The sequence below is a fragment of the Miscanthus floridulus genome, chromosome 3, assembly GCF_019320115.1.
Source record: "Miscanthus floridulus cultivar M001 chromosome 3, ASM1932011v1, whole genome shotgun sequence".
Classification (NCBI taxonomy): Eukaryota; Viridiplantae; Streptophyta; class Magnoliopsida; order Poales; family Poaceae; genus Miscanthus; species Miscanthus floridulus.
In genome coordinates, this window is record NC_089582.1 from 24,958,717 (window position 1) to 25,102,895 (window position 144,179).

Genomic DNA, 144,179 nt, shown 5'->3' on the forward strand with positions numbered 1-144,179 from the left:
ATTCGTTTGACCTAACAAACTAAGACCCAGGAGTGTAAGGATCCCTCGGACGCCTCTGTCTCTTTGAATTTGTTGGCAACACATTGGGAGTGTAGCCAACGTCGGTGTGGTCGCGTTGCCGGTGCGTATGGCTCATACCCTGCAAGTATATGATATGCACGATTACTTATAATCTTTATGATTGTTAGTTCATGTAGCCTACGTATTTAAAGAAACTACCTTTGTTAGTACCTGTGAGGCTCCTTGGGTACCAAGCGGGGGCACCACCTAGCTGAGACATGCCGATCTCGTCCTACGGCCAATCGTCCCACTGGTTGTGCTATCTATGGAAGCCCAGGGGGTCGTCGTCGTCGTCATCGTCATCCTCGTCGTCCTCGGTTGTAGGGTCCTTCCCAGCGCTATGATGTGGTGGTGGTACGCACTATAGAAGTGGCACCTACCACCGGCTGAGAAGAGCCAGCTGGTGTCCTCAAAGAGGCTGAAGATGTGCCACCCGACCGCGCCGGGAGTGGCGGTTCCACCCAAGTGGGAGTGTGCATGCAGTTCAGCTTCTGAGCCAGCTTCCTGCAGCTCTTCTTCACCTTCTGCATAAATAGACGTTAAAGTTAGTACATTTTCCAAACGCATATACACTAAAGAAACATTTTTGGAACGGACAAGTTTATGTTTACCTCCACAAAAGCCTCGAGAACGCCTGACCCCTGCCCTCTAGACTCGTGAAGCTGGAACACTGCTTCATTGGACATCCTTGACAATTGTGTTACCTGGGTATAGAAACATGGTTGGACAGTTTTAGTACACATACTTAATACCAAATAGATAACAAATTATACCATTCAAGTATCTTACCACGTATCTTTGAAGCGGGGCTCTCTGTAGTTGTGTGTCCTCCCTAGTGGCAACATCGTACACATCTTCGATCACATCTTCCTCTGAGTCCTTGTCAATCGCCTCCTTAGTGTACGGGGGCTTGATATGTGTCCTCGTAGACCTGTGAAGCCACCGTAGGTACTCATCGAAGGTGTGCTGGTCGTGTGGGGAACCTGCATGGACCGGCTACCGTTCCCTAGTCTGCCACAAGTGGATGCACGCGTTGTATGTCATGCGCCAATCCTTGGTCTTGTACCTCTTTCTGCGATCATACCTGCAACAAAACGATGTTAGTTGTACCACAGACACCTCTGAATTATAGCTTTGTTATTAATCGATAACGCACCCGTGCAATTCTTGGTTGGTGGAGTAAAGCGGTGGTGGGCAGCCTGTCATTCTTCCAAACTGTCTACAAACCCTGATGGGCAAGTGCATCTCGACCACGTGGAAGAAAATAAGAGGGACGTTGCAGCAATACTCGTCTGACTCATCCCTAGTGACAGGACTCAGATAGTACTCGAGCTCTGGAGCATTCCAAGGACACCAATGCACCTGAACATTTTGTAATTAAGTTAGGTTGTGTTATAGTGTACATCGAACAAGACACATGTATGATAGTAAAAAGAGCGTAACCTGGTGCTGTGTTAGGACGTCGAGACCGTCCGTGTACTCCCTGTACTTGCGCCTCGCATTCCCTCTAACTAACTCTGCTTCTATCCAGATATACAGAGCTGTAGGGAGTGTATCCTACCCGTTCTATTGCTGCATTGAATACGATAATGAATTAGCCATTAATAATTTAATCATATGTAACTGCCTAGAAGAATATAGTGAACCGAAGTACTTACTGGTAAACTAGTATTAAGGGGCCTCCCAATGAGCCATCGTTCCCAACACCAAACCTAGAGTAGGTAGGAGCAACCCCCAAGGTTCGCATACCCTGAGGTGCGACGGCAGGCAACACACAGCTGTCGATACGTCCATGCCAGGACTGCGCTGCCCTAGCTGTATGCCGTTATGTTCTCCCACGGCTGGCGTAGTATGTCAAGAAAGATCCAGTTGATGGTGTTGCCCGAGGCGTCTGGGAAAAGGAAAGCACCAAGGAAGTGCCAGAGCCACACTCTAGCGAACCTGTCGATCTGAGCCTCCTCAGCCTGTGGGTCTAAGTAATCAAAGCGCTCTGTGATCCAGGACGATGAAACTCTAGAACTTTTCCTAAAATTTATAAAAAAAAATGAGATCCGATGGCTACAGGAAAGCAATGCAAGTATTAAATAGGTTTGAATTGCTCACTTATTTTTCTTTGAAACCTCGTCGTCCGGTGGAAGAAAGCCAGTGAACTGAGTCACTAGTTCCCTCCAGTGATCGTTGTCAACTATACCCGTCACTGTAAGTCATCCCAATCGAAGGCCAAAGATAGCCTTCACGTCTTGCATGGTCAAGGTCATCTCACCGCAAGGTAGGTGGAACATGTGGGTCTCAGGCCTCCACCTATTATAAGAATAGAACGACCGTTAGTTTGACTCAAATTTGTTATAAGAATATTTACGTACAAAGAAGGCACTCGCACTTGTCTACAGCTGCAGTAAGTAATGCTGGGTCAAGGGGCGGAAGACCGTAATTGACAACACAGACAAGCTCGAGGAAGCTAGCACACCGTATATACGGTGCGTAACGCTCGTCCCACTGGTGCGCCCTGGTGTGCGTGCGGGGCCTCAAAGTAGGCAATGCCACCTGTGCGTCGGTGTCACTTAAGATGTGTGTTCGGTGCTGGTCGTCGTACTCCACCTTAAGAATGTGATACATCAAAATAACAATATTCAAATTAACATTACGTAGCATCGTAAAATTTGAACTACTTGTTATACAATACGAACACAATATGAAAGCACATGTATATATTCAAAGTAACATTAACAGACATATTAAACAACTTCACTAGAAAAATAAGCATTTGACGAAACTTCATCAAATAATCCAAATCGACGTATCACGCACTATTAAGTACCGACACTTGAAAACTAGTATCTATATCCTAAATCTCTAACTAAATAACTAACTATAAACTAAATAATAAATACATAATCAATCCCTAAACCCAAAATCCTAACTACCTAACCAAACCTTAACTATACTACAACACACAACCTCAAACGTAAAAACTACCTACCTAAACAAACAAATTCACTAACCTAACTATCCTAAATCACTAACTATCCTAAATCAATAACAATAAAAAAATCCTAACTATCGTAAATCACTAACTATCCTAAATCACTAACTATCCTAAATCAATAACAATCATAATAACATAAAATCGAGAGGGAGCTACCTTGAGCGGGCGGCCGTGACGCGTCGGCGTTCGTGGCGCGGCCGGCACGAGCGTGCGGGCGAGCAGGCTGGCTGGCGTGCGAGCGGGCGGGCGGGCTCGCTCGCGATATTTATCTGGTCCTGCCGCGCCATGCGTCGTGGCGCGTCACTGTCGCGCCAAAATCGGTGGTGCGACAGACCCTACCACGTCACTGGTCAGCAGCCCCGGTCGTCGCCACGTCATCCTCCTGCCGCGCCACCATGCATGGCGTGGCACAGTCGTTTCGCCGCGCTATGCCAATAGGCGCGGCAAAAAAATGTTAAGTTTTGAAAAAAAAACAGGTTTAGATTTAAAATTAGTTTAAAAAAATGTTAAAAATAAAAAAAATTCTCCTCCTCCCACACCCACCTCGAGATGCTCGCGTGCCCCGCCGCTCTCCACCTCTTCCTCCCGGCGCCGCCGCCACCGCATCACCTCCACCACCACCACGTCGCCTTCCCCGTGCCGCCGCTCCACGCCTCGCTCCCGTGCTCGCGCCGCGCGCGGAGGAGGGCGCGGTCGCCAGGGCCTCCGCCGCAGTGGCGGAGGAGGCCAGCGGTTCCGGACCGGCCAAGTTGTCCGTGAGGATCCCCGTCGGCGACCGCGAGGTGAGCCGCCGATGAGCTATCACTGTTTTTTCTTCGACAGCTGTGAACCGTGGCGCGGCGCTCTGTTCACGCGTCGCGAATTTTGCTTGCCGCTCCGTAGCGTGAGGCGTCCGCGCTGTTGCCTCGTAGCGTGTTCCTGCACAGTGCATTGCTGCGCACGATTTGTGCTTGTGTGTAGTTGCTGGATTCTCACGTGCAATTCCGAGTGTGGTTTCAATAGCGAAGAACACGCATTGTGCTTGGCTGTTCTGCTCATGGCATTTTCCTAAGCACATTGAGGTTATTATACTCTTCATCTGTCGGGTTTTGGTTGATTGATGGCACAGCGCGTGCATTCATGAAATGGAGCGCATCCACAAAATGGAGTAACGGAGTGTTTTTTGTATTTCAGATATTGGTCGAAACAGGCCACATTGGGAGGCAAGCGAGTGCTTCTGTAATGGTCACTGATGGCGAAACAGTAAGTCGTCAGAGTCTAGTGTCCACTTAATACCTGTTGTTAAGAAATTGTACATTCGCGCGTGATGGTCCATTTAATCTGTCAGTAGGTGTTATAATATTCTCAGACTGTCTCCTTAGAGCACACCATTTGCACATTTCAGTTGTTATTTGTTTTGTTTTGAGGGAATATTTACAGTTGTTATTTCGAAATTTAAATAGGGCTTTGTAGTTATACTGTAAGTGCATTTCATTCTGTCAAAACATCAGAATCTGCATGCTTGTTACTTTCACACAATCTAGGCTGCAGTGATTTGCCACTGTTCTGATTTATGTGCTCTTCATGTGCATGTCAATCAAATTTGACATGACTTGACCATGATTCTTCTTCTGTTCTTCCTGTTGGATACCATAACATGAATGGCTTTCTAGAGGACAGCGTATTGCCTTTTTTTTTTTGAACGCAATGGCAGGAGCTCTGCCTTTCAATTAAGTGGGGAAAAGGGAGTTTATGTACAAACTAAGTCGAGGGTAGGAAAGGAACCCCCCCCCCCCCTCAAGCATGTAAAACACCCGACCCACCGGAGAGAGGACAGCGTATTGCCTATTGCAAGCACAATTTTGGCCTTTCACCAAATTCAACTCAAGGCTGCGCACAATTTTGGCCTTTTACCAATTTCAACTCAAGGCTGCTGTTCGGATTTTGTTTCTCTCATCGCTGTTGTCCAGTTTAATTGATGAGGATAGAAGCATCTTGAATGCAATTAATTTCGTTATTTCAATTTCAGTACCTTTTATGTCTAACTGTAACTTCAAAGTGTGCTGCCAGATTCTCTACTGTTCTGTCTGTCTGGCGGATACTCCAAATGACCCTGCTGACTTTTTCCCTTTATCGGTTCACTATCAAGAGCGCCTTTCAGCTGCTGGAAGAACTAGGTACAGAAACCTAAAACTGTTCTTGCCACCTTTGTCAGTGTCCATGACTCCATTCTCGGTTCGATTGTGTAATCTATGAAACCTTATTCTATGTTTTTACTGATTCCAGTGGTGGTTTCTTCAAACGAGAAGGCAAGACAAAAGACCATGAGGTTCACTATAGGAGCTTCGACTTTTGTTCAACGATTATGTTTGTTGGGTGCTTAGATTTTCTTTCCTACATCCTTCTCAGGTTTTGGTTTGCAGATTGATAGACAGGCCCCTACGACCTACTATGCCTAAGGGGTTCTACTATGAAACTCAAATTCTATCCTGGGTAATCTTTAGAAGTTAACTTGCACTCATGTTGCCTCTGGGAGTTTGGTCGTATGCTCTAGCTTTTTCTTGCAACGTGTGTTAAAGTTATATGAGTAGCTCATCATCAGTTACATATGTTCCCATTTTATTGTAACCCGTCCTAGTATTCTCTAAATAGCAGAAACTTACCCGTCTCAGTATTCTCTAAATAGCAGAAGCTTACTTTAGTAATCTCATAATACTACAAGGGTGATATTGATAGTGTGATATTTTTCTCATCAGCAGACAATTTATGTATAACATCATGTAACTTGGATTCTGGATTCATAACTTGGCAGTCCCATTCACAGTTCAACCTCTAAAGCTGAGATACTTGCTATTTGAAATTTGTTAGGAAAAGCAGAAAATTCAACCATAACATCAACCAATGTTTTCAAGTCGTCTAGTCGAACCTAGTCGCCATGGGACCGACCAGGCGACTAATCGCGATTAGTCGTCGACCAGGCCGATTAGTCAAGCCTAGTCGACCCTGGCTGTCCATATAGTCATCCATGTATATCAGGACATATACCTCCTATATATACTATATAGTATACACAATAAAGCAAACATCAAGACTACATTAGTGTTTAGCTGGTGACTTACTTGTGGGAGTTGTTTTCTTCTCTTTTCTGCCATGTCCAGAGGTCCATATTCCTGTCCCAAACTCCATTTCTTTGCTGACTTACTGCTGGAAGCCTGGAATACCAAAGAAGACCATAATTAGCAACACTAATGTAGTCTTGATCTTGATACAGCTGAACAGCAGCACTGCTGCAGTAGCGAATAACTAACATTTAGCAGACCATAGCAGCCACACAGCCAGCATATTACATAATCAAACTAGTTCATTACAGAAAGCTAAAGTGTTCAACACAAAGTCACAAACATTGACATTCAATAGTCCAACAAAAGTAGGCAACTAGCCATCTAATCAAGCAAATCATCATTCAAATGGAATCCATCTCCAGTTCCAGTTTGTGCAGAAACTTCATCCTCCTCCATTGCTGTTGCTGAATCAGATTCATGCTGATCTTGGTCTTCATCGTCATCTTCATCAATATCTTCCTTGGACGCTTCCTGTTCCTAGCATAAGTCTGCGTCTGCCTCACAGGGGCAGCAACAGCAGCACGAGCAGCAGCAGCCCTGGGCATGTTCCGTCCCTCTAGACCCTGAGTTGCACCAATAGCTTCATCCACAAGAGCCCAAGTCATAGCATTGTCACCACCTTTCTGAACTGGTTCACAATTTTCATTGACCCATTCATTTTCCCAATGAAATTCATCAAGCAAGAGTGGATTGCTTCTCTTTCCTTTGGAACCCAGCTCTCTAATTTTTAAAAATCTGTTTTCCATCTTCCGGTTGTAGCTGACATATACCAACTTATTTAACCTTTGGTGCTCTAACCGGTTTCTCTTTTTTGTATGGACCTACACAAAATACAATGCAGAATCACATACCAATACTGCAAACTGCAAGGCTAGTGTTCTTATTTTGAAACTGACATGATGTATATTGTATAATTCTTACCAGCAATCTTCATAAATGGCTGCAAGATGCTCTATACAGAGCCTTTTCATAGAAGCTATTGCCAGCAAAATTGTTTCGTTCCCTCATCAAGAGATTTATGTTCTGCACCTGTTAATAATTCACTTTGGCAACAAACAAAAGAAATATGAATGCCCACCTAGCAAAAAATGCCATGGTTGGCCACTTTTTCTCTCGACATCTTTGTGGCTGATGGGCCAAATTTGAAGATCATATTTTGTTATTCTGCCTTTTTCTTTGGTTTTTGTTTCTTGATGACCCCCATCAATTATTCCATATGATGAGATAACCTTGACTATTATAGGTCTTCAGTCATGATGGCATTCACTCCCCGGACTGCTTGGCTATCACAGCTGCTGGTATAGCCGTGTAGGTTTAATAAAAAATACTTCAATATGATGTATTTTTTTTGCGAGATTACATTCTTTATCTCAAAGATACTCTTATTATCTTAATTTTCACTACAGGGCCCTCTCTGAAATTCCAAATAAACAAACAATTGCTGGAGTAAGAATTGGCCTGATTAATGACCAGTTTGTTGTTAACCCAACTACTGAACAGATGGAGAATTCAGAGTTAGATTTGATGATGGCTGGGACTGATAGTGCCATTTTGATGATTGAGGTTAGTGTGAAGCTTTGCTTGCATACATGCTTGAATGCTTCACCATATTCCCAGAATTTTTTTCAGATGCTAAAACAAATCTGTGCATATAATTCTTGCATTTGGCAACATATACTTAAGTCCTCAATTTTTTTTAGTGGTATGTTTTAAGTTTGCTTTACATTGTTACTCTGCCTTTTATATTTTATTGTAAAACAGTTATGCTTTAGGCTCATGTGCTAATCCAAATCGCCAGTCCTTAAATTAGCTCACTTATCTTGATTACTTTCATAGGACTCATGAATCTTATAGTTGAGGTTATCTTTTGATTCCTGACTAGTCTTTGGTAGGGTTACTGTGATTTTCTGACTGAGGAGAAGCTACTTGAAGCTGTGGAAGCTGGGCAGGTGAGCTTATAAGATTATCAATAAGATACACTTTTAGATAGAATATATTGCTCCATAATGTACTCAAGCTTTTGAGCAAATAATAGATGTATTTGTTTCCCCATTTTGTTTGTCATTGCTTTCTAGTTTCTCTTAACCATGGAGCTTTGCGTTCTTTATAATTTGTAACTTTCTGAGCTGTTATATTACCTCTCTTACTACTCACTACTCAGTACAAGTAAGCCAAAAATGTATATGTTTTTTCCCCATTTTTGTTTCCAGAACCTGCAAGATCCAGAGCTTGTGTCATTTATAGACCTCCCTTTAGAAGACATGTTATCTGCTTCCGTTCTTACATAAATGCTAGCTCTGTACATCTGAACTTCTGAAACAAAACTTCTGTCCTGGTCTATCCCTTTTTTGTGATTCTGACGTAATATAGAAATCAGGTGGCAATTAGAGAAATCTGCAAAGCAATTGATGTTCTCGTCCAGAGCTGTGGGAAGAAGAAAATGGTCGATGCTATCAGCCTACCGCCTCCTGAACTCTACAGGCATGTTGAAGTATGAACATACTACAGCTCCCTATTTTACCAAATACAATCTTTTAACTTTATATAGTTGCAAGTACAAGTACCTAATATGCTTGTTTGAAGGCTAAACAATACCTGAACTGGCTGACTAGAATGCTGTTTCCTGTCCTCCCGTTTTCCTTAGTTCTTATATGCTTATCGTAATATCGTTTTCATTTGCTTAATGTGCTTGTTCAGTAGCCACTTGGGTAGTCACAGTCTTGTCAATCATATAAAAGATTTATTGAATCCTGCTGATCATTTCCTTATTTAATCATCGATTGTAACTTCTTCACTTTTGTAACTTTTAAATTCAAAATATTTGCTGGTAGTTATACAATATCCTTTTCCCTTTCAAGCATGCATATGCCTGTTGCCATTACCCCCGGTTGCTGATTTCAGCTGTTAATGTTGTTCAGGATATTTCTGGAGATGAGTTGGTGAAGGCATTACAAATAAAAGGAAAGATTCCCAGAAGAAAAGCTCTTTCAGCATTGGAGGACAAAGTTATAAGTATACTTTCTGAACAGGGTTATGTTTCCAAAGATGGCTCATCTGGAGTCACTGAAAGTTTGGCTGATATTGTTGAGGATGAGGATGAGGATGAAATTATAGTTGATGGAGAAGTAGATGAAGGTGATGTTCACATCAAGCCGGTTTCAAGGAAGCCCCCTCCTCAGGTGATGGTTATTGTATTGTAGTTGATGACGATGTGGTGATTTTTATGCTTTTATAAAAGATCAGATATATTATCTTATAGGCTTTATAGCTAGGTCTGTGCTTTTGTCTTGTAAAATTTCTTTTCCTTCACTTTTCTAAGATTTCTTGACAAGTAGACCTTGCCCCCCACCCCCACCCCCACCCCATTTTTCTGCTTTGCTTGACAGTTTTAATCTACCACCTTGCTTATTAAGCAGATAACATTTTATACTGATTTCCAGGTATTTTTCTTCTATATAGCTATTTGCAGAAGTTGATGCCAAGCTAGTCTTCAAGGAAGTTTCATCTAAATATTTACGAAGGCGCATTGTAGAGGTATTGATTGCACTTGTCACCTAAAGGTTTTTTCCCTTGCTTATGTGATCAATAGCAGGATGCTTCCTTCTTTCTATTGTGTCAACTTGCTAGTTTTTTTTTTCTGCTAAAAAACTGGTTAGAGATCTAGCTTTCATGCCCATACTTGACTTCTGAATTGCACTGTTGTGGTCATTGCAGTCTTGATAATATCTATCTTGAGTTATCATGGATTTTCAGTGTCTGCATTTATTCAGCATACATATTTGGTTACGCCTGTGTAAAAACAATCAAAGATCATATGTACTTTCTAGTTCTTACTACAAAGGATCTGAGTTTCTTCCTATATGCGCATTGTGTTTTCAAAGGTCCCTTTGAACTCTTTCTGTAGAATGTAACATTGTAGCCCAGCAACAGGAAGCCAGTGTGACAGGTATTAACTCCCACTGGTCATCCAAAAGAAGAGTGAAAACAAATATGTAGTTGCCAATTTAGGAGAAAATTCTGCTACGCCGAAACATGTTATTAATGAAACAAATAGGGACAGTTCAGAATAGGGGTCCTCTCACAATGTAGCCTTGTGTATGTGTGCCAATGCCTGCCATACATGGCTTTGTTCTTCTATTGTGACTCTGATTATTGAATTTCCTAGTGAGCCACACATTCTGTTTGGTAATCACGGTTCCTTGGGACTTTTATGTGGTTTAATATGGAAATTTTTGTATGGAATATCAACACCTCAAATTTCAGGGAGGAAAGCGAAGTGATGGACGGAGTCCTTGGGAACTTCGACCCATTAATTCTCAATGTGGTTTACTTCCAAGAGCTCATGGTAGTGCTCTGTTCACGAGGGGAGAAACACAGGTGAGGTAATGTCGTTTCTGATTGGCATAGTATGACATGTCTTATAGTTTTATTTGTCATATGCTGCTGTTAGTATCTTGCTGATCTGTTCAGTACCTGATGATGTTTACAGAAATTTATGTGCACATTCTATTTATATCCATCCCACCTTTATTTGTAAGAATCCTGCTTTATTACTTTAAACATTAACTCTTACAAAACTTAATTTGATGTATTTTGTTGTGGAGTTCATTTCTAAATAATACATAGCACAACCATTACCTGTATTTTTAAAACATTATTACTTTCTGCTGGTTTATTTATAGTTTGTTTCAGCTAGAGTCAAATGCATATTAGGTTTGCTATCTTATTATTTTGTTTTCACTTCTTTCTTTTGTCCGACCATACAGTCACTGGCTGTGGTCACTTTAGGTGGCTATCAGATGGCACAACGAATTGACAACCTTGTTGATACAGAGGATTCAAAAAGCTTCTATCTTCAGGTAAGTGAAACACCTTTGCTGATTGAACGATCCATCACAATGCTAGGTCAATTCCTAGTTTCCTACTTACTATGTTTCTTGTGCATCATGCTTATTTAGATTGTTCTATTCATTGCGAAATCTTATCCTTTTTTTTTGGGGGGGGGGGGGGGGGGGGGAATCTTCAGATCCATATTTCTGAACAAACTATGTGAAAATAGAATGGTGGGTAGCACGTATTGCCCCCTTTTAAGATTTGTTATGTAAAGGGAGACATGTGGTATGTACAGTTGACAGGATTATATCCTGCTTTATTGCTGTGACGATTTTCACTGATGGCATTGAATCTGAGCTAATTCATTGTAGATTGCAAGTAAACATGAGTTGTGAAGATGCCATCTTATATTTAAATGTCTTTTTTTTTGTGTGTGTGTGTGTGTGGGGGGGGGGGGGGGGATGTTATGTTTTGTATTTTAGTTGTGTCATTGAGATTTTATTGTTGATCAGGGTGTACATGAGTATCTACCCAAGCTCTGTTCTGTCCTCTGAGTACCACTTTGTGATGTTCTTTTTGAAGGCTGTATGCGTACTATTTTCATTGCTAACCTGTGAAGTGGTCCAAAATAGTTTTCCATTCTAGCTTGGAGTTTTGTTATCAACACAGGTAGACTGCAAGATTACCCTGCATTGTTAACTAATTTCTGTGACATTCTGCAGTACTCATTTCCTCCATCATGTGTTGGCGAAGTTGGTCGAATTGGAGCACCTAGCCGGAGAGAGATTGGACATGGGATGCTTGCAGAAAGGGCACTGGAGCCAATTTTACCTCCGGAAGAGGATTTTCCGTACACTATTCGTGTCGAGAGTACTATCACTGAAAGTAATGGTTCGTCCAGGTAATACTATTCTTGTGCTGAACATTTTTTTTTGTTTGCTAGCTTGTATAAGTTTGTTTGTCTTTCTTGCAATGGTTCTTTCAATTTGCTGAACTATTTGTTGACACAGCCTTTTATTTTATGTTTGTTGCCTCCTGGGGAGTTCAGTTTAGACATTTGCTAGTAGGTCAGGTGCAAAAATTAACATTCCTGCGTTTGGTGACCCAAAATAAACGTCCTTAGTCCAGCGGTACTTGAACTTATACTCAATATTTCTGATACAGTTAGCAATCGACCATTTCTCTGGGTTCGTACAGACTACAGTAGAGAATTAAGCGTTTGTAATCAAAGAAGATATAGAGCAAAGAATGAGAGCATTCATTGTAACACCCTAGGTGTTTGGCTTCCACTAATTGCATTTCGTTTCATAAACATATGCATCAACTATGTCATCATGCCATTGTCCCTGAAACATACATATGAATGCAACATGAATTTCTCATATCTTGAAGCATGGCAACATGGTAGTAATGTGACAAGTATAGGATAACAACAAGGTCATGCAACATGTGAAACATTGTATTGAAACATATGAATGAATTGCTTGTTTTAATTGCTGTATCACATGTGATCATTAGAAGTGGTATAACAATTTTGTAAAGTGGTTGATCATGGTCTATTACACCTTAACTACACTTAGGTTACTTGTTGGGACATTGTTCATGTAGATCAAAATGACCAAAATGCCCTCAAGTGAAGGTTTGACTAGAATTGACCCTTGGTGTGTCACTGTTTGACTGATTCAAAAGACCAGCTTAGAGACTTTGCATGGCTGTGCACTCTTTATCAAAGTTGTAGCTAATTTATCAAGGAACAAAAGTTGTTTTATGGGCAACTCATGAAAATGTGTGGAACATGGTCAAACATGGCCCACAAGTCAGAATTTCATGCTGATTTCATACTTAGAAATTTTCCTAAGTCTTTAAGTGTTTTGCAGTTTCGTGTACCCAACTGTTTCACCTTGTATCTCCCTAACAGAGCCAAACCAGCTCGAGCTCCAATAACAAGAGTTGTAGTTCACATATAGATGATCAACTTTGTTAACTATGGCATAGTCTAGATCGTCACGGATTAGGAGCTAATCACCGTCAAACCTGCTCTGTCAGTCATCGTCGATGAACCCTGAATCGCTGTTTTCAGAAAACGGTCAGTGACCGTCATGGCCGACCGGCTCAGGCGACGCTCGCCGCGTGGCACGCAGGCTCTGCCGAGGGCTCCACGTCGCGCGTCCGCGCTCCAGAAGAGGGCCAGCTCTTGCCCGAACGCGCTCACCGCTCCATTTCCCCCTCACGCCTTCTCTGCGCGCAGCGCCAAGCCACCGCAGCCGTCCGCCATTGCCGACCGCGCATCGCCGCCGTCGTGCGCGCTCGCCACCGCGAAAACGGGTTGCCCAGTCCGTCAGTAGCCTCGCCGTGGTCTCCTCTACCTTCTCCACCCCACCGCCGGTCCGATTGCGCCGTGGTAAGGGCAAAATCGCAGCTTCGTCCCACCGCCGCCATGGCTGTTCTCGCCGGTGTTGTTGCTCCACGCGGACAACCGCCACCGTGACCCTCCCATCCCCTCCTCTGGCTCGCGCTAGGTCATAGGAGCACCACCGAAGCTCGTAGAGTCAATCGTTAGGGCAGTAGCGCCGTAGCCTCGCCGGAGCCGGACATGCCGCGGCCGTGCTCCGCCGTGCTCGTCGCCAACCCCTGTAGCCGTGCCAATAGCTTCCATTTAGGGTACCACTAGATGCGCACGAGTGAGACGAACACAGTAGCGCCGTTGGTCTCGCCGGAGTGATGGATAAGTCTCATGTGTGGCTGGTCTTTGTGGGGCTATGATGCTCACATGGTCATGGTCCTTGTGGCTATTTTTCTGTTTTTAGGACAGCATCTTAGACTAGAGGACAGCATCTTAGAGGACAGCATCTTAGACTAGAGGACAGCATCTTAGCTAGGACAGCATATTAGCATCTTAGACTAGCATCTTAGACTAGCATCTTGGCATATGCTTGGCTGGCTAGCAGCTTATAAATATGTAACCCCAACCCCTTGGGTTGGCATGGCATTTGTGTGAGCTTGTGTGAGAAATAGACAAGAAAATTGCCCCAACTCCTAGTGTCATCCTCTCTCGATGAGAGTAAGAATTCTCCTACTACCAAGAGTGAGAATTCAGCGACTAACAACTGCCCCAACTCCTAGTGTCATCCTCTCTCGATGAGAGTAAGAATTCTCCTACTACCAAGAGTAAGAATTCAGCGACTAACAACTGGTATCAGAGACGTATTATCCTGTAGCCTGAGCATCTCTTGCTCATCTTCTCTCCCAGCCCCACAACAGCCCCAGCTGTTGGCAGCAGCAGCTCCTCCGGCCGCTCCTGTTCACTCCTCTCCTAGCTCGTCTGAAGCAGCCCTCTCCCCACGCAGCAGCCCCCCGGTAGCGCGTCATGTCCGCAGGGCAGTCTCAGCGCTCGGTCGCCTCGAGCACGCGGCGTCGGCAGGAGGCCGAACTTGCCGCGGCAGAGGAACGCGAGCGAGCGGCGGCAGAGACCGCTGCGGCGGCGGCAAGGGCGTCGAGGCTAGCAGTGGCGGAGCTGGCAGCAGCCAGAGCGGAGGCGGAAGCAGCGGCGGCGGCGAATGCAGCGCGTGCGGCGGCGGCGGAGGTCGAGGCTCTGCGCGGCAGCATCGGCAGCTCCATTTCCGCTGACGACACCGCCGACGCGGACCTCGAGCTGCTAGAGAGGGAGGCAGCGCGAGCGCGGGCGGCGCAGTGGACAGCCGCGCACGTCCACGAGCGTGGCGGCAGCCCAGACAGGCGCGGACGCGCTGGCGGCGCTCCTGGAGGAGGTGCGCACGACGGTGGCGCTCTTGGGGCAGCCGCGCACGCCCACGAGCGCGGCGGCAGCCCAGACAGGCGCGGACGCGCCGGTGGCGCTCCTGGAGGAGGCGTGCACGGCGGCGGCGCTCCTGGAGGAGGCGCGCACGGCAACGGTGGCGGACGGGTCGATGGAGAGCGCGGCCTTCACAGGCAGCGTGGCTCTCTCTCCCCGGATCGGTACCGTGGTTACCACGGGCTCCAGGCTGTTGTCAGGGACGTCGGTCCCGGCGGTGGGTGGCCTACCCTCACCAAGACCAACTACGTCGAGTGGGCTGCGGTGATGAGGGTAAAGCTCCAGGTGCGGCACATGTGGGAGGCAGTCCGGTATGGCGACGTCGACTACGACCTAGATCGACGGGCGCTGGATGCTCTCATCGCTGCAGTCCCGCCCGAGATGCAGTTCTCGCTTACCAGCAAGCGGACTGCCAAGGAGGCTTGGGACGCCATCGCTGCGGCACGCATCGGCAGCGACCGCGCCCGCAAGTCCACACTGCAGGCACTTCGCAAGGAGTGGGAGAACCTGGCCTTCAAGCCAGGTGAGGACGTTGATGACTTTGCTCTCCGTCTCAATACTCTGTTGCAGAAGATGGTGCAGTTCGGCGACGACACCTACGGCGAGGAGAGAGCTGTCGAAAAGCTCTTCCGCTGCGTCCCCGAGAAGTACAAGCAGATGGCTCGCTCGATCGAGTCTCTGCTGGATCTCTCCACGATGTCGTCGACAGCGATGAGCCACAGTCCCTCTCGGGGCCCATCACCACTGGCGGGAAGCTCCTTCTCACTCGGGAGCAGTGGCTTGCCTGCCAAGGTGACCGGAGGAAGGGGGAGCCTTCTTCCGCGACAGGCGGCCGCAAGCGTGGCAAGCCACGCAAGGCGCGCAGAGACGCCCAGACCGGGGCGTGAGGACGTGCCGAGGGTGATGCCCGAGGAGGCGCCCAGGGCGGCGCCGCCGGCAGGCACAAGCCGGCACGAGACGACGCCTGCCGCAACTGCGGCCAGCTTGGCCATTGGGCCAAGGACTGTCGACAGCCACGACGCGGCCAGGCCCACGTCGCACAGGCGGAGGAGGAGCCGGCTCTGTTCATGGCACATGCCAGCATCGAGCTACCTCCAGCGGCACCGGCCGCAGCGGCTCTCCTCCACCTTGACGAGCCAAAAGCACACGCCCTCCTCGGCGACAGCTCCGGCAACGACAAGACTGACGGGTGGTGCCTCGACACCGGCGCCACCCATCACATGACCGGTCGACGGGAGTTCTTCACCGAGCTTGACTCTAGCGTCCGAGGCTCCGTCAAGTTTGGGGATGCCTCCGGCGTGGAGATCAAGGGCGTCGGCTCCATCGTCTTCACCGCCGTGTCTGGTGAGCACAGGCTGCTCACCGGAGTCTACTACATCCCCGCGTTGAGGAACTCCATCATCAGCTTGGGACAGCTGGATGAGAACGGTTCGCGCGTGGTGGTTGAGGACGGAGTCATGAGGATTTGGGATCGTCGTCGTCGCCTTCTTGCCAAGGTATCCAGAAGCGCAAATCGACTCTACGTCCTTAACGTGCAGGTGGCACAACCCCTCTGTCTCGCTGCTCGTCGGGACGACGAGGCGTGGCAGTGGCACGAGCGTTTCGGGCACCTTCACTTTGAGGCCCTGAAGCGGCTCAGTGCCACGGAGATGGTGCGAGGCCTGCCGTGCCTCGATCATGTGGAGCAGCTCTGCGACGTCTGCGTGTTGACGAAGCAGAGGCGACTCCCCTTTCCCCAGCAGGCGAGCTTTCGAGCCAAGGAGAGGCTCGAGCTCGTGCACGGGGACTTGTGTGGCCCGGTGACACCGGCCACACCGGGAGGACGACGCTACTTCCTGCTGCTCGTCGACGACCTCTCCCGCTACATGTGGGTGATGGTCCTCGGCAGCAAGGGAGAGGCTGCGGACGCCATCAGACGCGCGCAGGCTTCTGCGGAGGCGGAGTGCGGCCGCAAGCTGCGCGTGCTGCGCACCGACAACGGCGGCTGAATTCGCGTCGTACTGCGCTGACGAGGGCATTCAGCGCCACTACTCCGCGCCGTACAGCCCGCAGCAGAACGGCGTTGTCGAGCGGCGCAACCAGACGGTTGTGGGGATGGCTCGGGCCCTCCTCAAGCAGAGGGGGATGCCGGCTGTCTTCTGGGGAGAGGCGGTGGTGACGGCCGTCTACATCCTCAACCGCTCGCCTACCAAGGCGCTCGACGGCAGGACGCCGTACGAGGCTTGGCATGGGCGCAAGCCGGCGGTCTCCCACTTGCGGGTCTTCGGCTGCCTCGCGTTCGCCAAGGAGCTTGGCCACATCAGCAAGCTCGACGACAGGAGCACTCCGGGAGTGTTCATCGGCTACGCGGAGGGCTCGAATGCCTACCGCATCCTCGATCCGAAGACACAGCGTGTGCGCACGGCGCGCGACGTTGTGTTCGACGAAGGGCGAGGATGGGCGTGGGACAAGGCGGTGGACGATGGCTCGGCTCCGACTTACGACGACTTCACTGTCGAGTACGTCCACTTCGAGGGAGCTGGGGGAGTAGGCAGCTCTTCTTCGGCGAGCGCGTCTACCCCAGTCCCCGAGCCTCCACCGACCCCGGCGCCTGCTACTCCGACAGCTCCACGCTCTCCAGCCAGGACCTCGGCTGCGATGAGTTCTTCGCCGGCTTCACCACAGCCGGCAACGCCACGCACTCCAGCACCGACAGGCACCTCTCCGGGCACGTCTACTCCAACACCAGCTCGTGTCGAGCACAGCCCAGTTGAGCTCGCTACTCCGCTCTCTCACGACGAGGAGCGCATCGACGCGTACCACGACGGCGAGCCGTTGCGGTACCGTACGATGGAGAACCTTCTCGGCGACCAGTTGGTGCCGGGACTGGTGCCTCATGACCTGGAGGACCTGGAGGCGCAGTTGCACCTTGCGTGTGACGACGGCGAGCCTCGGTCGTTCGCAGAGGCCGAGAGACATGCGGCATGGCGCGCCGCGATGCAGTTGGAGATGGATGCGGTTGAGAAGAACCGCACCTGGGAGCTTACTGACCTTCCTCGTGGTCATCGCGCGATCACCCTTAAGTGGGTGTACAAGCTGAAGAGGGATGAAGCCGGTGCCATCGTCAAGCACAAGGCTCCTGGCGGGAAGCTCCTTCTCACTCGGGAGCAGTGGCTTGCCTGCCAAGGTGACCGGAGGAAGGGGGAGCCTTCTTCCGCGACAGGCGGCCGCAAGCGTGGCAAGCCACGCAAGGCGCGCAGAGACGCCCAGACCGGGGCGTGAGGACGTGCCGAGGGTGATGCCCGAGGAGGCGCCCAGGGCGGCGCCGCCGGCAGGCACAAGCCGGCACGAGACGACGCCTGCCGCAACTGCGGCCAGCTTGGCCATTGGGCCAAGGACTGTCGACAGCCACGACGCGGCCAGGCCCACGTCGCACAGGCGGAGGAGGAGCCGGCTCTGTTCATGGCACATGCCAGCATCGAGCTACCTCCAGCGGCACCGGCCGCAGCGGCTCTCCTCCACCTTGACGAGCCAAAAGCACACGCCCTCCTCGGCGACAGCTCCGGCAACGACAAGACTGACGGGTGGTGCCTCGACACCGGCGCCACCCATCACATGACCGGTCGACGGGAGTTCTTCACCGAGCTTGACTCTAGCGTCCGAGGCTCCGTCAAGTTTGGGGATGCCTCCGGCGTGGAGATCAAGGGCGTCGGCTCCATCGTCTTCACCGCCGTGTCTGGTGAGCACAGGCTGCTCACCGGAGTCTACTACATCCCCGCGTTGAGGAACTCCATCATCAGCTTGGGACAGCTGGATGAGAACGGTTCGCGCGTGGTGGTTGAGGACGGAGTCATGAGGATTTGGGATCGTCGTCGTCGCCTTCTTGCCAAGGTATCCAGAAGCGCAAATCGACTCTACGTCCTTAACGTGCAGGTGGCACAACCCCTCTGTCTCGCTGCTCGTCGGGACGACGAGGCGTGGCAGTGGCACGAGCGTTTCGGGCACCTTCACTTTGAGGCCCTGAAGCGGCTCAGTGCCACGGAGATGGTGCGAGGCCTGCCGTGCCTCGATCATGTGGAGCAGCTCTGCGACGTCTGCGTGTTGACGAAGCAGAGGCGACTCCCCTTTCCCCAGCAGGCGAGCTTTCGAGCCAAGGAGAGGCTCGAGCTCGTGCACGGGGACTTGTGTGGCCCGGTGACACCGGCCACACCGGGAGGACGACGCTACTTCCTGCTGCTCGTCGACGACCTCTCCCGCTACATGTGGGTGATGGTCCTCGGCAGCAAGGGAGAGGCTGCGGACGCCATCAGACGCGCGCAGGCTTCTGCGGAGGCGGAGTGCGGCCGCAAGCTGCGCGTGCTGCGCACCGACAACGGCGGCTGAATTCGCGTCGTACTGCGCTGACGAGGGCATTCAGCGCCACTACTCCGCGCCGTACAGCCCGCAGCAGAACGGCGTTGTCGAGCGGCGCAACCAGACGGTTGTGGGGATGGCTCGGGCCCTCCTCAAGCAGAGGGGGATGCCGGCTGTCTTCTGGGGAGAGGCGGTGGTGACGGCCGTCTACATCCTCAACCGCTCGCCTACCAAGGCGCTCGACGGCAGGACGCCGTACGAGGCTTGGCATGGGCGCAAGCCGGCGGTCTCCCACTTGCGGGTCTTCGGCTGCCTCGCGTTCGCCAAGGAGCTTGGCCACATCAGCAAGCTCGACGACAGGAGCACTCCGGGAGTGTTCATCGGCTACGCGGAGGGCTCGAATGCCTACCGCATCCTCGATCCGAAGACACAGCGTGTGCGCACGGCGCGCGACGTTGTGTTCGACGAAGGGCGAGGATGGGCGTGGGACAAGGCGGTGGACGATGGCTCGGCTCCGACTTACGACGACTTCACTGTCGAGTACGTCCACTTCGAGGGAGCTGGGGGAGTAGGCAGCTCTTCTTCGGCGAGCGCGTCTACCCCAGTCCCCGAGCCTCCACCGACCCCGGCGCCTGCTACTCCGACAGCTCCACGCTCTCCAGCCAGGACCTCGGCTGCGATGAGTTCTTCGCCGGCTTCACCACAGCCGGCAACGCCACGCACTCCAGCACCGACAGGCACCTCTCCGGGCACGTCTACTCCAACACCAGCTCGTGTCGAGCACAGCCCAGTTGAGCTCGCTACTCCGCTCTCTCACGACGAGGAGCGCATCGACGCGTACCACGACGGCGAGCCGTTGCGGTACCGTACGATGGAGAACCTTCTCGGCGACCAGTTGGTGCCGGGACTGGTGCCTCATGACCTGGAGGACCTGGAGGCGCAGTTGCACCTTGCGTGTGACGACGGCGAGCCTCGGTCGTTCGCAGAGGCCGAGAGACATGCGGCATGGCGCGCCGCGATGCAGTTGGAGATGGATGCGGTTGAGAAGAACCGCACCTGGGAGCTTACTGACCTTCCTCGTGGTCATCGCGCGATCACCCTTAAGTGGGTGTACAAGCTGAAGAGGGATGAAGCCGGTGCCATCGTCAAGCACAAGGCTCGCTTGGTGGCACGAGGTTTCGTGCAGCAGGAGGGGGTCGACTTCGACGACGCCTTTGCCCCCGTGGCACGGATGGAGTCCGTGCGACTCCTCCTTGCGCTAGCTGCCCAGGAGGGCTGGCGTGTTCATCACATGGACGTCAAGTCGGCGTTCCTTAACGGCGACTTGAAGGAGGAGGTCTACGTGCACCAGCCGCCGGGATTCACGATCCCCGGCAAGGAGGGCAAGGTGCTCCGCCTGCGCAAGGCCCTCTATGGCTTGCGGCAGGCACCGAGGGCGTGGAATGCCAAGCTGGATTCCACGCTAAAGGGGATGGGCTTCGAGCAAAGCCCGCACGAGGCGGCCATCTACCGACGGGGCAATGGAGGTAATGCCCTGCTGGTGGGTGTCTACGTCGACGACTTGGTGATCACCGGCACCAAGGATGCGGAGGTGGCGGCATTCAAGGAAGAGATGAAGGCCACCTTCCAGATGAGTGACCTGGGGCCTCTCTCCTTCTACCTGGGAATCGAGGTACACCAGGATGACTCTGGGATCACGCTTCGACAGACTGCCTACGCCAAGCGCGTCGTTGAGCTAGCTGGGCTCACCGACTGCAACCCAGCTCTCACTCCGATGGAGGAGAGGCTGAAGCTGAGCCGCGACAGCACGACGGAGGAGGTGGACGCTACGCAGTACCGGCGTCTTGTGGGGAGCCTTCGCTACCTCGCCCACACACGGCCGGACTTGGCATTCTCCGTCGGCTACGTTAGTCGGTTCATGCAGCGACCGACGACGGAGCACCAGCAGGCTGTGAAGAGGATCATCCGCTACGTTGCGGGGACTCTCGACCACGGCCTCTACTACCCGAGGTGCCCTGGGGCGGCACACTTCGTCGGGTACAGCGACAGCGACCACGCCGGCGACATCAACACCAGCAAGAGCACGAGCGGGATCCTCTTCTTCCTCGGCAAGTGCCTCGTTAGCTGGCAGTCGGTCAAGCAGCAGGTGGTGGCCCTGTCCAGCTGCGAGGCCGAGTACATAGCGGCCTCCACCGCTTCGACTCAGGCGCTCTGGCTCGCTCGACTGCTTGGTGATCTCCTCGGCAGAGACACTGGAGCGGTGGAGCTCAGGGTGGACAGCAAGTCCGCTCTGGCCCTGGCAAAGAACCCCGTGTTCCACGAACGCAGCAAGCACATCCGGGTGAGGTACCACTTCATCCGAGGCTGTTTGGAGGAAGGGAGCATCAAGGCGAGCTACATCAACACCAAGGACCAGCTTGCGGACCTGCTCACCAAGCCCCTTGGGAGGATCAAGTTCCTTGAGCTCTGCTCCAGGACCGGGATGGTTCAACTCTCCCACAAGACGACGCACAAGACTTAGGGGGAGAATGATGGATAAGTCTCATGTGTGGCTGGTCTTTGTGGGGCTATGATGCTCACATGGTCATGGTCCTTGTGGCTGTTTTTCTGTTTTTAGGATAGCATCTTAGACTAGAGGACAGCATCTTAGAGGACATCATCTTAGACTAGAGGACAGCATCTTAGCTAGGACAGCATATTAGCATCTTAGACTAGCATCTTGGCATATGCTTGGCTGGCTAGCAGCCTATAAATATGTAACCCCAACCCCTTGGGTTGGCATGGCATTTGTGTGAGCTTGTGTGAGAAATAGACAAGAAAATTGCCCCAACTCCTAGTGTCATCCTCTCTCGATGAGAGTAAGAATTCTCCTACTACCAAGAGTGAGAATTCAGCGACTAACACGGAGAAGCCACCGACGGCGAGTCCCGCCGTCGTCTTCCTCTGTTCCCCTGTTTCTCTCGCTGACGCGCGGGTCCACCTTGTCAGCCGCCGAGGCTGAGGCGGGAGCCCAGCGTGGGCCGCGCCGTTGTCTGGGCCGCGCCAGCGCGTGTTCGTGGGCCGTCGTTTCTTCGGGCCGGCCCAACAGTGGCTGTGACTTGTTTCCTTATTTTGTTTTGCTTTATTATTTCACAGATTTGTGTTGATATTCAAAAATATGTATTTCCTATTATATAGATCCAAATGTTATGGTTCTAATTTTGTTGAGTTCCTAGTATTGTCTAGTATTTAATAAAAATATTATATGAGCATATGTTTTAGAAATTCTGGTTAAATTAAATAGGACTTTGAAATGTGTTTTTGGATACATGCAAACTTGTTTGAATTTTATCTTGAGTTTCTGTGGTCCAAAAATTATGAAATTTTGTGGGTAATCTATTATTGCTGAGTAGAAGCTCTGGTTAAAATTTCAGAGCTAGTGCATGTATAGTTTTTGAGTTATAGAATTTCTTTTTATCAATGGATGGATCTTGTGTGAATTTTCATAATTTTTCTATAGATCCAGTATAGGTAAAATTTGGTGAGTAAGGTTCTTATGCTAGAATGATACTAGGAAAAATGAGAAATCTGTTGCTTGACACTTTTCATTAGGGTTTCCTAATTATGCTAAAAATAGGCATGCCACCTGTTATTTTGGATACAGCAAATTCTTCTTGCTCAATGGCTTTGAAATTTTTATGGTAGTCTATGTGAAGCATGAGATAGTTACTGTAATTTTTGTAGATTTTTATGAATAGTTTTACTATATATTGCTTAAATCACCTAATTAACTAAATAAATTGGAAAAGGATATGAAATAATTTATTTAGAAGTTGGCACTATAATTTCTGATGTTTCTTAGGTATGAAAAACAAGTTGGTAAACTTGGCTTGGTCAAATTATGCTTTTGCATCATCATTAAATAATTAAGCTAGTAACCCTGTTATTTCTGGAATGGATTCTAGGTTTACTGGAAATTGATTTGGTTAACATAAGAATCGTGCTTTGCTGTTTACAATTTAATTGTAGAGAATTTCATAAGCTTTCCAGAATGTCCTCATACAAGTCATTTGGAATTGTAGAACTTTAGTTGTGATTGAATTAAGGGACTACTTGTATGCATATGAAACTTTAAATGTTAAATTATGTATACCTTTACTATTTCTAAGTTGTGGTAATGTTCCTAGGTGTTAGGCCTTTAACCGAAGATGAGCATCTTTATCTTAGGTTATGCAAGTTAGGTAAGTTGATCTTGTTCTTTAAGTTAAGTTAGATACACGCTTAAAGTGATTTGAATAGAGCTATTTTACTTGGTAAACGAGTGTCCAGTGATGCTTTCGTAAACACTTACTGTGATTCATTTATCATGAGCATCATGTCATTCCTTATGCATCCATGATATTTATCTCGTGCATCGGCATGCAATAGGTGTACCGGAGGGAGTAACACTGCTGAAATTCGAGGAACCGAGCGAGCAGCAGCAGCCGACACCGGAGGTTCAGGAGGTGCAGCCTTCAGAAGAAGTGCCAGACGAGGTCGCCGTTGAGTGCCCGGACCACCGTCCTTGCAACTTTGTGAAAGGCAAGCCCCGGAGCATATTAAGCCTCATAATTTCCGAACTGCAGTTACAGTATTATTATTACATATATTGTTGCATTAAGTTTAGGTGTTGGATGCAAACACTTGCTGCATTGGTTATCCGATCCTTGTCCAGATATTGTTACCCTGAATCCTATGTAGCTCAGGCTCGTGTAGTGCTTAGCCCTGCTTAAACACGGTAGAAGTCAGGTGATTTCCTGTCACCTGCGAGATATAGGAAGATACATGTGGTACGGTTGGCTATATTTGCTATCGTGGAAAAGAACCAGTCTTAATTTGAAATGAAGACCGGACGGAGGCTTGTCGGTTTGCAGTAACTCCGTCTGCGTCGCTTAAGGACTGATTCTTGGAGCCTTTCCTGTTCATGTTGAACGCATGCCTCTCTCTTAGTTGGCCGGGTCTGGAGACCGACCGCGAAGCCGAGTAGCTCAACTCAGACCGGAAGTCGATAAGTATAAAGTACGCCTCGGAAGGGAGCCGTAGGCGTGAGTCCAAGGGCAGGTGATTTAAAAGTCCTGATCGTCCTGGCAGAAGGGTAATCCCTGAGAGCGCTGGCGCTGATCGAACCCGCGAATTTGGTTCCTGAGTTGTTCCAAAGGTAACCCACGGCTACCCTTGCTAAGTATGCCAGGGTGAGAGTTAGGAATACCCCCTCAGCTGAGTTGTAATTCGATTCGAGTCGCCGTCTCTCCCGGTTAGTGAGAACTTGACGGGCTTATCTCCAATGTAGATACACTAAATAACATAATGGTTCGGAAATGATGATATGATGATGACAGCTTTATTATACCTGCTATGGTTAATATTGTTTGCTCCTAATAAGTGAGTGCTCTAGTACAGGTGCTAATCTAGTGGACAGGTAAATGATGATAAGCTTGATGCTAAGTTTAAATTGGTTACTATAATCATAAGCTCTTTTATGCAACTGTGTCAAGCTAGCCCACCTGAAAAGCCTTGCATGATCCTTGCTGTCTTTTATTTCTGGTTTGACGGGTAAGTCTAGCTGAGTACCTTCTCGTACTCAGGGTTTATCTCCCACCTGTTGCAGATAACCAGTTCTACTTTGGTTGCTGCAAGTACTGCCTTCTCCCAGCTGGGGATGAAGACTAGACCGTTGGGCGCGGGTCTCTACTAGTTCTCGTACCTGATAATGCTTTTGTGGGACATAACTCAGACTTGACAATGTAATCGAAAACTAAGATGTTTTCCACCAAACTATGTTGCTTCCGTACACTCAAACTTGGTTTGTAATATTCTATTTAAACTCTGATGGATGTAATCCGAATGCTACTTATGAAATGTTGTAACTGATGATGTGTTGTGTTGAATCACTACGATCTTGGTTTGTATGTCGAGAGTTGGTTGAAATCCTTCGTGATTTCCGGACTACCGGGATTATGGGAGCTTAAGTACAGGAATTTGATCGCTTCGGTGATTGTTTTTGTAATTACGTTCTTATGATTTGGTCGGTTCTGTTACATTCATGTAGGGGCTGCTACATTGCTTTGAGGAGGGGGTTCCTTACTGGTTTTGGCCACTAGAGGGCGTGTACTTGCTGCTTGTATATAAACACCTCTTTTCCTATCTTAATTGAAAGGCAGAGCTCCTGCCATTTCTTTCAAAAAAAATAGAGAATTAAGGGTTTGATTACTCCTCAATTGCTAATACTTTTTCTGTGATATGTCACCAGCATGGCTTCTGTTTGTGGAGGTTGTTTAGCACTTCAAGATGCTGGGGTTCCTATAAAGTTTCCTGTTGCTGGAATTGCAATGGGCCTGGTCCTTGATACACAGGAATTTGGTGGAGATGGTAGCCCACTTATACTTTCTGATATTACTGGAGCTGAAGATGCCTCTGGTGACATGGATTTGAAGGTGACTTGTATTTCATTCTGCATTTGGTACTTGGAACTGCATTAGCAAGGTTAGTATATGTTGTTCTGCTGAAAGCTCGGTTTTCTTATCTGTAAGCTCTTGTTGCAGATTGCTGGTAATGAAAGTGGCATATCTGCATTTCAGATGGACATTAAGGTTGCAATGACTATATAGGTTTGGAAGTATCTGTTATGTATTTTTGCTATTAGGACGCTTTGCTACAATGGTTAAATCTGTCTGGTTCTTGCATTGTGGCAGGTAGTCGGGATAACTCTACCTGTGATGGAGCAAGCACTCCTTCAAGCTAGGGACGGGAGACAGTATATTCTGAGTAAGCCTGTGCTAAATTAGCTATTTCCATTTACATGCTAATTTCCTTACCCCAGCTATCTACAAACTTTTGATATACTCCCTCCGTTCCAAATTATAAGACGCTTTGGCTTTTCTAAATACATTGCTTTTACTATGTATCTAGACATTGTGTATATCTAAGTGCATAGCAAAAACTAAAACGTCTTATAATTTGGAATTGAGGAGTACATCACAATCAAGCTTTAAGTTAAAATAAAAAGGAAGGAATATAAAAACATAACAACTGCTGGAATTCTGTTCTGTGCTCATTTTCAAACCCTTTCAGCATTGTATGAAAAAAAAAACTTTGGCTTAATACTTGTATGCCATTAGTAATGCTGCATCCAGTGTTTGGCATTAGTATAGAAAATGCAAAAAAAAGGATGTCGACTTATGGATAGCTGCTTTCTTTTGTGCTGGTAAATCATGTTTGTTCTGGCACCGATTCTCATGAAGGTCCCTAAATTTGTGGGTGCTAATGTCACCTCTGAAAGATTTTGTCACAAGATGGTCGGAACTTTCCTTAATATTAAAGTTCTCCTTGGATGGTCAACACTAATAACTTTCTCCTGTCTATTGTACAGAACGCTCTTATGCTGAAACTGTCATTTTGTGCATGTTTTTATTCCATACCCCCCCCCCCCCCCCCCCCCCCCATCTGATCTGATGTTGCTTCTCCTCAGATGAAATGTCGAAATCTTCACCTCCACCATCAAAAGCACTATCTCCATATGCTCCCTTAATTCATGTTATGAAGGTTGGTACTTTGTTCATGATGTGTATATGCTATATATGTTTTCTTCCAACTATATCTTTCTAACATGTTTTATTACAATGTTCTTCAAGGTCAAACCTAACAAGGTGAATTTAATAATTGGTTCTGGTGGAAAGACAATAAAAAGCATAATTGAGGAGACTGGAGTAGATGCTATTGATACCGGAGACGATGGCACGGTACGGAGAACTTGGTGATACTTGCCATTTAGCCTTACTAAAGTACTGTTGACAAATGCCTTTTGCAGGTAAAAATTACTGCAAGAGACCTATCAAGCTTAGAGAAGTCAAAAACTATAATAGCTAACCTTACCATGGTTCCAATAGTTGGAGAAATATACAGGTATCAACTTTTATCCCCTTGGATGTTTTGTATTCTTCTCAAAGTATATTATCTCTTCTTTCTTGTTTAATTAATTACCCTGCTTTGCTTTCTTGTAACCAATCTTTTGGGTTTCTAATCAATACCCTTTTCTTGGGAACTCATTTTAACAGGAATTGTGAGGATCAAGTCAATAGCTCCATATGGCGCTTTTGTTGAAATTGCTCCAGGGCGTGAGGTGAGCAGATATTAAAATTTACTTTAGTTTCACATATTCTTCACCTGTATATAATTCAGAGAAGGGAAGCACTTCTTAGTGGCAAAATCGCATGGCCTTGTTGGGCTTCGGAGCAATAGAAAAGGAAGTTCTCATGAAAAACACCTTCCAGTTTAATTTTGATATTATTTTCAGCCATAACCCATTGCTTGTAACTCAATATGCAGGGTTTATGTCATATCAGTGAGTTAAGTTCGGGCTGGTTGGCCAAGGCTGAGGATGTGAGAAAATGTCATGAATTTGTTTCATTTGCTTAGATTTATACCCCTTGTTTAAGTAATTCAATCCACTGCATTTGTTGCAGGCTTTTAAAGTCGGAGATCGCATAGACGTCAAGCTTATTGAGGTTGGTAGCTATTTTTAAGTTCAACATGCGTCTGTGCTCAAGGCGTTTATAGTGCAAAACTGCTATTTCTATAATTCCCACCTCCAGAAATGCCATCCATCAAGTTCTCCAACCACATGATATGATGCCTTTCTCTGAATTCTGTTTCCTTGATCGTCTGAACTAGATAAATGATAAGGGTCAACTTCGGCTAAGTTCTCGAGCTTTGCTTCCTGATGCGGATTCAGAATCCAACAGCGGTTCAACAAAGAAAAGGTGCCGCAAAAAGATGATGCCATCAAGGACACCCAGGTGCAAGAGACAATCTGAGCCGTCTGGAGCTGAAAATGCCACAACAAGGACTCTTGAGAAAAGTGCCGCTGCTCCAGCTGGTTCAAAGGGTAGTGAAGCTGCGAAGTAGGAAGACGACGTCAACTTGGTGCCTTAATCAGACGATTGCTTCACTTGACTAGACAAGTTAAAGGGATACATACACACATAACTGACTATATGATGGTCATAGGGCATGACAAAGAGTTCAGACATGAGGCACAACTGTCTAACCGGATTATAATGAAGAAGAATTGATTGATCGACATCGATGTTAGACAGGTAGCGTGCCTGCCAGATGCGGTACAGGACGCATGCGCCCATCCGGCAGTAACCGTGCCCAAGACTGGATCGTCGCCCTGATTAGCGGAATGGATCGGCGTAACAACTACGGAAACTTGATCTAATCTCCAGGATAGTTTACCCTTGTGCTGTATCTTTGTACTACTACATATTCTTGCCATTCTGGCGTGATGAGCCAAATATTCTATGCTTTCATTGTATCACGAGACGGTTTACACCTGTGACATCTCATCCACAATGGTTAACAAGCTTTCTCCCAGGTTTCGGAACACGGAGCCATCGTTGTCTCGATCTTTCTTTTTACAAGATTATATTCTGCTGTCACTTTAAATTTTGATGAGACAGCGTCCATGCTGGTTCCTCCCTCTCTGTCCGACCTTGATTTTCTTACCACCGTGGACACTGTCGAGATGTCAAAAGACAAAACCAGGTTCCTACAATCTTTAGTCACGTGTATGCCTTCACGCATGCTAAACTAGTTTATTATTCTTGTGTTTGATTTATTTGTTCGAACATGCCACCATGTGCCTCTGGCGTCGAGCGCAATATGCAGCGTCAGCGAAGAAATCTCAGTGAAAGCGCGATACGCAAGATAGCAGCGTCAGCGAAGAAACCCCACAAATGTTCGAGAGGGATCTAGTCAGGACACGTGACGACTAAGAACGAGCAACACGATAGGGCTTGAGGGTATAAAAGACATTATATAAGAGTAGAATAGTAGGTTGATATGTCGATTGTGTGTTGCTGTTGTTAATCGGCTATCATCCTTTATAGGACAGTTGGTCTTTTTGGATTAGAGCTCAAACTTTGACTTTACCTTTCTACTTCCTTCCAGTTGAGATAACTCGTGGCGTCTCCTTGTCTTGCACCGGACGTGCTAGTGCCAAATCAGGTGATAAAAAATACCTAAAACATAGCTCTCAAAATAGAGAAAAAGATAAATTTTAGATCATGAAAGAGGAAACAATTGAGCCACAAAGTTGATCATCGGATTACTCGAGGATGTATGGTTACTAAGTCACTCCTAACACTAATCAAAGCTCAGATGGCAAAAAGGTCAAGAATAAGAGCATCTCTCTCTCTCTCCTCTCCATAACCCTAAGCAAAGCTATCAACCATGCAAATGAGAGCCAAATCTCCAAGTTGTGTCCCTCACAACCAGCCATCCTCCAAATACCCCTAGGGGTAGAACCACCTAACTTTTTCTTCATTGATCCAATGAACCCGGTGCCTTCTCAATTTCGCTTCTTCTCAACGCAAGCTTTGAGATACCACCACATGTTCTCTGACTTCTCACCCTAGTTTTGAGGCCCAAACCGGTCAAATCCATCGCCGATGGTTGTGGCCCAAACCGGTTAAATCCGTTGTTGGTGGTTTTAAGGTCCAAAGCACCAAACCATCCATCGAAGATTTTGAGGACCAAACCGGCAAACGCTCATGCAAACCTCGCTATGCGTGACTCACCGATGTCGTCACATCTCTAACCTCCATGTCCGTAGCCTAGCAGTCCACGAAGCGTTCGCAACACTTTGTCTTTACTTGTCCAACCTTAGCCTTGACTCTTGTCAATGCTTTCATCACCCATGACCAATGTAAACTCTTGCTCTTCCATGCACCCAATGCGAGTCGTCCATGGTCCGTCCTCGGCCTCTTGGTCCCTCGATCCAAGCCTTCTTGTCCACCCTTCACTGTTTTCGATCCACCACAAACTCCTCAATAATTGACCTTCTCCATCGTCTATCGACATCCTCGCTACGCCAACACCTCTACATTCACAAACCAAGGGACACGTTGCACAACACACTCAACACAACACGTTAAAAAAAATCGACACAACATAACATGATACATCCAATTAGCTATTAGCATAAACAAGCACATGTGAACTATGAACTCAACCGAAAAAGTTTGAAGCCTCTCAACCCTTGCGTCAATCATTCATCATAGGACAAGACCAAGTCATTTCTTAACTTCTCTCAGTATGCGCGAGTGTCCAACACGATGGCAGAGCAGAAGTTGGCATCCCAGGCCGAGCAAATGCCACTGGAGGCGCCAGCGGCCGGGCGAAGGCTAAAGGTGTTCAGATGGGATGTGAGGAAGGAAGAAGTTTTGACACCAGAACATTCAGCGTGAGCTTTTTTTCTTGGGGGCAGGTGGAGATGAGATCAGACAGAGTGTCACAGCGCTTATCCGGTTCATTATTGAGACCACGCACATTCCAAAAGAGAAGGGAGAAGGAGCGATAGTTCATCAACAACAAGGCACCACAGGAAAACTGGACGAACTTAACATAGTTGACGGCACAACGAAGGAGGTGTACAGAGAACACAGGCCACCTCTAACCCGGGCACTAAAGGTTCGAGAAGAAACAAAACAGTCTGGCACGAGCAACAGTGCCAAGGGGTACAACAATGGCGCATGCAGGCACCAGACGGAACACACACAAGGAGGGTGAGAGGCTGCAGGCGCAGGCAGCATGACCCAAACATGGAGACTGCAAATCTTTCACTCGATCACACAGTATATTAAGGCACAAGTCTGCACACACTGAAATAAATAAATAAGTGATACCACGCCATGGGCTTGAAAGAAGATTTCATGAAAGATATCCGAGTTCTTCTGAATACTGGGCAAGATTGCAAGCAACATAGGTCATATCAGGTTGGACTTGCCCATGCAGCAGATCTCGCATGCTTGATCTTTTTATAGAGTTTGTTGTCCTCAGCTTTGATTTGTGCAACAATGTCTGGCATGTCAAACAATACCGCGATTTTGAGTTCTTGTGAGTGTTAGGTTTAGTTTTAGGTATATTCATCGGATCGGGATACTTAGCATAGTAGTAATAGATGTTCGGGTTTCACAGAGAGAGAGAGGGGTGATAGGTCGCAAACCATCGAATGCCGTAGTTGTTGAAGCTCCGGCCGGGGTTTCGTTGACGGACGCCATCTGCGCGCCGGCAGCGACGGTCGGTGGAGAGGGAGTGGCGCTGTGGCGTCCTCGGTGGCAGGCGTGAGCGTCAGGGTGGCGTTGCCGGCGTCGGTGGTACTTCCCGTCGCTGGCAGCGCCCCTTCTTTCGATCGGGTCTAGGGTTAGGATGTCGGTGGGGTGACTGGCGGCGCGGTGAACCTCGTACTGCGAGCCCCGGCCCCCACCTTTCCTTTATAGCGCTGTGCGACGGGGGCCCACCAACCATGTAGGGTTGGGCGCCCCCGATCAGGGCGCGAGGACAAGGCCCAGTTAGGCCGTTGGGCCTAACTGGTGGGAGATCAATCCTAACATTCTCCCCCTTGATCTCTCATCTATTCTTCGTTCTTTAATTTCATACTCAAAACTTTCAATTCATATTTTTCTTGCTTCCATCCTATTTCATCACAGATTAGTGCATAGAACTGTCCCATCGTCACAGCAATTAGTGCCGTTAGACTAACAGCCACAATACACTTCTCCGTTTTGAAATGTAAACTTTCTTTGGGCCCTTCGTATGTTCGGGTAATCATAGGCTTTCCCTTAAACCCATGCCGGCTACGTGTTCTCTGAACACGTTGGGTGGTAAGCCCTTTGTGAGCGGATCCGCGAGCATTTTCTCTGTACTTATATGCTCAAGATTTATTATATGATCCCGAACTTTATCTTTCACAACATAGTACTTTATGTCAATGTGTTTGGCAGCACCACTTGACCTATTGTTGTGAGCGTACTGTACCGCTGGATTGTTATCACAATACAATCTCAGTGGTTCATTTATATCATCAATCACTTTCAATCCGGGTATGAATTTCTTCAGCCAATTCACCTGCCCCGTTGCCTCATAGCATGCTACAAACTCGGCATACATTGTCGAGGATGTAGTTACGGTTTGTTTGGAGCTTTTCCACGATATAGCCCCTCCTGCGAGAGTAAATACATATCCTGACGTGGATTTTCTTTCAGTCTCCCGCATAATCAGAATCTGAATACCCCTCTATCTGCAGGGAATCAGATCTTCTATACGTAAGCATGAGGCCTTTCGTACCCTGCAAATAACGTAGGACTTTCTTCACTAATTTCCAATGTTCAATTCCTGGATTCTTTTGATATCTGCCAAGTAACCCGGTAACAAAAGCTAAGTCAGGGCGTGTACACACTTGAGCATATTGTAAACTTCCAACAGCTGAAGCATACGGTACCGCTTTCATTCGGTCAATTTCATATTGGTTCTTGGGACACTGATGTTCCCCAAATCTATCGCCCTTGACTATAGGAGCAGGTGAAGGACTGCACGCATGCATACTAAATTTCTTCAGGACCTTTTCTATGTATGCCTTTCGCGATAATCCTAGAACCCCCTTTTCTTCTGTCTCGGTGAATCTCTATTCCCAAAACGAACGAGGCCTCATCCGAGATCTTTCATATCAAAGTTTGAGGACAAGAATTTCTTCGTTTCCATTAGTAGATTGATATCACTGCTAGCAAGCAAGATATCATCCACATACAAAATTAGGAATATGTACTTTCCATTCCTGAACTTTGCATAAACGTAATTGTCCTCAACATTTTCTTCAAACCCAAAACCTTTTATCGTTCTATCAAACTTCAAATACCACTGTCTTGAAGCTTGTTTCAATCCGTAGATTGATTTCTTCAGGCGGCATCCCATATTTTCCTTTCCTTTTACGATAAAACCTTTCGGTTGTGCCATATAAACATTTTCTTCCAAATCCCCGTTTAGGAAAGCCGTCTTTACATCCATTTGATGTAACTCCAAATCATAGTGGGCTACAAGTGCCATTATAATTCTGAAGGAATCTTTACATGAGACTGGAGAAAACGTCTCATTGTAATCAATCCCTTCTCTTTGCGTGAAGCCTTTCGCCACAAGTCGCGCTTTAAATCTTTCTATATTCCCTTGGGAGTCATATTTCGTTTTGTAGACCCATTTACAGCCTACTGTTTTGGCTCCTTTAGGAATATTTTCTAAGTCCCAAACTTTATTGGTACTCATTGATTTCAATTCATCTTCCATGGCCTTAAGCCACTTTGATGAGTGGTCGCTTCTCATGGCTTCCTCAAATGAGGTGGGATCATCCCCCATCTGACATTCTTCTGTTTCATAAACTTCATAGTCATCAGTAATAGCTGATCTTCTTATTCTTTGAGACCTTCTAGGTGCCTCCGGCACTTGTTTCACATTGGGCTGTTGTTGTTCTTCCTCATGTGCAACATTTGGTTCTATAGGTTCCTCAAGGATAGGCTCCTCAAGGATAGGTTCCTCATGTTCATTCATTGTCACCACGGGAGAACTTGCAACAGGTGTTGGCACTACAGTGTCCTGCACTGTCGGTGCAACAGCAGCAGGTAGCGTGAAGAATGGTTCTTCAACCATCGGAGTGGGTACATGTACCTCGCTTCTCCTGTAGGCTGATTTCTCGTGCTACCATGCTCCCCCTGATCATGTTATCCTCCAAGAACACAGCGTGTCTTGTTTCTACAATCTTCGTATGTCTGTCAGGACAATAGAAGCAATATCCCTTCGATCTTTCTGGATAGCCAATAAAATGGCAGCTGACTGTCTTGGAGTCTAACTTTCCTATGTTTGGGTTAAACACTTTTGCCTCAGCTGGACAGCCCCACACACGCAAATGGTTAAGTGAGGGTTCCCTTCCTGTCCATAATTCATACGGTGTTTTAGGCACCGATTTACTTGGTACTCGATTAAGTATGTGAATGGCGGTTTTTAGTGCCTCCATCCATAAACTAATCGGTAATGTGGAGTAACTCATCATGCTTCTTACCATATCCATTAAGGTACGGTTAAGTCTTTCAGCCACTCCATTCTGCTGAGGCTCCCCCGGTGTGGAGTACTGAGCAACTATGCCATTTTTCTGTAGGAACCTTGCAAATGGTCTAGGAATTTGGCCATATGGGGTATGTCGCCCATAGTACTCTCCACCTCGGTCTGATCGTACTATCTTGATTTTCTTATTGTGCTGATTTTCAACTTCAGCTTTAAATATTTTGAATTTATCCAATGCTTTCGATCTTTCTTTAATTGGATAAATATTGCCATAACGAGAGTAGCCGTCTGTGAATGTTATAAACGAGTCATAACCATCCACACTTTTCATAGGAAAAGGACCACATATGTCTGTGTGGATTATTTCTAAAATTCCTGTGCTTCGTTTGACATCTTTCTTAATTTTTTGACATACTTTCCTTTGATGCAATCAATACATTGCTCTAAATCTGAAAATTCTAAGTGCGGGAGAATTGATTCCTTAACCAATTGTTCCATTCTCTCCCTCGAAATATGGCCCAAGCGACAATGCCATAATTTCGAAGAGACAGTATCAATTCTCTTTCGCTTCTTAGTTACATCCGTAGATGGGGAATCATTCATATTCTCATCACATACATTGTTCGCATTCTCAGCAAGAGATAATAAATAAAGCTTGTCTTGTCGGAAGGCAAGACCAACACATTTATTATTAACCAGTATCTTACACTTGCCATCACCAAAATGGCAATCAATTCCATCATTATCAAGTTTCGAAACACTTATCAAATTTCTACGCAAAGAGGGAACATAAAGTACTTCTTTAAGTCTAAGTACAAAACCATTATTCAATTCTAAAGAAAAATCTCCAATGGCTTGCAGTCCATTTGCAACTTTAATCGTTCTTTCTCCTCTTTGCAAGGTTCTCGTCCCACTTAACCCCTGTAAAGAATTTGCAACATGAGTAGTTGCTCCTGAATCAACCCACCAAGTGGATTTATCATAACATAAATACAGAGATTCATCTACAAATGTAATAAATTCATCACCTTTCTTTAGCAGAGATTTCAGGAAGTCTGGACAATCCCTCTTGTAGTGTCCCTTCTTGAAGCAGTGCTTGCACTGATCTTTTTCTGCTCCACCATACTGCTGATTCTCAGAATCCTGGGGTTTCTTTCCCTGTGAACTGGAGGAAGAGGTCTTATCCCACTTAGGTTTCCCTTGTGGTTTAGAATTCTTGCCATTAAAGTTCTTTCTTTTGTTGTCCTTCATAAAATGAGCAGATTCACCTTGTGAGGACTTTATCCTCTCCTCTTCTTGAGCACACATTGAGATGAGTCTTTCTATGACCCATCTTTCAGGCTGCATATTGTAGTTCACAATGAAGGTGTCATATTCTTTCGGCAAAGAAGCAAAAATCAAATGAATCAGGAAATCCCCCTCCTTCAAATTCATTTCTTTTAGCTTGGATGCCGTAGTGTTCATCTTTAAAATGTGCTCTCTTATGCTACCACCAGTGAATTTCTCATTCACAAGCTTCTTAATCAGTGAACTTGCTGTGGCCTTGGTAGACCTAGTAAACTGACTCTTGATTTTCTCAAGATATTCTTTGGCAGTAGCACATTCAGGGATTGAGCCCCTTATCTGTTCTTCTATGGTGGCTTTGGCTACCAACAGGCACTTGCGGTTGGAGAGAGTCCATTGCCTATGTTCAAGGTCATATTTCATTCTTATTTCAGCATGATCACGCTTTCGAGAAGTGAAATCAGCGTCAGATTCATTGTCACCTCTCACCGGGTCCTCAGGCTCAGTAGGACACGGTGAGGTGATGGCAAAATCGACCTCTCCCAACGCAAGTTCCAATTCATATTTCTCCCGCCACACACGGTGATTGGTTCCGTTGAGTGTCGGGATGTTGGCAATGTTCACAATGCATTTGCCTCCTGAAATCACACCAAAGTAAGTAAGAAACATTTATACGTAAAATTCCATGCTTTAACTCAACGTTGGTCAAATTAAAACTTATAATTCATCCATGCAAACATTTTACATCACCGTTGGGCAGAAGTAAAATTAATGCACAATTCCTCATGGATCAAAAATTATAATATTGTTATTAACAACGTTGGTCAGAAAATAACAGTATCATAATCGCATCAAAATTATCAGAAATTCATTTCTCTTAAAATTAAATTATCCCGTTGGTTCAAATTTAATCAAAGAGAACAATAATTATCATGCACAGCGGAAACTTTAATAATCTTTTCATATTATTATTTTCCAGAAGCACTAAAAAATTCATTGTTTTCTGAGCAAAATATCGTTGGATAAAATTTGCACAGAAAATTGTATCAAAATCATTCAAATTCATCAAAATATACATTTAAAATTGCTTCTGAAAAATAATAAGAAAAATTTCATATTTCTTCTTCTTCTTCTTTTCAGCCCAGCGCAGCCCAAGACGCGCTGAAACCGGCTCGGCCCGGCTTGCCTCGCGCGCATAGGCCACACCCAGGCCGCAACCTGGGCCTGGGCCGGCAAAGCGCCGCGCGCGCTCGCTCCCGCCTAGGCCAGCGAGTTGGCCCGCGCATCTGGCACCGTTCCTCCCCATCGGACGGTCGTCCAATTCCGTCGTTCGGATAAAAAACCCAACGCCGCGCGGGGCCTGAAAACCCTAGCTCATTCGGCTCCTCCCTTTCTCTCTCTTCGCTCCTTCTCTCTTCTCAGCCGCAGCGGAGACAGTCACCACCGAGCAGCCGCGAGCGAGGAAAGTAGAGCGGGCGATCCTTTGCGCCGTCGCCGGCCCCCTCGCAGGCGCGCGTGCTCCCCAACGGGTGAGCACGCCGCCGTCGAGCGGCCTGGCCGCGGCGCTCCCTTGGCCGAGCCCGGCGAGCCCGCGCCCCGGCTCGGCTTCTTCTCCGGCGCCGGCGAAAAAAAAAACCGGTTCGGCTTTTCTTCTTCCGCGCCGGTGAGACTTCATCCGACGCACCCTAACCCTACCCCTTCTTTCCCCTTTCTTTCTTTGAGTTGTTCTTTTCGGGTTTATCCGAATGGGGAAAAAACTAGGGTTAGGTTTAGGGTTTGTTCTTGCCGATTCGGGTTAGGGTTTGTTCTTGCCGATTCGTTTTCTTTGCCTTTTATTTCTTTCTTTTCGTTCATCCGAATGGAAAAAAATGGGATTAGGGTTAGGGTTCGACCCTTCTTCTTTCTTCTTCCCCTTTTCTCTCTTTCGGATTTGCGTCTAGAGTTCTTGGAATCCGACCCTCCCTTTTTCCCTTCTTGAATCCCTTGTTCAGTTTTGATTTTGGGAATTAGGGTTAGGTCTTAGGGTTCGGTTTTCTACTTTCTTTCCCGATCCGCATCAGATCGGTCAGTTTCACTTCCCCGATCTGATTTCTTGTTGAACCGTGGCTCTGATACCATTGTTAGGTTTAGTTTTAGGTATATTCATCGGATCGGGATACTTAGTATAGTAGTAATAGATGTTCGGGTTTCACAGAGAGAGAGAGAGGGGGGTGATAGGTCGCAAACCATTGAATGCCATAGTTGTTGAAGCTCCGGCCGGGGTTTCATTGACGGACGCCATCTGCGCGCCGGCAGCGACGGTCGGTGGAGAGGGAGTGGCGCTGTGGCGTCCTCGGTGGCAGCGTGAGCGTCAGGTGGCGTTGCCGGCGTCGGTGGTACTTCCCGTCGCTGGCAGCGCCCCTTCTTTCGATCGGGTCTAGGGTTAGGATGTCGGTGGGGTGACTGACGGCGCGGTGAACCTCGTATTACGAGCCCCGGCCTCCACCTTTCCTTTATAGCGCTGTGCGACGGGGGTCCACCAACCATGTAGGGTTGGGCGCCCCCGATCAGGACGCAAGGACAAGGCCCAGTTAGGCCGTTGGGCCTAACTGGTGGGAGATCAATCCTAACAGTGAGTACTTGAGGCCTTGGATTGTTTTCATGTTGGGGCATCCAAAAATCTCCAAGGTCACAAGTTTAGGCAGTGCAGACTCCTCCATAACTAATTCCTCCAACACTTCGAGGTTACGAAGCTTGAGCTTTGTAAGACTCGCAAATCCTTGTCCCCCGAGCAACAGCTTGGGCTCAGAAAACGACCTGTCCAGTAATTCCAGCTCATTTAGGTACTGATATTTTGACAAAAAAGTGTCGAGCAGCTTCTGTGACATGCAAGATGACTTGAGGACAATCCTTGAAGCCGTTATGGGATGACGGGAATCAGAAGAAGATTGTGACAGAATCTTTCCATCTAACTCCAGGTACTGCAGTGGCCGATATCTGGACGAAGATAACAGTGGAATGCAGTCACCTTGTATCTTCAACTGATGAAGTTCTCTTTTTTCCTCGAGTGCCTTAGCCAGCGGCCCCACATTGGAAGCTGTTGCACCCACCACCGTTAAAGAGAAAAGTTTCGACATTTTATTTAGTGGGCAGTTCTGCTGCGTCCACTCTGAAGACAGTATCACTCCCTGCAGAGTTTGAAGCTCGGTGGAGGCTGCTGACACTGGCAGTGAGATCTTTTGGGCGAGCACGTGCTTTAGCTTATCGATCTTCCAAAATTCAGTCGCAATCTTGTTAACTTCATTATCTGTTACATCCAGTGTCTCCAAATTCAGCAACTTGGCCACTGATTGTGGGAGATCCTTTAAGCAGCAGCTGCGGAGGCCAAGGTACCTCAGGTGAACCATATCGCCTATACTGTCCGGTAACTTGACAAGTTGAACTCCCTGTAGGTCGACAACTCGAAGGAACTTGGACTGACATAGGAATCGCAGCCTGCTCTGCTGAAGGCCTTGCTTCTTCAAGAGAAAACTCTGCTTCACACCTTTGGTAGTCTTGGCCTGGCTACGTGATGCATTATGAGCGACGTCGTCAACGGAGTCCTCCGCAAAATCACCCACCAAAGTTCGTAGCTTCGGAAAAGCGGTGCCCATACGCACAAGTCTGTCATCATAGTTGCGGACAGAAAGGCGACGAACGGTTGAGGCGTCATATATGTCAAACCTCCTGTGAGATTCCATGAAGCCGGTCTCATGTGCTATGTGATTTGCAAAGCTGTGTACACTTTGATGGATGCACACTTTGGTGTCAGCATCCACTCTTTGCACAAGGCCCAGTGAGACCAAAACACGGACACACCTGTCCAGTACCAGCTTCTCCGTTAGGTCACCTCTGATTTCCGAGTCAGGAATCCCCTCGGCACACCACAGCCTGTGCAGTTTCTTCAAGTCAAGATGTACATTCGGAGGCATGGAAGCAAAGTATAAGAAACATAGCTTGAGGATTGTAGGCATGGTCACATAGCTCAGTGTCAGAATCCGCTTGATTAGCCTCATACCCTCATAGGATTTCAGCTGCTCAAACACATCGTTCCACTGCTTTTCATGGTCCTTGAAGTATAGGAGTCCTCCAAGCAACACAATACCGAGAGGAAGGCCTCTTGAGATGCTGTAAATTTTATCATCAAAATCTTTCTTATTTCTCTTATAAACGTCACTGCAACGGCCAGAAAACATCCTGTCAACAAATTCTTCGCAGTGAGTTGGTTTAAGGCACTTGATTTCCACCAGTAAATAGTCAGGAATGAGCTGCTCGATTTCCTCTCTTAGAAGCTGTGTGGTTACCACTACCCTGCTACCATTGGCGCCATCCGGTAGCTCCCTTAATACCTCCATCAGCTCGTCCTTATCGTCCATTCCATCCAACACCACTAGCAGTTTCATTTTATCCAGCACCTGCTTCACGTCTTCTCTTCTCGGAAAGTCACACTCACAGTGTGTTTGCTCCTGTGCCTGTTCCCAAATTCGATCCAAATACCTATCCACCCTTGATTTTGGTGGCAAGCAAGCCCAAGCGCAAACATCAAAATGTCTCTGTACATCCCAGTCCCGGAGGACTGCTCTTGCTGCAGCTGTCTTACCGATGCCACTTTCCCCCAAAACTATAGTTGCCCGCTTGCCCTCGTTGTTGAGAAGCTCACTGGTTATGTCCTTGATGTAGTCATCGAAGCCGATAACATCCTCAATGCGTCTGGATCATATAATAGCAACAATATGTGAGAAAACCTAATGTGTTCGTGTTAGGTTTGCATTCCTAGTTTCCTACTGAAGCGACCTGATTTCCACGATGGAAAATCCACAGAGTCAAAATGTAATAAGACCGTTGTAGATCATATTACCCAAATTCCAGTCGAATATCACATCCATACAACAATAAAATCAGAGTACAAATAGTGCGGAATTACATAAATTATTACATCGCCGCATTGGCGGAATCAAAAGTAGCATTCATTCAGAACACCTTGAAGATAAGATCGCCAAACTCGAGCGTAGGCACGAACCCCTCACTCGTCAAACTCCTCGGAGCTAAACTCCTCAGCAGAACCTGTGTGCCAAAATTTATCAGTACGATTTGTACTGGCCACTCCCACCCTATGAGCATTGCTTTGTGGAAATTGGATGCAAGTTGGATATAATCAAAAGGAACCTACAAGACGGGTTTTCCTATGCAATAGCATAACAAGTATATAACAATAGTTGGTCAAGTTTTAACACCATTCCCACACCCATTCCACCCCATTTCCGTCTAGAGCCAGGTTTCGATCCTAGGATCGATTTACCACCATCTCCACACCATCACCACATCACAACCATACCATCGCTCAGTCGACAGGCCAACTCCCTCTCGGCACTGTCTCAAGGCCTGTAGCTCCTGACTACGTCCGAACACTCACTTCCAGGGGGAGAAGAGAAGGACTCATCTCGCTATCTAGTTTAAGCGAAACCCAGGAAAGGTCCATAGCCGACTAGTCGGCACATGTATCGATCGATCAACCATACACTCTGCAGAGGTTTTACATAACCACAAGATCTGCCTTATTCGCTGACCGTCGTCAACTGGGCTGTTTCCGGCCGCTTGCTAGCCTAGGATAATGTCACTATACCATTCAGCCCTGGTTCCCCCCAAGTCTAGTCTGGGGTGGCTGAAATTGTGAGTCATGAGCCGGGTCCACAAGGTCTCCATGAAGTCTCGGGAGGGTGTGGGGGATTCCTCCGCACCCCGTACCTCCTTACACTGTCCGCTATCAACCTAGCAGTAGTGGCAATATCCTATCAAGTAGTCCGACCGTCTCGCACCATAAAGTGCGAGTGGTACATAAGGCTTCTCGGTGAATCTGAGTACTAGTAAGTCCTTAGGGATGACCAAGCCAGAATGTCTTTATCAGGGTTTCCATTTACCGTGCCACCACAGCACCTCCATCTCGGGCTCCTCCCATCACAGGTTCACACCCAGGACCACCTCGTATACCATTTACCCACCACAGGTATCCATTCCAGGGGTGCCCAGGTAGCACCCCATGGCAAGACTTGCCCCAGGCTCGTCATTTACTCCAACTTGGTCGACACAACCCTCATCCTCCACGCACCCAAATCACACACGCAGCACTCTCCCCATAGTCCAGATAACACCAGTTTCCACCACGCATCAATGTAGTACAAGCATAGTAGAAGTAATAAGCAATGAAATATAGCAGTAAGCGTGTGTCTAGCCTAATAGCAGGGTGAGCAGGGGTAAGGTTGTGTCAAGGTAAAGGCCATCAAGAAAGCATACTACCATGCAAGTCCTATCATAGTGTGATTACAACAATAAAGTAAAGTAATAGCAGCTCTATATTAGCCATGCGTAATAGGTGCTACGAGGTTGGGTGGGATGTGGCACCTTCAGTGTAGTTGCCTCTGTTCTCCTCACGGTACTCACGATCTTCGTCCGTCTAGTTCTCCTCCGAGTCTGCGTACGATCGAATTATAGTCGCGTTAGCGACGTCTAGAGAATAGCACAAAGAAGCAATGAAAATTCAAAAGAGCCAAATGCACACAAACATGGGTTCATTGCGTAAAGCTCGATTTTAGATGAATTTTGGTCCTAGTTTCGTATTTTTCTGAGGTCGTATGAATTAGTTATGAATTTCTGAAGTTTTAATCATTTCTAAAAATAGGAAAAGGCTGAATTAATCCTGGGCTGACACGTGTCACGCTATGATTGGTCCACGTGGCATGCTGACATCAGCGTGACGTCAGCATGACATCACCGGCTTGGCTTTGAGCTGACAAGTGGGGTTCCTGCTGACGTCATCTTGACGTCATCAACATCATCGTTCGTGACAGGTGGGGCTAGAGGCTCTTGGGTCACTGACCTGTGGGTCTGGTCAAAGTCGACGCCAAGTCAACGGGGTGAGTCAACGGTCAACGGTTCGTAGTCACTGACGTGTGGGGCCAGGGTTGCCGACGTCAGCAGCTGACGTCATCGTGACGTCAGCATGACGTCACCCCGGCTGTGTTGTTACTGATAGGTGGGACCCACGTGACGTCGTCATGACGTCACTTACCGACATGTGGGTCCTGAGTCTCTGTGACACTGACATGTGGGGCCAGGTCAACCGTCAACGTTGACCGGTCAACGGTCAACACAGACCGGGTCCAAACTAGGCCGATTGGGCCTAGGTATGGGCTGGGCTCAGCCCGCCACGTGGCCTCATCACAGAGTGCCACGTCGCCTTCTGGGTTTTGGGTCAGGCTCGAGTCCACGGCTCGCGGTCCACGGTGGACGGCGTAGTCAAGGCCCATGGACCGTAGACATAGTCTGTGGTGGACCGTGTCCACGCTACTGTCTCCCTCGTCTGGTTCACGGTGGACCGAGCGCAGGGCTGCGCTGCCCATCACAACCCTTTCCTCTGTTCTCCCACGGTGACTTACACACCGGCGGCGAGCGCTCGGTGAGCCTCGCCAGCGGCACTGGTGCGCGATTAATGTGGGTGAAAGCTCCGCCGAGCCTCGGCATCCTCGTTGGTGGGGTTATCGTGGCGTGCGGGGTCCCATAGAGTGCCGGCCCTGGCGGCGGTCTTATGGGCACGACGGCGGCGGCGATGAGGTGGCTATGGCCTCGGAGAGGCTTCTCGGTGGTGCGTGTGAGCTTCACGAAGCCATTGCGGGCACATCGGTGCTCTTGTGCTGCCCCGGCAGCCTCCGGTGGTGGCTGGCCGAGTGCACAGAGGCAATGGCAGGGTCTCAACGGCGGCGAGCTCATGCCGGTTGGCTGGGGGGAAGTCTCAGCAAGGTGCTCACCGCGCTGTGCTCGGCGAGGCTAGGCGATGCAGCGTGTGGTTGATGCAGTGACGATCACGACGACGCCGGCTCGCGGTACGCTCCGACTTGATCCGCGGCGGCGCTCCGAGCTCCGACGTTCTCCCGGTCCTCCTCCCGGTAGTGGCTCTGCCCTCCTTGTTCCTCTCCTCCCCTCGGCCCTCGTGCTGAGTGGTCTTGCGGATACCGCACGGTGGCGGCGTGGTTGAGAGGGAGAGGCTAAGGCTCCAGGGTCTTTTTATAGCCGAGCTCCATGCCTCCAATGGCGATCGGCATCGTGCGGTGGGAAGGCGCGCGACGCATCCGACGGTGGCATGAGGTTGCGTGAGCACGGCGCAAGGGGGAACAAGGGCCATGCCCTGGGCGTGACCCCCTGGCCCGCTCCTACCAACGCTGTCGGCCTCCGGTCGCGCGGGCGGTTGATGCGTGGGCGCGAAGAAGATGAATAGGAAAGCCGATAGGTGGGGCCCGATGGGCAGTGAAAGCAGCAAGCGAAGTGGGGAGGCGTGTGGGCATGAGCAGCGCGCTGGGCTGGCCGCGAGAGTTGGGCCGGCCTGCTGCTGCGCGCGCAAGCTGGGCTGGCTGGCTGTTGCTGTGCGCTGGCGGGCCTTCTCCTTTTCTTTTCCCTTTTCTGTTTTATTTTTCTTCTCCTTTGTTTAAATTCAAATTGATTTGGAGTTTGAATTCAAAATTGGTGTACCTTATTCATTGGAGTTTTTAGATATGAGGCCCACAACATTCTCTTTTATATATATATTAGGAATTTTATTTAGCTATTTTGTATAACAAAAATAGGTGTAGTTTTGTTATACAAAAATAGAATTAGTTTTCTCTTTAAACATTTATTCTTTGGTTTGAATAATAATTACTTTATGGTTTATTTCTTTAAGGGAGTTGTTAGGCATTACATAAAACAAATAAAAATCCAAATCACCTTGTGAGTTAACAATGTATGCTATGTTTCATTTGTCAGTATTTAAATAAACATGATTAACAAATGGTATGCCATGCGCATGAAATTGTTTAGTTGGATTACAACTAATGCAACACCTAGGGTTGGCTCCTACAGATGTCACTCAACATTGCATGGGGTAACAACAACAAAAATTTTGTAGTTGTGATTTTTGGTGTGTGGATTTTTGGGTTGTTACAGTCCTACCCCCTTAACAGAATCTTGTCCCCGAGATTAAAGCGTAACGTACTCTTCGAAGAGGTAAGGATATCGTAGCCGGAGGTCAGACTCTTTCTCCCATGTTGCTTCTCTCTTCGTGTGGTTGCTCCATTGGATCTTGCACATAGGAATAGTTTTGCTTTAGGTCTCTTTGGTATCTCTGCCCAGAATTCAGATAGAATGTTCTTTATACTCGAGAGTGTCTTGAATGTCAAGTGTATCAGTTGGAACTACTTCATCGGGCACTCTCAAACACTTGCGTAGCTGTAAGACATGGAATACGGGATGTACACCCACTAATTCCTCAGGTAGCTCAAGTTTGTAAGCGAGTTTTCCAATTCTCTTGCATATCTTGTATGGCCCAACAAATCTAGGGGCAAGCTTGCCTTTCACATGGAATCTAATAGTTCCACGTAGCGGGGATACCTTGAGATAGACGAAGTCTCCCACATTGAACTCAAGTTCTCTTCTTCTTTTGTCAGCATAGCTCTTGTATCGACTTTGCGCAATCCTCAAATTCTCCTTCACTTGAGCAACTCCTTCTGCATCTTGGATCTTAGCGGAATCAAAGAACGATCTTTCGCCCGGTTGAGACCACATCAAAGGTGTCTACAAGATCTGCCATACAAAGCTTCAAACGGCGACATCTTGATGCTGGCTTGATAGCTGTTGTTGTAAGAGAACTCTGCATAGGGTAAGCATTTCTCCCAATTAGAGCCATAATTCAGTACACTAGCGCGAAGCATATCTTCTAAGATCTGATTTACTCGTTCTGTCTGTCTATCTGTCTGTGGGTGATAAGCGGTACTAAAATCAAGTTTGGTTCCAATGGACTTGTGTAGAGCTTTCTAGAATCAGGACACAAACTGAGGACCACGATCAGATACAATACTAGAGGGAGCTCCATGCAGTCTGAGAATATGCTCAACATATAGATCTGCTAATTTTTCGGCATTGGTCTTGGTCTTAACTGGTACAAAGTGAGCAATCTTGGTCAAACGATCAACAATCACCCAGATGGAATCATTGCCTTTCTATGAACGGGGCAATCCAACTATGAAATCCATGGATATGCTCTCCCACTTCCACTCAGGAACGTCAAGAGGCTTTAGCAATCCCGTAGGCCTTTGATGTTCAGCCTTAACTCTATTACAGGTGTCACATCAGGCCACATGTCATGCAATGTCTGTCTTCATGCCTTTCCACCAAAAGTGTTTCTTCAAGTCCTGATACATCTTTACATTTCTAGGGTGGATACAGTACTTAGAATCATGGGCTTCAAACAAAATTTCCTCTCGTAATGCTAGATCGAAAGGGACACTGATTTTGTCCTTGAACCAGATGGTTCCTTGTTCATCTTCTTGGTGGTTGGTCTTGTAGCCTAGTTTCATCAGACCACGGAGATATTCGATCTCTTCGCAACGTTTCTGAGCTTGACGGATGAGATCTGTGAGATCATACTGTATACGGAGCTCATTCAACAAGTCATGTGGTAGTATCTCCAGTTGGAAATCATCAATCTCTTCCTTGAGCTCAGGTGGTACGGATTCAGTGATCAAAGTGTGACAGTAACTCTTACGGTTGAGGGCATCTGCGACTACATTAGCTTTTCCTGGATGATAGTGAATTTCTAGGTCATAGTCCTTGATCAACTCTAGCCATCGGCATTGCCTCATATTTAGATCTTCCTGAGTGAAAAAGTACTTCAAGCTCTTGTGATCTATATAGATATCACACTTGTTGCCTATCAAGTAGTGCCTCTAGATCTTCAAAGCATGCACAACTGCTGCTAACTCAAGATCATGGGTTGGGTAACGGTTCTCGTGTTCTTTCAACTGTCGAGATGCATAAGCTATCACCCTTCCACCTTGCATCAATACACAACCAAGTCCTTGGCGGGATGCATCACAATAGACTATGAAATCTTTGCTGATATCAGGCAATGCTAGCACAGGAGTTGTGGTAAGCTTCTGTTTCAATCCTTGGAAGCTTCACTCACACTCAGGCGTCCATTCAAACTCCTTAGTCTTCTTCAGAAGGTTGGTCATCGGACGGGCTATCTTGGAAAAGTTCTCGATGAATCGGTGATAATATCCAGCCAATCCCAAGAAACTTCTGACTTCTATCACATTACAGGGTTGTTCCCATTCTTTCACAGCTTCAATCTTAGCTAGGTCAACTGCAACACCTTTAGCTGATAGTACATGGCCTAGGAAGGCAACTTCCTGTAGCCAAAACTCGCATTTGCTAAACTTTGCATAGAGCTGTTGTTGGGCTAGTTTCTCAAGCACAGTTCGTAGATGATGTTCATGTTCTTCGACGGTGGGTGAATAGACAAGGATGTCATCAATGAATACTACCACGAACTTATCCAGTTCATCCATGAAAACCTTATTCATCATGTTCATGAAGTATGCGGGAGCATTCGTGAGTCCAAAGGATACCACGGTGAACTCAAACTGCCCATACCTAGTCACGAAAGCTGTCTTCGGGATGTCACTCTCTCGAATCTTCATCTGATGATAGCCAAATCTGAGATCAATCTTGGAGAAATACTTGGCACCTCTGAGCTGGTCAAGCAAATCATCAATCCTTGGCAGGGGGTACTTGTTCTTGATGGTGACTGCGTTCAGGTTCTGGTAATCAATGCACATTCTCATCGAGCCATCCTTCTTCTTAACAAACAGAATGGGGGATCCCCAGGGTAAAGCACTAGGTCTGATATATCCCTTTGAGATGAGCTCATCAAGCTATTTCTTGAGCTCGGCTAGTTCATCAACTGACATGCGATAGGGTCTCTTGGCAATGGGTCCTATTCCCGGCAAAAGATCAATGATGAACTCTACATCACGGTCTAGTGGCATACCCGGTAATTCTTCAGGGAATACATCGGGATAGTCTCTGACCACATGCACATCATGAACTGTCTTTTCCTCTTTTTGTGATTCTGAACTTGCTTTAAGGGCACATAGGATAGAGGTGGACTTTTCGGACTGCGGTTCACATCTTATAACTTGGCCTGATGGGTGGGTCACTTGGACATATCTAGGTGAACATGATATGACACCTCGGTGAATGGTTAGCCAATCCATGCCTAAGATGACATCTAGGTTTGTGGAAGGTAACAAGGTTAGGTTAGCTTTAAAGGTAAGACCTTCAATGGTAAAACTCACTCCCTTACAGATGTGGGTGCACTTTAGGTCTCCTAAAGGTGAGCTGGTGATAATAGGCTTTCCACGTGGGGTTATAGGTAAGTCATGCTCTCGTGCAAATTTGGATGATATGTAAGAACAAGTTGCTCCAGAGTCAAATAGAACTGATGCAGTATTGCCATTAACTAAAAACATACCGTACACAACGTCAAGGGCAGCCTGTGCTTCCTCAGTGTCCAGATGGTTGAGACATCCACGGGTAGTAGATCCCTTGAACTGAGACTTTTGAGCGGCTAAGTTCTGAGGGCATTCAGCGGCTTTGTGACCCGATTGGCCACAAGCAAAGCAGGTGAAAGGCGTACCGCCAGTAGGGGTTGGCGCGGGTGCCTTCCAGTTTCCAGCGCTTGGTGCGGAGCGGTTCTATGCTGGGCGTTCATTCATAGAGCGAGAATGGTTAAAATGGTCCTGAGTGTTGCGGTCCTGAGCATATCGGTCCCGGGTGTAACGATCCTGAGCAGGGCGGGAGTATTTGGCGGCGTAGCCTCAACTACCCCTACTCGATCTAGGGTTGTCAACCCTATTGTGGCGAGAGCATTCCCTGGATGGTGCATCTCTGTGGAACCTCTTGCGATCACGGCCACAGAAGGACTCCTCAGGCTTACGCTTCCTCTCCCTGTACTCCTCTCTAGCTTCAGCATGGTCTTTCTCAATCTAGATGCAGCGATCCACCAGAGCACGCAGCATGCTACTCTCAATACCGCCAAACTTTAGCTTGATGTGCGGGTTAAGTCCCTTGTGGTAGTAGTACAACTTCTCTTTCTTAGAGTTCACAACATAGGAAGGTGCATAGCGCAGAAGGTTGGTGAAACGAGTAGTGTACTCAATCACCCTGTCCTTTCCCATCTTGATGTTGCTGAACTCCTCAGCTTTGGCCTCCATGATACCCTTAGGAATGTGATACTTAGTGAATGCTTTGGCGAACTCATCCCACGAGATGTTGGCAGGGTCCTCATGGGAATCACTGAAACTGTCCCACCAGGCGCATGCTGCACTTGTGAGCTGGTGTGTGGCAGCTCCGACACACTCATCGTCGGTGAAAGTAGTGAGGTCAAGCTTCTTCTCCATCTCCTTGAGCCAGTCATCGGCTACAAGTGGGTCAGGGTCGGTGCCATCATAGGTAGGTGGCCTTAGCTTCAGAAATCCTTCCAGCTACCTTTGGAAGTCATTCAGCTAACCTCCCTAGCGACAGTTTGCTCCATTAACAAGAGCTGCAAGAAGTTGGGTCTGTTGTGCCATCACTTCTGCTAGGTTCGGTGGTGGTGGTGGCGGAATGTTCTCCTCAAGCGGCGGGGTATTCTCCAGGTTGAAGGGTATCCCTCCACGTCCACGGCCATGGCCACGGCCACAGTTGTTGCCACCACGCCCCCCATTTGGTTCGACTGGTTCGGGGGTGGGTGCACATCCACGGTTCATTAGGCGATCAGATCGATGGTTTGGCATCTGCAACACAGATCATAGGAATTTTAGTGTTTGTGCCATAAGTGCTTATAATTTAGTATGATTACATGATTTTGACGATTTAAAGAAACACATTTATTCTATCCAACACTCAATGCAAAGAAGCAATAAGATCCATAAGATGCAATAATATCCAAAACATTCATTACATGGGTTTTATTACATAGCATCATCTCCAGTAGCTACACTTGAAGACTTGCGAGAATCGTACTATGCATTAGTGTCTCATATTACATCTCATAAGGGGTACATCATGGGGTACAACTTATGGAAGCCACTGACATGACTCATGACCACGCAGGGTCATCTACTCTAACTCGTACACCGCAACTGGGATACGACTGTTCTCGATCTCGATCTCCTTGTCAACTTGTGAAGTCAGGACACGTACTTCAAGGCCTCGGCAAGCTCCTCAGTAGGCTTGGCTCCAGATAGGGTAGGGTAGGCGTCTAGGTTAAGGCGAGTCGGGGCTAACTCAAACTCTTCTAGCCTAGGCTTCGTCTTGCTACGAACCTCCTTGGGTAGCTGATCCCACATACCCTTCATCTCCCTGAGGCGCTTCTTGTCAGACTTCTGCCAAGCCTGCCAAGTCCTCTCACACTTGTCCTTGTAGGTACTCGTTCTGCCTGAGTGCCTCGATCAGGTGACCCTGGTTGTGAATGGCCTTCTTCCTGAACTCCTCTAGCTCCTGGGTCATGGTCTTGTTCTGAGATTGGATTTTTAGCATATCAATCCCCTTGGACCTCTCTGTGTCTCCTCTACGGTTGAACTCGGCCTTCTTGTCGTCCAACTCTCTTTGCAACTCCAAGACCTTGCTGTCGAGGTAGCAGTTCCTGTTGCCTAGGTTGGCTATTTTGTCCTATAAGTCAGCGACCTCGGCTCTGTGGACTTCTTCACGATGGTTGAGCTCATCCTGTAGCTTGGCAACTGTCTCGAGTAGACTACCTCGCTCCTATGCTCCCTGCGAGTCTCGCTCCTGGTACTCCCACAGACGGGCCTGGTCCTGGCGTCTCCTCTACTCCAGCTGGGTCATGTACCTATCCTACTCCAGTAGGTGGATAGCCGAGACGCAAAGGCATCTGTCCTCCTCGGCAAAGATAACTCTGCCGGCTGTGAAACTCTACTCACTAGGGGTAAGGCTGAGGTCGAGGGCCTATGGAAGTAGACGGAACTCTATCGTTTTTAGGTGCTCGTAGTGGTCTCTCATCACTCTACGAAGTGCCTTGTGTGAGATAGCTTGCAGTCCCTCCTCGACTGTGTCCTCTATAGTCATCTCGGTGAAAGCTGGGACAGAAGGTAAGGTAGTGCTAGCTGGGAACTCGACTGAGGTGACGATCAGTCCTTCGATTCCTCCTTCCTGAGCTAGCTTCCTGGTGCAGGTGACCTTGACAAGCTCGTCGGGGACTCCTAACGTGACGAGAACTCGGCAGAGGGTTTGTGCAAAACCCCCGAGCTCATGTAGGTCGAAGGTAAGCTTGGCGTGGTCCAGAGGCAGCGGTCCTAGAGGCGGCCAGTCGACGTTCGTTGCCATCTGCATGTTTTATGGAAACAGGTGTTAGCAGGTCAATAATAGATAAGCCTTGCATAAAAGTAAATACAGGGTCGGTATATAACCGAAAGAAGGGCTATTCACGTCCTATTCTATCATCCATTTCTGAGGGTTTTGTCCTATGGTCAAGTATGGCTCTGATACCAACTGAAGCGACCTGATTTCCACGATGGAAAATCCACAGAGTCGAAGTGTAATAAGACCATTGTAGATCATATTACCCAAATTCCAGTCGAATATCACATCCATACAATGATAAAATCAGAGTACAAATAGTGCGGAATTACATAAATTATTACATCGCCGTATTGGTGGAATCAAAAGTAACATTCATTCAGAACAGCATGAAAATAAGATCGCCAAACTCGAGCATAGGCACGAACCCCTCAATCATCAAACTCCTTGGAGTTAAACTCCTTAGTAGAACCTGTGTGCCAAAATTTATCAGTACGATTTGTACTGGCCACTCCCACCCTATGAGCATTGCTTTGTGGAAATTCGATGCAAGTTGGATATAATCAAAAGGAAACTATAAGCCTAGGGTTTTCCTATGCAATAGCATATCAAGTATATAACAATAGTTGGTCAAGTTTTAACACCATTCCCACACCCATTCCACCCCATTTCCGTCTAGAGCCAGGTTTCGATCCTGGGATCGATTTACCACCATCTCCACACCATCACCACATCACAACCATACCATCGCTCAGTCGATAGGCCAACTCTCTCTCAGCACTGTCTCAAGGCCCGTAGCCCCTGGCTATGTCCGAACACTCACTTCCAGGGGAAGAAGAGAAGGACTCATCTCGCTATCTAGTTTAAGCGAAACCCAGGAAAGGTCCATAGCCGACTAGTCAGCACATGTATCGATCGATCAACCATACACTCTGTAGAGGTTTCACATAACCACAAGATCTGCCTTCTTCGCTGACCGTCATCAACTGGGCTGATTCCGGCCGCTTGCTAGCCTAGGATAATGCCACTCTACCATTCAGCCCTAGTTCGCCCCAAGTCTAGTCTGGGGTAGCTGAAACTGTGAGTCATGAGCCGGGTCCACAAGGTCTCCATGAAGTCTCGGAAGGGTGTGGGGGATTCCTCCGCACCCCGTACCTCCTTACACTGTCCGCTATCAACCTAGTAGTAGTGGCAATATCCTATCAAGTAGTTCGGTCGTCCCGCACCATATAGGGCGAGTGGTACGTAAGGCTTCCTGGTGAATCTGAGTACTAGTAAGTCCTTAGGGATGACCAAGCCAGAATGTCTTCATCAGGGTTTCCATTTATCGTGCCACCACAGCACCTCCATCCTGGGCTCCTCCCATCACAGGTTCACACCCAGGACCACCACGTATACCATTTACCCACCATAGGTATCCCTTCTAGGGGTGCCCAGGTAGCACCCCATGGCAAGACTTGCCCCAGGCTCGTCATTTACTCCAACTTGGTCGACACAACCCTCACCCTCCACGCACCCAAATCACACACGCAGCACTCTCCCCATAGTCCAGATAACACCAGTTTCCACCATGCATCAATGTAGTACAAGCGTAGTAGAAGTAATAAGCAATGAAATATAGCAGCAAGCGTGTGTCTAGCCTAATAGCAGGGTGAGTAGGGGTAAGGTTGCGTAAAGGTAAAGGCCATCAAGAAAGCATACTACCATGCAAGTCCTATCATAGTGTGATTACAACAATAAAGTAAAGCAATAGCAGCTCTATATTAGCCATGCGTAATAGGTGCTACGAGGTTGGGTGGGATGTGGCACCTTCAGTGTAGTTGTCTCTGTTTTCCTCACGGTACTCACGATCCTCGTCCGTCTGGTTCTCCTTCGAGTCTGCGTACAATCAAATTATAGTCGCGTTAGCGACGTCTAGAGAATAGCACAAAGAAGCAATGAAAATTCAAAAGAGCCAAATGCACTCAAACATGGGTTCATTGCGTAAAGCTCGATTTTAGATGAATTTTGGTCCTAGTTTCGTATTTTTCTGAGGTCGTATGAATTAGTTATGAATTTCTGAAGTTTTAATCATTTCTGAAAATGGGAAAAGGCTGAATTAATCCTGAGCTAACACGTGTCACGCTATGATTGGTCCACGTGGCATGCTGACGTCAGCAGCTCGGCTCTGAGCTGACAAGTGGGGTTCCTGCTGACGTCATCTTGACGTCAGCATGACGTCATCAACGTCATCGTTCCTGACAGGTGGGGCCAGAGGCTCTTGGGTCACTGACCTATGGGTCTGGTCAAAGTCAACGCCAAGTCAATAGGCGAGTCAACGGTCAACGGTTCATAGTCACTGACGTGTGGGGCTAGGGTTGCTGACGTCAGCAGCTGATGTCATCATGACGTCAGCATGATGTCACCCCAGCTCTGTTGTTACTGATAGGTGGGACCCGCGTGACGTTGTCATGACGTAAGTATGACGTCACTTACCGACATGTGGGTCCCGAGTCTCTATGACACTAACATGTGGGGCCAGGTCAACCATCAACGTTGACCGGTCAATGGTCAACACGGACCGGGTCCGAACTGGGCCGATTGGGCCTGGGTATGGGCTAGGCTCAGCCCGCCACGTGGCCTCGTCATAGAGTGCCACGTCGCCTTCTGGGTTTCGGGTAGGGCTCGAGTCCACGGCTCGTGGTCCACGGTGGATGGTGTAGTCAAGGCCCATGGACCGCAGACACAGTCTGTGGTGGACCGTGTCCACACTACTGTCTCCCTCGTCTGGTTCACGGTGGACCGAGTGCAGGGCTGCGCTGCCCATCTCACCCCTTTCCTCTGTTCTCCCACGGCGGCTTACACGCCGGCGGCGAGCGCTCGGTGAGCCTCGCTAGCGGCGCTGGTGCGCGATTAATGTGGGTGAAAGCTCCGCCGAGCCTCGGCATCCTCGTTGGTGGGGTTATCGTGGCGTGCGGGGTCCCGTAGAGTGCCAGCCCCGGCGGCGGTCTTACGAGCATGACGGCGGTGGCGGTGAGGTGGCTATGGCCTCAGAGAGGCGTCTCGATGGTGCGTGTGAGCTTCACGAAGCCATTGCGGGCACATCAGTGCTCTTGTGCTGCCCCGGCGGCCTCCGGTGGTGGCTGGCCGAGTGCACAGAGGCAAGGCAGGGTCTCAACGGCGGCGAGCTCGTGCCGGTTGGCTGGGGGGAGGTCTCAGCAAGGTGCTCCATCGCTGTGCTCGGCGAGGCTAGGCGATGCAGCGTGTGGTTGACGCAGTGACGATCACGACGGCGCCGGCTCGCGGTACGCTCCGACTTGATCCGCGGCGGCGCTCCGAGCTCCGGTGTGCTCCTGGTCCTCCTCTCGGTAGCGGCTCCGCCCTCCTTGTTCCTCTCCTCCCCTCGGCCCTCGTGCTGAGTGGTCTGGCGGATACCGCACGGCGGCGGCGTGGTTGAGTGGGAGAGGCTAAGGCTCCGGGGTCTTTTTATAGCCGAGCTCCATGCCTCCAATGGCGATCGGCATCGTGCGGTGGGAAGGCGCGCGACGCATCCGACGGTGGCATGAGGTTGCGTGAGCGCGCCGCAAGGAGGAACAAGGGCCATGCCCTGGGCGTGACCCCCTGGCTCGCTCCTGCCAACGCTATCGGCCTCCGGTCGCGCGGGCGGTTGATGCGTGGGTGCGAAGAAGATGAATAGGAAAGCCGACAGGTGGGGCCCGGCAGGCAGTGAAAGCAGCAAGCGAAGCGGGGAGGCGTGCGGGCGTGAGCAGCGCGCTGGGCTGGCCGCGCGAGTTGGGCCGGCCTGCTGCTGCGCGCGCAAGCTGGGCTGGCTGGCTGCTGCTGCGCGCTGGCGGGCCGAGCTCCTTTTCTTTTCCCTTTTTTGTTTTATTTTTCTTCTCCTTTGTTTAAATTCAAATTGATTTGGAATTTGAATTCAAAATTGGTGTACCTTATTCATTGGAGTTTTTAGATATGAGGCCCACAACATTCTCTTTTATATATATATTAGGAATTTTATTTAGCTATTTTGTATAACAAAAATAGGTGTAGTTTTGTTATACAAAAATAGAATTAGTTTTCTCTTTAAACATTTATTCTTTGGTTTGAGTAATAATTACTTTATGGTTTATTTCTTTAAGGGAGTTGTTAGGCATTACATAAAACAAATGAAAATCCAAATCACCTTGTGAGTTAACAATGTATGCTATGTTTTATTTGTCAGTATTTAAATAAACATGATTAACAAATGGCATGCCATGCTCATGAAATTGTTTAGTTGGATTACAACTAATGCAACACCTAGGGTTGGCTCCTACAGATGTCACTCAACATTGCATGGGGTAACAACAACAAAAATTTTGTAGTTGTGATTTTTGGTATGTGGATTTTTGGATTGTTACACCTACTGTCAAGCATCGTAATAAAATTTTAAACTTTTCAGGATTCCAAAATAAGAAATTTTACAGCACTTGGAAAAAATGACAACCATTCATCTGGCAAGATCTAAAAAAGGGAGCTCCCGCGCGGGATCTGGAGAAGGATGTCAATGGCAAGCCTTACCCTTGCCTGTGTAATGCGAGGAGACCGCGACTCGAACCCGGGACCTTCCTATCACAGGCGGTAAGACTCTACCGCTTGCACCAGGCCGACAAGATCTAACAAAGGACGTACCCAGTGCAGAGAGCTCCCGCTCTGTGCGGAATCTGGGGAAGGATGTCAGTGGCCAGCCTTACCCTCGTATGTGCAATGCGAGGAGACCACGACTCGAAGCCAGGACCTTCCGGTCACAGAAAGACTCTACCGCTTGCACCAACTAAAAAGAACTTAAGTTGTGGATCGAAATCATAAATTAGTGGACCAGGAACTAGTTACAAATTTATTTTAAAGGACATAAATGTACCTGCACACATGGTTTATCTAAATCCACCGAACCGAAACAATGCAAGCTCGACCTACTGGATTCAGTGGCGATGGAATCGTTGTCCTCTCGGCTGCGGCGACGGCCGTCAACCCCCCTCCTTGCCGGCACACCTTCCACTCATTTCTCGGCTGGATGCACAGAGCTGAGTGAGCGGATTGTGCCATTGTGGGCGCTGGTTAGCCTGGTCCCTGGTCTGCCAGTCCCTTCTCTTCAGGGGTGGCGACCACGCGTCCAGCGGCGAGCTCCGAACAGAAGTGACAGCGACCTCGGTCAGGTGGGCGCGTCCAGCGGCGACCTTTATTACCAGATGTGTGAAGACGACTTTGAGTAGGAGGGGGCTGTGGCTGCGACCTGCGAGCAGGCAAGCGGCGGCGGCGGCGGGGCAAAAGCGCGAGGGGGCAGATGGCGTGTTTAGAAGAAAACGACTATGGCCCTGTTCACCACTACTTCAGGTGGACGAAAATGGCCAAATTGACTGAAATCGCAGGTGGAGGGCAATTTTCTGACAGGTGATTTTTCCCATCTTGCAATTTCGTATTTGAATGGAACATGTATTTTATAGCAAGGATGTTTTTTCTCTTTATTCTTCCCTCGACTTCTTAGTATGTGTGATCCTTTAATCTTGTTAGAAAAGTTTTATGATGCAGCCATGAATAGAAATATTGCTCACATGCCATAATTGATCATTATGGAAATTGATTTTGCACATCTGAGGATAAGCAACAGTGATATATTCTTCCTGGTTATTACTACATGGAAGACATCCTCATGTAGGAGTGAAGGATGTATCAATTATGTTTTGTATTTTTGGCTAGAGGTTTTCCCTATGTAGCTATTCAAAATTTAAATGCTGATAACCCATAGTTTTCCATTGTTGTACCACATTCATATAGCAATATAATCCAAATGCCACTGAAACTTTCGGCTTGCAGTGGCCTTGCTGATTTCTAATAACCATTTTATCCATGCTGAAGCTCATATGTGACTGATTTCTGATGTTCTCTTCCTAGCTATGGACTGGAGTATTTACGTTGATATGGATGTGAGAATGTGCTCAAATACTTTCAGTCTGTTTGGTGGTGCTTTGTCTCTGGTTCCACCAACAGATTCGGCACCGGAGACGTAGGACAAGCACTTCTGCGCGTTCGGAGGAGCTGGAACCCTTCTCACGTGCGGACGTGAAGCCACGATTTGCTGCTCCGGCGAAGAAGCGTGCGGACGTGAAGTCATGCCAAAAACACCCTTGTCTCACTAAGGGGCCCTTTGGCACGGCTCATCGAGCAGCTTCTAGAGCGGCTTTTGATGAAGCCGTGCCAAACGCTCGAGTCCGAAACGGCTTGCGACCGAGAGCCAGCAAAAGCCCCACAAAATGCGGTGAGACAGTTCCTCCGCCCGCCAGAAGCTAAAAAAGTGGCTTATTCCGGCTCCTCCTCCACACTTTCCATCCTTGTCCCCGGCTTGCTCTCCTCCTCGACGCCGCGCGCCGACGGCCGCCGCCGCGCCGGCCTCGACCTCCGCCCCGCGCGGCTTCGATCTCCCTGCACCGCTCTACCGGCCTCGAGCTCCGCCCCACCGCCGGCTCCCTGCTCCGCCACGCCGGCCTCGAGCTCCAGCTCCGCCCCACTGCCGGCCCCTCCCTGCTCCGCCCCACCGCCGGCCTCGAGCTCCCCCGCCAGCCTCCTGCTACGCCAGAGAGAGAGAGAGAGAGAGAGAGAGAGAGAGAGAGAGAGGAGGGAGGGAGTGGGTGACAGGATAAGGAGTGTGGCCGTTCGGATAAGGAGAAGAAAAGAAGGGGAGAAGGAAAGAAAAAGAAAAAAAAGAAAGAAAAAGAAAAGAAAAATGAAGAGAAAAAAGAAAAAAGAAAAAAGAGAAAAAATATAACAGTATTTTGGACATTTGACATCTTCTTTACAACTAGGAGAAGCCGTTTTGCCAAACGTTTTCGTACAAATAAGCCAGAGCCAGAAAAAACTGCTTTTCCATATGAGCCAGAGCCAGAGCTGTTTTTTCACGAGCCAAAGCCGTGCCAAACGGGCCCTAAGTCACTACTACGTTGCCGTGATAAATGTTTGAAGAGGAACATATAGGCGAAATAGAATTATAAACTGGACTCAACAATAGAATCACGATTTTGATAATTATGCTTATTTTTTATATGATATATGTTGACTTCTCCAAAGTTTCATTGTTATTATTATTGTTTGATTAGAAAGATTTTTTTGATAGGTCATACGTGCATGTCTACTAGTTTGTATAAAAAATTAGTTCATCTATTAGTCCCCTATTTGGATGCACTAGAGCTAATTTAGGCTAATTTTTAGCTAGTCAGTGATTAGCTCTTGAATCAAACAGGACCTCATTAATTGCATCATCAACAGCGGACAATAATTACCTAGCGAGAGCACAGTAACAAACCTCTTAAAAAATACATGAAGAATATAGTGACAAAATAACAGATTTTCAATATCAAGCTCGGGTGTTGACTTCTACAGTTCTACTAGTTAGTGTTGATAGCAAGAAAACGATCACAGGGAATTGCGGTTGAGTTTGTAAATTGAATACAAGAAAAAAATAATCAAATTTGGATCATTATGGCCGAAATTGAGCAAACCCTAGAAAAACCGGCTTGAGGGAAAAGCTAGATAAAATGTAATGTACCTTAGTTGTTGGACTGCAAGCGTTCCCATGGTTGGTTTGTCAAAGCCTTCGATATTGTTTGCCTGCGTAACCATTCTGGGTTGCATGTCGAACAAACTATCTCCCTTCTTGGGCTCCTCCAGGCGGACGAGAAGCTCTTGGATCTGTCCACGCAAGGCACGTCGAAGAGGTACCTCCGACAAGGGGAAGCAGGGAACGCATGAGCATCCTCCTTCCCGGGACTCCAACCCAGGTCTCGAGTAGTACACAGCGCCACGGATTGGTTTCATCTGCACACTCACCAGTTCGTCGTGCTTGGTGACGTTCCCCTCATCCATCTTTTGGATCCAAGCCATCCAAATCTCAAGCGCGGACCGGAGATCCTCCACTTGCCTGCCTACATCCTGCAGGCTCTGGTACTCCCCCACAGCAAACCGCCCGATCTCGCCGATCTTGTTCAGCACCGTCAGGATGGTGGTGTCCATCCTCCCTACCTCTCGGCCCTCCAAATTTCTTGGCCGTCGAAGCTGGCAACCCAGAGCGGATGCAGTCTTATCAAGGCCCAAGCCAACTCGAAGAAGATGGCTATTCAAAATAAAGTATACTCCTAGTCCTAGACTAGAAGGAATCTTTCGCCTCAAAGCTTTCACTATCAAACGAAAGCAAGCTCACCCAGTGCGCGTTGGACCATTTCAAGAAAAAAAATAATAAATAAAAAACGCTCATGTGAGGCATCAAACGAAGGAATCTCATCACCCCAAAGTTGTTAGAGGGTTAGTGGCAGAAAATAGTTTAAAATGATGGGCAAAGGAGCCTTACTTTAATATATATTCGACAGTAGCAACCTAAAAACTGTGGATAGAGTGGTTTAGATCAAAACCCGAGGAGAATCTTGAGGCGACATAGTGTCATCAACTTGCATTAAGATGAAGCGACTTTATAAAGGACCCATGGCCCGTTCGATGCTTTGAAGATCATAGACTATTTTTTGCGGCTGATGGTCAAGTGGTTTATGTCTAAATGTAGGGACATTTTTGGAATAAAGGAATGCTTTGTTCTTTATTTTTGCGACGATGGAATGTGTTGTTCATGTCTAAATGTAGGAATGCATTCTTGTAGATAAGGGAAGTGGATGCTCTAAGACCTTCCGCAGTGTGTAGCTAAAGTGACACTCATAATATACAGAGAAGGTTTAGGCACCACTCTGCATCTACCGATGCCCACGCTAAAAGAAGTGGGAGCCCCGATGCCATCTACGTTAAAAAATGTTTTTTTACGCTAGAGTCCTGATTGCCACTCACCACGAAACAAAGAACAAGCGGCAGCTTTGCTTTTTTTAATATATCGTGTGGGCCTGCGAGTGATGCTGCATTACTGGCACACTAGCCTTCCCGGAGTGATGCCAAAATCTTGTCCATGGGTCCCGATTACTTTGAGGCATCACTCCATGCTGTGGACGGCCTAAGGTCCACAGTGTGATTGCGGTGATGCCTAGAGAGAACATCATCAGGGCATCACTCCTAACGTTGTGGCACGTGAGGCTCACTTACAGCGATGTCACAGAAATTAAGAGCGGCGCAAGTTCAAGCGTCGTTCCCCAAAAGATAAAGAATCATTTTTTTTCTTGCTCAACTGAACTACCGCTGCCAAAAATCACACGAGATGGACCAACAGCTAGAGAAGTCATTGTGGAGATCGTCCTTAGCCAGCAACGTGTTGGCGCTGGTGTCGTCCAGTAGCCATAGTAGTTGTCGGGGATGAAGGTGGCATTAGATCTGGCCTCGGCCTACGCCTCCTGCTCCGGCGCTCTCCGCCACCAATCCTCCTCCTTCGGTGACTTCCCCCTCGGTGCCCTCCACTGGTCGGAACTTGCCTAAGGGTTGGAAGGTGGTGGGGAATTGTTGGTGGTCCTTAACTCCTATTTCTAACCGCCAATTCTCACATAAAATCTGCACAAATGGTCACCAAACTTAGAAATAGAACTTAAAACTAATCATTTCCACAAGTTTTGGTGATTATTTATTTGCAGGAGGACATGTCAGGATTACATAGGAAAAGAGCCTAAAGTATACAAGAAATGCAACATTGTAGACATCCGACATGAGCCAAAGGGGAGATAGCCCACTTACCAGCAAAATCAGGGCCCGAAGGAATGGAGAACAAGGCCAAATTCCAACCAAACCATCTCAACTTCGCAGAACACCACCATGGGCCAAGTCAAGAAGCCCAAAAGAGCTCGCTCAGCCAAAAAGGGGGCGTTTGGGCTTAGTGGCGGTGCGTTCGCACCCCAATCAGGCCCCTTTCGGCCCCATTTTTGGCAGGTAGCTTCCTACCGATGTTGCAATAACGGCTTATGTAGGTGCCCGGCCAGGTTCAACGTATCTTGATGTCTGTTTGCACTTTCCATGAGGGAATGAGGCATTATTCAAAAGGCCCCCTCCTCTCCACCTATAAAAGGAGGCTCCCCTCTCCTCATTTCAACAACACACAAGATAAGAAAGAGCAAGAGCATCTCCATTCCATGGGCCTAGGCCCTAGCTAGCTCTAGCAACTTAGTAGGGAGAGATGTGAGGGAGAGTTCGGGGAAGAAGTACCGGTCTTGTCAGTAACCTCCCTCGCTTGTACCTCGACGAACACCGGCTTTGTACCTCAATGGGTTTCTTAGTGAGTGTTCGTGGTTCCTTTGGTCATAAAAGTCTCTATACTCATATTTTCTTGTGGGTTCATCGTCCATCCCCATGGTGGATGCTCTAGTAGAGGGCCCTGATAAAGACGGATAACCCTACGCGGACGCTTGAGTAGCAGTCGATAGCATAGACGTGGTGTCTAGGCTAGAGGCTACCTTCATTTGCCTCGTACCCCATGGTTGAGGGTAGGCGGCAGGTGGTGACAGCTCTGTCCATTCGTTGTAATCCCCCACATTTGGGTACGGCGTAGAGCTGGAGGCCGGCATCACCTGGCAGACCAGGTGCGATCCGGTGCCCGAAGTAAGCAAGTATAAGTAGAGTTTATCTATCCTTAGACTTTAAGCCATAGGAATCCTTCTCTACCATTATCAACTATCTTTGTGTTGTCCTTGGACGAATTAGCTAGAAGAAATACCTCTGTTCCATGTGGAAATACGATACCCTGAATACTTCCGGGTGAAAGCTACAACGGTAATTTTGTACGCTTGTGGATTCTTTCTGTAAACGTTAAGAAATACCAACAAGCTTTCTGTCGCCGTTGCCGGGGAACGGTTGCTGTATTTTCTTCAAACCTAGTTCGTCCTCGTATTTGTATCCTTTTTATAAAAAACAAAATAGTTTTCTTTTATCTTTTCTATCATGAAGCCAACTTCAAATTCAAATCTGTCCGCTTCAAAGGGGGAGTGACTTGAGCCAACACTGTTTCAAAACCAACCCATTCATCTGGCTGTGAACTCCACCCCAATTTAAAAGCTATGGTTCAAGCATAACCCTTCTTAGGGCACGATTGTGAAAACCCTTGCCATCACCTGCTAGCATTCGAGGAAATGAGTTCATGCCTGAGCATCTCGGGCATGACACAAGAGACTCTAAAGTGGAACTTGTTTCCTTTCTCTCTCACAAGGAAGGCGAAACAATGGTATACATTTGCTGTAGAAAGTATGAATGGGGACTAGGATGAACTTAAAGACAAGTTTTGTCTTACATTTTTCCCCATGTCCCTTATCGGCTCTCTACCAAGGGCAATCCTCGACTTTGAACAGTGCAAGGAGTCTATAGGTGCAGCCTAGGCCTGATTTTCAATGTTAATACAAGCTGGCCTAGATTTATCTTTACCTGATGGTGTGATTTTGCATCCCTTTTGTTTGGGTCACGACATAGATGCTGACCTATGCCAAGATGTGACCGCGGGAGATCATTTCACGCACAAACCTATGATGGAACAAGTAGAATTCCTTGAAAACTTCATAGACAGACACACTTCTTCCGTCATAAGAACCAAACCCCTCTAGGCGAAAGTCATGTCGAGTGTTGAGGAGTACTCATCGGTCAAGACCAAACACATACCATCGCTAGGTTCGACTCTTGAGCCCTCACTCGAACCACGAACACCGAAGGAAAGAATAATTCATCCTTCGGAGTTCCCTACCAAATTCGAGGATTATGGCAATACCTCGAAGTTATCATGGCACAAAAAGCACATAAAGGAAGTTTCCCCTAGAGTGGAACTATCAAAGGAATGGTTAATGGAAGTGAAACGTTCTTCTGAAGCAATTTAGATTCTTTCACCTTCCACGGCCATGCCTTGTTCGTTAAAGGGAATAAACATATACGCCCTACGCAACCCCACAATCGGAACTAGTATCATGTCAGAATTCCTTGTGGAAGCCCGTTTGGGTAAAATGCCGCTAGTCTCGACAAACAAACTTTTCAATAGTTCCTCGGGACTCATCTTTGAATGTTGTGGGATCGCCAGGGCCATACCAGTCATAATTGACAAAATCGAGGTTCTCATTGACTTCCATATCTATGCCATCCTTGAGTTTGATATTCTCATAGGCTACCCTTTGGAAAATCTTATCCAAGAAAAATCTTCCCATGGGAGCCTTGACGAAAGTGTGGGAAAAACTACTTTTGCGACTCGTACCTCTTGCCCAGTAAATCCAATGGCGAAGCAGCATCTTACCCATGACCCGTTCGAGGAGGTGAAGTTTGTATCTCCGTTCATTTCACCTAAGCTTGCTTATGAAACAGAACGTATACCATCACCCTCACTCAAACCCAAGCCATGTCCCTCTAGCCATCTTGACGTTGTTCTCGATAATGGTTGAGATTCGACGCTGATCTTACACGATATGTTTCTCAAGAACGATAACTTCTATGGCATGGACATGTTGCTTAGTACCCGGTGCTTCCAAGAGGACCATAACCTCCTCCTTATCCTCGTTTGCAAACTTTTCAGGATGATGGTTGTGGATGCTTTTGTTTATGATAAGTTTTGCAAATCCCGTAGCAGCACTGTGGTACTAACCTTATAGCTTGAACATTAATGCTAAATGTTTGATAGTAAAGCTAAGAACTATACCACCATTGATAGCTGCAAGATAAAGTTCCCAAGGTCGAGTTTGTGACCATAAACAAAGCATTACCGGGAGATACCCCGGATTATCACCATAAAAAATATATACATAATAATAATGATTAAAAAACATAACTTTCCTTTTCAATAAAAGCAAGAACATGTTATCAGGAGAGTATGCACCTTCGGATATTCTTGTTTGCTAACCCTTTTAGGTGAAGATCAAGAAAAATAGGGACATACGATGCCTGAAAACATGAGAGCTGCATCAAACTAAAACGCCGTGATGCCCTTTGGAGATGGAACACACTCAAGAGGAGACCCCAACACTACACACTTGGCTTTTACACAAAAGTCCAAGTGTGTGTGGGGGGGGGGGGATGGTGAGAACCTCGCCACATGTTCCATCCACACCAAAGGTCACCTTGGTTAAAAAGAAAAATGACGATGACAGATCTATCTTGCTAAAAAAGAGAGAGAAAAAAGAAAATATGATATATATATGAAAAATAAAAAAAGAGAGAGAAAAAGAAAATGATATATAAAAAAAAGAGAAAGAAAAGGAGCCGTAAGATGGGCGCTCCTATTCTAGACCTTTGCCACTACCACCAAGGCCCATGGTCTATGCACACTATTTGTGTGTGTGGCCTAGGCCTTGTTACTCGCCTAAGAAGGACCATGTGCGATCAAGTCACCGCTGCAGCAGTTTCAAACATCATCCACATATGCTGCCGGTAAAAACACTCAAATATGTAAAGGTAAATAAAATGTTCACTAACTCCCTTATTCATATTTGTCTCCATGAGATCATACACATTCATGCCTCGGTTGTTTATGTCATGTGCTCTGGTTTGGGTGTTCACACGTGGTACATCCATAGGCTTTTTAAATTAAGCATGGTGCTTAGGTTAAAATAGCCTTCTTTAATCAAATTTAAACATGGTGTTTAATTTTGGTTAATGAACTCGAGTAATTATTTTCGTAAACAATAGAGGTAATGCATGATGGAGATAAATCAAGGTTAGAATTACACTACAATTTTACCTTAGCCTTGCTTGAGTATACAAAGTCTGGTGAAAAAATAAAAAATAATAATAAAAAATAAATAAATAAAGATAATAGATTAATATATAATAATAATACTAATAATAAATAATAAAAAATTATATATAATAATAATAATAATGAAAATTAGGCTTCCCGTTGTTCAAACCGGTAGAGCCTTTGTTATTTCCTTTGTTTTTGTTTCTTTATCAAATAAAACAGGTACAAGAATAAGTGTGGGGGAGATCTTCAGGCACAACTAACACACATTTAAAGATCTCCCACCAACACGTTGCACGACCATCAAATGATTCATCATGAAAGAAGGACAAGACAAAAAGTTCCAGAGAGGATTGGCTAAATCTCAGGTCTAGCGAAACCACATCTGAATCCTTCAACTCCCTCCTCTGCAACGATGGTTTGTGCAATTATCCCCACAACTCTCCCAAATTTTGAAATTAAAAATTGAACAAATTCAAAAATGCAATGATGCTTCATCTCTATGCTATCCTTTGATAAAATTTGCATACTTTTTATTCCTCACTAATATTCCTAAACTTGTGGACAACTTATCATAGGGACCCCATGTTATCTAAGTAATTGGAATATGTGATATAGTAGGATGAAACTGAACCTTGCTCTTTTATGCAAAGAACTTGAGATTTATTTTACAAAATCAAAATTCAAATAGCATGCTCCTCAATGATGTTCAAATACCTACCAAAGCCATATCTAGTGTTTAGAGCTTAAAGCCTCCAAAATTATGCTACTTATTCCTGCAGTGAGTTTTGTCAAGTCTTATTGACCCTTGTCGAGAAAGTTATCATGTCCCCAAGATCAAGATCACGTACACCCACATACATAAGCTATTCCTACACTCGGAATACGCTAAAACATGCCTCCATCCATCCAAAATTCTGCTCCTACACTAGGAGTAGACAAAAAAATGTTTATTAGAAAAATACTCCATGTTTCACAAGATATTGATCTCTCTCAATATGTGGTTTAAGAGACATGGGCTATGTAAAAGTATGAAAAAGAAAAAAATATGAACACATGAAGGTCCAAGAAGAAAAATACATAAATATAGGGACACATAAAGGTCCCAAGGTATTGAAAAAAAGATGAGCACATGAAGGCTCATAAAAAGAGAAAAAATTGAAATGATAGCCATGTCTCAAAATGAAAAGCTAGAGAGAGATCACTCATACAAAAGGAGTATAGTATAGATTTATAAATGTTTTATCCACACACTTGCACTTCTTGATCTAAGGGTATGACATCTTTCTCCTTGGATCCAAGCTTTGACTCAACAAAATATGCAGAGTAAGTATGCCATCATATCTTTCCCTACCCAAAGATCCATATAAGCTTTTAGAAGTAGGAAAAGAAAAAAGGCAACACTATGATGTGCCTTGGTGAGGAACCAAACACATATATGAGCGATCTAAGAGAATCATTTGAAGAGCTAAGCTATGTTTACATTTTCAAAAATCAATTGAAAAACCCAAGTTTCTGTATTGATTGATGCAAGGGGATCTGAATCTATGTTGTTCCATTATTCAATTAACCAAGATAATGTGGTAGACACTCCAAAGTTCAGAAGTGCAGGTGAAGCTTGGAATAACATGTATGCAGATGTCATATCAAGGGCGAGCAAAGGGCTAAGTGTGGGGGAGTTGTTGGCGGTCCTCAACTCCTATTTCTAACCGCCAATTCTCACATAAAATCTACACAAATGGTCACCAAACTTAGAAATAGGACTTAAAACTAATCATTTCCACAAGTTTTGGTGATTATTCATTTTGCAGGAGGACATGTCAGGATTACATAGGAAAAGAGTCTAAAGTATACAAGAAATGCAACATTGTAGACATCCGACATGAGCCAAAGGGGAGATAGCCCACTTACAGGCATAATTAGGGCTCGAAGGAATGGAGAACAAGGCCAAATTCCAACCAAACAATCTCAACTTCGCAGAACACCACCATGGGCCAAGTTAAGAAGCCCAAAGGAGCTCGCTCACCAAAAATGGGCGCGTTTGGGCTCAGTGGTGGTGCGGCCACACCACTGGTGCGGCATCACCCCAATCGGCCCCTTTCAGCCCTATTTTTGGCAGGTAGCTTCCCACCGACGTTGTAATAATGGCTATGTAGGTGCCCGACCAGGTTCAACGTATTTTGAGGTCGGTTTGCACTTTCCATGAGGGGATGAGGCATTATTCAAAGAGCCCCCTCCTCTCCACCTATAAAAGGAGGCTCCCCTCTCCTCATTTCAACAACACACAAGATAAGAAAGAGCAAAGCAAGAGCAAGAGCATCTCCACTCCATGGCCTAGGCCCTAGCTAGCTCAAGCAACTTAGTAGGGAGAGATGTGAGGGAGAGTTCAAGGAAGAAGTGACGAGCTTGTCGGTAACCTTCCCCCACTTGTACCTCAACAAACACCGGCTTTGTACCTCAATGGGTATCTTAGTAAGTGTTCGTGGTTCCTTTGGTCATAAAAGTCTTTTGATTAGTTAATCTATACTCATATTTACTTGTGGGTTTGTCATCCATCCCCATGGTGGATGCTCTAGTAGAGGGCCCTAATGAAGATGGATAACCCTACATGGACGCTAGAGTAGTAGTCGATGGCATAGACGTGGTGTCTAGGCTAGAGGCTACCTTCGTTTTCCTCGTAACCCATGGTTGAGGGGTTGGCGGCAAGTGGTGATAGCCCTGTCCGTCCCTTGTGATCCCCCATGTTTGGGTACAGTGTAGAGCTAGAAGGCCGGCATCACCTGGCAGACCAGGTGCGATCCGGTGCCCGAAGTAAGCAAGTATAAGTAGAGTTTATCTATCCTTAGATCCTAAGCCATATGAATCCTTCTCCACCCTTATCAGCTATCCTTGTGTTGTCCTTGGACGAATTGGCTAGAAGAAATACCTTCACTCCCTATGGAAATACGATACACTGAATACTTCTAGGTGAAAGCTACAACAGTAATTCCGTACGCTTACGGATTCTTTCTATAAACGTTTAGAAATACCAATAGGAATCTAGGCGCCATTCGGGTGGGGGACGTCGATTCTGAGGTGTTCACGAGTTCATTTCGGATGATCGCAAGAGCATTTGGTGGCATAGTAAGCCAAAAAGGGCCGAGTCCCCAATCGATTTGTCATAAGAAAAGTTCGAGAGTATTGTTGTGGTGGATACTTTTCCTTTTGATGAGATTGGGCTAGAGGCAGTGAAGATCAAGTCGATCCCTATCGGCTTCCAATGGGCCACCAATGGTGGACCAGAGGAGCGGGAGTCGGAGGTGGGATGAGAGGATTTCAAGTCCAGCCGTCCAGTGATCATGGGCCCTACTCATCAGCGCCCTTGGTTTCAGCCACCCCTCAAGGTGAGGATTGTCCCAGGGATCCTAGGGTAGATGCCCGGGGTTGAGACACGCGTCGTTCATCAGGATGGTGGTGTGCGGGAGGTGAGAGAAGGTGCTATATCCGCTCACCGTTTGTTGCTTACCTCCCCTGATTGCTTGGTTTTGCCCTTTCAACCTCAGATTGGGAGTTCTCCAAACCCTAATCCATCTCCTTCTCCTACGCATCTCAATCCATCCCCTCCAAAATCCAAAGCTAGCCTCACCAAATTTGTTGGCCATCTGTGGAAGGGGTCTCCCACCATGTCTTTTGCATCTGTGGTGGTATCCAAGCCTGCGGACACTGTTCGAGTAACGATGAATCAAGGAGGGGGTCACCGCTTCTATGGGCAAGGGCGTGGTAGTGGCGGGGGAGGATACAACTAGGGTGGTGGTGGAGGAGGTGGTTATGGCTGGGGTGGTGGTAGTGGAGGGCAAGGAAGATGTTAGGGAAGGGGGGATCCAGGAAGGGGGCGGGGTCACAATGTTTAGGATCATCAAGATCAAAATGATGGAGATGCCAAGAAACTATTACAGAAGTGCCCCCGGTGCAAGAGGGTGCTAATGACAAGTGGGAACAAGCTATGGGTAAAGCTGGGGATGTCTAGGAACAAGTGGATGGTGGTGATCATGAGGTTCTACATGGAAAAAGAAGGTACTAAATCTCAAGAAGCTCCTGATGCCCCTCTCAAACCTCCTAATCCTGCTTAGAACAAAGTTGCATGTGAAATATGTGGGTTATTCAACCATCTGACTAAAGATTGTAGAAGGATGATGTGTGAAATCTGTGGCTACAACAACCATACTGCTTATGATTGTAAAAGGTGTGGGCTCTAGAATACTGGTCCTGAGCTATGTGCTGCCCAAGTGGAAGACCAAAGCTTCTTTTTCATAGAGGAATGTATTGGCCCAAGACTAGCTAGAGAAAGAAAACATTGGAGTCATCTCAATTTTGGAAGGTCATGCTACTACCAAGCAAATTGAGCAATAGTTCATGACTATTGCTAGTTCTAGCTCTTGGAAGTGGAATGCCAGGCAGGTTGGGGAGAATAGGTTTATCATGAGATTTCCTACTGCTAAGATGGTGTGGGATTGGAGTCAATTCAAAGGTTTAGCTATGATGTATGCTGATGCTTATATGAAAGTGGAACAAAGGTCCCCTAAGATGGGCACTAAAAGAGTTTTGGAGCAAGCCTGGTTTAGGGTGAAGGATATTCTAGCCAATTAGAGGTCAATCAGGGCGGTGTTATACTTCCACCGCCAGTTGGACTGATAGCGAGGCCTCCTAAGGAAGGAAACCAGCAGTTCAAACTTCTATAACCCATGGGTTAACAATAGATACGACGGTGGTATTTTCTCCATCGCATGAAAAGCCGAGTGTCACGGGGTCGGAACCGCGGTAAGCATGTTGTTCGAGTTGGTGTCAGAGTACAGGTCTCTGGTGGCTCGGGTGGACTCAAGAACATAAGAATCACAGAGAGGACACAATGGTTTATCCTGGTTTGGGCCAATCGATGCCCTACGTCCAGCAGCTGATGATCCTTATACTCAAAAGCACCCAAAATCAAGGGGTTACAACAGGGTTGTAGAGAGAGATTTGGTAGGAGGTTAGCTCGGCGCTAATCCTAGGGTTGCCTCACCGCCAATGGAGCGTTCCCCTCATCAGAGAGGAGGAAGACGACAAGATGCAGTGGAGGAGCTCTCAGTGCCCCTCCATGGGTTGCCTTGCTCTCGATGCTAAGCCAAGGCCAAAGGATGGAATGGAATGTCTTTTGATGAGCTAAGTTGCCTCCTTGTGATCACCCCCCTCCTAGGTCCGACTGTCCGACCTTATCCCTTATATAACGAGATAGGTTAGGTACATGGTGGTTGGGGGAAACTAGTCTATGGTCTACATATGCCAGAGTCCAGGAGGGCCTTGTAGCAATGTGCTATGGACCGTGGCAGTGTCATGGAGCCAAAGAAGCCTTGGGCGTCATCCGATTGCTCTGTTCTGACAGTCTGTGTGTCAGGCTGTGTCGGCTTGGACCGACCTCCCCAGGTGGACCTTCTAGAGTCTTCTTGGCAGTGAAGTAGGTTGGCTCTAGGGGCTGATGCATGGGCCCGGGAGCCCCTGAGCCCCTAGAGGCCATGGGGAAGCTTTGTCTTCTTGTGTCACGCCCTATACATGAAATTGTCAGGAAAGTGGCCAGCAATGCCATGCCCAAGGGGCAGCGTTGGGGAGCCCCCAAGTCTCGGCAGCTCGGGGCGTGTCTCCTTGTGCCTGGGCCTTGGCTGGCATCATTTAGCTAGGCAGGAGCCAAGGGCCAGGCCAGAGTGTTGTCGTAGATTGGGAGCCTCAGGGCTCAGGCAAGTCCTCGAGCCCCAAGCGGAGGTCGTGGCAGAGTCAGGCTTGGCCAGGTTTCTTCTTCAGAGGGTGCACGTGAGCGTACCCGTTGGATATAGCTCCTAAGCCCCTGGGCGATCCTAGAGGGGTCGGTCGAGGGGTCTTTTTCATTCGAGAACCATTGGACCCAAGGCTTAACATACCCATATGTTAGGATCTCGTTAGGAGCCCCTAAGCCCTTTGTGGCCTCACTTGGCGTGATGGTGATGAAGGGCTGAATTCGATCTTCTGGTGACTGAACCCTCCTTGGTGGGGATGGCTTCCGCTGACAAGGGTGATGTGCCCTTCTTGGGGCCTTCTTTTTCTAATGTGATGGCCGTTGCTCGGCTGTCGAGGCTAAGCGATGACGGTGCTGATCCCTTCGTTAGTCTATGTCGCATAGGTCTTTGACTCAAGCAAGGGCTCAGTGAACTCGTCTAGGAGTTGCTGGCCTTAGGTCTGGGGACACCCTCCTTTTTGATTGGAGCCTACCATGGTCTAGGTGATTGAGAGCATCTAGGCTCTGGCTCGAGGCCAAATGATCATCTAGAGCGCCATGTCCTTCTGAGGGCTGCGGTAGCAGGTCCTGATCCTCTTGAGCTGGCCTTCTGGGGTAGACCTTCCATGGCCATAGATCAGGGTGTGGGGAGTGCGCCGAGCCTTGGACAGGGGCCCTCGTTGGGCCCACTGCTTAGTGGCTTCTGCCCTAACTCCAGGGAGTTGGTTGGTTTTTGGGGGTGTGTCGCCCGAGCGCCCATCGATTGGGGGTCAAGTTGCTCCATCTGGGGAGCTGGAGCAGCCCCCAAGGCCATTGTGGGGCCTTCCTACCAGTAGGAGTGGTGGCTTCTAGGCATGTCCCTTCCATTGACTTCTTGCGCAGGCAGTTGATGGCGTCTGGGCCATCGTGCCTGGTTAGCCTGGATATCGAGCTAGCTCGGCTTGTTATAGCTTGGCTCGTTATAGCTCGGCTCATTAACATACTGGCTCAACTCGGCTCATTATACAAACGAGCTAGAAGAGCAACTCGGCTCGGCTCGCTAAAAAACTCGAGCTAGCTCGTTTGGCTCACGAGCCAAATCATCCAAACACATTACAGGGAGATTATAAAAGCAAGTGAGCAACAAACATAAAGTACTTATAAATTTAACAAAGGAGAATATAATCCATCCATCAATTTATCCACAATTCGTCAAAGTATAAAGGCAGCCCACCACGACCATGACCATGACCATGAGTCCACGATAGTCATACTCATACAATTTAGACATCTCAAGAACAAAGCAAAATAAATGAGCAGCAGCTTGAGTGGTAGACTGATCAGGTTTGTAGTGTAGGTAATATATATATACGCCAAAAGCAAGTCAAAAGCAGTGTGGCGTGCAACCAACACGTCCCTAGTCCACTTCCTAGTTCTCTTCCCCCTTTATATCTTGTTACCTGTATGTGAACAACACATCAAGTGAGAACAAATATACAAATATGATTTCCACCACACTACTAGACATTCTAAAATAGACTTACTAGTTGCTTTTCACCACACTGCTAGGAAGCTCCACACTCTCAATGTCACCATCATCACCATCTTCTCCCTATAAAAACAGTAAAAGAATTAAGCATTACATATTTACATACACAAACTTTGGGGAAAATGGAGTTGAAAAATAGACTAAAGAAACATACCAGAATAATAGGAGGACTTTTAGAACCTCATATCCAACTAGATGCACAAACTAGTGCTTGAACTGTCGCTGGCTTCAAAGAACTCCTATAGTCATCAAGAATTCTGCCTCCACAATTGAAAGTGGACTCTGATGATACGCTGCTAGCTAGGACAGCTAAGAACTTCTTTGCCATACTAAACACAACAGGAAATCTAAGAGCATTCACCTTCCAATAGTGAAGTAAGTTAAAATTCTTATCATGTAAAGGATGGTTTGCTTCATCTAGGTAGATAAGTAACTCAGATTTTGAAGTTTCTGAAGCACTTGACTCTAGAAAGGACTGAAATTCACTTGAAACAAGACAAGCCATTGAGCTAGTTGTTTCCTTTGATGATGAGGCTGATTGAGTGGTTGATGAGCTGCTACTGCCACCCATTTTCCGGCGTTGCTCCAACTCATGCTTCTTGTACAACTCTTCTAACTCTTTTTTTATATCAGCAACCTCTTGTTCACACCTTGAGGAGTCATAAAGCTGACTAAAATAGAACTCAATATATCTCATTTTGAACCTAGGGTCAAGGATTGTAGCAATAACCATTACATTGTTCTTCTCTTCCCAATATTTATCAAATTTGGCTAACATTGCAGCACCCATTTTCTTCAAATAAGGGTCCTCAGAATTTTTTGCCTTTAACAATACAAGTTTGACTTTCAAAATGTAAGGGTAGAAGACATTAGTAGTAGGGTAAACTGATCCTGAAAATGCAGTGGTTGCTCCAGCCATCTCTCCTAGAATTGGCCTAATCTTCTCATACATGTTCCATTCAGATTCTGTAGGTTTCCATGCATAGTTCTGGTCTACTTGAGCATAATAACCAAATGCAGACCTATACTCAATGCAAGTGTCAAGCATTTTATATGTTGAGTTCCACCTTGTTTTAACATCAAGAGACAAACATTTTCCATCTTTAATAGCATAATCATTGCAAACCTCTACAAATTTGTACAGGCGACTTGGAGACCTCTTGAAATATTTCACAGTATTCCTTAGGTCACTTATGAGACCTTATATTGGGTCTAGACCATCATTAACAACCAAATTGACTATGTGAGCAGCACAATGAACATGAAAATATTTGGGATCAAACTGACCATTCTTTCTAGCAAGCAGCTTGGCTGACAAATTCGTAGTAGCAACATCATTATTTGAAGCATTATCAAGGGTGATTGACATAACCTTATCTTCTATTTTCCATTCCACCAAGCACTCAAAAACAGCATGAGCTATCACCAAACCAGTGTGGGGAGGATCTAACTCAACAAAGTTAAGAACACGGCATTGCAAAACCCAATCACTATCTATGTAATGTGCCACCAAACACATGTACTGAACATTTTGATTGGATGTCCACAAATCAGTAGTCAAACTTATTGATTCAGCCTCTCTAAGAACCTTCTGTAGCTGCTCTTTCTTATATTCATAAACTTTCATGCATTCATTTTTAATAGTCTTCCTACCAATACATTCATAGTTGCTATTCATCCACTTCATCAAGATATTAAACCATTTATGCTCAACCATCCTAAAAGAATACTCATGGACAATTATCATGTTTGCAATCAATTTTCTAGTGTGCTCATGGTCATATTAAGTAGGATTAACAACAAGACAGCCATCATCTGCAACATAGTTGAGTGTACCTTGAGCAAGTTGTCGTTTAGCCTTAGCAAGCTTGTTCTGAAACTGTGTGCAGCGGGCAAGGTGACAGTTCAGCTGTGAAGCTGCTCCACCTTGATGGTATACATAACTCTTATGACAGAATCTGCACTTAGCCTTAGTCACCATAGCACCAAACTCCTTCTCAGATTGAACTTTTATCTCTTTGAAATACTTCCAACAACCAGCCCTCTTTCCTCTCTTTACCTTGGTCTTAGAAGGGGATAAATGAATACCAGCCCTCTTTCCTTTCCGCCCTCTAGTTGCCTTCGAAGGATTTGACGGCACGCTTACATCATCTCCAACCTCCTCCTGACTTGCATCATCATCTATCGGCACACTTACTGATATATTAGCATTCATGTCAAAGTTCTCTCTATGGTCTTCACCCTCCGCCAAAGGTTCCAAGTGCTACATAGAACAGGTAGTCAAAAATCAATTATGCTACACAACTGGACTATGTATAGTCTATAGATCAAAATCAATTATCCTGTATTCCTGTACATATTCACACGAATCACACAAATTCTAGGCTACATCCTACAGATCAAAGCATGAACAAAAAAATACATACCATGTCCATGTCTATTGATATGTAGGCCAATGGCGATGGAGCAATGGACGTCACGGCTGTAGATCCTCGACCTTGGCCACGGCCACCGCGATTGCCTGTTGAAGCGGCATCTTCTTGCGGTTGCTCCTCGATTCAAGACTGGGTGCCACCGGAGGAAGCATCCCTGGGGACTCTTCCTCATCCTCCATGACCAGCTCGAGATGGGAATGGGATGGGGTGAACTAGATGCCCACAAGCCGGCGAGCTGCATCCTGCGTGCGGAGATGGGAGACCAAAGAGGAGCTGCGTGTGACGTGCCTGCACGCGTGAGGAACGGCGGCATGCGGCGGCTTGTGTATCCAGTGCGTGTGAAAGGTCCTTGTTTGGTTTTGGTAATTGAGTGACAACATAGGTGGACTAATTGTGTTTATGTGAGATACACAGGTGATTAGTCCACAGGTACATGTGTGTGAGCAACATATGCCATGAAGGTGAAAATGGCTTGGAGATGTTGCAAAGCACACACATGTGATGATCAAGGAGCTTAAATGCACATGAGACATGACATTGAGTCATGTGATCAAGGTGGAGAAGATCAAAACAAGACTTGGCTTGATGGACCGGTTGCAAGCGTGAAGGGCAAGTCGAAGGCTTTAGAGTGATGAACCACGTGGCGGTGAAGCTTGAGCAAGACTTGGCGCCGATGGACGAAGGCAACGGTGAAAAGCAAGTGAAGTCAAGATCGATGAACCAATATGATCACGTGATGATATGAAGTGGATCATATCATTGTTGATCATGTTGGTGCATGTGTTGCATCGACATTGAAGGAGATGGAATGGAATGCGCAAGGCAAAGGTATAACCTAGGACATTTCATTTCACCGGTCATAGGTGTGTAGAGAAGTTTATGACCGAGTTTAGGATAGATGGCTGTTCTATCAAGAGGAGCAAACTTGTTTGCATATCGGTCATCTAGTGCCACTTGAGTGATCTAACTTTGCATCGTCGCTAGGATCGAGTGGCGTGGCAAGTTGAGTGGCTAACATCCTTTGGGAAATGTTTATAAAAAGCTAACACACATACACATGGTGGTGTACACTTGGTGGTGTTGGCACATTTACAAAGGAGATGGAGTTGGAGTTGATGTGGATCAACTTGGTGAAGAAACTCCACCGGCGGAGTGTCCGCCCATAGAGTGCGGACAGTCCAACGGTGCCACCAGTGCCCTACACAGAAAATACAGAGTCTCACTAGATGCATCGAACGCTGGCACTGGAAGTGACCAGACGCTGGCAGGATGCGTCCGGTCAGGCTGATGCATGGTGACGCTGGAGCTGGAGTATGACCGGATGCTGGGCTGCGTCCAATCACGTGCGACTGGACGCGTCCGGTCAAGGTCGGTACCTTACTGTAAATGACCGGACGCTGAGGGTCCAGCGTCCGGTCAGTTGAAGCTACTGCGTCTAGTCAGAAGATGACCGTTGAGTTCGGAAGAATGCCATTGAACACAGGTGACATGTGGCTATCAACGGGCGACCGGACGCTGAGGTCCAGCGTCTGGTCAACACGACCGGAGCATCCGATCGACCCGACAGTTGCCCAGTAAAAGGGGTAACGGCTAGTTTAGCCCTTGGGGCTATAAATAGAAGTGACCTTCGGCCATGGCTGGTGCTGAGCACCTTGGGGGACTTTGTGTCCATGCTTGAGAGTGCTTAGGAGCCCTCCATCTCACACATACTTGATAGCGATCATCCGATTGTGTGAGTGAGCGATTCTAGTGCGATTGCATTGTGAGGTTGCATCGAGTGGCACTAGGTGATCGAGTTGCAAGCCGGTGGTGCTTATTACTCTTGGAGGTTGCCACCTCCTAGATGGCTTGGTGGTGGTCTCTGTCGAAACCCGCAAGAAGCTTGTGCGGCGCTCCGGAGTAGAGCTTGTGAGGGGCATTGTGCTCGCCCCATAGGAGTCATGAAGAGCAACTTTAGTAAAGCGTGTCATTGAGCTACCGTCACTCAAGGGGTAGGTTCTTGCGGTGCCCGACGTGCGGGCTTAGCGGGTGATGCTAATTAGCCGTCGAACCACCAAGTGAGCGGTCGACACAACGGGGACTAGCGTGTTGGCAAACACGTGAACCTCGGGAGAAAAATCATCATGTCAACCTTGTTCTTCCCGTTGGTTTGCATCCCCGTTACACAAGCTTGCGATTATTTTCATATACATTAAGCTTGTGTTGTTGCTCTTGAAATTAGTTAGCTTGAGTAGCTTACTAGTTATCTTCTTGCTTGTGTAGCATAGAAGTAGCTCCCATGCGTGGCTAATTTGGTTTGTGTAACCTTGTTAGTCACATTGCTTAGTTTGTGTAGCTAAGTATTTGCGCTCTCTAATTTAGCATTGGTTGCCTTGTTATTGAGCATTGCTAGTGAGCTTAGTTGGCTTTGTGCTTTTGCTTACTAGCATGTGTAGGAGCTCCCTTGTTGCTTAAAGTACTAGAGGCATAGGTTAGTGTGACCTTGCTCCTAGCATTGGTTAGGTGAGCTTTAGCTAGCCTGGCACCTTTGTTGCTTGATTAGTATCTTTGGAAGGTGCTAGAGAACATAGATAGAGGGGTGTAGTCTTGGCTAGACCGATAGTTATAATTCCGCACTTGTTTCGGTTAGCCGACGCGATTAATTTTAGAAAAGACTATTCACCCCCGCTCTAGTCTGCCATCTCGACCCTTCAAGTGGTATCAGAGCCCGGTCTCTCATTTGTGGTCTTCACTGACCCAAGAGGATGGCGTCTAATGGGCTAGATGTTTGTGAGACACACATTTTTTATGGCACAAACTTTGCACTTTGAAAAAATCACATGCTTGATCATTTTCGTGCAAAGGGACCTAAATTTTGGTGGGTTGTCACTAGTGGTCTCACCCATGTCTTGGATCATAGAACTCTAACCAAAGTTCAAAGAGTCCTCTATGAATTTGATGCACATGCTTGTTATTTTCTATTGGATGCTTTACATTTTGATTTGATGAAGCAAGTAAACTACAAGGGAATCGCTCGTGAGATATGGGAGTTCATCAAGGAAACCTTCGGTGATTCCTCCACATGGGATGATGGCAAATTCAAGAAGGAGGATGAGCCCAAAAAGAAGGTGCATGAGTGTGTTGAGCATAACCACAATTTGGTGATTGTGGAAGATTGCTCCACCTCATGGTCAAGTGATGATGATGATGATCAATCTACTACAAGTGCACTTAACAAGGTTGATGATGATGCCACAAGTGTTGCAAGTGATGATGCTACCCCATGCACACTTGATGGTGATGATGGTTCATGCTCAAGCCATGATGATGCTACTACAAGCCCATCCACTGCACCACATTGTCTCATGTCACAAGGTGACACCAAGGTATCAAATGATAATGTGGTTGATCATGTTGATTCATATGATGAGCTTGTTAGTAGACTTGCTAGCATGACCATGTCTTTAGAAAATGAGAAAGCTAAAACATTGAAATTAGAAAATGAAAACTCATTTCTAAAGAACTCTTGTGAAAAACATAAAGACTTACTCGATGCTTATAAATCTTCACATGATGAGCTTAAATTGAATCATGAGACACTACTTGCATCTCATGATGAATTATTAGAACAACATGCTTCTCTCATTAAAATGTTTACCAAGAAACTTAAAAATAATGAGAGTTCATCACATGGGTCAATTGATCAATCACATATTATTGCTAACCCTTATGATGTAGGCAAGAAGCATGTATCCACCTCTTGTGATGATTTATTAGATATGCCATGCTCTTCACATATAGATGCTTGTTCAACTTCCATGTCTTGTGAGACTAACATTTTGAAGGAGAACATTGAGCTCAAAAGTGAAGTGAAGAAATTGAGCAATAAGTTAGAGAGGTGCTACAACTCAAAAGTCACCTTTGAGCACATATTGAAGACTCAAAGAAACTATGGTGACAAGTGTGGCCTTGGCTTCAAGAAGAAGATGACAAAGGGCGAAAGAAAGAGAGAAAGGAAGATGAAGAAGCTACAACAAAGAAAGCTCTCTCATACCATGTGCTACCGGTGTCATGAAGCGGGACACCTTACAAATGGTTGCCCAAACATTGAGAAGCTCAAGAATATAAAAGAAGAAGAGAGGCTAAAGCATGTCAAGTGCTTCAAGTGCCGCCCTTGGGGTCATCTTACCTCAATGTGCCCAACCAAGCAATTGGTGAAGCAACAAGTGAAGCCTCAACCAAAGCCACAAGTTGAGCAAGAGAAGACACCCCAAGTTCAAATCAAGATCAACCATGAAGATGGTGGTGATTTGATGATAAAGAAGAAGAAAACAAGGAGGGGTGGAAAGGCAAGGCATCCAATGCAAACTCAAGATGCCAAGATAATGAGGAAGAATGAAGATGATAAGAAAGATTATGCTCACATCAAGTGCTTCAAGTGTGGAAATATGGGACACTTTGCCTCTAAGTGTCCTACCAAGCTTGAGAAGAAGGCTCAAGCAATCTATGAGAGGCAAGGCAATAAGAAGCACCACATGAGCAAGGAAGAAAAGGCTCAATCAAAGAGAAAGTGCTACTCATGCCGGGAAATGGGACACATGGCACATTCATGTCCCCTAGGTGATATTTCTGAGCCTACTTCAATTGTTGATAATAATGTGCTTAGAAAGGATGGCAATGGTACCTCATTGGTTGCAATTGCAAAACATCCCGCTATTCATACTAAGGCTATGCCTAAGTATGTTGCTCCTAACTTGAGAGGACCCAAACTTGTTTGGGTACCATCAAAAGTGGATGATTGATTGTAGGTACCATCGGCATTGGAGACTTGATTCAATTGCGTTCATATTAATCATCATATGTTGAATCAAGCATTGAAGCTTAGTGCATATCTAACCCAATGCTAAATGAAAATTGAATGAAGTCCAAGTGCTACAACATACAAGTGTCATATTCAAGTTGTGGTGATTTATTGGAATATTTGATGACTTACAAATAATTGAGTTGAAGCTTGCTAGGTGGATGATCATGAGCTAACCAAGGTGTATCTCTTGTTGATCATTTCATTTGGGTGCATATGAGTTGATTGAATTGGATAAATATGCAAAGTTGCTTGCTACAAGTTGATTGAATGGATAATTGTTTAGTAATCAAGTTTGGATTGATTTGTGTTGGATAAATTCATGAGATGACATTTAGTAAGTGATTTGAATGGATATATGTCTTATGGAAGTATTCAAACAAGTTAGCTTCAAGTTTGATTCATATTTGATGAAGAATAGCTCAAGTGTTGAAATCTGTCCTATATTGCAAAATCTGAGCTAGCTGTGAACTTAGCCATGTTTGTGTATTGAAAACTTATTGGATTGACATAAAAATTGGTGTACATGCTCTAGACTTATGGTATAAGATGCTGTACAATTTTCATAAGAATCGGATAAGAAATGCTTTGGTTTTGGAGCAGTTCTTGTCAGCTATAGTGCAGCTGTTTTCAGCATATAGCAGTGGTGGCAGAATTGAAATTTGGCAGCAATCTAGAAGTCAAATGAAGCTCAAATTTTTAAAGCTTCTAGATAACTTAGTAAAGAACATATCCACCAAATTTCGTGGTATTTGGATTTGTACTTTGGTGGATATGCTTATTTCTTTGAAAGGTACAAAACCTGTCAGAAAAGTGACAAATGTTGGATTGATCTGGAGTCACTTTGATTGAAATGTCCTCAAGTTGGAAACATGTTTACAAGTGTTTGAGGTACCTAAGTTTGGTTTTGAGATGATCTAGAAGCATGACAAGAAAAGAGTACAAGGGCATTTGATTGTGGAGTGTATTTTGCACACATTTGGTACTCAAATTGGAAGATCAAGATCAAACTCAAGATGAAGTTGAAGGTTAAGTTCTAGTGACTATTGGAAATCATTTGGTAGAAAGAAAAGGACTTAAAGAAGGAATCAAGGTTACTCACCAAGTTAAGTCCATCACTTGGATCAATCAATCAAGTTATTTCAAGTGAGTATCAACAATGGTTCTTGGAAAGAGGTCACTTCTCCCTAGTGTAGGGGCTTGCCGCCTATGTGTAGGTAAACCAAGTGTGGTACTTGGAAGGCTAACATGGAAGTGGTGATCTGAGGAACATTGAAGATGCTTAGTTGAAGCAATCAAAAGGGTTGATCAAGAAAAGCAAGCAACACCCAAAAGAGAGCTAATCATGATATTTCAAGTGGTAATTCTCAAATTGATACTCTCATGCAAGCAAAGATCAAAAGATAAAGCAAGTCAACCACAACAAGAAAGTGCACTTGATCATAAGTGGTATTCATTTCATATGGGTGAAGAATGAAATTCAACATGGTATCTATTGGTCTTCACTAAGCTTATAATTGGACTTCACATTGCTATTGGAGTAATGAATTGGAATCTATGTGACTATCCTCTACTCCAACATAGCAAAGGTATCATTATAATGTGCATGATCATTTCATTCCTTACTAGTATGTGGTTAGTGCATATAGTACATGCTTCATAAGATCATGCATAACAAATGAAATGTTTAAATTCATAGCCTACCACTATTGTTTGAATGATTACTTGATCTAGTGGTTAGTACATGAATTTGTTCATGAGCTAGTAAACCCAAGTACTTGACTTAATTTGGATTGCTAACAAGTGACAAGTACAACATTGGCAAGATAACCCTTACAAGAGGTGTGAAGAAGCTTGTCATTGGTTCAAACCGGACTTGGAAGCTTATGCAAATCAATTTAGTTCAAGTCAATCATAGAAGCTCATGATAGTGATAAGAGTACAAGCACAAGACAACAATGCAAATGGATATCTAGTTTGTATGTTTCAAGTGGTATCTAGACTCAAGTATTTCATCAAGATTTCATAAGTGATGTCTAGATCAACTCACAAGTGATATCCTATAAGTGGTACTCATGAAGATAGCAAATCTTCAAGAAATAGTTTTTATTGAAAAATTCAACAAGTGGTTCCATACTAGAAGATTCTTTCAAAAAGTATTCACTTCCTACAAGTGGTATCTATACATAGTATCAACCATGAAAGACGATGGTTCCACAAGTGATCCTCAACTTTAAGTGATCATCAAATGAAGAATGCATCCCTCACCTACAAGAGCTCAAGTGTATCAAATGGATGACCCATGCTATCACATAGGGGGAGGTGTCCCACAAATTGATCACAAGATCAAAAATCTTATGTGTGGTATCTCAAGAAGCCCTACACAAGATACAAGTGGTACAAGCTACAAGTGGTATTTACAAATGGTGTCATTCCAATAATCAAGTGATGTCCATAAAAAATGCAAGATTCAAGCCTCAACCATCTCGACCCTCCAAACGTATACCTTTGCATCAATAAGAAGCTTACCTTTTATGGAAATTGATGACAAAGGGGGAGAGATTGTACAAAGATATGAAAGCTTGATTGAATGGGGGAGAGATTGTACAATGGGAGAGATGAGATATAAAAGAAATAGAGGTTGGACATGGACAAAGAGGGAGCAACATTGAAGAAAAGAGATGGATCAAAATTCTTGGACAAGAGAAGCACACAAGTAGGGGGAGCAAGCTCATGAACTTTGATTGATTGCATTTGATATGTGCATATTCATGTGCTTGCTTGCATTGCATAAGTTTTCAAATTCAAATATGCATGCTTGTGTGGTGTATGCTAGTTGTAGAACTTGAACGATGATTTGATAACTAGCACACATAGGATGATAGCTAGACACTTGGTATGCTTTACAAGTAATGTTAGTACCTTGTTTTTAATGTTGATCTCACAAGGTATCTAGTGATTTTATTTCCAAGTGACATCTAGCTAACCATGGTGCTAAGGATGAAGTTAAAGGTGCAACTCTGATTGGTATCCACTTCAAAGGTTTATTCTATACACCTTAGCATCATTCGGTAGTAATTACTCTCCTATAATTTCAATCTATGCATATGTGCAAGCTTCAAATTAAATACTCTAGCACATATGTAGGGGGAGCTAATACTACCATTTCGGGTTTGTGGTACTTGTCCAAAATCATTTTCACATGGTAAAATTGCTTGGGCAAGCACCATGAATCCAAAAGAGCTTAATTTCCATATCTTTGTAGAGTTGTCATCAATTACCAAAAAGGGGGAGATTGAAAGGTCCTTGTTTGGTTTTGGTAATTGAGTGACAACTTAGGTGGACTAATTGTGTTTATGTGAGATACACAGGTGATTAGTCCACAGGTACATGTGTGTGAGCAACATATGCCATGAAGGTGAAAATGGCTTGGAGATGTTGCAAAGCTCACACATGTGATGATGAAGGAGCTTAAATGCACATGAGACATGACATTGAGTCATGTGATCAAGGTGGAGAAGATCAAGACAAGACTTGGCTTGATGGACCGGTTGCAAGCATGAAGGGCAAGTCGAAGGCTTTGGAGTGATGAACCATGTGGCGGTGAAGCTTGAGCAAGACTTGGCGCCAATAGATGAAGGCAACGGTGAAAAGCAAGTGAAGTCAAGATCGATGAACCAATATGATCACGTGATGATATGAAGTGGATCATATCATTGTTGATCATGTTGGTGCATGTGTTGCATCGACATTGAAGGAGATGGAATGGAATGCGCAAGGCAAAGGTATAACCTAGGGCATTTCATTTCACCGGTCATAGGTGTGTAGAGAAGTTTATGACCGGGTTTAGGATAGATGGCCATTCTATCAAGAGGAGCAAACTTGTTTGCATATCGGTCATCTAGTGCCACTCGAGTGATCTAACTTTGCATCATCGCTAGGATCGAGTGGCGTGGCAAGTTGAGTGGCTAACATCCTTTGGGAAATGTTTATAAAAAGCTAACACACATACACATGATGGTGTACACTTGGTGGTGTTGGCACATTTACAAAGGAGATGGAGTTGGAGTTGATGTGGATCAACTTGGTGAAGAAACTCCACCAGCGGAGTGTCCCGCCCATAGAGTGCGGACAGTCCGATGGTGCCACCAGCACCCTACATAGAAAATACAGAGTCTCACTAGGTGCATCGGACGCTGGCACGGGAAGTGACCAGACACTGGCAGGGCACGTCCGGTCAGGCTGATGCATGGTGATGCTGGAGCTGGAGTATGATCGGACGCTGGGATGCGTCCGATCACGTGCGACCGGACGCGTCCGGTCAAGGTCGGTACCTTAGTGTAAACGACCGGACGCTGAGGGTCTAGCGTCTGGTCTGTTGAAGCTACTATGTCTGGTTAGAAGATGACCGTTGAGTTTGGAAGAATGCCATTGAACGTAGGTGACACGTGGCTGTCATCGGGCGACCGGACGCTGAGGTCCAACGTTCGGTCAACACGACCGGAGCGTCCGGTCGACCCGATAGTTGCCCAGTAAAAGGGGTAATGGCTAGTTTAGCCCTTGGGGCTCTAAATAGAAGTGGCCTTCGGCCATGGCTGGTGCTGAGCACCTTGGGGGACTTTATGTCCATGCTTAAGAGTGCTTAGGAGCCCTCCATCTCACACATACTTGATAGCGATCATCCGATTGTGTGAGTGAGCGATTCTAGTGCGATTGCATCGTGAGGTTGCATCGAGTGACACTAGGTGATCGAGTTGCAAGCCGGTGGTGCTTATTACTCTTGGAGGTTGCCACCTCCTAGACGGCTGGGTGGTGGTCTCTGTCGAAGCCCGCAAGAAGCTTATGCGGCGCTCCGGAGAAGAGCTTGTGAGGGGCATTGTGCTCGCCCCGCAGGAGTCGCGAAGAGCAACTTTAGTAAAGCATGTCATTGAGCTACCCTCACTCAAGGGGTAGGTTCTTGCGGCGCCCGACGTGCGGGCTTAGCGGGTGATGCTAATTAGCCGCCGAACCACCAAGTGAGCGGTCGACACAATGGGGACTAGCGTGTTGGCAAACACGTGAACCTCGAGAGAAAAATCATCGTGTCAACCTTGTTCTTCCCGTTGGTTTGCATCCCCATTACACAAGCTTGCGATTATTTTCATATACATTAAGCTTGTGTTGTTGCTCTTGTAATTAGTTAGCTTGAGTAGCTTACTAGTTACCTTCTTGCTTGTGTAGCATAGAAGTAGCTCCCGTGCGTGGCTAATTTGGTTTGTGTAACCTTGTTAGTCACATTGCTTAGTTTGTGTAGCTAAGTATTTGCGCTCTCTAATTTGGCATTGGTTGCCTTGTTATTGAGCATTACTAGTGAGCTTAGTTGGCTTTGTGCTTTTGCTTACTAGCATGTGTAGGAGCTCCCTTGTTGCTTAAAGTACTAGAGGCATAGGTTAGTGTGACCTTGCTCCTAGCATTGGTTAGGTGAGCTCTAGCTAGCCCAGCACCTTTGTTGCTTGATTAGTATCTTTGGAAGGTGCTAGAGAACATAGATAGAGGGGTGTAGTCTTGGCTAGACCGATAGTTATAATTCCGCACTTGTTTCGGTTAGCCGACGCGATTAATTTTAGAAAAGACTATTCACCCCCCTCTAGTCCGCCATCTTGACCCTTCAGTGCGACAGCGTGAGGGGAAAGGGAAAAGACCATGGCCTAGTGTTGACTGCCTAGTGGCTAGTGCTGGTGGTGTGGATGTGTGGTGTATATGCTTAGGGTTTCAGGATTGGCCTGGGCCAAGGACACCGTGGGATGTATGGCCATATGGGCCAAGCTAATTTTAGTTGTTGGCTTGTGAATTGACTGGCTCGTTATGGCTCGCGAGCAGCTCACGAGCCAACTCGAGCTGGCTCATTATAAATCGAGCTAGCTCATTATAAAACAAGATGGCTCATTATAAAACGAGTCGAGCTCAAGCCAAGCCATTAACGAGCGAGTCGAGCGAGCTAGCGAGTTTCGAGTTTTTCATCTAGGCTTAGTGCCTGGTGGAGGAGTTATGGCGTGCACCCCCACACCGTCCCACTTTGTTTGGGAGATGGGACATCAAGGCCACATGGAGCAAATTTAGGCCATCAATGAAAGCTGGTGGGCCCGAGGGGAGTTAGATCCCCTCTAGTCCTGCGAGGAGGCATGCACAGAGTGGGCGGCACGCATGGTGGAAAGTGGAGCAAGGACTTGACTCGTAGACAGTGGTTCCCTGGCTCCACCTTTACTGGATGACCATCATCATGCAACCACCCTGAGGCGTGCTGCGTGGATTGGAGAGGCACCTAGATGGTTCCCCAGGGCCCCTTTAGGCCGTTGATGGCTGATCGGAGGTCCCGGAGCCACTCACAGTGCATAGTCTAGGCTATAAAGGGGAGCCCTAGGGGACGCGGCATCCTCAATCCCTTCTTTTGGCCCCTTCTCCTCTTCCTCTCAGATCCATCTCTTCGGTGGCGATGGCAATGATGAAGTGCTACGCTTCCCTCCAGGTGAGCCTGTCTTGGTGCACCGGGCGATTGCTTCTTTGAGGGTGGAAGGACTCCAGTGTGGCCCTAGCCATAGCTTGGGATTGAGGGAGTCATGTGGCTAGGGCCTTCTACGGGGGCATCGGCGCTCGCCCATCGTAGCGCGAACGGGCGATGGCTGACCTGTGCTCTTGAGCTGCTCCCGCGATGTCGGCGGCGGGGGCAGTGAGGGCGTGCGTGTGGGAGCAACAAGGCAACGTCAGTAGGCTTCTGAGCGCCAATGAGGCTTGGAGGTGCCTGAGCTCTGCATTACTACCCTCGGCGCCCTGGTCGTCCATCTAAGCGCATGGTCAGGCTAGACGTTGTGCTCTCCGGAGGGCTCGACAACTAAGATTGGGCCAGTCTCCAAGCTATAGCTAGGAGATCTCTGCCTCTTCTCAGTGTGCTCCGCCCCTCCTATGGGTGGCTCATAGTGCTTCTAGGCTCGGGGATCCTAACCTCCCCCTTCAGTCTCAATGAAGGCCGTCCCTCCAGTGGAGGTCAGGTCACTTGCATGGCCAATCGCCGGCGAGCCTTCTCTAGCACCTTGCTGCGGCGCTGACATCTTGCATCTTCTAACAATTTTTGCCATTGTATATTGTAATCGGGTCGTTCCCAATTAATGAAATGAAATTACTTTCGTTTGTAATCCCATTGCTCTTGAGTCATGCTCAGAGACTTAGTCCCTCATTGGGATGGGCTATTATGATAATGGCCTCGGTGGCCAAGATTGCCACGCCCGTGCTGCTAGTGTGTAAGTTCATGAGAACCTCGGGTTTATGGTCATTCTGTGCCCCGGTCATGTCCCCTAGAGGTGAGATCCTTGGCTTCCCGACCGAGCCACTCGTATAGTTCCCGAGCCCTTGTTTGTCGATGCTCAAGGGCTTGTTGCCTCCCTCATTAGGTCACCACGAGTGGCTCTAAGTCAGTACTCAGACATCATTCAATGGTCGGTTAGTTTCACTTCTGGGCGCCTGGCTAAGGACTCTGGTGCCCGACCATGAACGTCCCTCTCACCTTTAGTTGCTTTGGGCGACCTTGAAGCCTAGTGGGCCGGCCTTAGAACCCTCTGTGATGCCCCTTCTAGGGGTCCCCCAGACCATTGTGCAGTGGGGTGGCTCAATCCAATGAAGGATCAGGAGACTGCGCCTGAGTGTGGCACCTGGCTTTGATGGTGTCGCGGACATCGCGGTCATCGTCGATCTGGTGGCGCATGGGGGGACACCGAGGAGAAAGGTCATGCCTTCACTCCTGCCAAGGCTTAGCACCCTAGGTTCTTGGCTGGTCGGAGCTATTGCCGGAGGTGTCACCGCTGCTCGCCCATGCCTATGGGGCGTGCACGTCAGAGCGGTCCCCGTTGGGAGTGGCTGTCATCTGGGATGGCCGGGAGAGCATAGCATGGTGTCGGGATGCTGAGCTCTTAGCCTTCACCTCATTCAGCCACTCGTTGGTCCTAGGTTTGGCATGAGAGATGTCTTCCAGGCGGCAGGCGATGGTCGCCATGTTGTACGCCACGCAAGGAAAGCAGAGGCCACTGGGAGCCCCCGTGTGGGCGTCATCATCGCCGCAATGAGGGTGGTTGGCTTGTTGCCGTGCAAGGTCTTGCCTTTGGTGCTCAAGCTCTACCTCGACGGCCTCTAGGTCCACCTACCGAGCCTACAGGTGATCATCCTTCTCCTAGAGGTAGCCGCGTGGTTGCAGGGACTCTGGTCCAGCGGCGTGAGCCCAGGCACCTCCTCGGCAAGAACCTCGCTATCAATGTGGTAGCACATGCATGGAGGGGCATAGCAGTCAATGTTGTTGAAGTCGTACTCTAGGTCATTCCCCAAAAGGATCTCGAGGAAGGTGCGTAGCAACGGGACATCGGTCCCTGCTACACCGAAGAGGATGGCGCTCCACGGCACCTCGCGACTGATGAGGTGCTTCAGCTCCATCTGGAAGGATGCCACCGTGTTCTAGATCCCAAAAGGCAGGTCTAGGAGGTAGTACCAGAAGTGATCAGGCAGTGGGAGCACCTCACCAGTGGTGATCTAGTGGTGGACGTTGGCCAACATGTAGAACATCTAGCGATGGTCCGACACAGTGGGGTTTGGGCCCAATCCATGTCAGATCTATCAGGTCAGGACCTCAAGATCTGCTCCCAGAAGCCCTGGCAGAGGGGGCAACGCCGGGGATTCGTTTCCTGTCGGCGCAACCCCATGGAGTGGACAAAGCTCGCCATAGCAGTCAGCGACGTAGGCTAGGCTCCCAAAGTTGAGGACCTGGCCCAGAGCGAAGGCGCCGGCCATGATCAAGAACTCGCTAGGGAAGCAGACACTGTTGTCTGAGGCGGTGCCACTTGCTTTGGCGACAAGGAGGGTGGCTCTGGCCACCATAGAGCCAGAATCGCACTTGATGCTACCCCCTACCTAGCGTGTCAGCTGTCGTGGGGTCAGAATTGCGGCAAGCATGTTGTTCGAGTCGGTGTCATAGTATGGGTCTTTGGTGGCTCGAGTGGACTCAAGAACACAACAATCATAGAGATGACGCAACGGTTTATCCTGGTTCGAGCCAATCGGTTCCCTACGTCCAGTAGCTGATGATCCTTATACTCAAAAGCACCCAAAATTCAGGGGTTACAACAGGGTTGTAGAGAGAGATTTGGTAGGGGGTTAGCTCAGTGCTAATCCTAAGGTTGCCTCACCGTCGGTGGAGCCTTCCCCTCGTCGGAGAGGAGGAAGATGACAGGATGAGGTGGAGGAGCTCTCGGTGCCCCTCCATGGGTTGCCTTGCTCTCGATGCTGAGCCAAGGCCAAAGGATGGAATGGAATGTCTTCTGATGATCTGAGTTGCCTCCTCATGATCACCCCCTCCTAGGTCCGACCTTATCCCTTATATAACGAGATAGGTTGGGTACATGGCGGTTTAAGGGAACTTGTCTATGGTCTACATGCGCTGGAGTCTAGGAGGGTCTTATAGCGACGCGTTGTGGACCGTGGCGGTGTCGTGGAGCTGAAGAAGCCTTGGGCATCGTCCGGCTACTCTGTTCTGACACTTTGCGTGTTAGGCTATGTCGGCTTGGAGCGGCCTCCCCCAGGTGGACCTTCTAGAGTCTTCTTGGCGATGAAGGAGGTTGGCTCTAGGGGCTGACGTGTGGGCCCAGGAGCCCTCGAGCCCCTGGAGGGTGCGGGGAAGCTTTGTCTTCTTGTGTCATGCCCCATGCATGACCTTGTCAGGAAAGTGGCCGCCAATGCCGTGCCCAAGGGGTAGCGCCGGGGAGCCCTAAGCCTCGGCAGCTCGGGGCATGTCTCCTTGTGCCCGGGCCTTGGCTGGCGCCATTTAGCCAGACAGGGGCCAAGGGCCGAGCCAGAGTGTTGTCGTAGATCGAGAGCCTCAGGGCTTAGGCAAGCTCCCGAGCCCCAAGTGAAGGTCGTGGTGAAGTCAGGCTCGGTCGGGTTTCTTCTTCAGAGGGTGCGCGCGAGCGTACCCGATGGGTATAGCCCCGGAGCCCCCGGGTGATCCTGGAGGGGTCGGTCGGGGGGTCTTCTTCATTCGAGAATCGTTGGACCCGAGGCTTAACATACCCATATGTTAGGATCTCATCACCGAGCCGACTGGGATAGGCGTTATGGCCGCTGACCCTACATGACCGTTTGGTCTACCGGCGGTAGTAGATTTAGCATGAGTTATTTCCCCATTTCCCAACTACCCACAACATAACGGAGTATGCCTCGTCTTCCCTGATGCATATTAACTGCTCCTCTCTACTTCTCCATCAAGGTTGGTATATTTAAGCCGGGGCTAGATGCGCTTCTTGGCAATCCACACACTTCTTTCTCCTTAGATACAGATAGATACAAAGCTCTTGAGCCAACCATCTATATTTTCTTCATTGCCATGGCGCTCCTTTTCCAACTCCTCCGACGGCAGCAGCGACGTTGGGAGAAGGCCTTCAAGATTGGGTACTACCGGCATCTAGGCGCAGCGGGGGCTGCTCAATCTAGGTGCTAGTGGAAGTTTTGCGATTAAGGGGGTTCGCTTATTTGGGCAAGCCAAGGGGTACACAATGCACTTTGGTATCCCTGGTTTGCCCTACGCATTTCTTGTACTACCGATTCACCATCCTGGTGCCCTGGCGATCCTCCTTCCTCTGGAGCAGCAGCGACGACGATGGTGCTTCTCTTCCATGCCTCCTCTTCTTGCCTTTCTCTCGACCGTGAGAGGTAAATGCCTCTATCTCCCTCACGCTCGCGACCTTGAAAGGTGCAGCAGGGAAGGTAAAGCACCTCACTGAGATGCTCCTCTTCTTGCCTCTATCTCTCTCGCGCTTGTTACCATGAGAGGTGTAGCAATAGGGAAGATAAAGCACCTCACTGAGATGCTGGTGGAAGATTGGCGAGGTGCTGCCTCATCCTTAGCTTGCACTGCCTGTCTCTAGACTCGACTATGGGATGTACCTGTACTCCATAGGTCTTTGTTATTGTACACTCAGTAGTCTTCGATAGGTCTTTGTTATTGTACAACTGTGGAATATAACTGAAGTTATCAATGGAATTGCTGTGATGATTATTACTGTGTTGTTTATATATAGTTTTTGCCCTAAAACAATTAATAACTGAATGGTTGTGATGCTTGTTACTCCATTTTTTGAAGTGTCATAGTATTTGCCTTGGCTACACAGACGTGAGATAAAGCACCTCACTGAGATGGTGCTGGGGTGGAAGTATTTGCCTTGGTTTATTTGCAAATTGGTTTGCTGTGTTTGCAAATTGTCATTATTGCAGCTCCCGTCGCCGTTTCATACGTTGATTCAGCGTTAGTGTTAGATCGCAAAGTGCAGGGAATCAAATGGTCTGTGTCGTCTTCCCTGCTCCGTCAGCCGCGACTCGCTACATGTCCAAGTTCCAGCTATCATCTTGTGTTTCATCCACTGCAGAAATCCAAATCTTGTTACAAAAAGTCAACACTTCATTGTTGCCTTAGATATGTGTAAATGGAACTAATTGAGGACTACTTGTTCACTTAGCACCTTTTGAAAGGAAACATTTTTGTCTCTGGCACAAGCTAGAGCAAAGCCTTCGAAATTTGAGAGACAAAACCTGATCAAAGAGAAGATGCTCCAAAAAACCTATTGTATCTCCATGTGAAGGTAAGCATCTGGCGATCCCTCCGTATTTTACTAATTTTACTAATTTTCTCCCTCAAATCAATTATCAGAAAAAATACAGATGCAAAGTACCTTTAAAGTACCAATAACCATAACAAAGTAATCACACACATTTTTCAGAAAGAATCCATTCAGTAGAAGTTGTGATTGAAGATATAAACAAGAGAACCACCAGAACCCAAAATGACAAACATTTTGTTCCAAAAAAACAAAGCTTTATACATTTTGTTTTTTGTCAAAGCATAAGACAAAAAACTTCACAATGGAACATGAAGAATGTTACACTCACAATCAGGCAAGCTTCACCATTTTAACATTATGTTTTGGCACAGACACTGGAACAAAGCGCATTCCAGAATCCTGGCTTGCTTGTACTTCCTTTTTCAAGCATAGGGATTATTTCCCCAGCAGTAGGTCTTTTGTCAGGACTTATCTCCGCACACTGCACCCCAATCTTGATGCATCGCTTCACTTGCTGGAGGCACTCAGCGTCGAGTGATAGGTACTTGGTTGCAACATGGAAATCGTTCATCCACGTCTTATGCACCTATTCAGTTGGTTGGAGAAGTACAATTAGATTTCCAAATGGTACAATGCATGAGTGTGTGGAATCGGCCTACACAGTTTTCATACATTGGCAATGAAGGACGCAGCAGATCCATTGTCGCTGGAGGGGCACATTTGTCCAGTCACGATCTCCACAATTAGAACACCCAAACTGTAGATGTCCGACTTGGTTGTCATTTTAGTCAGTTCGACATGCTCTGGTGCCACGTATCCCCTGCCAGAGCCCAGCACCATCCGTAAGAAATCTTGAAAGAAATGAATGCATGGACATAAAACTAGAAGAACGATTGTGCTTATATTACCTAGATTCTACAATTTCTTCGTTGTAAATCTGAGTTTGGTCTTTAGCGAAAAATCTTGATAGACCACAAACCCCAAGCTTTGGGACCATTTCATCGTCTAGCCATATATTTGTAGGTGTTATGCCCATGTGAACTTGAGGGGCATCTTCACATTCTTCATGGAGGTATTTTAAAGCCTGGCAAATGCCTTTTATTATCTTGTAACGTGCTTCCCAGTCTAACTGGGTGAGAGATTCAGCTTCAAGAACAATGTCAAATTAGTAATCTGAACAAACAAAATGGAGAAGGAAAAATAAATGCAGAGCTTCTTCTTACCACCATAAATTATCGCCCCTAAGCTTTCTTGAAAAAACTCGTAGCAGAGCAACCTCTGTCTGACTTGACCAGCATGTATTTCTTCACAGTAGCCTTTAATCTGTAAAATATTATTGTTCTTGAAGCTCATACGGTTTACCTCGCTTTCAAACTGGGCTGGTGATAGTCTCATCTGCTCTTTAAGTTTGATCACAATTATATCATCCCCATTCACACGTGTTCCCTGTTCAACTTAGCCATATTAAAATGGGATTTATGAATAGTATTTACTACTAACAACAAGAAAGGTAAGTGTTAATACTCCATCCGTTCTAAATTATAAGATGTTTTGATTTTCTAGATACATTGCTTTTGCTATGTATCTAAACATAATGTATATATAAGTGCATAGCAAAAGATATATATTTAGAAAAGTCAAAACATCTTATAATTTGGAAAAGAGGGAGTAATTTATACCTTGTAAATGGCACCGAAGATACTTTTACCATGCTGCACAGAGAACTTATTTGTGACGTCTTCCAGCTCTTTGAATGACATTTTGGTTACTTTTTCTTCACTCGTATCCTTTTCATGACAAAAAGGTTAAACAGTTTGGTTTGGGCATTCAAAGCAACACAAAAATTGCCCTTTGGGAAATACTGTAACATACAGACCATGAACTGCTGCATCATCCCTCAAATTTGAACTCAAAATGTGTTGCATTAGCAGGGAGTGCAACTATTTAACCTCTTTTTACAGCACTGAAACATATGGTATACGGTGGACCGTCCAAAATATCATAATATCCAGTATGCTAATGGTTTTTCTTTGGCTAAATCAAATTCATTCTTTTTCATATCACTCATAAATTCCAACTAATAGACAAGCGCTATCATGAAAGTTGCTAGACGTTGACTTCAAGCTCAAATGGTACTTCCATCGAGTTGGCCTGCTAACCATGCATGTTTTTTTTGAGCTCACAAGTGATACATGATGACGAAGTTGATAACTAGCAAGTACCGCATCCTTGCCAAATTTTAAGTCGTTTTGGTTCTATGCACCTAATACTTTTTTAAAGAGCACTTAGATATACTTTAGTCCAAATATATAGCAAAAACTATATATGTATTTAAAAAGCCAAAATGACTTACAATTTGAAATAAAGAGAGTAGTATATTCATAGCCATACCGTTGAATTGAGAGATTCTGTCTCAAGAAAATTTATTATATGCTCAATAGGAGGCCTTCTTTCACGTAGTTCCTCTGCACAACGTAGCCCTATGCTGATCCAGTTCTTCACTTGTTGGAGCAAATGGTCTTCAAGTAATGGGTACCTAGATGCAACATATGAATTTTGCTTTCGAGCTTTTCGGACCTAGCCAATTTGGAAGATGTTGATATGATTAGATTGGTAAGCCCTATAACTACTACACAAGACTTTTAGAAAACTTACATGCATATAGTATAATAGATTGCTCATTATATATTTACATGCGAACTGTTAGTTAAATTACTCCTTTCATGATCTTCGATGTTCTCTGAATATTGGTTTATCTACTTACATGCTACACCATCTTGATCCAAATCATACTTAATCATGTCCATCTTGAGTTCTTTGATAAACTTACTAGTCATTTATAACTTAATGGTAGAGTTATCTACCCCTAGATTGATGTGCAACTATAGCAACTTTTGTATTTTCTCCATATAGAGATAATACAACCATAACCTGTTATATTAGTTCTAACTGACCATCTGACTCTCCTATATAAATATAATCTCTGAACAAAACAAGAACATGGCAAGGTCCATGTCTAATATATTTTCCAGGACCTCTTGCACAACAGATCCCATGCTAGCTATTTATTTTGTCTAAACATTTCTTACAATATGCATGCCATATTTTCTGCAAGAGATACACTTATATTAGTGGATCAATAAAAAACCAAAGAATTTGTTCATACAGCTAGCAACTAACCCTACAATATTTTTCAGGTTTCTATCCTTGCAGATCAAAAATGCAAATTATCCAAATCCTAATATAAGTATAATTACTCAGTGAGCTTTAATAATAACTGAGTTCTATCCTAGAACTAGATCAATATCAGCTAAAACTAAATATTACTGATTATCAAGGGTGTCGGGGTTTAGGGTAGCAGGGCCCCGACTCCATGGTTCGTAGGCGTGATCAGTAATGGGGCGAGGTTTTTTCCCTTGGCACCCTATGTTGAAGAAGGAGAAAGGGGTAGGGATAATAATTGATTTACCGCTCATTTTACTCGATGTCCAGTACATGGCTTAGATAGGCCCTTGGCCAACTAACGCCCTAGAGATGGAAATAATCTCCTAAACTTAAGGCAGGATGCTTGCCTCCCTAACAGATTGTCCGCGGCCCATGCACCTGGGCACAGTGATCGCGTGCCTGACCCTAGACCTGCGGAGCAGCGGGAGTAGTGTTTGCCCACATGACACTGATCAGTATAGCTTATGTTCAGAACAGCATCACTCAACATAGAAGCATGTGCACAAGGTCAGTTAATGGTATTTCCATGTACTTTATTTATATACCATTGCAATATCTAAAATTTGCACCACTTGCAATAAACCTATCATGCATTATATCGTTCGAGATAGTCAAGTTCCATCATATAGTATATATTGTACCATTAGGACATTACAAGTTTAACTATGTTCTTCCCTTTTACACATGCTATCACTACCAGAGCTGGCCTTTTTCATGACAGTTTTGATTATCCCTGACGGTTTCCATAAAACCATTAGGAGAGATTTTGAATATTCATGTCGGTTCTTAAAAGCCCACAGGAAACATAAAACCCATCAGGAACGTTTTGATGACTCATGTCGGCACAGCCTAACCGACAGGATTCTTATCCTTCATGTGGCTCATGCGAAAAAATTTACGAAAACACCTTACCGGCCACCGTGGGTCCCACATTGGGACATAAAACATGGGAAACCCTATCCTCTCACCCGCCCGTGGCCCGCCCCATTCTATCTCTCACTGCCACCCGCTGGTCCTGTCGATGTGTTCCTAACGGCTGGCCATTAGGAAACACATTCCTGACGGTTTTTGGGCCTTTCCTGACAGTTTTTGGCCGTCGGGAAAAAATCCTGGTCTGGTAGATATTTGCATATTATTAACTGCATTGGACACATAGACAAATAAGCATGAAGTCCTATTTTTGGATACCGTGTTTTGTTACCAAGTATTCATGTGTAGTTAGATACCTCATATGCCACCAACTATATAATCATTTATGCTTTTTATCCTGAAGTAGGTATTGTTTACCTTATTGTCGGTGTTTTGTCAACCGACTAGTAAATTTATACGTGTGTCACGCTACTCTAGAAAGATGATGGTAGCATCCAAAGACACACACGGACTTATACTGGTTCAGGCCGGAGCCCTACGTCCAGCTGAAGTTCTTACAATGGGGTGTGAAAGCTAAGGAAAGAGGTAGGAGGAGTGAGGTGGACGAATGCCCAAATGAAGTCTCGAGAGTCTGTCCCCCTGGTTGGAAGGCCTAGCCACCCTTATATAGAGTCTGAGGGCCATGTCACATACAAAGAGAGGTTCTCCTAACCGAGTGGTCATGAGCCTGAGGGAGGGTGTAACACCCCGTGTCCAAAACTGCTGATACGACCCAACTACGCACGTGGAACGGGCCTGCATACGCGTAGCACCCCTCTTACACTTTTGTCCTCGCTTCATGTAAAAGGGTTAACCCGGAGGTGCTACATTTGGAACAACAAGGCTTATAAGCTAACCCTCACCCTCCTAGACTTCCAAGGTGGCACTAAACCCACCAACAACAACTCCACTACTATAGGCTACAAATGGGCTGGGATGTTACACTCACCCCCCTTAAGGGTTGACGCCCTCGGCAGCCCACCACATATATGTGGCAGATGTCTAGGACCACCACTTGGTACACCCCTCCATAGGCACGTGCAGCAAGGGTTGATGCTCCGAATACCATCTGTAACACCCCACGTCCAAAACTGCTTATACGGCCCAGCTCCGCACTTGGAATGGGCATGCATACGCATAGCACCCCTCTTACACTTTCATCCATGCTTCATGTAAAAGGGTTAATCCGAAGGTGCTACGTTTGGAACAACGAGGCTTATAAGTAGATTTTGGATGCGGGGTGTTACAGAGGGAGAAACTAGTAAGCTTGGCTTGTAATGAAGGCTGTCTTGTCCTAGCGTCAGTGCACGTCATGGTATGGTCGTCGTCGTGGTCTTGCTTCCACGTCGTGGCATGGCCTGGTGTGATGCTACAGTGCCGGTCGTAATGGCACTGTTGGCATGGTGGTGATTCACCAACTATCCTGCATGACATGGTCTTGCCATGGCCTTCATCATCGTCTCCTATTCTTTTGGAGGCATCGTGGTGATAGTACGGGAGTAGGTAGCCGCTCCTAGGTCATCGGTCGCCTTTGCTAGTCATAGTGTCGGTGGCCTCAACCCTGGTCTACGAGGTCAAGGTCCCCGGTGGCTTGGCTGATCTTGAAAGTCAAGGTCGGGGTCATGTGCCCCATCCCATAGTGGGTGGGGCCGTACACCTGCCTTGTCAAGCTGGATTTGGATGGTGGGTGTCGTACAAGTTGTCATCGCCTAGTGGCATTGTCTTGTCTGCACAGGGGTGCACATAGAAGGCATCAGCCCCGAGATAGTTGTCCTCTCAGTCCTAGTGGAGTGCGTGGAGCGTGCCTATCCCTATCAGGGCTAGCATACTTGATGGAGCTTGACCTCTCCCTGTTACCTCCCAGGGGTTGAGACAGGGGAGAGGTCATGCGGTGCTGCATAGCATGCAGCGGAAGGAGAAGCAAGAGGTCATGGTGGACCCTTTGTCCTAGTGTTTGACCTAGGGCCTTTGTAGCTTTAGCGGGCTGAGGCAGCTGGGCCATCCGAGAGGCTCACTATTTGGTGCCTTGAGATACCTAGGGTGTCATAACCGCGACAGTAGCTCCCGAGCATCTTCACGATCTTGGAGTGATCGTGGAGATGTTGAATGTAGAATGTGTCGAGTGTAGGCTAGAGGTCGAGGTTGGTCCGAGCTCGGAGCTTCGACCCTTTGATGGCCTGAGTGTTCAATGTGGTAGGTAGTCGTTGTGTGCCGTCCTGTCAGGCTGCCTGGAAGGCCAGGTACACATCTATTCTACCGAATCCCGTCGTGTCAGGGTACCATTCAATCTTGTCAACGCTATACTGGCTCCGTCTTTTGGGGGTTCTTGTTTTTCCTGATCCCACGTGGGCTCCTAACAACATTCATGGCCTCCCATTATCCGCCACATAGCTTAGGAGTCATGAGTTGCACAGTGCACCCTTGGGCCTATAAATAGCGGCTTCTCTTCCATTTAAACCATTCTTAACCACGCCTCTAGGTCATTTCTAGATTTCTTGAGAAGCTGAGCCTAAGAGAGGGAGTGTTTCTTGGGAGATAGTGGAATTTTTGAGAATGTGGCCTGCTAGGGGTCGATTGCATTGGCCGAGAGTCGGTGTTACTTCATCTAGCAACTGGTGCTAGAAGGAGGCTTGTGAGCAGGGGGAGATGAGATGGTGCAGCTGCCGAACCTGCATCCATGCGACTTCATCATTCCCCAAACCCTATAGGTTTGGGTGCATGATGTGGTCGTTGGCTGAGTACAGTTTCACTGCGTCATCTTCATCGTGGAGGATATAATGGTGGTGTAGTCACGCTCTGGAGGTCAGCCAACCCCATCATATGATTGTTCTTTCCTACCTCTATGACCCTCTATGCATGCCCCGGTGGTGTGCCTAAAACCCAACTGGTGCACGTTGAGGTGATTCCAGAGCCATCGCACCTCCCATCTCTCCCTCTATGTCTTGTGCTCCAGGAGTTGCGATGCTACAAGAGGGTTTGCGAGGCGTCCTTTTTTGTTGTACTTGCAGCAATGGTGGAAGAGAACATCCCGCAAACCTTCTTCTAGCATCACAGCTTCTAGAGCTTTCGATGATACCGCCATGTCGGTGGTATCGGGCTATTTATGCCCTGCATGCGACTTGGCTGCACTTGTCGATTATGAATAAAGAGAAATTCTTTACTAGGATGCTATGATTTTTCCGAAGCCATGATGAGCCCCCAAGCCATTGGGTCAGGGTCAGGCAGCTTAGTTCAAAATCACAACTTTTGAGGGGGTCGTTGACTTTCTGCCCCACAAGATGGGGAGGTCGACCCTTGACCTGCTCGAGCGCCATTCACCTAATCATGCCTTAGCTCGCTAGGTCACGATTTCCCGACCGTTGTCGGGCTATAGCCGTGTTCCCTAGTGGCTGCACGGTCGTGGGACATCCACTTTAACCAAGGGTCATCGTTTAGGCCTAAAGCGGCCCTACCCGTGTGTGTCTGGGTCATGGTCACGCTTTTGTAGGATCTAGCATTGCTTCACGAGGAAGGCGCCGTTGCGAATCCTTAGCCATTTTTCCTAGTTGACCTCTCCCGGAGGGGTCGTTGACCTCTATCGGTTTCTGAGGTTCTAGAGCTGGCTTCAGGTCGATGACCTAGGACATAGGGAGGAGCTGGTCGAGGCTTGGCCTTGACCTCTAGTGAGGTCATAGGGACCTAACTCTTTTCTTCCTAGGTGTCCTTGTTGACCCCGAGAGGTCGTGGTGCCCAATTATAGGTAAGTTTGGTTTCGCCCCACGCGGTGAGAGACTATCCACCATAACCTCACCAGTCAAACAGTGCACCTCGTCGAGGTCAATGGGTAATTTGAGTGGGACCTGATATCCTCCAACAATCGATGTGGAGTTTGACTATGCCTCATCGAGAGACATCTCATAAATCATTGACCGTCAAACCCGTTGGTCCTCGACTGCTTTCGCAGCGGCTAGAGGGCAAGATGCCTCCCTCCAAAGGGGGGCAACCCAGGCGACTTCAAAGCCAATGACTCAAACATAGGGAGAGATGGTCAAGAGGTTCCACACCACTGATACGAGCCACTTGGGGCCCATCTCGCCCTGCCCCTACCTCTTTGGTGGCCTCGAGCCCATATAAGGGCCAACCCAAGATAAGATTTCCTATGTGCAACACGTGGTCATGAAGGCGATGGGTCACACTGCACATGGGCCTAGGGGCTTGTTGGCCTCCCCGGTCACAACGTGACTTAATGGTGCCCATTAGCGTGTGATCGTGTGCCGCGCCGTGCTGTCATGATTTGTGGAGGGTTGCTCCGTGCGCGGATCTAGGGGACGGTCGACCTCCCCAATTTCCTCGCGACTTAATGGCACCCTCACACGTGCGATCGTGCATTGCAGCATGCTGGCTTGTCTCTTAAGGGTCTGCGGGGCCCATTTTAGGGTAGACTATGTGCGGACGTAGTTCACATCCTTGGCCGCCACCACATAAATATCCCCTCTGCTCGAGTCCATCCCTTACCTTGTTCTTGCTTCCTATCGCCATCTGCTGCAATCGAAAGAGAAAAGGAGAGAGCAAGCTCATGAGACTTACTTTGAATGCGCGCTGCTGCCCATAGTCGCTTGGTGTCACCATCGCTCGTTGCCCGTTCCATTGTTGCCGCCTTGCTTCTTCCTGCCTACGCTACAAGATGAGTGAGTGGGTACCTTTGACGGTGATGGAGGTGTAGTTGCTGCGGCTCATGGAGAAGGGCCTCCTTCTACCGAAGGAGGTTGTTGGGTGGAGGGCTGCCGCCGATGATGCATTCCTGCTCCCATGGCTTGATGAGGTGGTGACGTTCATTGACTTCCACGAGCACGAGTTCATGATCTTGGCGTCAGATTTTCCTTCGTAGGTTCCCCCACGAGCAGGGGATTTGGCTGGAGCATCTTCCCTCTAAGGCGGTGTCGTAGCTGGTGGAATTCATTGTTGTCTACGAGGCCTTCCTTAGGATAGAGCTCAACAAGGACCTATTTTGGCGACTCTTTGAGGTCAAGAGTCACAAGGCGCATGACTCCGATGGTAGTGTGCTCGCCCCCATGTGTGGGATGAATATCCAAATGTGCTATGGGGTTCCCCGTAGCTTCTCATGTCTACCACTGAGGAGTTCAAACTTGGGCTACGATGGGAACTGGAACTACATCCGTGATGCCCCCTTCTCCGGCGTCGCACCGATGACGTTGGTCACATGGAGCTAGGGGTGCGACAAAAAGAGGTCCGCGAAGGTGAGTAAGATTCTGGACATCCTTATAGGCCGATGTTGGATGGTCTAAACGGCATCATGGTCCTGCGGACCATGGTTGAGCGGTGGGACCAGCCATTGAAGAAGTGGGCACACCTGCTGTGTGACTACACCGAGGTCGAGGACCCAACCTATGAGAGCGTGGAGGTGCTTGAGGCCAATGCGGTCACAAAGCGGGTCACTGGGCTGGTTATCTCCGGAACAATTATTGCGGCCAAAAACACCATGGAGGCATTCTTGGTGAGCTTTTGGCCCAATTTGGTGAGTCGCTTCCCCCGCATGCCCTTCTTTATTTGGAGTTGTTGGTTTACTGGTTTTTGTTCTTGTAGTTCATGCCCTCGAGCTCCCGGTTTCACCTCCCTCGCCCCAGGGGTGCTCAGTGCACTGCCCAAGAGACAGTGGCTGCTGACGAGGAAGCACCTCAAGCGGGAGAAGGCAAAGAAGAACACGGAGCATCAGAGGCGCGTGGCCTCATCATCGGATGAAGATGATGATGATTAGGACGATGAGGACACTGAGGATGAATATGGGGACCCGGCGGTCCTTTGGAGCATCCCCGACGTCTTCCAGAAATCCAGCGATGGGGCCGGATCAAGTGGTGCCGGTCTCACGACGAGCGCCATGGACGAGGAAGACACCGCATAAAAGCGCATAGCTCTGTCACCTCTGCAGGGGACCAAACCTGAAGTGCTCTCGTGCTACCATTGACGGGGGCTAGAGTTCTTCACCCCCAGCTCCTATTGACCTTTCCTTGGTGGGGCACGAGGCACCCACCCAAGGGAGAGGCACTAAGGATATGGCTACGATGGGTGCTGCGCGTGGGGCAGATAGTGAGGCCAGCCGCTCTACTTTGGAGCTATCTAGAGGGGAGGATCGAGACCTCCTCCAGCACCTTGTTGTTGGTGTGGAAGTCCAACGTCCCATGCCCTTGGCGCCTCATTTGGAGCCATCCAAGGCTAAGGAAGCTAGGGTCACTAGAGGTCACTGTGTGGAGGAGGCTAACACGGCCGGCATGGCCGGGGATGTCACGTTGGTTCCCAATCGGGCGGCGCCGTCCATGGCAACCCCTATTGTGGCCCTGCTCATGGGAATGCACGTGGAGAGACGCGCCATCCCTCCATCCATGGGATGGTCCACCAGGTATGTTGTTCTTCGATCTTTTCTTGTCGTCATTGCCAGCGGAGTTTGGTTGTCTTACCTTGACCACTTTTTTAGAGCAAGGAGCCCCTCCCAGGGATCATAGTCCTTAAGCCATCGGTTGGTTTTGTGCGCCCGCCCATGCGACCAAGACCACCGTCAGGCGATAGCACGGCCTTGGTTATGGTGGCCTAAATCATCCCTGTCATGACCCTACGCTCACCTTGTGCAGAGAGCATCTCCCGCGCTGACGTGGAGGTGAGTGGGGCTAAGATGGAGAATCCGATCGTTGGCAAGCCCAGTCTAGCCACCGCCTCAGAGGGGGACGCGGACTCATCATCTACTGCTGGCCCCCCGCCTAAGGAAGTGGCCACCTGTGGGCTGGATGGGATAGCCCTTATTCTTCGCATGGAAGAACTCGAGCTGGGTGGTTATTTCTTCACTTGGCCGCAGCCTTCGAACCCCGTGAGGCCCTGTTCATGGTAGACGACGTGGCCGAGCGGGCCATGTGGGCTAGCGCCTCCTAGAGCTATGAGTGGGTCTAGGTGACCTTGTCCAAGCTGGACGCCTGGACGACGCTCTCATCGCGGTCGCCAAGCTAAACGTGGACGCCCGGCGGATGATGGCCAACGATGTTGTGGCTCGACGATAGCTGAGCCATCTTGTCTTGCTTTTTCTTTGAGCTCGTTGTGTGACCCATGTCTTTGGTTGGATTGTTTGGTCATTGGTCTTTTCCTATAGGATCTAATGAAGATTTCAATGGAGAAGTCCTAGTTCTTATGCTTGGCCCACCAGATGCAGGTGGGGGTGCCACAGACCACGACCACCTGGATGAGAGCAGGCCAAGGTGCGGTGCTTGTGTGGGGAGCTAGAGGCTTCCTAGAAGGCAAAGGAGGAGCTGCGCCAGGGCCTGGTCAACGCTACCCATGCGATTGATTTGACCCAGACGTAGTCCGCGGAGCGGGAGGCATAGGTTCGGTCATAGATTGATGCACTGATGTCCTAGGCAGCCTGTCTTAAGGAGCCAAGGGTCGTTCAGGAGATAGAGCTCGCCATGGCGGACGCTGCCAGGAATGAGGCCGAGTAGGGTCACAAGCGCCTCGAAGCTGAGTGCCAGAGCCTCCACTCCACTTGCGCCTATGAGTCTTCTTCTGCTTCTATCCTGCTTTCGTTTGGTCATAGTGCTTCGTCATGAACCTGTTGTATCTTCAGGGCTATCCGTGAAGGCGCTCTAGGACTAGGAGGAGAGGGTGGTCATGGACTAGAGGGCCTAGGAGGTGGCCACCTAGCTGGTGACACTGACCGCCTCTACGCAGGCTCTCTACAACACCGTGCTTGGCGTCGGCTGGGGGAACGCCCAGCTGGCACTCCATCTTGACGAGGCTTGCCTCCAAGTGGGCCCCTGATCTCTGAGGGGATCCACTATGGAGTGCTCGCCGCCTTAACGTCAGTTGGCTCACACTATGATGGCGTCGATTTTGAAGCTGTCGGGCAAGGATACGCATTGAAGAAGTCTGACTATGACATCCTTGCCATTAGCAAAGCCATTGTTCATGGAGTGGAAGCCCTTGCGTGCAAGGTCTCGGCCGCCGCCATCCACGCCCAACATCAGAGCCTCGATGCATGAAAAGTGTTAGTTTAGGTGTCTATGTACTTTGGGCTATTCAATTGTGATGAACATGTTGCACTTGTGTGCATATGGTGTTTAATTAGCGCATATGTCTATCTGTTTTGACGTTTTCTTGTTCCTCTCGTTCTGGTTAGGAATGTGCTCCATTCCCTTTAGCCTTGTGCACGTAGGTATGTGTTTTAGCCTAGGGGTTGGCCTATAGGACCAAACATTATGTGACCCGGTGGCATGGTCAAGACGTCAGGGGTAGGTCGCAGATCCGCTGTGATGTGAGAGGAAAGCGAGCAGAGGGCAAGAGTTCCATTTTTCCTTGTCCCTTTTGCCTAAGACAAAACAGCGTTCCATTCCCCTCCGTACTCATGGATGAGTGCTTGACCTTGCCCTAGAGCTGGTCCGCGGGGCTTGGTCTGAGTGGCCTCTTGGTGCGATCGAGGTGTTGAGAAACATGTCACCGGTTCGTCGCAGTGCATGGTGTGAACAGAAAAATTTGAAACATGTCTCTTGAATGATGACAAACAGTGCTACACCATAAAGTATATGTACATGTGCCTATATGTGTAGCCCCCACGAGTGAGTCGTGGCTAACCGATGGCGCTAGTTGGGATGGGTCACTCAGAAAGCAAATGAGGCTAAAAGAGGCTGTGGGTTTCATGTTCTCCGGTTTAATCTATAGGTCGACCCAAAGTTTCTAAAACTATGAGTGAGTCTACACATGTATGAGAATGTGCTTGGGTAGAGAGGTTAAGGATAGAGTTGACGTAATAGATTGGCGTTCAGGAAGCCGTTGTAGATCCTGCTGTCATCGCTCGGAGCGTGGCGAGCCCCCAAGCGCATGTTCTTGGTAGGGTCATTGCGGTTCTCGAGCTGCAAGCCGATGAGGACGCTTCTCTATTGTCTAGAGGGGTCACAGTTGGCCCAGGTCGTATTCCTGGCGTTTCTCAGATCGACCCTCGCCGCTTCGACGTCCTCGGCGGGCTCATGAGCCCCCGAGGACGGCTTCTTCATGTTTGGTCTAGGAACGACCTCGACCACGATGGCTCGAGCGCTTGGATGCTCGAGATCTTGTCTTGCGGCTGCTTCATGGCCGTGGCTTCTTCGCTTGTTGACGTTCGTCTGGCTAAAGTCGCTGCCCGTGTTGGTGAGCTTGTGGGACCTGAAACTGTGAGTGCGAGCTCTGAACATGATGTGGCACAGTCTGCATGATGTGGCATGATGCATGTTTAGGGGGGCCGCACCCTCGGAGGTGTTGCTTCCATGGGGAAGCTAGCACGCCTCATGAGTGTGGCAGACGGCTAGTCCTACTCGAGTGGTTTGGCCTTGACTCTAATCTTGACCCCACAGGGCAGGGTGCCAGACGGCCGCATTGTTGCTCATGACAGGACCGTGTGGCGATGGATGGTTCCATCACTGATGTGCGCCTTGAGCAGCCACGTCTTGCTGGCGGTGAAGACGTTGCTCGGGGCATGGTCCTGCCATGGGATCCAGGCTTCCAAGATGGAGGGCCTAGCTGGGATAGAAGTTGGAGGCAGGCGTTAGCCTCTCAAGGTTCCCTAGGTGGAAGTGACCGCTGAGGCCCATTCCGAGGGCGAGTTCATCGTAGGCCGCGGGTCTTAGGTTTTTGGGGCAGAATGTCTACCCATGGCTAGAGGCGAAAGAGGGTGCTGGCCCCCCTACATGGATGAACTCTAGGATGCGGCCACCGAGGGTTGTTCCAAGAGCATGTCCACCATAGACCATGGAGTCTAGGCCTCCAAGGTGGAGGACCTGGCCGGGGATAAAGGCGAATGTGGGCGTTGGCCCATCGATGTTGGCGAACTCAGGGTTCCCAAGGCGGATGCGATCATCGGAGGCCATTCTATGGGTGAGTCCATCAAGGGTGCGAGGAGCCATCGCTTCCTTCTCAACAAGGAGAGTGCGTGACTATCCCCTATCTGGCGCGCCAACTATCAGTGTTTTGTCAATCGACTAGTGAATTTATACGTGTGTCACGCTACTCTAGGAAGATGGTGGTAGCATCCAAAGTCACAAGAAATTATACTGGTTTAGGCAGAGCCCTATGTCCAGTCTCAAAGAGAGTTTGAGTTCATGTTCCTCGGTTGAATGCTTTGAAGTTCTTACAATGGGGTGTGTAAGCTAAGGAAAGAGGTAGGAGTGAGGTGGATGAATGCCCGAATGAAGTCTTGAGAGTCTGTCCCCTGGTTGGAAGGCCTGGCGCCCTTATATAGAGTTCGGGGGCCAGGTTACATACAGAGAGAGGTTCTCCTGACCGAGTGATCGTGAGCCTGAGGGAGAAACTAGTAAGCTTGGCTTGCAAGGAAGGTTGTCTTGTCCTGGTGTCAGTGCACGTCCTGGTACGGTCGTCATCATGGTCTTGCTTCCACGTTATGGCATGGCGTGGCGTGATGCTACAGTGCTGGTCGTAACGGCAATGTTGGCATGGTGTTGATTCACCAACTATTCTGCATGACATGGTCCTACTGTAGCCTTCATCATCATCTCCTGTTCTCCTAGAGGCGTCATGGTGATAGTACGGGAGTAGGTAGCTGCTCCCGTGTTGTCAGTCACCTTTGGTGGTCATTGTTGTTTTTGAGGTGGTGCCGGAGTGTGTGTCTCCGGTGGCTCGGGTGGACTCAAGAACACAAGAATCATAAAGGGGACGCAACGGTTTATCCTAGTTCCGGCCAATCGATGCCCTACGACCAGCAGCTGATGATCCATATATTCAAGAGCACCCAAAATCTGGGGGTTTATAGCAGAGTGTATAGGAGAAAGAGAGAGATTTGATAGGGGATCGCTCGGTGCTGATCCTAGGGATGCCTCGCCGCCGGTGGAACCTTCCCCCTCATCGGAGAGGAGGAAGATGATGGATCGGTGGAGGGGCTCTCGGTGCCCCTCTCTGGGTTGCTCTGCTCTCGGTGTGGAGCTCGAGTGGAACGGTGTGGACGCGAATGACCTGTCTCGGATCGTCCTCCCCCTCTTAGGATCCGACCTATCCCTTATATTCTGAGATAGGTCGGGTACATGGTGGTTTATGGGAGTTGAGCCTATGGTCTACATGTGCCGGAGTCCAATAGGGTCTTGCAGTAGCGCTCTGTGGATTGTGGCGATGTCGTGGAGTCGAACAAGCCCTGGGCGTCGTTCGGCTGCTCTGTTCTAACACACCGAGTGTCAGGCTGTATCGGCTTGGACCGGCCTCCCTCGTGTGCGCCGTCTGGAGGCATCTTGGTGGCGAAGGAGGCTAGCACGAGGGGCTGACATGCGTGTCCAAGAGCCCCCGAGCCCCTAGAGGCCACGGAGGAGTTTGTCTTCTTGCGTCACGCCACGTGCGTGATCCTGTCAGAGGAGTGGTTGACAGCGCCGCGCCTACGGGGCAGCGCCAGGGAGCCCCCTAGCCTTCGTGGCTCGGGGCGTACCTTCTTGTGCCCAGGCCTTGGCTGGAGCCGGAGTCCGGTAGGATGACAAGGATCGGGTCCAAGCTCCTATCGATCGGGAGCCTAAGGCTTGGTCGAGCCCTCGAGCCCCGAGCGAAGGCGGCGGTCATGCTCGGGCTCAGCCAGATTCCTTAGCCTAGGGTACGCTCGAGCGTATCCGATGAGTATAGCCCCCGAGCCCCCGGTGATCCTAGAAGGGTCGGTCGGGGGGGTCTCTTGGTCGGGAACCTTTGATCATGAGGCTTAACATACCTATATCTTAGGATCTTGTCACCTCTCAGGGGTCGAGACAGGGGAGAGGTCGTGCGGTGCTGCGTAGCATGCAGTGGAAGGAGAAGGAAGAGGTCGAGAAGGGAGAGGTCATGGTGGACCCTTTGTCCTAGTGTCTGGCCTGGAGCCTTTGCAGCTTTGGCGGGCCGAGGCTGCTGGGCCTCGGCCAGCTGGGCCGTCCGAGAAGCTCACTATTCGATCGGTGCCTTGAGATACCTGGGGTGTTATAATCCTGACACTTACTTTTTTATTTTTACAATGATCCATGAGTCAAATGCTCGACAAAATACCAAACAATATGTGCATTGTTTGAACAGTAAAGAATCTACTTTTGGGCTGCAACATTTGGGAACAACATTCAAATCCACAAAACACCAAGAACTCAGGTGGTTTAGTATATGTTGTGCATTTTTATTTATGATGAAAGAGTAGCGATGCTACCACTGTGTATTGCATGTCTTTTCAATTCTTGCCTCAATGTTTATTTTGAATTAAATAATGGTAGAACTAGGTAGTTCAGAAACATATATAATATAGTTTGTGGTTATTTAATTATTTTCTGTAATAGCTTATACTGGTATTTGATATTGAGGCTATAATGTTATGAGAAAAAACTATAATCCCGTGTGAATGCTTGGGTGGATGTAGTATACTGAATTGGAGGTGGCACGGTACTGACATTAATAACATAATCTTACCATCTCAATATAATGCCGGCCAGATTCTTCGTGGTGAGGACATTTTTCCCCTGTTACAATCTCTAAAATCAGAACACCCAAACTGTATATATCTGACTTGGGTGTTATTTCAGATGACCTAGTGTCACGTGTAGTTTCTGGCGCCATGTATCCGCTGCATGACAGCATTTGAATATGTCATTACCGAACTAATGCTAAAAAAGTTTCGGCTCCCCTCTAAAAATATGAAATGCAGTTGTGGATATAAAATACAAGCAACTAGAGATTTTTTTCCCCAAAAATAGCTGTTTTGGGATTATGAGATTTTTTTGGAGAAAAACTTAAGCAACTTTAGTGCTTTGGATTGGAGAAGTTTTGAATTATGTCAAGAAAAAAAGTTTTGAATACATACTCTCTCTCTCTTTTTGCTTTTGGCAACTGGAATATGCAGTGAATTACCTTGAACCGACAGCTGTCGTAAGATGAGGTCCTGTTTTAGGGACGATCCTTGATAGACCAAAATCCCCAAGCTTTGGGACCATATTATCATCTAGCAAAACATTGCCCGGTTTCAAATCCCTGTGGACAATGGGGGCATTATGACATCCTTGGTGAAGGTGGTGTAGGCCCTTGCAAATGCCTTGTATCACTAAGTAACGGATTTGCCAATCAAGTCCACAAGATTTATCTGCACAGAGATACAAATGTAAGGCAAAGAAAGAAAATGAATATTGCAAAAAAAAATTATTTACTTCATCATACCTTTCCACATCCAGTCCTCCAGACTTCTGTTTAACAACTCGTAGCAGAGCAAACTCTCTGTCACGTCTACTAGCATGTATTTGCTTGGATTCTTGGCATCAGGAACAGGTACTTGTCTTGTCTCGTGGCAGAAGCCCACAAGTCTTACTATATTTTCATGCTCAATATTCTTAAGATGCTCCTCGCTCTTAATTTGTTTCATTTGGTCTGTTGAATGATGGTTGAGTCTCTTCACAGCTACAAATTCCCCATTTGCAAGCTTTCCCTGCACAACTTCAATGCCTTAGTACTCCCTCCGTTCCAAGATGTAAGACATTTTATTTGGTTTTTTTTAGATACATAACTTATGTTATGCATTTAGATATATATTATGTTTAGATATATAGTAAAAAACAATGTATTTAGAAAAGTGAAAATGTCTTCTAATTTAGAACGGGAAAGTACTAAAATACATTTTGGTATCTGAAGTGCTTCATCAACATTGAAAAGGCAATGCTTGACCGTACCTTGTAAACAACACCGAAGGCACCTTTACCAATTTCTTCTTTGAAGTTATTTGTGATGTTTTCCATCTCCTGAAAAGACATTTTCCATACTTGGAGATGCTCAAAACCCTGTATATTGCGCTCACATGAAAACATTTTAGGTATGAGCCAGTAGATATATATTTAAGTGCAACAGAGATGAATAGTAGTGGATATTACTTAGGAACACATGCACAGTACATTTGTGTATACTTTTTTGTAACGATGTATGTGTATATACATATATGTGCGGCTGTGCGCATACATAAATGCTTATGTGCACCTTACCTTGTGAGCTTCGGTCTGCTTCAGTGTAAGGGTGATATCCACTGTATCAGGCCTTTTGTATCTATCATGCTCCCTGCAGAGCAGTGCAATCTCAGTGCATGTCTTCACTTGTTCACAGTAGGCATCTAGTGTGGAACCCCTGAATGTGGACTGAAGTCTTCTCCTCCAATTTACACGTACCTGAAAAATCAGATTTGTAATAATAATAAAGAAAAGCACGATCATGCATACTGTATGAAACAGCATTCGTTACCAGATCAATGAACTCGTCTCTAGGCATCTCCCCAACGCTGTAATTATAATATCCCTCGTCCCCCGTGACTATCTTTATCATTACAACCCCGAGGCTGAATATGTCAAATTTCTTTGAGACTATCAGATTCTCGATGAATTCTGGAGGCATATATCCCCTGCATACCACAGAACGGGTTTTGTAAAGAGCACATTTCTTTTGCGTAGAAAAAAGACGATACTCCAACATGGCACATCCATCTTACATCGTTCCAATCATAGACGGACTTATCACATCATCAGGTTGATCGTGATCGAAGAACCTGGAGAGCTTGAAACTTGCAAGTTTTGGTTTCATATCGTAATCCAGTAATATATTCTTAGGTTTTAAGTTCAGATGGAGAACATGAGCAGGTTCGTGATCGTGATGAAGATACTTTAAGCCCTCGCATGTGCCCTTGATAATTCTGTAACGTGTAGGCCAGTCAAGCCCGTGACTTTCATCTACAGAAAATTAACAAACACTGTATTGATCAAATGCAAACACGGATAACTACTCTTAATTATTCTTTAAGTATGCTTAAGAACGTATAGTGGATGTGGAGAACCATGGAAAGTACCAGAAATATGCTTCTCAAGGCACCCATTGTGAAAATATGGTAAGCAGAGTGCTTGATGCATCTCCTGAGCCATAACCGGTTTTCCGTTGTACTCCACAAGTACACTTTCTGTTTCATCGCAGAAGGCAACAGGCCTTACAATGTTCGGATGCTTAGGTCTGCCAAGTGCAATGATCTCCTTATGCAGGAATGTGTCGTTAAATCCCATGGACCGAAATAGCTTCACAGCAATTTCTTCTCCATTTGTATGCACTCCCTATTCAAGATTTGTTAGTTATCATCAGTACTGTACCACACAGCACACCTGATATTTTGCTACTAACTGTACCATTGACAAGCAGGAAAACATAAGTGGCAAGCTCTACATGAATATATTCTTCTTGACACGTTGTTGCTGCTAAATTTTACTGGAAATGAATATGGATCTAACAATAATGGACACAAAGTGTGTGAAGGTACAGTTCATGACACCTTGTATCCTGTATTATTTATTGGTCGTACTTGTTCTGAGTTCAAAACCATGCATACATGATCTTACCTTATAAACTACTCCATGCCCGCCGCTACCAATCACCCGTTCCTCCGAAAAATCATTAGTGATTTCTCTCAACTGTTGGAACCTTAGACGTGTTACCCCCGCCTGTTCAAAGTCGGAAGCCATGGTGCCGTTTCTGCTGGTAAGAAACCACAATTCTGCATGGGTCAATTTGATGAAGCAAATATACTAACAGTTTACTGGGAGAACACAGAACAGTAGCACCTACAACGATTTATGGTCAAAGTCTGAAAGAGCATGGGCATGGCAGTTAGAGACAGGAGGGCATCATGGTAATCTTACTCTACAGCTGAAAGCTGCAGGATAGAAGGAAGAAGATACTAACCTGGCCGGACCAAGAGAGCTGAGGAGCTGAGGGAAACAAAATTAGCTGGATCGAGCTTAGTAATTAGAGGAGAGAGCTGCAGGCAGACAAATCTAGACGACCCACTCAATTTGCAGGTTCACCTTGCGGCTTGGTCAACGCTAGCCGCTGGCTACCTTGGTTGTCATGCTACACCAGCGGAATCAGGGGCCGAAGCTCCTCATCTTGCTCGATCTGCCTCTCACCTGGAGCTGCTACTTGCTGTGTGCGCTCAATATTTTTAGGAATGGGAAAATGGGGAAGAAGAAGAAGAGAGCTCAGAGGAAGATGGCTGCTAGCCTGCTACCTGCTGTGCGTAGCGTGGAGGGAGGAGATGGTTCTGCTCCGTGCCCACCAGCAAAGCCAAATACATCGCCGGGGTCAGCAGCAACTTTGCTAGCTGCCTGCTGTATTGGTTTGTTTTCTTACTCTTGCTTTACAACTACTAGCACTTGTTTATTTGCAACAACTGCGCCATTTTCGAAGCTGCCGCGTTGTCCCAGAGCCCAATCACGTGCGCGCCATGGGATGACACTACGCCAGATTTCCACTGTAGTAAGAGGGGCATATTTACTTAGGGGCGGCTAGGGTTGGGGGCGCCCCTACAGTGGGCGTCCTCGGGCCCCAGCAACCCAGCCGCCCCTATAGATGGCACTATAGGGGCGGCTGGTAACCTGAGCCGCCCCTACAGTTGAGGCTGATCTGTAGGGGCGGCTCAATCACCAGCCGCCCCTGCAGTGCCCATTTGTCTTTTTTCAAATTTTAAAATTTGAAAGTTTCAAATTTTAAAATTTGAAAGTTCAAATTTAGTCAAATGATAAGATGACCAAAATAAAAGTTGTAAATCTTGATGAGTTAAACAACTTTTGTATTCATCACTTTTACATCTGAAATCATTTAGGGTTTTAACATTTTGTTTGAACTTGTCAAATTTCAAATTTTAAATTTTAAAATGTGTAAAACATTGTCACATCCAAGTTTGATCAAACTTAAATGCTGAAGCATGATTTTAGAAATTTTTAGGAACAAAAACCATCACATTTGGAGTTAGTATGAGGGAGAACAACAAGTTACAAAGTTTATTCATAGATTGAAAAGAGAAATCACACCATCTAGATGATCCTTACATGATCATAGTGAACAGTGTGATTTTTTTTTTAATCTGTAGGTCAACTTTGTAACTAGTTTTTCTTCCTCATACTAACTCCAAATCTGATGAATTTTTTTCCTAAAATTTTCTAAAATCATTCTCTATCAATTTATTTTGTTGGTTTTGTCAATATATACATATGAAAAGTTTGAGCAATTTAAATTTTGAATTTCAAAAAAATGCAAGTTCAGACAAGATTTTGGTACCCCAAATGATTTCAGTTGAAAAAGTGATAAATACCAAAGTTGAATAACTCATCAAGATCTACAACATTTGTGTTGATCATTTCTTCATATGACAAAGTGGTAATGATATTGTTCACAAATGTGACACATCTCTCATAAGGTTTTATAAACTATATGAGACATGTGTAAGATTAGTGAACAATGTGTGCTAATAATTTGTCAAATGAAGAAATGACCAAAATAAAAGTTGTAGATATTCATGAGTTGAACAACTTTGGTATTCATCACTTCTTATGTTCAAATTATTTTGGGTCTCAAATTTTGGTTCGAACTTGTCGTTTTTCAAAATTTTAAATTTGAAAGGTTCAAATTTAGTCAAATGACAAGATAACCAAAATAAAAGTTGTAGATCTTGATGAGTTGAACAACTTTTGTATTCATCACTTTTACATCTGAAATCATTTAGGGTTTTAACATTTGGTTTGAACTTGTCAAATTTTAAAATGTGTAAAACATTGTCACATCCAAGTTTGATCAAACTTAAATGCTGAAGCATGATTTTAGAAAATTTTAGGAAAAAATATCATCATATTTGGAGTTAGTATGAGGGAGAACAACTAGTTACAAAGTTTACCCACAGATTAAAAAGAGAAATCACACTGTTCTAGATGATCCTTACATGATCATAGTGAACAGTGTGATTTCTTTTTTTAATCTGTGGGTCAACTTTGTAACTAGTTTTTCTTCCTCATACTAACTCCAAATCTGATGATTTTTTTTCCTAAAATTTTCTAAAATCATTCTCTATCAATTTATTTTGTTGGTTTTGTCAATATATACATATGAAAAGTTTGAGCAATTTAAATTTTGAATTTAAAAAAAATGCAACTTCAGACAAGATTTTGGTACCCCAAATGATTTCAGCTGAAAAAGTGATAAATACCAAAGTTGAATAACTCATCAAGAGCTACAACATTTGTATTGGTCATTTCTTCATATGACAAAGTGGTAATGACATTGTTCACAAATGTGACACATCTCTCATAAGGTTTTACAAACTATATGAAACATGTGCAAGATTAGTGAACAATGTGTGCTAAGAATTTGTCAAATAAAGAAATGACCAAAATAAAAGTTATAGATATTCATGAGTTGAACAACTTTGGTATTCATCACTTCTTATGTTCAAATTATTTTGGGTCTCAAATTTTGGTTCGAACTTGTCGTTTTTCAAAATTTCAAATTTGAAAGGTTCAAATTTAGTCAAATGACAAGATAACCAAAATAAAAGTTGTAGATCTTGATGAGTTGAACAACTTTTGTATTCATCACTTTTACATCTGAAATCATTTAGGGTTTTAAAATTTGGTTTGAACTTGTCAAATTTTAAAATGTGTAAAACATTGTCACATCCAAGTTTGATCAAACTTAAATGCTGAAGCATGATTTTAGAAAATTTTAGGAAAAAATATCATCATATTTGGAGTTAGTATGAGGGAGAACAACTAGTTACAAAGTTTACCCACAGATTAAAAGAGAAATCACACTGTTCTAGATGATCCTTACATGATCATAGTGAACAGTGTGATTTCTTTTTTTAATCTGTGGGTCAACTTTGTAACTAGTTTTTCTTCCTCATACTAACTCCAAATCTGATGATTTTTTTTCCTAAAATTTTCTAAAATCATTCTCTATCAATTTATTTTGTTGGTTTTGTCAATATATACATATGAAAAGTTTGAGCAATTTAAATTTTGAATTTCAAAAAAATGCAACTTCAAACAAGATTTTGGTACCCCAAATGATTTCAGCTGAAAAAGTGATAAATACCAAAGTTGAATAACTCATCAAGAGCTACAACATTTGTATTGGTCATTTCTTCATATGACAAAGTGGTAATGACATTGTTCACAAATGTGACACATCTCTCATAAGGTTTTACAAACTATATGAAACATGTGCAAGATTAGTGAACAATGTGTGCTAAGAATTTGTCAAATAAAGAAATGACCAAAATAAAAGTTATAGATATTCATGAGTTGAACAACTTTGGTATTCATCACTTCTTATGTTGAAATCATTTTGGGTCTCAAATTTTGGTTCGAACTTGTCGTTTTTCAAAATTTCAAATTTGAAAGGTTCAAATTTAGTCAAATGACAAGATAACCAAAATAAAAGTTTTAGATCTTGATGAGTTGAACAACTTTTGTATTCATCACTTTTACATCTGAAATCATTTAGGGTTTTAAAATTTGGTTTGAACTTATCAAATTTCAAATTGTAAAATGTGTAAAACATCGTCACATCCAAGTTTGATCAAACTTAAATGCTGAAGCATGATTTTAGAAATTTTTAGGAAAAAACACCATCACATTTGGAGTTAGTATGAGAGAGAATAATTAGTTACAAAGTTTACCCACAGATTAAAAAGAAAAATCACACTGTTCTAGATGATCCTTATATGATCATAGTGAACAGTGTGATTTCTTTTTTTAATCTGTGGGTCAACTTTGTAACTAGTTTTTCTTCCTCATACTAACTCCAAATCTGATGATTTTTTTCCCTAAAATTTTCTAAAATCATTCTCTATCAATTTATTTTGTTGGTTTTGTCAATATATACATATGAAAAGTTTGAGCAATTTAAATTTTGAATTTCAAAAAAATGCAACTTCAAACAAGATTTTGGTACCCCAAATGATTTCAGCTGAAAAAGTGATAAATACCAAAGTTACAACTTTTGTATTGGTCATTTCTTCATATAACAAAGTGATAATGACATTGTTCACAAATATGACACATCTCTCATAAGGTTTTATAAACCATATGAGACATGTGTAAGATTAGTGAATAATGTGTGCTACGAATTTGTCAAATGAAGAAATGACCAAAATAAAAGTTGTAGATATTCATGAGTTGAACAACTTTGGTATTCATCACTTCTTATGTTGAAATCATTTTGGGTCTTAAATTTTGGTTTGAACTTGTAATTTTTTAAAATTTCAAATTTGAAAGGTTCAAATTTAGTCAAATGACAAGATGACCAAAATAAGAGTTGTAGATCTTCATGACCTCTACAACTTTGATGTTTATCAAATTTTCATTTGAGATCATTTGGTGTCTCAAAATTATTTTAGTAGTTTTGATTTTAATTTTTTAAAATTTAAAAAATTTTCCCCATTTTTTAAGGTTTAATTTTGCAATTTTAAACTGTTGTAGTTGTTTTAGTTATTGTATATGTAAATATATCTATAAAAAAATAATTAAAAAATTTTGTACTGTATTATTTATTATTTACATGTGAATAATTCATTTTGATTTAGAATTTTGAAAAAAAAAATTCAACTGTAGGGGCGGCTTATAACCTCAGCCGCCCCTGCAGTGGCTCTGAGGTATATCCATGAGAAAAAGAAAGAAAAAGAAAAAACCACCGCCTTATCCCCTCCCGCACTCCCCTGAGACCGTATCCTCAGCTTCTCTCAACACATAGCCGCATCACGTACTCGAAACCGCCGTCGCCGTCCTCCGCGTCGCGACCCCCGCCTATGTCGCGGCCACCGACGTCCACCGCGGCCCGAGCCCCACCCTCTGCCACGCCCGCCGATGCCCTCCACCCACGAATCTGGCCGCCCCCTCTCTGCAGATCTGGGGCCGATGAAGCCCAGGACCACCAGCACCCCTCCCATGGCCACCGCCTGCCCCAGGTCTGCCTCCTCCCTCTTCTCCCATAGCGTCGGCGTGGTCTCCAGGGCTCCGGCCCCGACCTGACTTGCCGTGCCCGCTCCGATGTTCGTTCTGACCCTGCTGCGCCCACTCCAATCCTAGCCCCGGCCCTGGCTCCACCTCGACGACCCGACCCCATCGTGCCCGCTTCAGCTTCACCCTAGCACCCTGGCATCCAGATCTGCAGCGGTGTGCACTCACAACACCAGGTATGCCTATCCCTTCTCTTCCCTTCATTTTGGGTAAAGCTGAGCACTAGAACCCTAATTTTACCTATTTGGCTATCTGTAGATCTAAACCTAAGTGTATGCTTTTATGAGCAAAACTCGTTTTGGTCTTCCTGCAGGATGTGGATTGAAATTATCAGTAGAATCTTGTGTTCAACACAACAAGGAGAAGGGGTGTTTGAGGACTCTGGAAGCAGCGCTACAATACTCGTACAACAGAAGACAAAAGATAGGAAAGTATAGATTGGTAACATAAAAAAAATCAAAACATTAAAATGGAGATCCTCCTGATGTCAATGCCTAGCAAAGAATGCTTGAGTATTTACCCTCTTAGTGGCATTTTTTATCCACAGTTTTTTGTATGAAATATTCTTTGGCATAAAAGAATTTAATTTATTTATCCAGCTCCAATTCAAGTCCTCCATTTTGGATTCCTATACATATCCTGAATCCATAGAGACTAACAGAATGCTCTGTATTCAATGTGAAAGCAGGTACATGTCTTTTTTTCTGCTACACAAAATATTCTTAACTATGGTTTATTTGCATGTTATTCTTTACTAGACACACATGCCTCAAATTTCAATCCCAGTTATATTTTAGTGGTGTAATTGTACTCAGCTTATGACTGTACAAGCAGATGCAGATCAAGTTTGATGCTCTGTTGTCTGCTCATGTGAAATAAATAAATCTATTCATTTTTTTATAAAAATGTTCTGGTCTCAGCATATTTCACTGTATAATGGTGTTGTCAATTGAACAGATTCTCCACGTGACTTTGTTCAGTTCATTGAATGGTCTCCTCGGTCCTGCCCTCGTGCATTGCTAGTGGCAAATTTTCATGGGCGGATCACTGTATGGACACAGCCAACAAAGGTAAGTTATTCCCTTGAGATGGATGCATCATTTCTATTTAGAGCTAACTTTGCAGTTCAATAAGAACATGAGTTTCTCTGGTAGCTGCCTGAAACAAAGTTTTATATTTGATGTTATCAAATATTTTCATACTAATCACTTTATTCTGCGGTGAAGGGTCCTGTAAATATTGTACGTGATGCAAGCTCGTGGCAATGTGAACATGAATGGCGTCAAGATCTTTCTATGGTGACCAAGTGGTTGTCAGGAATTTCTCCGGTACGTTGGTAACACACATAATACTCCATGCTGTTTACCTTCACTATTTAACATGCCCCATTGTGGTTAATTCAACAATTCTACTGAATGACCCTGTTTCCAGTTTTCACAGATCAGATTTCTTGAGCACCATAACAGGGCTCAGAGTCATTTTATATTTGTCAAACGCAATATTCAAATTAATTGTAGTGTTTTGTTAAGATCCAGGTTGCTGTTTTTACCCCAGCCTTGTTGTTGGTAACTGGCAGGATTTTTTGGACAATTGCAACCATGTTCCAGTTATTCCTACATGCCCAGTGAGGCATCTTGTAAGGTGGACTGCATCTGAATAAGCTGCTTATGGTTAGTTACATGTTTCGTATTTTGTATATCAACTTCTTTTTTCTCTGTGGTTAAACTTATCTGTAGCTTATTTAATATGCAGGCCCTATTTAGGCCCTTTGTGATCTTCAGTTCTGATCTGGAGCACTTTGGGTGGCTTTGGTACCCTTAATTATGTTAGGTAATGTCTTGCTTTAATGCTTTTATACATGTTTGGAGCTTATAAGAAAATGCATGTGTTTCGACAGAGGAATGTATATGATTCCGTTGTTCACTGTGCTTAATTTGAAATACAACATCATTGTGCACACCGTCCAGCTTGTTTTTTTTCTTTTAAATCCCATTCGTTAATTTCTTTCTAAGATATATTTGTACTTTGTTGAAGCATCAATTCAATGACTAGAAGGGATTTAGGAAGAAAACTGCATTGCCATTTGGTCTTGCTTGGAACATATTGTATAAGCTATCGATAACACTTTCTATCCTGATCGTGGTCATATTGGTCAGTGTGACTGTGTGAGGTTAGGGGGTTTGAACTTGTTAGGGTGGACAAGTGGTTTAGAGAAGCTAAAATGATGGTCTGTAGCTTATTTAATTGTATACTTACTTGTCTTCACAAGTCCTCAACCAATGGAAGTAATTGAGATCTCTTCTGACATGGCACGAAGTATTGCCTCATTGGCGGGCTCTTGGTCTCCAGGTTAGAGTTTTACATTCTTAATTTCCTTTCCCACTTAGGTGGACTAACTCTTACCATAATGTGGTATTAGAAAATTGTCCAACTCATGTGTACTTCCTTTTCAGGGCAATATGAAAGTTCTCATATTGCAGGGCCTCGGTCTTAGTGGTCACCATGATGAAGAAAGTTATCTTGTGCTATATAGTTGTGTGAGAGAGAGGCAAGTGGGTCTGATACTTTTGTTTGCTTTAAGATACATTCTGTTGCTGCACTGTGAGCCATCCATCGAGATGGCTCTTTGTTAATTCGGTTGAGAGTGGGTCGAATACTTTGGTTTGTTTTAAGATACTTCCGAGTAGTTGTACTGTGGGTATGAAAAATATATGTATATATGTATATTTGTGGCGATCAGATTCGAATTTGAATTATATATATATATATAGTCAGATTTGAATTATTATTTTTTTGCTAGAAAATCCACTGTAGGGGCGGTTCTTGATTAAACCGCCCTTACAAATACACACAGCAGGGGCGGCTGGTGATACAGCCGCCCTTACAGAAGTCCACTACAGGGGCTGCTGATATTACCAGCCGCCCCTATAGAGGGCACTGTAGGGGCTGCTGAAAACACCAGCCGCCCCTACAGAGGGCACTGCAGGGGCGGTCAGGAAACCGCCCCTACAGAGGCACACTCTGTAGGAACATCCTGGGAAGGGCGGCTGGCGCAACCGTCCCTACAGAGGCTCTAGAGCCGCCCCTATAGTTAAATTTTGTAGTAGTGTGAGACAGTGCAGGAATTAACTATGAAAAGCCATTCTATGCCGATCAGGGGCGAAGCCAACTTCAAATATATGGTGGTGCACTGCTACGGGGACAGACATAGTTTGGTTTAATTTTGATGAAAAATACCTTACAATTTAATTCTGATATTATTTTCTGCACATCTGCTAGAATTCAGTCACCTGATATCTCAGGCGATGGGTTCATGTACTGTCTGCCGCTCTTTGCTGTTGAGCTGACGTAGGCAACAAGAGAAGCATGATTCGATGGCTAGCAACGTCGCCTGATCGTTTCAGAGAGAGAGAGAGAGAGAGGCACCTGTTTAATAGCAATCCCCTATTTTCTGCCATACCCATTGCTTGTAACCCAATATGCAGGGTTTATGTCATATCAGTAAGTTACGTTCGGGCTGGTTGGCCAAGGTTGAGAATGTGAGAAAATGTCATGAATTTGTTTCATTTGCTTACTTTTTGCCTCTCTCTCTCTCTCTCTCTCTCTCTCTCTCTCTCTCTCTCTCTCTCTCCTCTTGTTTAAGTAATCCAATCCACTGCATTTTTTGCAGGCTTTTAAAGTCGGAGGTCGCATAAACGTCAAGCTTATTGAGGTTGGTAGCTATTTTTAAGTTCAAACATGGATGCAAGATTGGGCTGTAAGCTCTAATCGTAGCATCTGTCTCTAAGGCATCCGTAGTGCAAAACTGTTACTCATTTTCAAATTGTAAGTCGTTCACTTTTGAGGTACAATGTTTATATAGTATGTATGTAGAGTTGTAGACATAGCATGATTTATTTTAGTTTTATGAATTATTTTTTTCTAAGCATAACCATCTAAAAGCATGATTTATTTTTTATTGGCGTCACCGTAGCATTAGCACGGGCAATATACCAGTCTCCATTAGTTTCCCCAATAATCTATCTCCAATATATCTGTATTGAGGTAGCCTAATATCACTTTTGTGAGTATTGAGCGAGGTAGCCTAATATATATGGTCAAAGTCGATCTGAAAGAGCATGGGCATGGCAGACAAAGACAGGAGGCTATGAATCGAGCAGACAGATAAATTTAGACGACCCACTCCATTTGCAGGTTCACCTTGCGGCTTGGTAATGCTACACTCCAGCGGAATCAGTTGCCGAAGCTCCTCATGGTGCTCTCCCTCTCACCTGGAGCTGCTACTTGCTGTGTGCGCTCGATATTTCAAGGAATGGGAAATTGGGGAAGAAGAAGAAGCAGAGAGCTCAGAGGAAGATGGCTGCTGCCTGCTGTGCTTAGCGTTGACAAAGGAGATGGTTCTGCTCAGTGCTCACCAGCCAAGCCCACATCGCCGGCCGGGGTCAGTAGCAACTTTGCTAGCTGCCCTGCTGTATTGGGTTTTTTTACTCTTGCTTTACTACTAGTAGTACTACTTGTTTATTTGCAGCAACTGCGCCAGTTTCCAAGCTGCCGCGTGGTCCCAGGAGCCCAAGCAAGAGCGCGCCATGTGATGGGATAAACTATGGAGATGCAGATGCAGCGTGTGTACAAAACCGTAGTGCAGCAATGAAGCACGTGTCGGCGCAAAAACGTGCGTCGATACGTCAGACACGCTGTAAGCCGGAACGACCTGGAGATTTGCTGGGCTTCAATACAGGACCAGTCGATCCTAAAAGTCCCGAAAGCGTGCTAGTCAATTTGATCTGCAATTGCAAGGAGAGAAAGCTTATCAGTAATTTATGGTGGAACATACCGGTGTTGCCCAGACAGTTCCAAGTGTGCTGCTTAGAGAGCAGCCAAATAGAGGAATCGACTAAATAGCCGATACAAGGAGAAATCGACTCTTCCGCTTCTACACACTTCAAAAGAAAGAAGCCTCGCAAACAAATTCCGGTGGGTCATCATCTGGTGACTCGAAGCTTAACAAGCTCTGGTAATTCAAGAAATAATACGATCTATGTAGGGTCTTATAACCCCCTATTTGATGATCATTCTAACTTTGAAAATGAATTATTGGACACTGCAGGCTCGGCTGATCTAAACCCATTAAATGGTGAAGATCCACAAGCCTCAAGCGGGAATGGCTCACCATCTTCGCATAGTGAGAGTGAGCCTAGCAGTGCTGAACAAGTGCTTGCCACAAATCAAGGTCAATCCGTTGAAGAGCAGATGAACCAAATGATGGCTGCCTTACAACAGAAAGAAGAAGAGTTGGCCGCGCTCCGCGGACACCAGAAATCGTACAAATGATGTGAACACTTCGACCAGTCATAATGGTCCCCATCACCAACCTGAAATCACACTCGAAGCCATACAAAGGATGATTTCGGAAGGCGTAAAGGCTCAATATATGCAAACGCATTATTCCATGCGTCCGGGGTATGTGAAACCATATCCGCCGGAGGTGGACATGGTACCATTTCCGAACAACTATCGCCAACCACAATTTAGTAAATTTAATGGGACCGGATCACCACATGAACATGTGGCCCATTTCCTTGCTGCATGTCAAGATACAACCCACAATGGAGCTCTTCTCCTCCGTCAATTTGTACAAACATTATCGGGTCCAGCTTTCACATGGTATAGCAAGTTGGCACCTGGCTCCATCCGTACATGGGAACAAATGCAGGACGCCTTCCTAGAGCGCTTTTATAGCACTCAAAGGATGGTGGGAATAACTGAGCTGACTCAAACCTTACAAAGGCCAAATGAGAAAGCTGCGGATTTCATCAACAGGTGGAGGAATTTAAGCCTCCACTGCCCACAGCCAATCACCGAACCAGAAGCAATTCGTATGTGTATGAATAACTTGAGCCCGGACATGGCCATTCACCTACAGGGTGTAAGGCCAATAACTTTCGAAGAGTTGTCCTCAAAGGCCACAGACATAGAGAATTATATGCATCACATGTCTCGTCCACCGAGGACGTTCAACAAGGTGCCATTGGATAAAAACAATCCACGAGATAAGCCCACACCTTCTAAGCTGAAGCAAATGCAGGCCATGGAGACAACGGTGGGTCCTCAAAAGTTCCAAACTGGGGGCACCGCCACAAGATTACCAAGCAAAGGGGGTGCACTAGCTCCTAGAAGGCCAACTCTTAGCGAGCGACAAAATCAGAAGTACTCTTTCCCCGACGAAGAAGTGGGGGATCTCTTCATGGGCCTACGGGAGTTGAAACTCATCGAGCTCCCCAAACCGAAAAGGCCGGAAGAAGCTTCTAAATTCAATGAGCCAAATTTCTGTCACTTTCATCGCATCTTGGGTCATACGCTCAAAGATTGTTTTGTGGTAAAAAACATGATACAAAAGCTCATAGATGAAGGCACCATAGATGCCGATCTACTCAAAAGCATGACAAATGGAAAGAAAACGGCTACGTCAAATGTCGCCACTTTTCAAAGTGATCCGGTGAGTTGTGCAACTCCAAAAATGTGCCCAACTTATGATCGATATATGATATCAAAACCTGAGCATGTTAATATGTCTTTCTCAGAGCATCCACAACAACAAGCTAAGTGCCAGCATGAAGGCAAGGCTTTCCTTCGGTGGATCCACACCCCAAAATGTGGACCATCAGGTTCCCAAAGATCAGGAGAGCGTCGACAGCAATTCTCAAGACGATTTGCTCTTCGACAAATGATGGAAAAAGGCGAAGGCCCGCGCTTCTACCAAAATATAAAGAAGCGCGAGGACAACCCTTTCGAAGAATATGCTGCTTTTCCCATCGGAGTTTTTGAGGATGATGAGGTGTCTCTTCACTTCCCTGAAGAAGAGGTACCCGAAGTTGCTGAAGTTCAGCTTAGATCAGGCCGTCAACTACCTAGGCCATCTCCCCAACAAAGAAATCCCCCAAATGTAACTCCGAATGATGCGACTGACCATACTCCTAATGTGTCGGTCAAGTATGATGTAATCTCGCACTTGAAGAAAATACCAGCTATGCTTTCTGTGTATGATGCATTGTGTCTCTCTTCTGATTTGCGAAATGCATTTATTACTGCACTTTCCTTCCCTGAAGATTATAGGGTTGAGGTTTCACAAGCAGAAGTAAAGTTATCCCAAACTCAAAGTATTACGTTCAATGATGAGGATCTGTTGTTAGGAAATAAAAAGCATAACAAACCCCTTCTTATGTTCGGCGAGATCGATGATCTCCCCATTAATCGCATAATGATTGATGGAGGTTCAGCCATAAACTTGTTACCCTTGCGCACTCTTAAAAAGATTGGGTATTCTAAAGGAGACCTATGTCGCTCAAATGTTGTCATTCATGGCTTTAACCAAGCTGGTCAAGAAGCATTGGGCACCATATCTCTGGTTCTAAAGTTTGAAAATCTTATGACATATGTATACTTCCATGTCATTGATGCGGCTACCTCATATAATGTTCTTATCGGTCGCCCATGGCTGCATGAAAATGGAGTTGTTCCATCTACTCTCCATCAATGCATCAAGTATAAAGATCCTTCAGGGAGCGTGATAAGGATTTTTGCTGGTAAAAAACCATTCACTATAGCAGAATCCTTTTATGCTAATGCAAAGTTTTATTTTGAGCCTATTGATAAAGTCTCAAAACCAAAATCATCATTGCCGTTGGAACAAAATATCCCGAAGATAGAAGATGTCAAGTCTGCATCCAGCCAAAAGATATACCAATACATACCAAGCAATCAAAGGAAGGAAGGCGATCCGACATTTCGCATCATAAGTAAACCCTCTCAAAATAGAGGTATTTCATTTCCAACTCCTTTACCTCCTTTGGTGCAAAATAAAATAAAACAAGCCCAACTTGAAAGGGATAATAAGAGTAAATTAGTTACACAGGTCACTGTGTTAAATAAAGATGATAAAACATTACCCATCTCTTTATATGACAACAAAGTTCTTTATATTATGCAACAGATGGGCTATGATATTTCTACCGGTCCTTCTTTATGCGATGGTCGGGGGTAGCTCGCACCATTTGAAAAGTTGATGTCCCAGGCTCAGCTCGAAGCCTTGCACCAAGATCAAGCATTAAAAGAAGAGAAATATGGGTTAGGCTATGAAGTTAATATGACCTCTGCTGAACCTCTTGATGCTATAGAAGCATCTCCACAAATGGAAGATGGAAATCAACCAACTGTTGATGAGTTGGAAGAAATTAATATCGGCACGGACGACGATCCCCGGCCAATCTTCATTAGTAAATATCTATCTAAAGAAAATAAGTAAGAATACCATAAATTTCTTTCTGCAAATAGAGATGTCTTTGCTTGGTCTTATGAAGAAATGACAGGTCTAGACCCAACAGTGGCTGTGCATAAATTGGCCGTTCGAAAAGATGTTCCTCCGGTGAAGCAAGGACAAAGAAGATATCGTCCAGAACTTCTCCCACAAATAGAAGCTGAAGTTGATAAACTCATAGCTGCTGGATTTATTCGAGAAGTGAAATACCCCAAATGGGTGTCTAGTATCGTGCCCACGAAAAAGAAAAATGGGCAGATCCGTGTATGTGTGGATTTTAGAGATTTAAATAAAGCCTGTCCAAAAGATGAGTTTCCAATTCCAATCTCTGAAATCCTTATTGATGCCACTATGGGGTATGAAATATTCTCCTTCATGGATGGTTTCTCTGGTTACAACCAAATAAAAATGTCACCAGAAGATGAGGAGTTGACAGCATTCCGTACACCCAAGGGCATATATTGTTATAAAGTGATGCCCTTCGGATTAAAAAATGCAGGCACCACGTATCAACGTGCAATGACCATTGTCCTTGATGGGTTATTGTATGAAATTGTTGAGTGCTATATAGATGATATCGTTGTAAAATCTAAGCACGAGAAAGATCACTTAAAACATTTGGAAATGGTGTTTGACCACCTTAGAAAACATAAATTAAAGATAAATCCTATGAAGTGCGCCTTTGGAGTATCTTCGGGAAAATTCCTGGGTTTCATAGTCACCAAGCGTGGCATTGAAATTGACCCTACTAAAATAAAGACAATTGTCGACATGCCTCGACCAACAAACTTGCATGAATTAAAGAGCCTCCAAGGCCATTTAGCGTACATTAGAAGGTTCATATCAAACCTGTCCGGGAGGTGCAAACCTTTTTCCCGGCTCATGAAGAAAGGAGTCCCGTTTCAATGGGATCAAGCATGTCAAAATGCATTCGAGGACATAAAAAATATTTAACAAATCCCCCTGTCTTAGGCGCGCCAATTAAAGGGCGACCATTAATCCTTTATACGGCAGCCATGCCGACTTCATTAGGTGCTCTTTTGGCACAAACTAATGATGCATGAAAAGAAGTCTCCCTATATTATTTAAGCTGCACCCTATAGGGGGCAGAGTGCAATTACCCGGATATAGAAAAAATATGCCTGGCATTTGTATTTGCAGCACAAAAGCTTCGCCATTACATGCTAGAACATACAATACATCTTGTCTCGAGAGCTGATCCACTCCGACATATCTTAAATAAAATGACATTATCTGGTAGATTGGCTAAGTGGGCGATGTTCCTTTCACAATTTGATATTGTGTTCGTGCCTCAAAAAGCCATTAAAGGTCAAGCTTTGGCTAATTTTCTAGCCGCGCATCCCATACCTGATGACTTTCCCATTGATGATGACCTACCAGATGAGGTAGTCTTCACCACTATGGTGTCTAAGCCTACATGGCAAATGTATTTTGATGGTGCTTGCCGAAAATCAGGAGCAGGCGCAGGGGTCATGTTTGTCACACCAGACGAAGCAATACTTCCATATTCCTTCACATTAACTTCAGCGGTTTCAAATAATGCTGCTGAATATGAGGCTCTAATTATCGGGCTTGAAATGGCTCACAATATGGGTTTAAACATACTCTCTGTATATGGAGACTCCCAATTAATAATTAATCAATTGTTGGGAACATATATGGTAAAAAAGCAAGGGCTTTTGTCATATTTTTGGAAGGCAAAAGAACTAATGGCTATGTTTGCTGATCTGAAAATTCAGCATGTTATAAGAAGTCAAAATGAGAAAGCAGATGCATTGGCAAGCTTAGCTGCTAGCATGTCACTAAATCTGTATCAAACTGTGAATGTTCACGTAGAGGAACGAAGAGTCCTCCCCATACTTACTGAGGAAGAAGACATACCATCTACTTCAGCCATGACTATAGATACGTACGAAATTGAGATGGGTGATTGGAGAACACCTTTTCTCGATTATCTTCTTCATGGATATTTGCCCCTAGATTCTAGTAAAAGGTCTAGGATTCGAAAGAGATCACTAAATTATACATGTATAAACGACACGCTTTATCGGCGTTCATGCGATGGCATTTTACTTCGCTGCCTTGCAGACAATGAGGTAATCGAAGCTTTAAATGAAGTTCACTCCAGAGTGTGTGGCGCACACCAATCTGGACCCAAGCTACACTACCAACTGAGACATTTAGGTTATTATTGGCCTACAATGTTTGATGATTCTATGAAATTTGCAAAGAAATGCCATGAATGCCAAATACATGGTAATTTCATACATCAACCCCATGAACCATTACATCCGACTAATATGTCTTGGCCCTTTGAAATGTGGGGAATGGATGTAGTTGGGCCAATAAATCCCCCGTCTTCTAAGGGACACAAATTCATTCTTGCCGCAACTGATTACTTCTCTAAGTGGGCAGAAGCTGTAGCACTAAAAGAAGTCAAAGCGGAAAATGTTGAAAACTTTATAAGAACCAATCTTATATATCGATTTGGGGTTCCAGCCCGAATGATATCTAATAATAGCACGTCTTTTAAAAATAGACAAATAGAGAAGATGTGTGCTAAATTCAGAATTAAGCATCACTTCTCCACAGGTTATAATCCGGCCGCTGATGGTCAAGCAGAAGCATTCAATAAAGTGCTATGCAAGTTGCTTAAAAAGATGGTCTCACAAAATAAGAGACACTGGCATAAAAAGTTACTCGAATCCTTGTGGGCATATAGGACCACGACTCGGACGCCAACGAAAATGACTCCTTACTCACTTGTGTATGGAGGAGAGGCGGTCCTGCCACTAGAGGTGCAAATTGCCTCCTTAAGAGTTGCTATCCAAGAAGAACTCAATGAAGATGATTCGGCAAAATTACGCCTAAGGGAACTAGACATCCTCGAAGAAAAACGTCTTCGTGCATTGCAAAACTTGGAGGCATACCAAGCTAGAATGTCCCGAGCTTTTGACAAGCGCATAAGGAGGAGGTCATTCAAAGAAGGGGATTTGGTTCTAGCGGTCATTCGGCCTATGAATATTACTCATCGAATGCAAAGCAAATTCGAGCCTAAATGGGAAGGTCCTTATATTGTGAAGGATGTCTACTCTAGTGGCGCTTATAGAATCATATCCCCGGATGGCGAGTATTGCCCACCGCCAGTAAATGGAAAATTTCTAAAGCGTTACTACGCATGAGGAAATATGCATATTACGCTCCATTGCTATAGGAGCCTAAACTGTTAGCACCCAAAAAAAAACGCTCCTTCATGAACCTAAACTGTAAAGAAGACATATGCTCAATTGCTTCATGAGCTTAAACTGTAGCATCAATTACAAAAAAAAACAATGCTTCGCAGCTTTAAGAGCTTAAAGTGAAAGTAGAAAGATGCTCCTGCATGAGCCTAAACTGTAAGAGGAAAAAAAATTATATACTACATTGCAGCATGAGATAGTCTAAAGTGCCAGTTACAAAGTTTAATTTGTGGGCAGCATGCAATCCATGGGTTTCACTGTATTCGGTTACAGGACATTGGTTTGCCAACTATGTATCAAAAAGAAGATACGGATAAACGTAACAGACCAATGAGCCCTTCCAATGCATTGGAAACAAATAAAGGTTCTGATGCACATTTGAATTAAACAAATAGTTCGGAAGTAAACCACTTATAATTACAAAGCCAAATGAAACATGACACATGTCCCATAAAATGAAGAAATAAACGTTCATAATTAACTATAGGAAATAAAATACTCGAAGTCTGACATAAAGCTTGGCAAAGTGGATCGAATCAGCTGGATCCATCAGTTGACTTGGGAGAGGGTTTGGTTCAGATCAGTCAAAAGCTTCTCAGCTTCCTGGATAGGAACCATCGTCTTTCCCAGGAGGTCATCATTGGCTCTCTTGTTTGCCTTTGTAGTGGCATCACACAGCGCTTGTTCTTGCTCCTTCACTTCTAATTCCTGGGTAGAATGAGTCTTCAATAGCTTTTCCTCCTTGTCCTCCAGTTCCTTCAAGGCAAGGTTAAACTTGGCAACCTCTGCTAAAAGCTCAGCTTTCCTCTCTTCAACTGAAATCATTTCCTGGGCGGTAGCTTGGAGAGCATTTTTCTTAACTGAAAGCTCTTGTTTAACCTGGCCAACAGCTTGGTCTACTCGCCTAGAGCTTGCTTCAAATTCAGAGTGGGCAAGTTGCAATTGTTGGGAAATAGCAACCAGTTTGTCCAGCATAGCTTTGATCTTGGAAATGCTAGCAAAATTCCCAGGGAGACTAGTCGAAGTAAGTTGCAGGGCGGCACATCGCTCCGGGTCTTTCAATGTAGTAACATCCAGCCCGTTGAGAACTTTTAGTGACACCTGATATGCTGTTGCCAAGAAAATCTTCTCAATCTCAGTCGTGTCCATGCTTTGCGTATCCTCGGATAACGCTTGGCGGGAGAATGGATGGTCAAGCTGCTGTCCACAATCTAAAAAAAACATTAAACAAGTTTGTAAGGGAATATGGCTGTTACGTGCACAAACAACATCTACAGATTTAATAAAAAAAACAAAATAATACCATTGATAAAAGCTGAAATTTCAGTTGAGTCAATGTCAGGAAGAACAACACGAGTCATATTATACGGGGACTTTGAAAAATCCCCACCCTGTGGTAGTAATGTAGCTTTCAATAGAAGGAAGAGGCTGTAAATTGCCTTTCTTATCCACTATACCGAAATATGTAATGACTGTATAATCTTCATCATCGGGAGTGATGTTGGGGGCAAGTGCAATGGCTGGGCCACAACCCTCATCCATATCAGTAAAATCAAGCCTTCTCTTGGCTGGTGGATCCCCATTATCTCTTGAAAGGATATTCAAGGGCGGGTGACGCTTCTTGTTGTTCTCAACTGGCACAATAATTTGATTATCTATCAAATTCTCTTTTGCCAACAGGTTGTCAAGTAACACAGGTTGGGATGAAGGACCGGCAACAGGGTTTGTTTCAAAGTGATCCCGCTCCTAAAAAAATGAGAAAGGAGTAAAATAAGTCATGAGAATAGAATTAATCTTCTTATAACTGCACTAGTTCATACGATGGACAAGGGAGAAGGAAAATATACCATGGCTGTTTGACCCTGATAGTCGATCTGTACACCCAGAATGTTGTGCAGCTCTCTCTTCCAATGATCATTATTGGTCATCTCTTTATTCATGATAGATACAAGATAATCTTGAAGATGTTCTTCAGCTACCCTCTGCACCACAGTCAAGTCACGAGAGGATAGATTTCGAGGAGCAAGACCTGGGTGTATATGATAATCACATTGTCTAGCCCCAAAACTGATAGGGTCATAGAGGTTATCTTGGCCCAAGCTGTGTAAAATGGAGTTAAACGGTTCTATGAAAGCACTGAACCATCTAACCCAAGCCAGTGAAGCACGTCCTACACGATACTCATCTGGTATGAGATGCGAGTCCTCATATATCGGGCGTAGAAGATGTCGCCAGTGAGCATATGCTATCCCAACGTCAGATTCAGTTACCAAACTAGTCAACGGAAGATGAGGAACGACTTGATCCAATCCGAACTGTTTAGCTGCACATTCTGGGTGGTATGGCTCCAAAATGCAAAAGTCCGTCTTGTATGTAGCAATTCTCCATGGGAGCATACCACGACGAAGTGATAAATCAAATATTCTGTTGGTCCGAAGTGAGTTTGGTTGAGTTGTTAGGTCCTCGTCAAGAGGCTCGTAGGGATTCCACAAAATGTTCTTATCTCTACACAGAAGCTTATGAGCACTCTTGGGACTGAAAAGAGTTGGCTTCCTAGACATAGTATCCAGCATAGTTGGCCGCACTGAAGGATACGGGCAAACAGGGATATTGACATGCTTCATTCTGTTACCAAATACCGCCGGTATGTGATCCCCTATCCAGCCAATCAGATAGTGGACAGGCCAAAGCTTCCTCAAAGATGCAGGATTAATAGGCTTGGTGCTAATAAGCCTTAAAGAGTAATACAAAGAACACAAAGCAGGTTGTGCCAAAGCAAATTGGTGGCCGAGAGTCATCCATGAGGCTGTCACTAGTACACCTGGTCGAATATATGGCCGCCCTCCAACAATCGCGAAGCAACATATCCAGAGTGTTAGGAATGCAGCGGTATAGATATTGGAGAACTCACTGCTATCAAAACCCGAAAGATTTCCTAGGGTGCAATGAAAGTAATCGCACCACTTTTGGAAAGTAACTTTTCCTCTATCCTCAAGTTTGCGCCATGCCCTGTAGAGAGGCAGTAAAGTCTTTGGATACAGCAGCATAGCTGGCTCCATGTGAGCACGAGATGGAATGAATTCGTCATAAGGTTCCCCATCCAGTGGTAAACCGGCCATGTTCTTCATATCTAAGAGGGTGATTGTACGCTCTCCGCAAGGAAATACGAAGGTGTTCGCAATCGAGTCCCACCTCTCCACTAGAGCTCTTACCACGGAGGGGGATATAGGGTATTTTCCTAAGGAACAGAAGATTGCCCCATAAATATAATCCTTGCCCGGCTCGCTTCCCTTGAGATGAGATGAATGATTAGTTAAAACCCTGGCAGCCCATTCATGATAACCATTAGGCATTGGGATGTGCTCTATCTCAAAATTTACCCATCCAAAATCACCTGACACCACTCGGCTACCCAAAGGTGAGGCCGTATCAGATCGAGGTGTAGGTGCCAGTGTGTGAAGAAAACGGGCTAGAAAATGAGGTTGAGATCTCCATGCACGATTGGGATTGGAAAAATTAAAATCCCCTTCGACATGTTGTTCTTCCTTGAGAGCAGGGCATGCCGTTTCATTATCAAGGGGTTCATATGGTTGCAGTTTTGCCACTTCGTACAGAGGCGTCCTATGAGGAGGAGAAGGTAGTGGCGCGTCATCCATCTCCCTAAAGGAAAAAGGATGGAATAGGTGAATGCCGTAGTGCAATCAGATCCACAAGGTAACTCAAAGCATAAATCGATATAAACATATGGTACTGAGATAGATACGTACGGAAAAAATTGCATTCGCACGGCAAACAAAAGTCAAGCAGTGGCTGCACGAAAGCCGCGATCAAAACAACAGACACTAGGCTAATAATAAAAAATCAATCAAATTATTTACATTCCAAATGCTGAAGGGTACTAATCAGCGTCGTATATGATGATTATGTGGAGAGATAATAGACAAACAGCACTATCGTATCTTCGGCACAGGTGCCGTCGTACGTCGTAGCGGTGAGCGGATACTCGTCCACCAAAACTGAAATTCTTCGGCGCTCCAATCCTTGACGATTGTAAACAGAAAGAAACCAAAGGATTTAGGAACACCATAAAGACATACGGTGAAATTAAGGAAAAGAGTGGGAGAACCTCGTTTGGTTCGGAGCAGGCGAGTCTCTGTTGCCGTGGAAACCCAAAAGAGATCTATGAGAATCCCCGTAGACCCTAGTTGGGAGAAGCAAATAACTAACCCCTATATTGAGGCCAATATCCCACTACTTCCTATCATCTTGGGGATCAGGCTCATTCGTGATATGGCCCAGAAAGCCAGAAACGGCAAGAGGATAAGTGCAAAAGAGAGAGAGAGAGAGAGAGAGAGAGAGAGAGAGAACGTGCTCATCCATGAGCCTAAACGGTATGAAAAAAAGATGATCTATTGCAACACGAGCCTAAACTGTTGGCATAAAAAAATGCCCCCAATGCATCTTCAATGCATCATGAGTTTAAACCGAATTCAGAAAAAAATCCAAAGTTCTTAAAATTAAACTGCGACCATGGAACGATATTCAAAATATTATGTCCTCCAAGAGTGATATAAAGATCAATATAACGTGAGACTATACATCATTGCTTGATAAGTATCATTTATATGCACAAATCTCCGTGTGAATCAAGTGCCCCAAAGTATGTTTCAAAAAAAAAAGCGAGATCATAAAAAAAGCGAGATCATAAATAAATAAATAAATAAAATCTCAAGTTTCGAGCTCCGGATCCGTCAACATATACGAAGTAGTTTTCGCATCCGGACCTCGAGGGGGCATCTGTTGACACCAATTTTAGCATACCCAAAAATGTGTGAAAACATTTATACCATATTAAATAAAATGGTATAGATGATCAAGTTTTATATGAGTTTGATATAGGCAAATAAAGAATAATATAACATCGTTAAAGAGGAAAAGAAGGTGGAGCAAAAAGAAAAAAGAGACACACATGTACATATATGCATGAGCGTATTCACGCCTGGAAAGAAAATAAAACTAATGTACGTGTGTGTATATACATATATATATGAGGTTGGCTATGAAATATAGTGCATACAAATATGCAAGGTGAGTAGAAGGCGTATGCGCATGTGTTTTTCCTACATATAAATTAAATAACATGTATTCGAGAATGCGTGACTGGCCGGATATTATACGGTAAATACAGACAAAATATGAATTAAAAAGGTTGTTGATTAAATGATCAATTAATTTGGTGCAATGAGTGACGTAGTGATTAACCAAAAAGAAAAGAAAAAAAGATAGTGAGAAAAGAAAAGAAACCTCGTACATGTAGTTTATACTAATGACCAGCAAGTTAATCTAGTTGACGGGAACACAAAACAGGCACGGAAGTTTGGACGTATACAACAGTGTCCAGTCAGGAGACGGTTCTACCTTGACCAAGTCCATCGTGAACTCCTCTGACCAAGACTAAATGAAGCCACGATCGCACGCTCCTCGCCAGCGCGCGCAGGGATACAAAGAAGGACGCTGAGCACCGCTTATGGCGATCGTTTGAAATCAAATACTCTAGGCGCCAAACCTCCAGGTAACTTGCGTCTGCACTGCTCTATAAATAGTGGGCACCGGCCGTGAGAGAGAGATACGCCTGGTTCCCTGAGTCACAGTGCCGCATACACTCCCGTCCTTGATCAGAGAAGCAAACACCAGACTATTACGTGATCTTCCACACACACATACACTTGCTCCTTGATCAGAGAAGCAAGCACCGGGCTGTTGCTGCTTTGTCCGAGGTCCTGAAGAAGGTGAGGCCGCATGGCGCTTCTCTGATCCTACCCCCTCCCATCGCTTCTCATCTCCGGCCGCTTCATCCACGTGCGTCGTCATCGGCAACTCTTCGGCGTCGGTAAACGGCTGGCCTATGTCTCTATGCATGATGGGTGCATATATATAGGTCTTACCCCGGTAAAAGGTAAAAGAAATGGTGATGGTTGCGCTATGCGCATGGGCTGCAAGCCCCGGTAAAAGGTCGGCCAACAGTGCCATGACCGCGCTTTGCGCATGGGCGATATGCCCCGGTGAAGGTGTAAAAAGGCAGCAAATATGCCTCGGTGAAATACGGGTTTGGATGCGTTTTGGCTCCACCCCGGTTATGTTCACGATGAATTTTCGGTTGGACGCGATCTTGGCTCCAACCCGGTTAAAAGTTCATGGTACAAAATTCGTGGACACGCTTTGGCTCCACCCGGTTCATGGTAAATATGATATGGACGCGAATTGGCTCCATATCTAAACAAATCTACATGTGTTTTGGCTACGGCAAAGCCGGCCCGTTCTTACCCTGCATCAAAGAAAATAAAGAACTCGCATGCTATGCCATGAAGAAAGATCATGCATGGGTTTCTATCAAATCAAAGAAACAATCATATGTGCAAATGAAATTATATAAAAAAAACAAGATATTGAAAACGCACCGCATATTCAGTCCATTAGCTAGGCATGCATATCATGTAACGTGCCATTATTTCTGGCCAGCATCCGCTGTTTACACAAACCTTTGCATGATACACAGTCATCAAGGATCATGTATCGACATAATTAAGTCATAAATAAACAAAAGAAAAAGGTTGTGCATGTTATGCTTCGTTAGCTAGCACCTCCCTTGCACAAGCCCAAAACTTGTCTTGCATGCCTCGCTTTCGCTTTGCATGTACAGTGACATAATCAAATTAAAGTACCAGTGCCGAACAAACCAAGATGCCAAGTTAGTGTTGCATCAAAACTGTCACATCTGCCGCCCCATGCAAATAGAAGCAAAGGCTAGCGTAAAGATTGCATGCATCTTGCATCTTAATTACATTGCATTCACCCAAAACAGGTGGATTTAAATAAATAAGAAACTAAAGAAAATTAGTTTCTTCGTGCCAAATATCATGTCATGACCGCTAGTGCTAATTAGCCTGCTGCGGCGCCTTGGTAAAATAAAATAACGAAACATTATAAACACATGAACTTAGCCCAAACTAAATAGGCTTTGTCATGTTCATCATAATTTCTACACTTGTCATCTATGCTCGGCATAGGCTCTCTAGGCCAAGTGCCGAGCATCATGAGTAAATTAAATATTGCATCTTAGCTGATTGCACCCATAGAGGTCATGTTTAGCTAAGTCATTAGAATATATCAAATTAATAGCATCAGTATGCACGCTAACCTTGATAAAATAAATTAATTGCACGTGCCTCGGCCGAGTCGATGATGCAACATATCTTTCTAGGCCATGGCAAAATAAATACTTTGGCTCAGCCCAAATAAAATATTGCACCATATGGTGAGTACATCCATGAACGGGCATCTAAAAAGCATGCTAAATCATGATCTTAAATGATTCAAAAGACTATGTCAAATGTAGTCTTCAAAGCAAATTATGTGCATACATACATGATATTATACACCAAAGAAATGTCCAACAAACAAACAAATCATTTCCTCTTGGTCGTATATGCATATGGGGCATGGTCAAGATGTCCCATGCTGAGTTAGCCAAATTTAGCGCCATATCATGATATGAACAAATAATAATATATTCACAAATGCTTTGCATAGATTAACTATATGCATATCATGGGTCGCTAGAAAGCTAAACAAGCTAGAGACCAATCGTATAAGGAGTATACGTTAGCTCCTCAACAAATGAAAATGTCATGTTTAAATAAAATAACATGCATCAAGTTCAAGCCTATGCCAAGCATGCATATTCATCCATCCATGGCTACAAGACTGAAGACTTTGTTTTCTTTTTGTAGTTTGTAATAGGAAGCCATATGATATAATCTTATTTTTCATGTACTCATGTTGGAACTCTCAATCAGGGGTGTTCTCTACAGAGATGTAATTAACATAATTTTTATGCAAATATAAGAATTATGGAAGTATGAACTTGCAATACCTGTTCTTTTTCTTTTGTCCCAATTAAATTTAACCAAAACCAAATTTGTCTCTGCTGACGCGGAGGCGGGTCATAGCCGCTCATTCCCCCCCCCCCCCCCATCAGATTCTGGCACTGTTGGCCGACCTTTTACTGAGGCTCGCAGCCCATGCGCATAGCGCAACCATCACCATTTCTTTTACCTTTTACCGGGGTAAGACCTACGTGCACTGCCCATCCGCAATGACATAAGCCAGCCGTATGCTGGGGCACGACAAGTTGCCGGTGAAGATTTGGTTGTCGCCGAGCACTTTGAAGCCATGAAGATGGAGAGAGAGGAAGCGAATCAGATGAACGCCATGATGCTCTTCTCACCTTCCCTGAAACTCCAACTGGTGCAGCAACGGCGTCGTAGCTTCTGGTCTCGCTAGGACGGCAGCAGCTTTGGAGGTGGTGGTTGGGAAGATGAGAGCGGTAGCCTAGCGGCATATCTGAGCAGCGCGGCAGCCTAACGGAGGAATCTGATCGGAGAGCCCGGGATGTGTGTGTATGTCTGGCGAGCAGCCTGGCGGCCATGTGAAACCAGGTGTATATGTGTGTGTCTGTGATACTCGTGGATCAAGATTGATTTATGATAACAAGTACAACGCACCCAGATGTAAGTAATATGAAGAAACATCATCAGCTAGATGGATATAACCAGTGCAAAGCATTGAGCCGATAAGTTTAACAAGAAAAGATATAACATGCGAACAAATCGACTGTCTAATACAAATGAATCTACAAACGTTCTGAATCTAATCTGTTACCATCAACAGTGAGGTTTGACCGGATCAATACAGCTATGATAATGATAACAAACTAAAGTCAAAGAATCTAAAAAACCATCCATATATTGACAGGTTCATGAACATAGGCTATATGTGTGAAAGCACAGGCGAATCAGCTAAAATAGCCGATGCATGCATAGCAGACAAACAGAGTACATATCTCGATCATGAACAAAACCACCAATTGATAATCTCTAATCTAAAGTCTTACCAGTGAGGTTCGACCGGATCGATGCAACTATGGTAGTGTCATTAGATTAGATCTCATTAACTAGTGAGTTTATTCAAGATTGGAACATGCCTTTGAATGCATACTATGCTTGATTGGAACAGAGATAAAACAGTCGATCTAGCGAAATTAAGTCGTCAATCATGAGATTCAAAGTGTGACCAGACTAGAAGATGACCAATTATGATGATATAATGCCGATCTATCTCTATCTTAATCAGATGATTTGTTATGATTAATGAAATATTAATTATAACAAGATCAATAACTGGTGAATCAACAAAAAACATCAAGGAAAATCTTACTAATCTTAGCAGATTCGATAACTGGTGATATTGTATTAAACAACAAGTTATTTAACACAAGATCAATAACTTTGATCTATATTACGATTCATAAGAGATCAATCAGCTGATGCAGCCTTACAAATAATGATACAGATCGATAACTAACTTATATTGTACTCGTAAAAGATCAATCGGCTAATGCAGCTTTACAAGTATGATACAAATCGTGACGGTACTTACAGACAAGCCGGAGGTCGATCAGTCGATGCAGCCCAGCTTGTTGAAGAACTCGCCGAGATCTACAGTACTCCTACTCCTAAGGGTTGGTGTGAAGCCGGAAAAAAGTAATTGTATTGATTGATTGGTTGTCTGTTTACGATGGCCGGGGTCCAATATTTATATCCGGAACCAAAACATGAATCCTACTCAAATACGACTCATTACAATTCTTGTAGTAAAAGAAAACATTCCTAACTTAAGATAACTTGGACCCTAATCTTTTTCTTTTTGTAGAGTCCAACATATTTTTCCCCGACGCCATCCCTACGTAGTCCATTGACATTGTCTGCTGACGTCATCTAAAAAATAGCCGATTCCGACACTGCATCAAAACCAGTTGATATCGATTCAAATCTGATCGATTTCTTGATGATACAATCTTAGAAGCTTCGAGTTCCCGCGTTCTTCTTTCTAAATTTTGGTGTAAACACATGCCCCTCAATTTTGGGGTAAAAATAATTTTATTCCAAAATTACCACGTCTATACCCCTGATTGGTCCGTAGTCATAGGTAGAGAACCTTGATCTGGGGCCTACTATCTGTCACCTTCATGAACATCCTTGCCTGCTTATGAGCCCACACTTCAAAGCTTCACAAGAGCACTATTGCTTCACGGGCGCTTGGATTCAATCTTCCAGACCGACTATAAATGCCTATCCGACTCTAGCGAGAGCAACCCAACAACTCAGTTATGTTTCTCTTCCGCTTGCCTCCTCGAGTGCCCTTGGCTTTGCTAGACCCTCCATGGTCTAATCCCTCACTATGAGGGTCTTGAGTGGTTAGAAGAATTCTTGTGCATAGGGTGATTGTGTCGTTCATTTCAGCGTCTTGTCGAGCAAGAGGATCAGCTGCTGCGGTTAGAAGAATTCTTGTGATATCACCTGAGTCTTCTCACCATCAGCGCAGAGCTGTTCTAGTGTTTACAAGGGTTCAAATGTGTGGATACCTTCCCCTTGTTCGCTCTATCAAATGCCCATGCCGAGAAATCAATGGGATATATGGATATCCTCTTAGCAAGCCAGTCTCTTTTCTCCCCTGATGCTACTTCCATCATTGGGCTGATATGACTTGGTCCATGATGCCCTTTAGCCTTGTGTGGATCTGGACTCCCTTCAATCCAACGAAGTCCTAGTGGGTCGAACATCGAGTAATGTAAACCTTTTGTATCAATCCCACGATATCTGTAATTATGGGAAGCAATAAGTCTGAATCCGTTTTGCTTCTGTGAACCATTCTCTGTATTTCGGTGTGTTGATCCGTTTCCATAACTGACTTCAATTCCGTAACCCCGATGAAGTTTATCTTCTCATCTCCTAGGCTATATATACGGGCCATGGCTGTGGATCAATAAAATAACCTGCTTTGTCCCAAACCTTCTGTGTCCTTGGTGCGATTTACTTTCTAATAGGCTCAAAGATATGGAGAACAACAAGAGGTCTACTGAAGAGACCCTTGATGAGTCTGTGCCACCACACCAGCGTCTTTGACACCAAGAGTAAGGATGATCGCTGTCCTACAACCCTTTTGTTTGGATTGATCTGATCTTTTCATCTGCAGAGCTAACCCAAACTATGGTCTACTTCCTAGCACAATCCATGGCCCCGGTGGTGCACGGGTGGTAGTCCTAGTGGGGCCTTCAATCATGCCCACCGATCCTTGTGGTGATACCGTTTGCTGGCTCCTTCAAGAGAGGGATGAGGCTCGAGCATGGTACTCCAATGCAACCCGTGATCTTGGGTGGATGGACTTTCATCTAAACACGCAGTAGGACTCTCTCACCATCTCAAAACATAGGGCCAACTCCACTCAAGTGAGGCTCGAGGCCAAGGCTAGAATCATGGGTGAGATATCCACCACAATTCTCTGTTCTTTTAGTTTTGCCTTCAAGATCTTGATTATTCCTTCTTTGAATCCTTTCAGACCTATCCGCCTAGTTGGAAAGCCTCCAATCAGCTATAGAGTATAAGGTAGGATTTGTCAACGCCAGGGGTGCCGTGCCGGTGGTTTGCCTATACGATGCCCCAAACCGTGTTAGGGAAGTTGCCCTTCATGGTGTTTGTCATGGCGCTGCAATGGCATTAGCTGTTGCGCAAGCCCGCTCTAGTCACGAGCTTCGACTTCTTTCTCATGGTTTTCTAGCCACTAACCATCCTGAGGACCTTGAGCGCCTAGTCAGAGACTTCTTCAACACTGCCAACTCCGTAGCCCTTGCTTCCTAGGCTGAAGACATTGTGAACAAAGTGTTCTCTAGCTCTTAGTTTGTAATAGGAGAAGCTAGCAAATAATCCTTTCGTTTGAAGTGACTTCCCTTTTTGCCCTGGCCTCATGTTTTGCAAAAGCGCAAAGCCGATCACAATAAAAAACTTGTAATCATCGGCTGTTAAGCTCTTTCAACTTCTAATATGCCGCAATTCAGCTATGATTTTTCTAAGGAAGAACGGCTGCATGCCCACACACCAGTTTGTAAGGAGAGCAATTATTCAGCCTGTTGTGTGTCTCCTTGAGGCTCAGTAGAATAGCCATTTTAGATTAGCCGATTTTGATTTCTAATTCAATGTGACTCGATTAAATCTGAAAACGGCTCTCATGGTAAAACCTTTCAAATTCCTTCTTGGTCATCAATCGTCGTGTTTTCCCTCGGTACTGGCAAAATGGCGCTTCCTTTTCCATTAATTGGACTTGCCTTTGCATATTCCGAGATATCAACCATCTCGTCTCCGTGGCTATAAATACCAGCTAAGGGTTCTGGTCTCAAACACACACATCTCGCAACTACTTCTGTTCTCAGCGCTTCTCCACCTTCACAAACCCTATAGTAGTTCCCTTTTCCTTCCATGATCTAGACCAACATCCATGGCAAGAGAGGATCACCGTGGCAAGCGTGCAGTGGAAGATCTCCTAGAGGAAGAGGTCCCAGTTGGCCAGCGGCTCCGCCGCATGAGGTAAGACTGAACACTCTCGTCCATAGCGAGAATCATCCATTAATGCATCTATAGGTTTGTCCTCAATGACAGCCTCTAGCCACTTCCTCCTAGGGCCGGTGAGCCTTCTACCGCAGCGTCTGCTGCTGCCGTGCCGGACTCGTCGTTGGACTCCTCTGACTCCTACAATCACGATGATGCCCGGCATTTCCTCCGAGAGTGGAGGGCGGCCAAGGACCGTTACTCCAAGGTAACTTAGGAGAACGGTCAGCTTGAGAGCTGCCTTGAGGCCTCTCAAGCCACCCTCCTCGCTGCTGAGGAAGAGGTCAACGCCGCCAGGGCACGGTTGGCCAAATCCGATGCCATGGTGGCGGGTAAGATGATCTTCAAGAAAAACTCTGTTTTCACTCCCTCTGCTTCCGTTCTGACAACATGTTCATTCCTGTGATTGCCAGCCCTGACGGTCCAGTTGGAGAACCTCCAACTGATGGTGAACGTGGCTATGATGGCCGTTAACGACGGTGCCCCTTCATCAACGCTCACCTCCACGACATCCCGGTGCACGTCCAGGAGATCGCCCTTCACGATGTTCATCGCGGCGCGTCGGTAGCCCTGGCCACGACGCAGGTCCAGACCGGGTACGAGCTCCGCACCATGGAGACCGGCTTCCTGATGGGCAACAATCTCGAGCTGCACGAGGAGTTAATCGAAGACTTCAATGATGCAGCGGAGGCCACCGTGGACATCATATCCGCCCAGGATGTGATAAATAATGCCTTTGATTAGTTTGTACTTAGGGGCAAACTAATCAGTAAACAAAATTTTTGTTTCTTATGAATGTGTCTCTATGAATTTTCTACAATATCTTTGTATACATCATGATTGTCTCTATGTTTGTTTTTGCTCTATAGGTGATACATATCATATCGGCTTTTTCCTTCTAGATTTAACTCTTCTGTTTTTGCGCTAAAGGCGATACCCTTCGGTATCGACTATTAGAGCCGATGACTAACAAATCGGCTATCAAGCATTAACCCAGACGCTAGGATAATACTTCTTTAGATATTTTCCATTGATCACTCTGTCAAACTCCTCTTCTCCTTCTAGCATTTCCAAAATATAAGGATTGCTAGGCGCACAACGCTTAATCCGATAAGGACCTTCCCAATTAGGTGACCATTTCCCAAACTTGCTGTCCTTAGACCCAATCGGCAATTTTACTTTCTAGACTAATTCTCTTTCACCAAACTGCTTGTTCTTGACTTTTTTTTGTTATAATGCCTTGCAACCCTTAACTTATTGGCTTCAATATTCTCAAGAGCACGCAACCGATGACAACTTAAGTCCTCTAAATCATCCATCATTAGATTCTTGTAGACTTCGGTTGTCAAATCATTCTGTAATGTAACACGTCTTGATCTAGTCTAGATTTCCCAAGGAAAAACTGCATTATGACCATATACTAACTCATAAGGTGATAATTTAATCGATCCATGGCAAGCCATCCTGTATGCCCACAATGCCTCATTGAGTGTTAAGTACCACTTCCTTGGTTGCTCCTCAATTTTCTTCTTAATCAACTTAATCATAATTTGATTGGATGCCTCTGCCTGGCCATTAGCCTGAGCATAGTAAGGAGAAGAGTTTAAGAACTTAATTCCCATACTGGCAGCAAAATCTCTGAACTCTTCTGTTGTGAACATTGTCCCCTGATTAGTAGTAATAGTTTGAGGAATTCCAAAATGATACACAATATGTTCCTTGACAAAATCAACCATATTCTTTGAAGTTACCGTCTTCAAAGGAATTGCCTCAACCCACTTGGTAAAGTAATCTGTTGCTACCAATATAAACTTATGTCCTTTACTTGAAGGTGGAAAAATCTGGCCAATTAAATCAATTCCCCAACCTCGAAATGGCCATGGTTTAATTATTGGATTCATAGCTGATGCAGGCGATTTCTGAATATTACCAAAACGTTGACAATCCTGACACCCTTTGTAATATTCAAAACAATCTTCTAGCATTTTGGCCAGAAATATCTAGACCTACGAATAATCCATTTCATCTTATAAGCTGATTAATGAGCTCCACATATCCCTTCATGTACTTCACCCATCAATACTTTAGCTTCTTTTTGATTTAAGAATTTAGGCAACACCACATCTACTGTCTTGTAATATAGCTGATCATCTAACAAAACATACTTAGTCGATTTATACCATAGTGTCCCGGTAACCTTCTATGATGGATTTTTAAGGTAATCGGCTATTTCACCTCTCCAATCATTAGTCAAGGTTTCACTGCTTAAAATTTCTTGAAACACTCGATAACCTGACACACTCTGAGCTAACCAATTAACTTCTTGATTCTGTGCTCTTGGAATATGCTGAAGAGAAATATGGGGAAATTCCTTGAGTAACTTCTGGCATTCATCATAGTATCCCCTTAGAATATCATCTTTACATTCATATAGGCCGATCAACTGATTAATAACTAACTGTGAATCTCCAAATACTTCAGTTGACTCGGCCTTTACTTCATGAAGAAGTTGAAGTCCCTTAAGAATAGCTTCATATTCTGCATGATTGTTGGTAGCTATTGGTTTAATTGGAAAAGCAAACTCAAAACTTGCCTCCCGAGGTGAAACAATAACAATACCAATGCCACCACCTTGCTTGCATGATGATCCATCAAAGAACAATGTCCAAGGTATCAGTTCAACATAGCCAATACTTAGTTTATGATGCTGAGTAATAAAATCGGCTATTACTTGTCCTTTGACTGCTTTAGCCGATTCATACCTCAAGTCAAATTTCGATAATGCAAGAATCCACTTTCCCATTCTTCCATTTAATATTGGCATTAATAACATGTGCTTGATCACATCAGCCATAGATACAACTGTACACTCAGTCGATAACAAGTAATGTCACAGCTTAGTGCAAGAGAAATATAAGCATAAGCATAACTTTTCAATAGGAGAATATCTTGTTTCTGGATCCAAAAGCCTTCTACTTAAATAGAAAACAAGTCGTTCTTTTTCCTCAAACTCTAGCATTAAGGCCGATCCAATTGTTTGGCTATCGGCCGACACGTACAACTTAAAAGGCTTACCTTGCTGAGGAGGGACCAGCACAGATGGACACTTCATATACTCTTTTTATCTCCTCAAACGCCTTTTGTTGTACGTCTCCCCATTTAAATTCTTGATCATTTTTCAACTTCAACAAAGGAGAAAATGGCAGAACCCTTTCTGACAAATTTGAAATAAACCTTTTGATAAAATTAATCTTACCAAGCAAAGATTGTAACTCTATTTTAGTAGTCGGGGGTACTGCCTCATCAATTGCTTTCATACTTTTTTGACCAATTTCAATTCCTCTCTCGTGGACCGTAAAACCCAAAAATTATCCAGCTGATACTCCAAAGGCACACTTATTAGGATTTATCTTTAAACCATGTTTTCTCAAGCACTCCAAAGTCTCCCTCAAATCAGCTAGATGTCCTTTGTACCCTTTGGATTTCACTACCACATCTTTAATGTAGATTTCAACAATCCTGCCGATCAACTTATGAAAAATATAGTTCATTGCCCTCTGATAAGTTGCACCAGCATTTTTCAAACCAAAAGTCATCGCAACCCATTCAAATAAGCCGATTGCGCCAGGGCACCTAAAAGCTATTTTTGCTATGTCTTTCTCAGCCATAAAAATTTGATTATATCCTGCATTGTCGTCCATAAAACTAATAACCTTGTGCCCGGCTGCTGCATCTACCAACATATCGGCTATTAGCATCGGATAACCATCCATGGGTGTAGCCTTGTTCAGATCTCTAAAATCGATGCAAACTCTTAACTTTCCATTTTTCTTATACACGGGAACAACACTCGATATCCACTCTGCATAATGGCACGATCGGATAAATTTTGCTTCTAGTAATCTTCAGTCTCTTTTTTGATATCATCAAGAACATTTGGGTTAAATCTCCTCGGAGCTTGTTTAAATGGCCGATCTCCAGGTTTGATTGGCAACTGATGTTCAACAATTGATCGATCTAAACCAGGCATCTCATTATATTCCCAAGCAAAACAATCTTTAAATTCCTTTAATAAATCTATCAACTCTTGCTTATACTCAGGATCCAACTTAGCACTTACATATGTTGGCCTAGGCCTATCTCTAGAACCGATATCTATCTCCTCTAATTCATCGGTCGACGTAAAGTCATGTCCTAATTTATCATCTGTACCATCTATTGGATTATCCATTAAAATAAACTCTCAGAGCCGACTGCTTGGATCGGCTATTGGCTTTCATCATTGATCTTAATGAAGCCTCCTTCCCATTGCTTGCCAGAAAAATATTCAAAATCTTTTAGTTCCCAATACATTGGGTCAGCTGTCGCTATACTCACAGAATCATCAGCATGAACCAGCTCAACATCATCTCCAAGCCACTGAATCAAGCATTGATGCATAGTTGATGGTGCACAACAATTTGCATGGATCCAATCACGACCAAAGAGTAAACTATATGAACCCTTTCCATCAATGACAAAGAATATAGTGAGCAAAGTCGTACTTCTAATTGTCAATTCAACATTTATTGCCCCCCTGGTCTTGGATGCATTACCCCAAAATCCTTAAGCATCGTGTTAGTCTCAATCAAATCTCTTGGTCCCTTACCAAGCTTGCGAAAAGTAGTATAAGGCACAAGATTAACAGAAGCACCTCCATCCACCAACATTTTGCTCATCGGCTTCCCATCAACAAAACCTTTCACATATAAAGCCTTCAAGTGCCGATGCTTGACTGGCTTATCAAATATAGCTTGCTATATCACCGTCAACTTGGCAACTATCTCCTCATATTCTGATTCAT

At 45.7% G+C, this 144,179-nt stretch overlaps 2 protein-coding genes, 1 long non-coding RNA gene and 3 pseudogenes across 9 annotated transcripts; 3 read left to right on the plus strand and 3 right to left on the minus strand.

The window, feature by feature from the left end:
- Positions 1-3,595: 3,595 nt before the first annotated feature.
- LOC136545257 (probable polyribonucleotide nucleotidyltransferase 1, chloroplastic) lies at positions 3,596-28,522 on the plus strand (annotated as a pseudogene).
- A 2,111-nt stretch (positions 28,523-30,633) lies between these two features.
- On the minus strand, positions 30,634-58,537 carry LOC136545258 (probable disease resistance protein At1g59620). Its single transcript, XM_066537302.1, has 6 exons — positions 58,070-58,537; positions 46,183-46,190; positions 38,869-40,042; positions 37,934-38,811; positions 33,396-33,406; positions 30,634-31,036 (listed from the first exon to the last, which is right to left on the minus strand). Exons 1-6 carry the CDS (start codon positions 58,517-58,519, stop codon positions 30,915-30,917), a joined length of 2,643 nt encoding a protein of 880 aa, XP_066393399.1. The 5' UTR covers positions 58,520-58,537; the 3' UTR covers positions 30,634-30,914.
- A 12,870-nt stretch (positions 58,538-71,407) lies between these two features.
- Positions 71,408-73,394, minus strand: LOC136545260 (zinc finger BED domain-containing protein RICESLEEPER 2-like; annotated as a pseudogene).
- A 17,153-nt stretch (positions 73,395-90,547) lies between these two features.
- LOC136541475 (receptor like protein kinase S.2-like) lies at positions 90,548-110,701 on the minus strand. Of its 7 annotated transcripts, XM_066533381.1 has the most exons (18): positions 110,480-110,701; positions 110,155-110,394; positions 110,038-110,056; positions 109,812-109,947; positions 109,274-109,529; positions 108,920-109,157; positions 108,676-108,832; positions 108,423-108,602; positions 108,117-108,224; positions 107,611-107,875; positions 107,308-107,536; positions 106,870-107,023; positions 92,707-92,892; positions 91,995-92,102; positions 91,539-91,761; positions 91,224-91,461; positions 90,988-91,135; positions 90,548-90,901 (listed from the first exon to the last, which is right to left on the minus strand). In XM_066533381.1, exons 4-18 carry the CDS (start codon positions 109,932-109,934, stop codon positions 90,671-90,673), a joined length of 2,844 nt encoding a protein of 947 aa, XP_066389478.1. In that variant the 5' UTR covers positions 109,935-109,947; positions 110,038-110,056; positions 110,155-110,394; positions 110,480-110,701; the 3' UTR covers positions 90,548-90,670. The 7 variants fall into 7 exon arrangements, with proteins under 7 accessions (XP_066389478.1, XP_066389479.1, XP_066389473.1 ...); XM_066533382.1 differs by lacking the exon at positions 110,038-110,056 and having other exon boundaries at positions 110,277-110,394; XM_066533376.1 differs by lacking the exon at positions 110,038-110,056 and having other exon boundaries at positions 109,812-109,944.
- Positions 110,702-115,879: 5,178 nt separating this feature from the next.
- On the plus strand, positions 115,880-116,813 carry LOC136545261 (uncharacterized). Its single transcript, XR_010780967.1, has 3 exons — positions 115,880-115,950; positions 116,220-116,332; positions 116,489-116,813. It is a non-coding gene; the product is annotated as an uncharacterized lncRNA (long non-coding RNA).
- A 3,096-nt stretch (positions 116,814-119,909) lies between these two features.
- On the plus strand, positions 119,910-121,990 carry LOC136543348 (uncharacterized; annotated as a pseudogene).
- The last annotated feature ends 22,189 nt before the right edge of the window (positions 121,991-144,179 follow it).

What these genes read in the sequence shown, in the direction of transcription:
- LOC136545258 (XM_066537302.1), bottom strand. Translation starts at nt 58,519, where the DNA reads ATGGACACCACCATCCTGACGGTGCTGAACAAGATCGGCGAGATCGGG. An exon ending in TTGACGACGTCGCTCATAAT is followed by an intron (nt 38,812 to 38,868) that starts GCATCACGTAGC and finishes TTTCTCTTGAAG; the next exon opens with AAGCAAGGCCTTCAGCAGAG.
- LOC136541475 (XM_066533382.1), bottom strand. Translation starts at nt 109,934, where the DNA reads ATGGCTTCCGACTTTGAACAGGCGGGGGTAACACGTCTAAGGTTCCAA. An exon ending in AGCAGACCGAAGCTCACAAG is followed by an intron (nt 108,225 to 108,422) that starts GTAAGGTGCACA and finishes CGCAATATACAG; the next exon opens with GGTTTTGAGCATCTCCAAGT. An exon ending in GCCGGCATTATATTGAGATG is followed by an intron (nt 92,893 to 106,869) that starts GTAAGATTATGT and finishes CAAATTGGCTAG; the next exon opens with GTCCGAAAAGCTCGAAAGCA.